The following is a 128,981-nucleotide window of genomic DNA, read 5'->3' as shown; positions in this document are numbered from 1 at the left end:
AACTCTGTTTTGACTTTTCTTACTCCTCCCACACCTCTCATAATTGCTCACAGAATCCCTGCTTTCCTTGAATCTCTTATGCCATTCAAAAATTGATGCTCGATTTCTGCAAGATGGTCCAAAAGCAGTCTGAAACATTCCATACGTTTCTCTTGCAATTTTTCTAAGTTTAAAACAGAATTTTATTGCATACCGTTCTTCTAAAATGTCTCAATGTCCAGATTGCATTTTTGAAATTTACCAGCTGTGAGAATCAATATGTATTTCAATTCCTACTGTAGCTGTTCATTTGAACCTGAAATCATAAAACTTGATCAGCCATCTCATAAGATGTATAGCAATAACATACTGAATTTTCAAAACTCTATGATAATTTTAAATTCCTGGGCAAAAAAAAGTCTGGAAACTTATTGAAGGCACCTCGTATATATTTTTTAGGTCCATATTTGAAGTGGCTTCATACAGTGTCTGGAAGCATGTGTAATGCTGATGATGAGACTGATGAGATGGTTTTATGTACCAGTTTTCGAGGAGTAATGTTTTCTGAGAGTAATGTACCACTTTCACAGTAAAATTTTCTTCTAAGAGTAATGTCACCCTCTCAGCAGGGTCACGAATTTGCCAACTGTAACCCCATGCAGATGGGTACTCACCACCGTCTAAAAACAGGTGCACCTGTTTTTCCAATTATTTTCAATCGTTAATTTGGTCTGAAAATGAAATTCCTTCCAATTACATGCTAGAAGAATTTGATGAGATTACTTTATGTGCTAAAGCTAGATTATATACTTGTCACTCATAAAAAGAATTGTTTGTCTTTTCATGTTTTAATATGAGTTTCTGATATCAAAATCACTATTGCATAATTCTCCAATTTTCGTTTGTTGTCTTTAGTCTTCATAATCCAAAAAGGAATGTTTTCTAAGAATATAAAATAATTATTCTACCTATAGGATTCTTTTTGACAATTTTATTCAACATTAAATAAACCATAGATGGTTGATATGCCATAAAACAAACCGAACAAATCGAAGTGACCATCTTTATCTCTTACTCAGTATAAAAATCTTTCCTCTTTTCTATAAAGATTGACCACTTTTTTTGCATTTTCTTTCTTTGAAGATTGTAATGCTGGGTATGGGGCAGCCAGCTACCAACATTTTCCTGCTTTTATTGAAACCAACCGAGAGCTCCTTTTAGTATCCTTGCTGTTCCCTTAAGTGCAATTGTCTGGATCTCTTTTGCATTTGGTTCACCAGGAATATTAGTTAGGTAGCACTTAAGATTCTTCTTTATATGTTGGCAATAGATACATCTTGCAAGAGTGGCTGTGTATGTAATTGTGAAACAAAGGTTGCACAATCTCTAAACCTAACCTCTCCTAAGTTGGTACTGCTTGATTCTGGTGATAAAAAGAAGTCCAGAATGACTGGAAACAATGCAGGGATAAACGGAAAGCATATAGAATATCCGGTATTTCCAAAATGTTCACCCATTTTAGTATTGACATGGTTTAATGTCGCTTAACTTTGGTGATCTAACAGGAACTGGTGTATCACCGTGATTATGCTGTATAGGTTAACCAAGTGTAAACACCATATCTCATGTTCTAGTGCATCTTGAGTCAATTGATCTGGATTTCTCTTTGAAGGAGGCAGTTTCTAGGGAATATGGAATTCAAAAGTAGTTTTCAGTCACATGAATATCCCAATCAAGTGAGATGATTTTCACAATATTAATTTTTGCAGCTTCTTTTTCAGGGACTGATATTTTGAAATAATCACATATTTCATACATACCAAGCTCAACATTGTTTCCCTTCGATGATCTGCATTTTTACTTCATTAGTCATAAAAAATTATTTATTTCTTTATTTATTGCAATTTAATTATTTATTTATTCATTTATTTATAGCAATTTATTTATTTATTGCAATTTAATTGTTTATTTATTCATTTATTTATTGCAATTTAATTAATTATTTATTTATTCATTTATTTATTGCAATTTAATTAATTATTTATTTATTCATTTATTTATTGCAATTTAATTAATTATTTATTTATTCATTTATTTATTGCAATTTATTTATTCATTTATTTATTGCAATTTATTTATTCATTTATTTATAGCAATTTATTTATTTATTTATTGCAATTTAATAATTTATTCATTTATTTATTGCAATTTATTTATTTATTGCAATTTAATAATTTATTTATTTATTTATTGCAATTTAATTATTTATTTATTCATTTATTTATTGCAATTTAATTAATTATTTATTTATTCATTTATTTATTGCAATTTAATTATTTATTTATTTATTTATTGCAATTAAATTATTTATTTATTTATTTATTGCAATTTAATTATTTATTTATTGCAATTTAATTATTTATTCATTTATTTATTTATTTATTGTAATTTATTTATTTATTCATTTATTTATTGCAATTTAATTAATTATTTATTTATTCATTTATTTATTGCAATTTAATTATTCATTTATTTATTGCAATTTATTTATTCATTTATTTATAGCAATTTATTTATTTATTTATTGCAATTTAATAATTTATTTATTCATTCATTTATTGCAATTTATTTATTTATTGTAATTTAATAATTTATTTATTTATTTATTGCAATTTAATTATTTATTTATTCATTTATTTATTGCAATTTAATTAATTATTTATTTATTCATTTATTTATTGCAATTTATTTATTTATTTATTTATTGCAATTTAATTATTTATTTATTTATTTATTGCAATTTAATTATTTATTCATTTATTTATTCATTTATTTATTGCAATTTATTTATTTATTTATTCATTTATTTATTGCAATTTTATTATTTATTTATTAATTGCAATTTATTTATTCATTTATTTATTGCAATTTAATTATTTATTTATTTATTGCAATTTATTTATTCATTTATTTATTGCAATTTAATTATGTATTTATTTATTGCAATTTATTTATTCATTTATTTATTGCAATTTAATTATTTATTTATTCATTTATTTATTGCGGACGATTATCCTCATCTTCTAGTTGTTGTTTCATAACATTTCGGCCAACTCTTCCTCTGGCCTTCATCAGGTGGTTAACCACAACAGGGCCCATGGCACAGTGGATAGAGATGTTGAATCTCTACAGTTCCAGGTGAGCATTGTCTGAAGATACCGGTTTCAATCTTACCTAAAGTCGGCCAGAGGGTTAGTTGGTCAAAATGTGGTGAGACAAACAACAACAACTATGGAAGGCAGTAATTGCTGAGGATACAGTTAGCAGTTTCAGCAGTTAACCACCTGAGAAAGGCCAGAGGAATAGTTGGCCGAAACGTCATAAAACAACAACTAAAAGATGAGGATAATAGTCTGCAATAAATAGATAAATAATACAACTGACTCATCTCAATAAGAATTCCAATTAAATAAATAATATAGATTCTTTATGTTTGAAAAGTTACTTGCAGTGATGAATAATGAAGCAAGGGTTGCACAATTTCCAACAATACTTCTAATTGGTATTGTGATGCTAAGGATAGGTGTCAATTTATGCAAAAATTTCCAGATGAAATGAACCCTGTTTGTGGGATGATAACAAAGTGATTAATGATGAAAAAAGAAAGAATTAAAAAATGTAATGAAGAACGTTTATATTTTCAAAGTCTTAGGAAAGTCAATGAAATGCAAAATAGTCATTATTCTTTGCACGTGAAAGGCATATATATATATATATATATATATATATATATATATATAATTATAATTATAAAACTCAAATGACCTTGTAACGGGTGTTGTAACCCAACATCCAGTTTACGACTTCTGGTTGCGCATGTGTACATAAAATTAAACCCATAACAGCGTAAACAAATAAACACAAATCACTACTTTTGCAGAATTTGACCTGTGCACTGAAATATTAACGTTATTATTTAGAAATTATTATTTAACATGGGAAGGGTGAGGATGTTTTGCAACTATTCTGTATTACAACTATACTGTTGCAATTTTCTTACAAATAAAATCAACTTTGACCCATTGACAAACATAAGAACAATTTACAATGGCGATTTTCTCACCACCTTCCTTTTTTTTTAAAATTTATTCTCCATTTCTTAATACACCTTTCTTAAAAACATCAATACATTTTCTTCTACACTACTAATATAAATACCCCCCCAAATATTTTTTAATTTGCATTACAAATAATCAATGCAACAATAAAATGTAATGTTTTACTGTGTACGTTTTCAACATCCCAATTTTTTTCCCCTGTTTAAATTATCCAAATAAACAATTCTTAATACTTTCTGCATTTTTTTTTTACATCGTTCATTTCTGTATTACGTTTAAGTTATTTTAACGCAATTTTCTTACAAATAAATCTACTTTAACCCGTTGACAACCATAAGAGCATTTTACAACGGCGATTTACCTGCCGCCTTCCTTTTTTTTAATTTATTCTCCATCTTTTAATACACCTTTCTTAAAAAACATTCATACATTTTCTTCTACACTACCAACATAAATAAATAACCCCGAAAATATGCTTTTTTTAATTTGCGTTACAAATAAATAATCAATCTGACAATAAAATGTATTGTTTTACTGTGTACGTTTTCAGTGTCCCAATTGATTTTTTTGCATTTAAATTATCCAAATAAACAATTGTTAATGCTTTCCGCTTTTTTTTTTACGTCATTCATTTCTGCATTGTCTTAATTAGTGTTATTGACCTTATTATTAACATATAAATTAAATATTTGAACCAATGGGTCATGAATGTTTCTTTAAAATAAATGAAAAAAAAAGTTACATTTTATTTTCATTTTCTATTTAAAAAGCCATTCTTAACATGGGGAAAGCGTTTTTAACTATTCTGTACTTTCAACTAACAATTTCATTTAAGAAAGATATATCAAAATTTGAATTTAAGTTTAAGTATTATGGTATCTGTTCAGTGCACATTTACCTATAAGTATGGCAAACCACTTATAATTCAATGGTTGTAATTTTTTTTTAAACTGAACAATTATAAACAGAACGACTCATAGAAATCTACCTATATTCTTTTTTCATTTTAATATACTTTTATAGAAATGTTTCTGTTATGTCACAAAAAACTATTTTCTTTACGTCACAAGTGTCACACTCATACATTAATTCCATAGCTAATATAACATACTGACCCAACAGGTCACGAGTAGTCTACTATATATATATATATATATATATATATATATATATATATATATATATATATATATATATATATATATAGATATATATATATATATCAATTAGGAAGGGAAGACTTTTATAATTCATGATTAAAAGTAAATTTGTATATATATATATATATATATATATATATATATATATATATATATATATATATATATATATATATATATATATATATATTCCTTTAATCTTCTCTCCAAAAAGGGGGAAAAAGGGGAACAGGAGAGGAAGGAAAGATAAATTGGAAGCCAGCTGACTGGTTTCGTCCTCGCTTCTCAAAGCTGTATCAAGGGAATTTTTAAAACAAAGAATGAAAAAGCGATTCAAATTGTGTTTTATTCAATTTAGGGGAGAAAAAAAAGGTAAATTATCCAATGATGGTAAAATCCAAACCGTCATTGGATAATTTACCTTTCACCAGACTATCCATTCACGTGAAATCACCTTTTTCTTCACCATATTCCCTCTGCTTCACTTTTTGTTATCAAGTAAGATCTTTGACTTACTTGCAGTTTCATCAAATACTTTTGTATGCAAAATCCGATCCCACATTTTGTTAATTCTTACCCTCTGATGAGAAGGAAAGTATTTCTTCAAAATTCCATGGATTAAGGACTATCCACTTATTAAGTGTTTCCTTTTCAGATTAAATATGTTTTTAACTCTTTTTCAAAGAGTTTTTTTAACATGTTTTATTAACTATTTGCTCTTATATATATATATATATATATATATATATATATATATATATATATATATATATATATATATGCATAAAAATGTTACCAAAAATGTGTAGAAGGTATCAGACATGATGAGCAGATTCCAATTTGGTCAAATAACAATAAAAAAAGAATCCTGGAATAAAATATCTCTGCTACTTATACAGTTTAATCAAGACATTAAAAAATGAAAATATTGTCAAAAAGTTTATTGTACGTATCCGTTATGGAATGAAGTTCTCAAAAAAAAAAAAAAATTTCACTTAATTTGATCCAGTAGATTTTTTTTTTATAGTGGAAAAACACGTTTTTATGACAGCGCGCTGAAGGTATTTGGATTTTTAGAACATGCCACGGGGAGATAATTCAGTTTAAAACGCCATGTAAATAAAAGCTGTTCTTCCTAAAAATCGAAACATGGCTACCTTCATAAATGTTTTTTAGTTGTAAAAAAAAAACTACTTGATCAAATGAAGTGAAATTTCTTTTTTGGAGAACTTCATTCCATAACGTATATGTACAATATAACTTTTTATTTTTTTTTATATTTTCATTTTTAAATGTCTTCATTACACTGAACAAGTACCATGTCTCTTAAAAATGGAATGAAAAAAGGGATATTTATCTGCATGGAATTATAAAGACACCAGCTTTACACCAGCCTGGTTGATATATTTTCATCTTCACTATTCAAAAACAATGTGAAAACTGATTTTTAAAAAATTACTCTAAATGTTTTTTTTGAGTGGGATCACATGACCAGAAACCCAAGAATTTGTATGACGGTGGGAATAAAAAGTGAAGAGAGAATGTCCAAGGATTTAAATTTTCTAGAGATTAATCACTTAGTCACAATGCTTTGAAACTTTGGATTTTTATCCTCCCAAAAGGCTCTAAGATAACAAACTTACTGACATTCATGAAAAATTTTATTTGCGACAAATATCTTTGTTTTAAATCCATAGGCAGTACTTTTAATCTTTTTCTTCTCAGATAGTATACAATGAAGCTTTTTCAACATTTTAAATTTTTAAGAGAATTCACTGATTCTGATTATATGACAATATATATTGGCCAGGCACCAATCTCAACAAAATCTGAAAGGTTGCTCTCTAGTATCAAAGCATCAGTCAGATCCATTCTACTCTATGGATCAACCTTTTTGATATTAAAGGTTGCTTGATCCAAGAAACCTAGTGGATCATGCACCAAGATGCCACGCATCATCTACAGCATATCGCAGCAAGATGATGTAACAAGCAAATGCTGTATATTTGCCTTCCACGCATATTTGCAGTTGTTCTTTGCCGACGTCTGGTGCTGCCTAGACATGTATTTTGACACGATGAATCTACTGGAAAAGAGCTTCTCTGATCCCCAGAAATCAGACGACAAGCTGGGAGGCCTCATTATACAATCAAGATCTTTCTGGAGGGCATTGACCGCAGTGAATGAGTAAGCATCATGGTGCACAAATATGTTTTTTTTTCTTTACAATGTCGTCACCATTTATAAAGTCCAAAGGCGGCTAGAGGATAAGGGTTAATGCGTGTCAGGTGATGATTGGTAATGGTGGATTTTATTATTTAGGAATACAGCTCAATAAGAACTTATTTACATTGGACTTGAAAATGACATATTCAGTTGAGAAGCAACCCTGTGATATTGGCTCCCATTCTAAGAAAGAAACATTGCTCACTGAATTTTTGTTTAGTTTTATGTACAGATAGAAAGAGAAAAGCCAGTCATCATCAATTGATGAATAGCCTAAGATGATAATTACAGTGTTTCCTAAAGTGGGCGGTGCTTTGATATCGGGGGGTGGGGGTGGGGGATTACAAAAAGGGGCGGTCGGAGGGGGGGTGAAGGCAACGAAAAAAATAGGAAGTTGAGGGAGTAACCAAAAAATAGGTAGTTAGAGTGACAGTATAGCAGCTATAGTACTTACACTGTCGTCCCAAACTGTTTGCGGTAACCATCACACAATTAATAAAAATTATGAATATCAAATTTGAAAAGATATGCAGCTCTTTTACCTGAGGATTAAGGGGTCAGCCTTGGTTGAAAGTAAAATATAGTTTTCAGTCAAAATAAAGCAAATAAAAAGATATGCTGCTCTTCTACCTAAGGATTAAGAGGTCAGCCTTAATCGGAAGTAAATGAGTTTTGGGTCAAGATAAGAAGAATAAAATGATAGTTACCTATATAAATAGTAGACCGCAATCTCAATTCTGTAAAGATAGTTTGTGGCTGTTGACTGCATGCTAAGTGCACCATATATATACAGGTTTATATATATTATATATTTATACACACACATATATAAAGAGAGAGAAAATAGGAAAACATTTTATGCTGAAGAATACACATATATGAAAATGTGTGTATGTAGGTTATATACATATATATACATATATGTGTGTGTGTGTGTGTGTGTGTGTTTTGTAAAAATGCAACGATACAATTGAGTCTGTATATATACATGCATGTTTATATCTATATACAATAATTACACAAAATTTATGTCCGCATCGTGTCGGTGAACTTCAAAGGAATAAAAACTCCTACTGCGGCTCTTTTAAATATTGGGTTCCCACACCTGTGTTACCCAGCAGGGGTCAGGTCGCACACACGGGCAGGAAAACATGCGCTAACCCTAAGTCCTTGTGGCAATACTTTTACTCCATCAAATGCTGGACCCTTAAAATGCAACCAGGCATTCTCTGACCCCTAGAAAATAGCACTCTGATGCTCAGAGAATACAACACACACAACCCCAAGTCTGGGGGGTGGGGGAGCAACACCTGTGGTACTGTTGGGTAGTCGTCTATATCAGCCTCTGTGATTGAATTTCTTCTGCAGGTGTACTGGTGTCAGCAGATAGGTGCTCCTCACAGTTGCAGCTGGAATATCAGTGTTCAGGGCAGAGCTGAAAATCAATTGGTCCTTCTTCACAAGCACAGGTATTAATAATGAACAACGCTAGGGATGATTTTCAGATAACAAGGTTAATTATTTGACAAAACAAAAAGAATTCAATATATACCTCGTACAAAGGAAAAGTTTAGATCATTGGGTCTGTCTCTAGTTTTAAGCAATTACGTTTCTGCTTACAGGTGCTTTACCTTTAAGAAGGTTAAACAAAATCTTAATTAGTTTCTTTTTCCAATAGCTTTCTTTCACTTGGCAATTTCGGTCTAGTTCTCAGGGCTTTTTCTTTCAAAGTTAACTGAGGACCTGTATCTCAGCTGGCTAGAGGAAAAAGACTCTGATTTGGCCAGAGCATGTTTTTTTATGAAATTGGTTCCCTCTCCTCCAATCTTTTTGAGATCATCTTCTTTCTCTCTCTATTCTCTCCCTCTCTTTCAACCTGTACCTTTCTACCTCCCCCCTTTTCTCTCCAAATATATACTAAGTCAATTTATTTATCTGTCCACCCACCTTCCCATATATTCTAAAGGTTCTTTGTGAAATGAATACTGATTCTTCACCGATTGGGGCCCATCACCATCCACAACTATCTGGGTGGCCAACTGGCCAGACGTGCAACAGCTGGGAGACTGAGGTCACCCCTCTCTTGATTTATAGTTTTTTTCTATACGCTTGACGACAAAAGTCTGGTCTTTCTGAATCTCAGTTATTGTACTTGTCTGACTTCATTAGTTATCTAAAATTCATTTTTACCAAACCCAACTAGAAAAACACTCTCTCTCCCCAGCTCCCTTGCCCCAAGGAAATCCTATTATCAGATTTATATTTTCCTTTCATTGAAACAGATATTATTTTTCTGATGGACAGATTTCCATGGACATCTGTTTTTCTTGACCAAGTGTTAGCAGATCGCCCCCCCCCCCGACCATACCTCATCCTCATCTATCTTAGCAGGGTCCCTGGCGTCGCCCGGGATCCCGTTACACCTGTTTTAATCTTATAAATTTCATCTTTTACTCATAGCCAACCGGAACTGACCTGGTTTCGATAAAAGCGATTGTCGACGTTTCTTTGTATTAGGTGACTCACGGTTAAAGACTTCATTCATTAATCCTGCAATTCTTACTCCTCATAGAACTTACTTTCAGTATATAGTTCTGTCATGTTTCTGTATAAATAGTGCTTGTCAAACTGATCAATCTCACAGTCAACAAACAGCTAGGCTACATGTTTCGTTTCCAAAGTTCATCTCAGATATGTGAAAATTTCACTTTAATTTCAATTCTGTAATATTCAGGATTTTTAAATATACTAAAGATGTGACAGAATAGGAGTCTATTAATGTAAGAACACTACCAAATGGTTGCAAAGGGTTACTGTGCAGTGTATATTAAACGAAGCATTCATAACCTCGGCAGGCAACAAACTTGAGATTTATTTTATTTTTCTTTCTCTAAAAAAGCTGAACCTAAAATATTAAGTTAGTTCTGATAGGCTTTTTGGCATATCTTTCCATTTTTAGCAAAATGTTTATACATGTTCATACTATTTCATGAACACACCATGTATGCACACTCATCCATTCACTCAAACTCCTCCACCCACATGCAAATATATACACACACACAGACATACCCTACCTACACACACATAAGCTTTAACTTTATATATCACATATGTACTCTATATATATATATCTTAAATGTTTTCTCCCAGAATAAAGGATGGCAATCCAACAGTAAGCAAAAAAGAAGTGTAGACAGTATAGTGTGGAATATCTGAAATATGGATTTGTATCGGCACCACAGAACCAACAGCAACCTATGTGTCTGCTGTGCAAGAAAGTGTTTTCAAACGAAGCCATAAAACCTTCGAGACTTTTGGAACATTTCACAAAAATACACTCTAATAAAAACAGACAAAAATATAGCATATTTTCAGTCACTTCAAGAAAAGTTCCAGAAACGAAAAACTGTTGGAAATATGTTTTCTAGTACTTCACAACACTCCACTGACGGATTGCGTGCTTCATACACCATATCTTTGTTGATTGCTAGATTTGGCAAGCCTCATATGATTGTGGAGAAACTTATTCTGCCTGGAGTAATCAAATTATAAAAGCCATACCTCTCAGTGATAACTCGGTTCAAAGAAGAGTAGATAAAATGGCTGAAAACATTGAAAAAGCATTGTGCAACATTCTTGACATAGTAGAATTTAGTTTTCAGTTAGATGAGTTCACTCTACCAGGAAATTAATCTTTGCATCTCGCATATGTTCATTTTATCAAAGATAAAAGTTAGTTCCAGAACTGCTATTTGCAAGATAACTTAAAACAGACACTACAGGAGAGCCAGCATTTCATGTTGTTGAGAATTTTTTCAAAGCGAAAAACATCATATTTTCTAACATTCTTACGTGTGCAACAGATAGAGCACCATCCATGATAGGTCGTCATCGTGGCTTCATCAGTTTCTTGAAAAAAGCTGTATCTGCTGTACTTACGGTGCACTGTGTAATCCATAGGCAACATCTAGCAACAAAAAACCTAAATGATCAACTTCACAAATCAATGAATATTGTTATCACAACAGTAAATAAGATAAGGCACATTCTCTCAATTCCAGACTGTTTCAACAGCTTTGCATTGATATAATAATGAAGAGTTTGAATGTTTATTGCTACACACAGAAGTTAAATGGCTGTCAAAGGGAAACTGCCTGAAACGTTTTGATTGTTTGATTCAATTGTAGAATTTTTCCAAGAGTCTAATATTGGGCTCTGTGATCTAAAAAAACATCAAGAATGACACTTATTTTTCAGATATATTTACAAAATTCAATGAAGTTAATAAGGAAATGATGTCAACTTTATCAAAATCAAATCTGCTATCTGCACCTTCCTGTCTTAGTGTAAATTATTTAAATGAAACAAGCCGTAATCAACTCTGTCGGTTTCCAAGCGTCTGTCAATTGGATAAAGAATGGAGCATATTAGATGATGACCATCAAGTGTATTGCGCTCACCTAGAAGAGTTGCAAAAAGGCATGTCTGAAAGATTTCAGGATCTTTTATTGGTAAAAATACCAGAATGGGTAATCAATCCATTCTTAGATGTCAGCAGTGAGGAAACAGGAAAGGCAGAGGAAGAATAACTTGCAATCCAAAACGACATTAAGCCAAGTCCGAAGTTTAAGAAATCGTATCAAGATTTTAGCTACAAAAAAAATCTCTGACTTCTATCAAGTATTATGAAACAAGGTGAAGATATATTTTATTGCTTTTCCGACATCATATTTGGTAGAACGGGGCTTCAGTGCAGTTGCCTTTCTTCTTTCCAAGCAAAGGAACCGACTTAGAATTACTGAACGTGGGGATCTATGTCTTCTTAGTGAGTTCCAACCAAATGCGGAGAAACTAATATCCCTATATCAAGTACACTAATCCCATTAGAAGCAATTGTGAAATTGTATATTTGGGTAATTAAATAAAATTATTCATTAAATTAAATATTATTTATGGAAAACATGTTGTATTTAATGTTGTTTTCAATCTAAAAAAATGCTTGCATGTTTGTATCGGAGGTAATTGTAGAGACGAAATAAAATGGTTTATTTGTTTTTGAAAAATATATTTTGTGTTTAATATTGTTGTTTTCAATTTTAAAATATATATATGCATATATATATGTGTGTATATATATATATATATATATATGCATATATATATATATATATATATATATGCATATATATATATATATATATGCATATATATATATATATGCATATATATATATATATGCATATATATATATATATATATATATATATATATATGCTCTTCTGTGTTTATTGAATGGAACTTTGTAAACCAAATAAAATTGTTTATTAAAAGAAATTGCTTTTTTTGAAAAATATATTTTGTGTTTAATATTGTTGCTTTCAATTTCAAAAAAGTTGCATGCGTAAATGAAAGTTAATTGGGAAGACAAAAAAAAAATGGTGATTTGATCATTTTTGGAAAGCAAATTTTGTTTAATATTTTTTTTTATTTGGAACAAAAAATGCTTGCATGTGATTATTAAGGCTAATTATGAAGATCAAATAAAATGTTTACAAGCCGACAAAGTCAAGCTCGTGTACTATATCATTGTTTTTTAAATATTGTTGGTTTCACTTCGACAAAAAAGCTCACCTGTATTTATGGCGTAGTGGGTGCTAGGAGTCTATTCTAGAAGCCAAGAGGACGTCAGCCTAAAAAAAAGTTTGGGAAACCCCGGTCTAAACGAAATACATGATCCGAAAGTGTTGTTATAAAATGTAAGCATGTGTTTGTCTACTTATTCTCAGATTCATTTGTTCAAATGTTGGATTTTGGAGATCTGAAAGAAGTAATGTTACCTCTGTGTGTATATGTATATATATATATAAAAGCAACAGCTTTACAACATATCGTACAAGTCCTGGTGGCAGATTATTTTGTGATAAAATTTCAAAGTGCAAATATCAATAAAATTAACGAAATTCATGGTTAGGGTTTTGTACTGCCATGTTATTCGTTGTACTGGTACTTTTTGAGTAGAACAACAAAACTTTCAGACCAAATTCTATATCAGCTTGTACTTACAAACTTGTAAATAATTTTCTGAAAAGTAAAATTGATGAAATTTATGATTGTAAATAGGAACACAAAAGACTACTCCTGATGAATGAAAAAACAAAAATAAGGAAAAATCTGTAATATTCACACCCCTGATGAAAGAAAATACTGTACAACAAAAATCATGTAAATTTACCAAGTAGTTTTATTTTTATAAAGATAATTATTTTTGAAGTGAATTTGAGGTTTTCCAAGACACTCTCCTGCCCAGGTTCTAATATCCAGATGTGGAGTTATCTCCCTTCTTCCTATTTTCAAGATGGTGGTGTGAGATTTAGCCATAAGTTTGAGTTTCTTATTTAGAAAAAAAGCTACTAGATCAATTTACGTGATGTATTTTTTTCTTTTACTGGTACATACATCATACAGAGTTTTCTTTATTTGTGTTTTTTCATGGGAAAGAATTTTGCACATAAATTTTTTTTGTAAGTCCAAATAAAAAAACAAGTTATTTGTTAATGTTTCATTTCTTGACAGGAATTTTACTTTTTATTTATCAAAATTTGAAAAGTTGATGATGACAATTTTTAAAGCTATGTCACAACTGACATGTTTACTATTGTCATCAAGTGCGAAAAAAAAATCCTCATTAACAATGCATCTCAAAGTTTAATTTTTGTCCCAACATTTTATATATATATATATATATATATATATATATATATTAATTACACTAGAGTCAAAAGTGAGTTTCCTTTAATGTTGGTTTGAAATTACATTGAGCAATTTAATTTCCCTTCAACAAGTAAACATTTTGAAAAGTAAATAAAAAGCCGAGAAAATGAATTGAAGTAAAAAAATAACAAAAAAATTAAAAAAAAGGAAATTTATGATAAAGTTACTCTTTTAAACGTTTCATATTTAAAAAAAAAAACAAAAAAAAAACTTATAAATATTAACAGTATTACATTTTTTTAAATCTGCAAAATAAACTTAAAAAATAAAATATTTTTTAGTTAAATAAGTGTAATGAACGTCAAGTTTAAAATTTTTCAACTAATTCAGAGAAATGGATGGGGACTTATACTGATTAGCCCATATGACCATCAATATTTGCTTGGTAAAATTCTGTAACGAGTTACAACAGCTGACAGGCGATCACAGAAAATGAAACTAGGGTTCATAAAAGAAAAAAACTCGTGATTTATATGGATTATTGCATTGTTTTTTTTTTTTTTTTTTGTACTTCATCGATTCTATTTATCTTTTGGGACATGTTTTACAATAGACAACAAAATAAAACAAAACAAAACCGATAAAAAAGTAAATATATAACAAATAAATGTTACCAAAGGCAAGATAAGTTACTTTTTTACGTATCTGGACATTTTTTGTTTAAACTTATTTTAAAGCGTTTATTCACTTTTAAACAAAAGTAGCGTTTCTTTCTTTACTTCTTTGAATGCTTTTTGTTATTCTTTTAACTCATCTTACCTTTGGTAGCATTTATTTGTTGTATATCATACTTTTTCTGTTTTTCGAAGTTAACAACTCGGCAACAGACCGGTGATAGAATACCACGTAACTCACCTTTCCCTAATTCTGAACGAGGCTATCATTTTCGGACCCCAATCTGTGCATTTTAATTTATTTTAATTTTAATGTATTTTATTATTAAAATTTTTTAATGCTGCAAAAGAAACCAACGTAGGGGAGCGCGGGAGCGGCTATTAAAAACGTCCCAGGAGTACCACGCTTTAAAATAAGCTAAAACACAAAAAAAATAAAAGAGTAACTTATCTCACTTTGGTAACATTTACTTATGTATTTTTGCCCCCCCCCCCCACCGTTTTGTTAGCTATTTTAACCCACGCGAACATTTGTTTTTAATTGATAAGTATAAAGTTTTTTTTTCTTTATTATTTTGATTTCGACGTGGTTTGTTTATGAAGTTCAAACAAACTTTATTTTTCGGGGGGGGGGGGGAAGAATATAACGTAGATATCAACAATATATATATAAATTAATGTTTTCTTTTCTGTGGTCGACTTACGGTTGTTATAAGTTGTTACAGGATTTTCCCAAGCTAAAATCAGAGACCATGGGGGCTGATCTATACAACCACTCGGTTTCTATCGGAAAATAAGTATAAGTGAACTTTAAAAACCTTTGTAAATAGTTTACATAGAAATACAGAATGATTTGGTATTATATATATATATATATATATATATATATATATATATATATATGGTGCAACCAGATCAAGTTGTCTGAAGATACTGGCTTCCTGACCAAAAATGCAACTGAGATCACCTGTAAATTTTAATATTACCCGGACATTTCCTTCTTGGAAAGAAGCAGATTTAACCCGTCTAGGGTGAATAATGCAGAGCCATTTCTTTCATTTGAATTTGTAAAATTATTTTAAATGTTATGCTGTTTAGTTGAAAATAAAGGAAATGTGGGTTCTTTTCATACAACAGGGCATGAAAAATCGTTTTGTAATAGACAGTTTAAAGGCGTCAAAACTACTTTAAATTTCCAAGGGTTACGATCTATAGCTGACTCATATTTATCGTTGCATTTCTAAACTAGAAAATAGTTTTGAACCCCTTTAAACTGTCGATTAAAAAAATTATTTTTAGATGAGAATTATGCTCGTAAACCAATAGGAAAACATGACTTTTCGCATGCGCGTTTGTCATATAAAAGAACATTTTTTTTTTTTTAAACATGAAACCAAAGTTTAACTTTAAAATGAAAACAGAAGGAAAACAAAGTCTTTCTCTCTAATTTAACCGATAGCTTGGTCTTCTTCATCGTCTGGTTCCTTTAGGGCTTCATTGGCGTATTTAATCGCTTCTTCTTTGATATCGTCAGGCACCAAAACATGCCTACCCTGGGTATGTTCACCCACCCAGCTGAGTTCCAGTTCAAATGACTTATCCTTCACCTCGTCGTGTACGATGTGGATTATTTTGGCGACCTCTTTGACTACTTCGGTGATGGGCATCTCTTTTGTCTTCAGCTTCTCGATCTCGGTCTTGGCCGTCTGTTGGGCTTTACCGATGGCGCAACCGTAATAACCCCAAGACACGCCGGACGGATCAATCATGTAGAGCTGGGGGAGGCCCTCCTCATACGAGCCGAGGATCATGCTCACCCCGAAGGGTCGCGTCGAACTGGACAGTGTGTAGATGTGGACATACATGGACACACGATTGGTTAAGTATTTCAGAGGGATCGACCCGCCGTAGTTATAACGATAGTTGGCCGCTTCTTCTCGGGCAGTGTCCACAACGTGTCGGGCATCGGCCAGCAGACCGGCCACCGCCGAACCTATATGCGTATCGATATTAAAAATCCGCTTGTTGGCCCCGGTTTCATAAAGTTTCGATCGGACAAGCTTTTCTACACCGAACACCACGCCGTCCTTACCTCGAATACCGATCGCCGTGCCGCTGTTCTCCACTGCCTTTTGAGCGTATTCCATTTGGAAAACTCGGCCATCCGGCGAAAATTGCGACGCAGAAAGATCATATCCAGTTCCTATGGAACTCATTGTAAATAAATATAGTCTCTTTGTGGAAAAAGAAAAGTTATTTTTTCACTTCTTTACCGGCTTATTCAGGAAGACGTACAATGTGTATATTTGCTTTGTCACGGACTAAGATGGCGGCTCTTTTGAGTTATCTGCCCTTAGTTCACCGGATAAACGCAATTGAAATGTGTAGTGGCGCTAGTGTTTTTTTTTTTATTTATTTTTTCATGCTGTTGTTACATGCAGTAAAGTATCATAGACAAACATTATACAAGTCTCGCTTGTATAATTTTTATTAGCTAAAATAAAAATTTTAGCTAATAAAAATCCAATAGAAATATAAACATTGCATATCAATATTACTTATTTTACCGTTTTTGTGATTATAAACTTTTTTTGTATCATTTTTTATATTCTTTGATATATTTTTACAATATTGAATAATTTGACTATTGAAATAGTTTGTACATTTAATTTAAATTTTAGATGATGAATGAAATCCTCAGCTAATCCCTCTCCACCCCTGTAAAAAAATGAGATTTGCTAAATTTTGCTTTTTCCACTGTGTCATGGCCGCCAAATCGGAAACATGTAAGTCTAACCGGTGTTAACTAAAAAAAATTCCCTATCCTATTTTTGCCTTATTTATTTATTTTAAATTAAAAAATTGTTTTTGCCAATTTATTCAATTATTAACAAATAAAACAAACAAAAAATGTTTAACTTTAATACAAGTGTATGACAGAAGCGCTTATTATTTAACTAGATGAGAGCGCCCGACATTGCCCGGGCGTACGCTTAAATATGATATTTTAGTTCGGAAGTGCTGAAACGAAGAGCCCACCACCACCACCACCAACTGAGGGCGAAAGTCTTGGACTTCCCGTTTGTTGGCTTTCATGCCTTGTGTGAGCTGTGACGTTGTTTGGCTGTGGAAAGTGGAAATAATTATATCATCTCGCATTCTGAAAATTCTAATCTATCTATCTATCTATCTATCTATCAATCTATCTATATATATATAAAAGTAAACGTGTCTGTGTATGTGTGTGTATGTGTGTGTGTCTGTGTATCTGTCTATCTGTGTGTGTACATTTCCCTACGCAATAACTCTGTCAATTTTAAGTCTAAAGACTCGAAATTTGATATACAGAGTACTGAGATGTGGGAAAATCGATGTGATTGGCTTTCGGCCTGAAATTTGGTGATTAAGGGGTCAAAGTTCAACGATTTGATCTTTGAGAACTCTACCAAACTCCTCCAACAATTTTGGGTCTAAACAATTGAGATTTTAGATATAGGTTCCTTGGACATGGATCTAACTTAATAACTTGATTTGAGCCCAAAACAATAAATGTTAAGGGGTCATAATAGGGGTCAAAATTAAAATTTTTTTTATCTCTGCAGTCTCTACGAAATTATTCAGACAATTTCTGGTCTAAACATTTGAAATTTTACATATGTATATATTTATATTCAGAGATAGGGCAAGTTTTTAATCGGTTTGGGTTGAAAATTTGAGCTACCAATATAAAAATGTATGTATATATGTTTGCATTTTGACAGAGGCGACGAATTTTCACAAGATCAGGGTCGTTTTGAAGCTCGACCCTTCAGACGACAAATACCGAAAAACTGGCTAAAAACATTAATTTCTTCACCCTCAACTGGGCACTTTTCTATAGGGGGGGGGGAGATCGCCTTTTTCGCCAATATTTTTGAAAGTCATCCCCTCTTTTCGATTGTCTAGCCTTAATTTAAACATAAGTCATTTCCGGTTTGGCGGTGGTCATAAAGGCATCAGTTTTTTTTCCCCCATTCTTTTCCTCCTTTGCGCTACGAGTTCGAGCCTGCCTTCCTTAAACCATTTTTTTTTTCTTTTGCTCAACATACACTTTCAAACACCCAGCCAACGCCGGGCTAAAATGCTAGTATATATGTAAAGTGAAAATGTGTGTGTGTGTGTGTGTGTGCGCGTGTGTGTTTTTGTGTGTGTATGTGTCTGTCTGTGTACATTTCCCTTCCAAATAACTCTGTTAATTTTTGGTCTACAGACTCGAAATTTGAAATACGAGGTATTGAGATTTGGGAAAATCTTTTTGATCAGGTTTCGGCCAGAAATTTTGCTGTTAAGGGATCAAAGTTCAACGATTTGATCTTTGAGAACTCTACCAAACTCCTTCGCCAATTTTGTGTCTAAACACTGGAAATTTTATATAGAGGTTACTTCGACATAGATCTAACTTTATAATTTGATTTTAGCCCAAAACAGTAAATTTTAAGGGGTCAAAATTGGGGTCAAAATTTAAAAAAATTTGATCTCTGCGGTCTCTAACAAATAAGTCATCCAACTTTTGGTCTAAACATTTGAAATTTTACATAAAAGTATTCAGACATAGGGCAAACTTTTTAATCATTTTGTTTCTGAAAATTTGGCCTCCAAGGGGTCAATGTTCAAAAGATTTTACCTTTGCGGTCTCTAGCAAACTATTAAGCCAATTTTGGGTCTAAACATTTGAAATTTTACATAAAGGGTATTCAGACATAGGGCAAGCTTTTTAATCATTTTGTTTCTGAAAATTTGGCATCCAAGGGGTCAATGTTCAAAAGATTTTACTTTGCAGTCTCTAGCAAACTATTAAGCCAATTTTATGTCTAAACATTTGAAATTTTACATAATGCATATTCAGACTTTCAGCAAGCTTTTTAATAAGTTTTTGGGCGAAAATTTGGCTGCCAAGAGGTCGAAGTTTACAGAGTTGACCTTTGCAGATTTTACCAACCTCCTCCGCCAATTTTGGGTCTAAACATTTGAAATTTTAGATGCAGGTTACTTGGACATGGGTCAAACATTTTAATTTAATTTGAGCCCAAAACAATAATTGTTAAGGAGTTAAAATTGGGGTCAAAGTTAAAAAAAGATTTGACGTCTGCGGTCTCTACCAACTTTTCACAATGGTAGTTAAGGAAGATTATTATATAGAAAGGCATTACGGTACATATTCACACTTTTTAATATATACATATGCACATATATATATATAATATATACGCATAAAGTTATGAATGGTACATAGGGCCTGAGCAAAGCCGGGCAAAACTGCTAGTATATATATATATATATATATATATATATATATATATATATATATATATATATAGTCTAAAAAAGCTTTGAAGAAAAAAATAAAAATAAAAAATGCAGTTTAGATTCCTTGAAGGAAAAATTAATAATTTTCACCTATCGCAGAATAAGCACGTACATACTCCGATTTCTAAAAAGTTTATAATGACCAAAGAGAATTCATTTATATATGGATGAAAAAAAAAAGCTTTAATTAAAATTGTTAAATAGAAATAGACTTAGCACTTGCATAAGCCGATTTCTCAAAAGTCTTCAATTTTAAAACAGAATTTAATTACATAAGGATGAAAAGAGAAAACCATAACTAAAATTTTTTAAATAGAAAACGGGGATCATCAGCTGCTTACCATGTAGCTGTATATATATATATATATATTTTTTATTTATATATATATATATATTTTTTACATAGGCATCACCACTTATCAAGGCCAAGAGGACACTCGAAGATAAGGGTTAAAGAGTGTACAGTAGAAATTGGACAATATAGTAATCGTTATTAATGGAAATTTGGTTAATTTGTTAACAAGTGGACGACTCATCAAAAACTTGTTTATGTTAGACTTGAAGACAACCATATTGTAGTCAGTTGGAAAGCAGGAAAACGGAAGACGATTCCACAGGCGTGCAGTTTTAAGAAAGAAGCTTTGTTCATGGAATCTATGTTTAGGTTTATGCACAGATAAAGAGTGGGGGGAATTATTAATAGTGTTTTCAGCTAGACGAGTGTTTTTTGTGAAAGTTTGGCGAGGGGGGACCATAGATTGAAGCTCAGTCGAACACTTTCCATGAAAATAACGATACAGCAGGGACAAACTCGCAACATCTCTTCCGTGAGATAGAGGTTGCAGGGAAGAGAAAAGGATATCTCCTACGAGACTATGAAGTCTATTTTGAACTCTATCAAGGCAAGACAAGTCCTTTCTAGCAGCTCCTGCCCAGATGTGTCAACAATACTCCATCCTTGAACGTACCTGGCTCTTATATAGATAGAGAATTGCATCAGCAGTGAGATATCTACTGGATCGATAGAAGTATCCCACCATTTTTCCAGCAGCCTTGGCAACTGTTTTGATGTACCTGTTCCATTTAAGATCAAGAGTAAAGGTCAAGCCCAGAAGCTTGTCAAAACGAAGTCTCCTCAAGACGAGAGCCATTCATTTCAACTGATGCCAGATGGGGATCAGAACGTTAATGATGTAAAGAGAGAAGTTTGGTTTTAGATGCATTAAAAGTAACCAACCATTCCTTTCCCCATTGTACCACATGCTCAAGATCAGAGGAGAGAGAATCATTAATGTAGATTTATATAGACAAATATTACATAGTCGCTACACTGAACATGCTAATGTTTTGGACAACTGGTTGGCAAGAAACAAAAGTCCTCAGCAGACAACGTAATTTCCAACCAATTGTCCAAAACATTAGCATGTCCAGTGTTGTCACTATGTAATATTTGTCTATAAAAATAAAAATATATTTTGCTCTTTTTTATTGAGCACTCTTAATAATTTTGTTTTCATTCACAAGCTTTCCCTCTTGAAAACCTTTAATTTGGCATATATATATATATATATATATATATATATATATATATATATATATATATATATATATATATATATATATATATATTGAAGTGGTTAGCTCCAAAAACGACTGTCAAATTTTATTGACTAGTTTTTTGCAGTAGTAATAATGAAAATTTATCTATAGTGTAAATTCGTGCAAATATTAATTTGTCTGTTTTTACTTATTACTTATTTATTTATTTTCCATTTTGCATATCAAATTGTTGTCTGACTTTGCAAATCATTTGGTGAAAAATATTACTTTGTTTTCACAAATACAAATATGGAACATAAATTATTTATGAATCTCAACTCTAACGAAAGTAATGCCTCACTCATATTTGTCTTCTCATCTTCAAACCGACTCACATATTTCATACACCGGAATTGTTTGAAAATTATTTCACCAGCAAACCAAAGATAGACTCACATGTACTCAAACTTGGTGCAGACTCACGTGAACTTTATCACTTTCAACGGTTCAAACTCACGTGCATGCAGCAAAATTCAAACCATCAAATCAAAAATGTTGCTGAAAATATACAGAAACAATTATGATGTACTCAACTTTTTCTTATCTTTAACAACACAAATAAACACACAAAGAATATGTTTCTCATTGCAACATCAAATATCGATAAATACTTTGAATATATTTTCAACTTCAGAGGGGTGTGTGTGAGAGGATTAACCTGTATCACAAGCCTCATAATTAGTGATGGAACGATTCTAATATTTTTCCTGATTCCAATACAATTACTGATTCCGATTCTTTTTAAATTTCTAAATATTCAGTTATAAAGTAGTTTTTTCTTTCAGATTACTTTAAAAACTCATGTAATCTAATTTATACAACTCACTATTTCTGTCTGTCTGTCTGTCTGTCTGTCTGTCTGTCTGTCTGTCACCATATTTTCAAACTCTATCTCCTCAGAAACTAAAAGTCACAAAGCGATGCTAGGGGCCTCAAATGATTGGATTTTTTATGGACCATTCTTTTAAATTCGATTAAAACAGTTTTTAAAGGGCCAAAAAGAGGTCAAAATTGAAAAAATCGTTATACATTTTGTACATTTATCTTAATTGATTTTTAATCAGTTCATATGCATGTCACAGTGGTAACGTCACCAGCTTTGGATGCTACAGTTTTGCTTTCAGTTTCGATTCTAACTGATGGCACCCAAATACTTTATTTTTACTTTTGAAATAACAACTCTATAATAATATATACGAAATCTGGATAAATTAAAATATCATATTTAAGCGTATTTTATGACCAGGCAAAGCCGGGCACCACCCCACTAGTATGTGAATATATTTTTGCAAATGTAAAAGTACACTTCTGGTGAGGGGATATACAGAGTTTAGATTTATGGGTATGTTAAAATTAATAAATTTTATGATTTTATCATTAATACCAACAATAGAAAATTAAGTTTTCAACAAAACGAACAATTGAAAGAATCGTTTTTGACATCGGAAAAATGCACCATTTTTTTCAATTTTGATACTGATTTCATTATCATAAAATGTTCCGATTTTTCCAGTTCCCAATTCTAATTCGAATTAATTGTCTGAACACTACTCACAATATTAACTGACCAGCAGCATGACTGAAACACACGAACCATGCCCAACAAAAACCATCTAAAAAAAGAAATTAGGTTTTTCTTTCAAAACTGACTTTCAGCAGCCTTTTCAGCAAAAAAGCAAGAATGGTGTGTTCTTTGCTACGTGCACCATTAATTTAAAATTCCTTTTATTTTTTGTGCTAAAATTAAACCATCTGCTGGGACCGATAAAAAGTAATTTAAGCTAAGATTTTCATAAAAAAAACAGTTGGAAAAAATCAACACATGATTAAAAGTTAGATAACATTTCACCTTCCTGACCCCTTTTGGAGCTCGACTTGGGAAACTACTATTCATTTTTATTTCACGCACGTACACATACATGCTATGCACCCTGATAGAAAGCAACACATATACAAATGCCTACACTGTCTCAAAGTGGTCAAGGAACGTTTACATGCTTTCCAGCTGACTACGATATGGCTGTCTTCAAGTCCAATGTAAACAAGTTCTAGATAAGCTGTTCTCCTTAAGTAATCCAATTTACCAAATTTACACTTCTAACGATAAGTATGATACTATCCTTTTGTACACTCTTTAACCCTTATACTCGAGTGGCCTCTGGGCCTTGATGTGGTGATTCCTTTGTAAAGAAAAATGAACACTTAATCCATTCTCAATCCGCTCACACACACACACACACACACACACACACACACACACACACACACACACACACTTATACTCTGACAAAAGGCCATACACACACACTTACATGCTTTAATGCAAAGAAACACACACTCATGCAAAGATTTACACCGTCGCGCACATATACACACTCATGTCTTTTGTCACACTTCAAACATTCTACAAACGCGGACATTTAACTTTTCAAACAATTTTTTTTTTTAGACAGACACAGTAACAATATCAGACTCCCTCGAGATGCTTTGTGCCTGGCCTAAATTACGGACTAGAACAATAAACCATGACACTATGTTCCTATGATTTCTCAAACAATAAAAATACTGCTGCTAGTATGCTACATATATCCATTATATCCTTTAGATACTTTACCTCCAAGACGACCGCTGTTGTCTGTTTTGCATGCCAAACTTTTTTTTTTCTAACCTCTACCCAAAACTCTATATCCTAACGTGTAATTATACTGTACTGTTATTTAAACCCTCTCTGCTGATCACTAATCAACTGCTCTATTTCTCAAGCTGCCATTAAATTTAATCCATTGCACGCAACTTAGTATTGGAATTATTAAGGAGTCACTAACAGGGTGTCTTGTGATTGGATTAAAAAACAACCAATCACAGACCTTCCTTATTTCGAATTCTCTTCTTCTTTTGCTAGTTGAAGCCTAGAAGACAACACATGTTTTTCAGTCTTCTCTGCCATTCATACCGGACACGTGGGAGAAGTTTCAATAGTAATCACAGCACTGAGGAATTCAAGGCTTCTCTTTTTTTTTTTTTTTTACCTCAACCTGGCCACACTCCACAGGAAACAAACAATGTTAAAAGGACGAACAATAGACAAGTTCCGCAAAGCGACTGCTTTTGCAAAGAAACATTCTTTCTTCCTTCTGTTTTCTTATTAATACAAGTTTTCTTATAATAACTTCACTTGCGTTTATTCCTTCTTGTCAACGTCACATTATTTTTGTTACCGTCTGTAGTTGGGAAAATCCCAATATTAGAGGGGTTTTTAGCTCTCAACCTTAAACCTTCTTCGTAATCGTTACACATTAACATCTAAAGATTTCTACTAAGGTATGCTTAATAGTATATTCTTCTCCAATAGCTAAGCTTTAAATAGATATTTACTAGCCGTAGTCTTATACATAGATTTAAAAGTAACCTATAATAAATAGCAACCCTCTATTTCTTTCCCTTTGATAGGAGATAGTATTACAATAATTAATACATAGAAACTGAACTGATACTTATTATTATACAAAATACAAACTTCCGGATTTAAATGAAAAGCGAAGCTATCTTCTTTCATTAGGAGTCTGAAGACAACAAACATACTTAACATTTAAAATTCAATATGCTCGCATCTACTAAAGACATAACATCTATCCATTTATGCTTAATTATACTTACAGAATATGTCATAACTTTTATATTTTCCAGTTATACTTGTACCAGACTGTACTCCAAATCAAATGTTGTTACTTGTATCTATATTGAGCGTACATCTTACCTTTCTGTCATCTAAAACACTCAAGAGTTTAAGTACCAAATTTTAATTCCTAATATCAAGACAATCATACTTTAACATATTATCTTACTCCTAAACTAACATATAACTATATCTAAACCGTACATTAACTACTCTCTCTCTCTCTCTCACTCAAATCCTGTTGCAAATTTAGTTGCTTCCACCGCATGAATTTCTACTTATTCCCTCTTCCATTAACAATGAAAATAGAAAGCATAATAATGTCCTTTTTAATCACTTCGAGGAGTTTAACTTTTTAGTAGATATATAACTTACTAAATAACAGATATATAACTTACTAAATAACAGATATATATAACCTACTAAATAACAGATATATAACCTACTAAATAACAGATATATAACCTACTAAATAACAGATATATAACCAACTAAATAACCGATTAACATTAACTACCCATGCTGGATCGCAGAAATACCTGGTTTAGGACCCAGGCGTGGAGCGAACCCTCTCAGTGCTGATGGACCTGTATATCTTCCTAGGTCATTCATCTAGAAGGAAAACTCTGAAGCTAAATATGTACATATATAAATATCCAGAGTCCTTTAAATAATGTTTTCTTACTGCGTCTTTATTTTCTAATATTTTTATAACAATTTAATTGTCAACATAGATTTTAGCATTTTCTTTAAGACATTGTAGTCATAAATAAAAACGTATTTTCTCTTGCTGAGAAATTTCCCTGCTAAGCAATTTTCGTTATGTACTACGTTATATACATATTTTAATTATGTGCTAATACATAGAAGTGTGTCACATGTTTATAAAATATAGAAGCTGGTCTTAATATCTCACTGATAAGACCGTTTCTATAACACATCTTAACTAATTATAGTTTTCAGACCAGCAGAGTCTAAGCTATTTTCAGATGGCTTGTCAAAGGTCGATCAGCAGTTATCTTCTGGTGAAGATTGTCAATGTTAGAACGTCCAGTAATTGGGGGGAGAGAGAGAAGGGATATCTTTCTTCCATGCTTCTCAGGTTCTGTCTGATGATCAATTGTCAATCCTAAAGAGGTTAAAGTAGTTCCTTAGAAGACAGATGAAATCAATGTGCCCTGCAAGCTGATTGGTCAGTGTATGACCAAATTGCTCAGCTGGGACATTGATTCGCAAGAGAAAATAAGTCTATTTTATTCATACACACTTTCCTTTCTCATCCTCTGAGAAGGGATTACGTGACGTGCCTATACTGGAGAATGCCGACGAGACTGGCCAAGGAAATTTTGAATCAGAGTGCTTTCCTTTTGGGCACTGTTTTTTTCAAATCTCGCTTTCCTAATATATAATCTTATCTTGTCACCGTGAGAGGGAGATAAATTGTGGAATAATCGGAATTATCTCCCTTGGACTGTTAACCCTCTTTCCTCTTAATTGAACTCTTTTGGAATGGGAGACAAAGAAATGTAATGTAATCGAGGCCCACGCGGGCTGGAAGAGGAGTCAATAAATCCTGTCGTATTTCATATTTCTCTTTTTGTTCTGTTCTTATATTAAACCCTTCAAAACATTACATGGAGTCAGAAGTAGGATCGAAAAAAAGAAAAAGAAGAATTTTATATATAAAAGGAAAAAAGAAAGACATCAAAACAGCAAACAAACCCGGACAACCGAAGTAAATTACCAAAAAAAAAAAAAAAAAAAAAAAGAGTTTCGTCAGAAAACTAGTAAGTTTGTTTTATTTTTACAAAAAAAAAAGAAAGAAATAAAGAAATAAAAAAAAAAGAAAGAAAGAAAATTATGGCTCAAAGAAATTTCAACGCCAATATACCGCCCCCGGCAAAAATGTCTCTGTCAGGAAATGTTGCAAACAATTGGAGGAAATTTAAACGAAATTTTTTGAATTATTCTGTGGCCAGTCGATTGTCAAACGAGGTTGATTCAGTATATCAGACTTCTGTTTTCCTTTCTATAATCGGTGAGGAATGTTTCGATATTTTTGAAGGGTTACATTTTAATTCGGAGGAGGATCGAAATAATCTTCAAAAAGTCTTGCAAAAATTTGAGGACTTCTTTGTTGGAGAAACGCATGAAGCGTACGAGTCATACAAATTTCACCTTCGAAAGCAGGAACCGGAAGAAAATATAGAAACCTATATAGCGGTTCTACGCCAGCTTGCAAAAAGTTGCAATTTTGGACAATTAACGAACAGATTAATTAGGGATCAAGTTGTTGTTGGGGTGAAGGATGATATGTTAAGGGAAAAATTTTTAGCCGATAAAACCTTAACTCTAGATAAATGCCTGCAAATGAAACACATGAAACCTCAAAGCAACAGTCACAAGCTATATCCTCGGCAGAACCAGATACACAAATAAACCGTGTATTTAGAAGAAATAATTTTCAGTATAATAATAAAATGACTAAAAGAAAGTGCATACGATGTGGATATTTTACTTCACACGGCAGAGATGACTGCCCAGCGATGCATGCAACATGCAATAAATGTAAAAAACTAGGACATTATGCATCGGAATGTAGAACAAAATCGGTAAGAAGAAAATGACTTCCTAGGGTCGATCTCATTGGGAAACATTAAAAACGGTGAAGAGGAAGGAAAAATTGACTGGCAAGCCAATATAAAGGTCACCACCGCGAAGAACAGCAGAATAGTCAACTTCAGATTGGACACAGGCGCTGATGTTACTGTAGTGCCGGACCGGTTCTTTAGGAAAAATTCTCCTATAATAAAGCAGACGGATAAAAGACTATATGGACCAGGTCAGAACAAGATAAAGGTGATTGGAAAAGTAGATGCTACACTTTGTTATAGAGAAAAAAATTCACTGCAAGAGTTGTACATCGTTAAGGACTTGATGGAACCATTGTTGGGTGGACCAGCAATTAAAGCTTTGAACTTGTTGAGCAAGATCAACTCTATAGAAGGCAGAGATCACCAGTACAAAAAAATTTTTTCAAAAGTATTTACGGGACTAGGAAAACTGAAGCATGTTTATAAAATACATTTGGATAAGAATGCTCAACCTTTTTCAATTACAACTCCCAGACGACTAGCCATTCCTATGAAACAAAAAGTCCAGGAGGAGCTTAAAAGATTAGAAAGTGAAGATATCATCCGCCCAATCGAAATGCCTACTGATTGGTGTGCTCCTATTGTAGCAGTTCCAAAGAAGGATGGTAAAATCAGACTTTGTGTTGACTTCACTAAACTTAATGAAAGTGTGAAGCGTGAACATTTCCCACTGCCTTCTTCGGACCAGTTATTAGCTCAACTTGATGGAGCCAAGATATTTAGTAAACTGGACTGCAACAGCGGATTCCATCAAATTATGTTGCATAAAGATTCTCAGAAGCTTACCACTTTTATTACGCCATTTGGAAGATATTGCTATAAGCGCCTACCATTTGGAATAAGTTCAGGCCCTGAAATTTTTCACCGCGAAATGACACACATTTTGTCAGGAATACCAGGAGTCATCTGTGACATAGATGATGTTCTTGTCAGTGGGAGAAGCCAACAGGAGCATGACCGTCGTTTAAAAATAGTGCTAGAGAGAATGGAGGCAGCAGGAATAACATTAAATGATAAATGTGTATTCTCTGTTAGCAAAATTAAATTTATCGGGCAACTCATTTCCGAAGAAGGTATCCAAATAGACCCAGAGAAGATTAACGCAATCATGAACATGACCAGACCACAAAACGTGTCTGAACTGCGACGACTGCTAGGTATGGCAAATCATGTTGGTAAATTTGCTAAAAATTTAGCAGAGACCACAAAACCACTCAGAGATCTCCTGAGGAAAGACAATGCATGGATTTGGGATGAGCCTCAGGAAACTGCATTTAAAACACTAAAGAAAAATCTGAGTTCTGCACCGGTACTGCTCCATTATAGTGCTGATAAGCCAACAAAAATTTCGGCTGATGCATCTTCCTATGGCTTGGGAGGAGTACTGCTCCAGAAACAAGGGAATGACTGGAGACCTGTATTTTATGCATCGAGAGCACTTACTGAAACGGAACAGAGATATGCTCAGGTTGAGAAAGAAGCCCTTGCAGTCACTTGGTGTTGCGAAAAATTTGCCGACTTTTTGATTGGGCTGCATAAGTTCATAATTGAAACGGATCACAAGCCATTATTGGCATTATTAAAAACAAAACGGCTTGATGAACTAACCCCAAGAATACAACGTTTCCGTATGCGCTTAATGAGATTCACTTATGAAATCATGCATACCGCTGGGAAAAATCTCATTACAGCAGACACTCTATCTAGAGCTCCAAACAGCCTACCAACCAAACATGAATTTGAGCAGGAGACAGAGACAGACATGTTCATCCGTTCAATTATACAAAACATCTCTGTTACCGACAGGAGATTGGAAGAAATAAGGGTGAAACAACACTCTGACAAAATCTGCAGTCAAGTCATGAACTATTATAAAATGGACCATTGGCCTGAAGCCGCTACACGAGACCCTCAGCTAAGACCCTACTGGTTTATAAGGCAGGACCTTACAGTCTGCCAAGGACTTTTACTGTATCAGAACCGACTAATCATCCCTGTGGATCTTCAAAAAGACATCTTGGATCGTCTTCATGAGGGACACCAAGGTATCGTGAAATGTAGAGCGTTGGCACGGAGTAATGTTTGGTGGCCAGGACTTTCAAAGCAAATAGGGGAGAAAATAGAAAAATGTAGTATTTGTGAAAAAGAAAGAAGATATCCGCCAGAACCCCTACAACCAACCAAGTTGCCAGACTACCCTTGGCAAAAAGTTGCAATGGATTTATTTGAATTTAATGGCCACAAATACCTCATAGTTATAGACTATTATTCAAGATGGATAGAAATATCACATCTTGAAAATACCAATGCAAGTTGTATCGTAAACCACTGCAAATCAATATTTGCTAAGTACGGTATACCTGAAATGATAATAAGTGACAATGGCCCTCAATTTATATCTAAAGATTTCCTGGAGTTTGCAAAAATCTATGGTTTTATTCACCTTACCAGCAGTCCACACCATCCTCAAGGCAATGGCGAAGCAGAACGTGCTGTTCAGACAGTCAAAAATCTTTTTAAAAAGTCAAAGGATCCTTACATTGCTTTACTTAATTACCGTACTACTCCACTACAGCATGGCCAAAGCCCTGCAGAATTGTTGATGAATAGGAAACTCAGGACTCGCATTCCAGCACTTCCTCATCAAAATGAAAATTATCAACAAAGTGTCGAAAAATTCAAAGAAGCAGACGCTCGGGTCAAAATGAAACAGAAGTTGTATTTTGATAAAAGTCATAGAACTAGAGAACAAACCCCTGTTTCCCAAGGACAGGCAGTTTGGGTGAAAACACCCAAAACGAGCCCAGCCAAAGTGGTAGATACTGTTACTCCAAGATCAGTCCTGGTTGAAACGGACTCAGGATTGTTTCGTAGAAACAGAAACCATCTTCGAAAAAGAAATGAGCACATCGATTTTCCTCAAATAGCTGCACCGACAGAATTATCTGTCTTACCAAATGCATCCAGAGACATTCCTGAGTGCAGCTACAATAATTTAATGGGACAAACTAACCAAACAGATGTGCAGTCAACTGTACATGAGGATATCCAATCCTTTAACTCAGAAAGTCCCAAAGTAAAATATACAAAGAGTGGTAGAAAAATTCAACCACCAGAGAAACTTTCACTATGAATTTGGGACCTGAAAGGGGGATGTGGAATAATCGGAATTATCTCCCTTGGACTGTTAACCCTCTTTCCTCTTAATTGAACTCTTTTGGAATGGGAGACAAAGAAATGTAATGTAATCGAGGCCCACGCGGGCTGGAAGAGGAGTCAATAAATCCTGTCGTATTTCATATTTCTCTTTTTGTTCTGTTCTTATATTAAACCCTTCAAAACATTACATAAATGAAACTAAAAAATCTTAAAAATATATTCAAGATAACGCCTACGTGTAATCTGGCACAAAAGAAAATGATTATTTTTACGTATGCAAATCGAGATGCAATTCCGTTAGTCCGTTAGGCATTTGAAGGAGGCTAATAATCCAAAAGTCTTTTATTTTTTCTGAGAATAAAAATCTTTTTTTTTTTAATTAAGTGGAGACAACTCCATTACCTTACAAACCCGATTTATCTCCCTTGATTGCTGTTCGCTCATTGGCTGAAACAAGTTTACACAAGTAAATATGAAACTTGAAAACGGGAAACATTTTTTTAAATCTTCCATGTCGCTTCCGCCGTTTGTTTTTGGTACATCACGACAACGGTAATGTCGACACCTGATCCTACATTTATTTATTCATTTTTTTAATTCATTTTTTCCCTGTCTTTATTGTTTAGTCCTGTTAAAACACACGTTATTCCCCCCCCCCCCTCATGTAAAACGTGGAAGTAAAGCTTACTTTTATAAACGTCCCTTTAATCATGTCAGCTCTCTCTCTGTCTCTCTCTGTCTCTCTCTCGCTCTCTCTCTCTCTCTAAATGACATTTAAAACTTTAAGGTTCGGCGAAACTAACCACTTATTTTAAGTGAATACATATTTTGGAAAACAACTTAAATATTCAAGAAAACAAAAAATTATATATTGACGTAAATTGCAAAAATCAAAATTAAGCTGTGAACGAATTAACGTAACAGTAACACTCGATACTACTTGTTTTTCAAACGAAATAAACACCTTAAAATAAGTTAAAACACTAAAAACTTATCCAGCTAGGTAGAAGAGTAAGTTACTTTGCCTTTGATAACACTTAACAATAATGACAAAGAAAATATAGAAAAGTAGTACTCGTTACAGGACGAAGACGTCATATTCCAATAATTACGTAAATGATTAAGTAACTTTTTCTTAAAAAAAAGAAGAAATTGAAATTTACGATTTTTAACGATGTTATTACTGACCTGTATTGAACACAAGGCTGATTTTTAACCTCGACTCTTCGATTCGAATTGTCGCATCGGATTTCATTATGTCAGACGAAAACACTACAACTCACTCAGTCGTAAAATTTGATTTTCTTGAATAAAATAAATACTTGATCAAAATATGTGATTTTTGGAATATGACGTATTCATTCTATAAAGAGTACGTACAATACATCATGCAAACTTTTCTGTGTTTTGTTTACTTTTAATTGCCACCTTAAGTGCCAATTTGAATAAGCACTGAAAAATGCCCGAATATCATTCTAACGTATTTTTTTTGTTTTGCTTTTTTACGAGTTCTTTGGTGTTAACTATTCTGTACTTTTACGACAACTCATTTCAGTTTTTCCTTATTTTTTTATTTCAATAAATATTCGATTAATAGTAAATAATAATAAAAAAAATTAACGTGCATTTATCCAAGTTACGTATAGGTGAGAAAAACAGTCGAGCTATATTGACAACAAAATAAAAATTTGTCAAAAAACAAATATATAACAAATAAATGGGCGCTTCTACAGAATTGGAACGAAATTTTGTAGTCGATAAATGAAGTTTTCAGATAAAAAAAAAAAAAACAATGGTTTCAACTGATTTTTTGGTATTATTATACAAACACCGTGACAGCGTTAGGGTTAGGGTTAATTCGCTGTCACGGTGTTTGTATAAATTTACCGATTTTTTTTTATCAATTCTAATAATTTACAATGGTAGCTTCCAAATTATTCAGTCAAAATTACCTGAATATTACTGAATTATTAAACAAAATTTTAATCGTATTAGCAGGCGAAAAATTGCCGCCATTTTGTTTAAATCAAAACGGAAAATTACCTCCCCTTTGAACTCTCATGTATCTTACGATCGTTTTCATCAAATTCTATTTTTTATTTTCTTTAATAAATAATTTTCTACCTTATTGATTTTCGTAATTTTTGGATATAATCATCTTAAAAATACGAGGAATACGTATATACCATTGTTTTCACGTGAAATTCAGTTTTACGGTTTTCAAAATTTCGTCCCCATAGTGTAAAAGCGCCAATGAATGTTACCAAAGGCAAGATAAGTTACTTTTCTACCTACCTAGATAAGTTTTATTTATGTTTTAACCTATCGTAGAGTGTTTGGTACTTCGACAGTTTATCTCCGAAAATGGAGACGCCGTTTTTTTATTTTATTTTTCGCGCACTTGTTGTTAAAATCTGAGGAAGAAATCAGTATTTTAAATTATGACCGAAGTTATATATATATATATATATATATATATATATATATATATATATATATATATATATATATATATATATAATTAAACTAGATAATGAGTTTTCGGTTTCATTTAAATTAATTTGTTGTTGACTCTTCAAAGTTGCTTTAATTCCAAAATTGTCTCATTAAAATTATTTCTTTGTTCGAAAAAAAAAAAACAAAAACAAAAAACAAACAAAAATCCAATGTTGCTTTCATTAGAAAATTGTTTTATTAAAATTATATTTTCTTACGCAAACTTTTCAATAAATGTTTTTACAATTATATTTTGATAAATTTTTACAGTAAATGTTTTGGTTTTCAAATGGCTTAGTTTAGACAATTATGAATATGTCATTTTCATTGTCTGTTTTTAATAATAATAATAATAATAATAATAATAATAATAATAATAATAATATGCTTCATGAAAAACTTTCCCTTAATTAAATCGAAACATTTCCAATTAAACAATTACGGATATATATGTTCTCTTTCACTTTATTTACTTTTTTTCATAGTTCTTTCCGGAAGTAATTAATATATAGCTTAATTTTTTTGTTATTTATTTCTAACTTCGATCATAGTTTAAAATACTGATTTCTGTCCTCGGATTTTAACAACAGGTGCGCGAAAATAAATGGCGTTTCCATTTTTCGGCGACAAACTGTAGAAGTACCAAGCCTTTATTTAGTTTTAAACATAATACGGTCATCTGAATAGTCGCGATAATCACTCAAAAATCGAAAATTAAACAAAATACTAGTAGAACATTATTTTCACACGATTTGTGACATTTATTGGGTGGGTTTCTCCCAGTATTTTGTTTAATTTTCGATTTTTTGCCGATTATTTGTTTTTTACTAAGAAAATAAAATTTGGTATTTTTGACACGTGTCGATATAGAACCAATTTGTCACATGATTCGTGTTTATATAGAACTAGGTCTGGCGGACTATACAGGAAACTGAAACGAAATAAATAATTTGTTATGGTTTCATTCTTATCAAGTGCGACGTTGTTAAATTATTATTATTTTTTTAATATTATCAATAATTTGTCACAGTTTCTTTTGTAATGTTTCCATTCCGTTTTTTTTTTTTTAAACTTAAAAACGGAATGAAAACTGTAAGAAATTCCATTCACATTCGCCATCTCTTTTAGTTTAGGCTGCCCACGCTGTTTAGTGTTCGGCTGTCATTGATTAATTTTGAATGAGTCAGGTGATTTGCCTGGCGCGCTTTTTTTTGTATCATGCTTTTATTTTTGAACCCAGGCAGGAACTCGGCAACAGATGGACTCAACCCTAGCAGCTCCCACAGGTGCAGGGAGCTACGTCAATTTCTTCATGTTGTATCACCAAACTATTGGTGAATGAAGCATTCCATCTCTGCAAACAGAGACAATTTTATATTGCTGAAATTATCCTAATTACAGGATGTCATTCATGAACATTTCTTCATGTTTTATTTATCAAATATTGGATCTTATCTCAATTCAACTAGAATGCAAAGACACTCGCATTATGCCTAATTATAGGCGCCAATATTCTCGCCGAGTCCTCCATGAAGATACATGGATCCTTCCGAGGAACAACGAACTAATATTCCAACAATAGGAATTCATACTACTGGCTCCATGCATATGGAGGCAAAACTGGCCACCGTTTTGCAAATGGACTTATCAGAACCAATAAACTTTCATTGCTGTTACTTTTGAATAAATTTTGAGTTTGAAAGGTATGACTTTTGTATTTGTGGATTCTTTTACCTCTGCAGGGAGGAAAATTTGGGATGTGAGAAATAATTTCTTACAAAACATTACAAAGGAAAAACATAAAAAAACAAATAATAAATCAATATTGAAGCAAGACATAAAAAGTATCAAAATGTTTTGCAGAAATCTATCGTTTGCTTTAATAAAGACTCCACTTTTAAATAAATGTAAAAAACAAAACAATGAAAACATTACAAAAATGTATAACGAATTATTGATAACATTAAACAACAACAACAAAAGCAATCTGTCGACATCTTTGTCCGCACTTAATAAAAATGAAACCGTAAAAAAAACAAAGAATTATTTCGTTTCAGTTTCCTGTAGTCTGTCAGTTCAAGTTTTACATAAACACAAGTCACGTGACAAATAGGTGGCCATAGGTAGTACATGCCTGAAACAATTTTTATTTTTGTTCCTATCCAGAGTACCCCTCTTTGGGGAGCTGGATTTTCCCCACATTAAAAAGCGACCTTATGTCTAATTCTGCCCTTGTGGGAGGCAAGTAAATAGGAACATTACCTAAAATATCATGAGGAAGCGAGAACGTTGTCTTCATCCACCATGTTTAATGAATAAAAGGAGACAACTCAATTTGAATTACCAAGATCAAACTTAGTCTTGTAATGGCCCCGATTTACTATTAAAATCACAAAACAATCGTAAAATCATTATATATATATATATATATATATATATATATATATGGTCTTGGAAATTTTTAACCTTTAAAACTATATAAAAAAAAAATTATTTAATTTTTATATTTTTATCATTCATTAGAAAATTATTTAGTCAGTAAGTCATTTAATCAGCTGCAATCAATGCATCAACTTGCTCTCTTGAATTCACTAAAGTCCTAATGTTAATTTAAGGGATCATCAGTTGTTTACCATGAAGCATTGTTTCAGGGATTTAAAAACAATATATATATATATATATATATATATATATATATATATATATATATATATATGAAGTGCCTTAAATAAATTTCCAGACTTTTTTTGTATAGACATTTAAAATTGTCCTAGACTCTGAAAAATTCAGTATGTTATTGCTATACATCTTATGAGATGACTGACCAAGTTTTATGATTTTAAGTTCAAATGAACAGCTATGAAAGGAATTGGAATACACTCTACTAAAGCCTGATTGCCACATCTTTTTATTTCAAAAATGCAATCTGGACATGAGGACACTATAGAAGAATGATATGCAATAAAATTCTGTTTTAAACTTGGAAAAAAATGCCACCGAAACGTATGGAATGCTTTTAGACCATCTTGCATGAATCGAGCATTAGTTTTTTGAGTGGCATCAGAGTTCAAGGAAAGTGAGGTCTGTGAGGAATGATAAGAGGTGTGGGAGGAGTAAGGAAGTCAGAACACCAGAGTTGATTGGCCAAATAAAGAATTTCATGGATAAGGATTGCCATGCAATAAGTGCACAGTTTGATGTCAGTGTGGGAACTGTACACACAATTATTTACTGAGAAACTGAAAATGCAAAAGATTTGCGTGACTGTACCAGTCCACAACTTTATCGTTGGCACACACTGTTTGACCAAAGTGGACATCAAGACAGTTCCTCGCTTTTTTCCTATAGTCCAGACCTTGCTCCCTGTGACTTTTGGTTATTCTCTAAGTTCAAGGAAAACCATAGAGGCTGTTGTTATGAGACAAATAAGCAGATGAAAGAGGTTGTGACGAGGGTCATTGACATGCTCACACAAGAGGATTTCTATGAGGGTCTTCCATAAGTTGTTGGAATGGTACAACAAGTGCATTGCAGCCGGAGGGGATTACTATCAATAAAAGTGCCCATATGAAAATGTCTCGAAACTTATTAAATGGCACCTCGCACACATTATATATATATATATTTGATCAATTTATATGATTTTCAGAATATGACATTCTAGTTCCTTGATGGGTATGTACATTATAAAAGTATTTTTGTATTTTTTATTAATTAGGTTGAACTCTAGACTTGCGCCGAATTTCATTCTTATGCGTTTTATATTATGTGTGTGTGTATGTTTTCTTTTTATGACTTCTCAAGTGTTAACTGTTCTGTACTTTTATCCGACTAATACTTTAATGTAAACATGGCTTTAATTTGAATTCATTTTCTCTAAGCTATTCCACCTGAACAAGGCCAGGTAAATACGGCTTAGTTGCATCTATTTTCCTTATCCTCATTTTTTTTATCAATACAGATGAAACATTTTATTTTGAAAGTAAAAACAAATCCATGTTAAAAGATACAAAACAAAAAACAGCTCATTAAAAAATATTTTTTATAAGACATGTGTCAAAAATGACACACGAAGAAACGTTTATTCCATACTAGCAGGCCACCTGGCATTGCCCGGTTGTAAAATATGCTTAAATATGATGTTTTAATTTATGCAGAATTCATATTTATTATTATTATTATGCAGCCATTTCTCTATTGATTATTATATTGTACCCAATATATATAGTAGTGTTTTCAAAAGTTAATAAAAACGTGATTTGGGTGCCATCAGCTGGAATGGAAATCAAAACATTTAGCACTTCAGCCTTAGTCGTTACTATTTGAGTTATCAACAAATGGATGAGAAAACATTAAAATTTAACCGACTTTAATGTATAAATGTATATTTGCACATACATGTTAGAGCACTTTAAGTCGACTTATTTCTGCTAAGTTCAATTATGTTTTTTCAATTTTGACCGCTTAGCAGCGACTAAAGATCAAATTGAATTTATCTATATCCCATACATATTAAGGTTCAAGATTGACAGAGTAGTTTGGTAGAGACCGTTCTGCACACGCAAAGAGACAAGGTCAATTTAATGTATGTGTGTGTGTGTATATATATATATATATATATATATATTGTTATATTCCTAAATATTAGGAAATAAAGACAAACGTGAGTTACACCGAGTGGTATGTGTAATGGGGTTTATTTATAATACAGAAACGTAAGGCTGCTCGCCTAAGGTAAATAGAAGTACATAGTAACAAGTATGGGGAAGAAAGTCTGATAATCAACACGTAAGACTATCCGTCTTACTGCGACTGCTTGTCTGCCGCTGTCTGCCGCTGTCTGCCAAACAGTCCAATATATATATACAGTTTGTAACCGGTGTATAGCCAGTTATGTTCCTTCACAACACCTCCCCCTGAAGCTGAAATCTTCCTGATTTTAGCTTAAATACCTCTTCCTTTTAGGGTCAGGGCTTAATCTCCTGGTAACTTTTCTCTTTCTTGCGCTTTTCCTTCTGGTCAGCGTTACCCGGGGTAAAGGTTTCTGTCCAGCCCGTATGGTCGGTTCAGGCGAAATATTCATTGTTTGCGGTACACACGCTGGTTTTGGTATATCAAAAATATCGCACAATGTTTCCATTGGTGTCTCTTCCACATTTGGAGACAGTCTGGGACGTATTTGATTTCTGTGTCTTTTGCAGACAAAACTTAATCCTTGGATGGTATAGACCATGCTCCCAATCCTTTTTTTGATAATACCTTCAACCCACTGATTTCGTCCATTTTGAAAATTTTTGAAATATACATTTTCACCTGGGGAGAAGCACTTGGTATTAAAGTTTTCTTTTTTGAAAACTTTCTTTTTCTCTGGTAGCAGCCTATCGAAGACAGATCTTATCTTCCTTGCAAACATTAGCTCAGCCGGGGAAGAATTGACATTATTATTAGGATTTGGTGTCACCCTGTAAATTGCTAAAAATGTTTGAATACATTGTTCGTCTGTGTCCGTAGTAAGATTTTTCTTAAGTGCCCTTTTAAACGTATCTACAAATTTTTCGGCCAACCCATTCGATCGTGGATGGTACACAGGTGTTGTCATATGTAGAATATTTAGTGAGTCACAGAATTCTTTGAATTCATGAGCAGTAAATGCTGTTCCATTATCGCTCACTAAGGTTTTTGGCACTCCAAAACGGCTAAAAATTTCATTAAGCGCACTCACAGTGTTTTTTGCTGTTGGATGTCTAAACTTAAATATTTCTGGCCATTTTGAAAAAGAATCTACAATAATCAAGTAAAAATAACCATTTATAGGTCCCGCATAATCAATATGCAGACGTGACCAGGGTAGGTCCGTCTTTGGCCATGGCGTCGTTTTTACTGGAGGATCTCGAGCTGCTAATTGACATCCTCTGCATGTCTTGACACATTTTTCAACTTCCTTGTCCATACCAGGCCAGTACACATATCCTCTCATAAGGGATTTCATTCTCGAAATGCCCGGATGACCTGTATGAAATTCCTTCAGAATTTTCCTCTGTAACGTTAGTGGAATTACGATCCTCTCACCATACATGAGCACATCTTCACAGATGGAAAAAGGCGTTGTTTGATCTACCTTTTTATTTTTTTTTATCCATCCCAATTGATTTTTCATTTTCTTAATGAAAATGTCATTTACTGCCTCTTTTTTTATTTTTTCGAAAGTTACCGGAAGTTCACGTATCATATTACACATTGAACTTGTACATTCACTTTCGTCTTTAAGCGCAGCAATTACCGTTTCTTCGAAACTTTCGCTTCTTTTAGGGATCAACCGTGATAATGCATCTGCGTGTCCTAACTTTTTTGAGGATACATGTTCCATCTTAAACTGATAGTTTAAGAGGGTTACAGCCCATCGCTGTAATCGATTCGCAGTATGTGTGGGAATGCCTTTCTTTGATCCAAATATGGTAAGTAGGGGTTTATGGTCGGTTTGCAAAATAAAAGATCGTCCATGGAGAAATCGATTGTACTTTGTAATTCCAAATATTATCGACAGCGCCTCTTTTTCAATTTGGCTGTAATTTTTCTCCGCTGCAACCAACGTTCTTGAAGCATGGGCGATAGCTTTTGTCCTACCATCCTCATACTTGTGAAGTAATACCGCGCCAACACCGTAATCACTGGCGTCCGTTGCTAGTATTAGTTCCTTTTCTGGATTGAAATGTGCCAATGCTAAGTCTGACAGTAGACATCTTTTGATATTTTGGAAAGCAGATTCACATTCCTTATTCCAGTTCCATTTAACACCCTTTTTCAGTAACTCGTTAAGAGGAGCTCTTAAATTATGTATGTTAGGGATTGCATAGTATTGAACTAATCCCAAAAACGATTTTAATTTTGTCACTGAATCTGGAGCAGGCATCTTTTCAATTGCTTCAGTCCTTTGTGGATCCGGTCTTCGACCCTCTTTGTCGATTATTTGACCTAGATATTTAATTTTTTTCATAAAAAAATCGCATTTTTCTGGGCTCAATTTAAAACCAAATTCCTGTATTCTTTTGAATACTTCTTTTACATGCTTCTTATGATCTTGCAAATTTTCACTTTTAATTAGGATATCGTCAAGGTAGGCCATTGAAAATTCCAACCCTGCCAGCATCGTGTCCATAATTTGCTGGAAAATAGCAGGAGCAACCTTTAATCCAAAAGGAAGCCTCTTTAGCTTAAAAATGCCCTTATGAGTATTTATGCCTAAGTATTTGGAGCATTCATCGCTGATCTTAATTTGCAAGTAAGCATCTGAGAGGTCTATCTTAGAAAAAATTTTTCCTCCGTTAAGCTTAGAGAACAGATCTTCTGCGGACGGAAGGGGATAATTATGGTCCAATAGACAGTCATTTAAACCCGTTGAAAAATCTCCACAGACCCTTATTCTGTTATTTTTTTTCTTTACATACACGGTTGGACTTGCCCAATCTGTGTGGTTAACTTTTTCAATGACTTCCAGTTGTTGAAGTCTATCCAACTCTTTTTCGATTGCGTCCATCGCTGAAAAAGGCACATTCCTTTTAGGTTTGAATACTGGAGTGGCATTTTTCTTTAATTCAAATTTTGCCTCTGTCTTAATACAGAGTCCTAGTCCTTCGGCAAAAACATTGGGAAATTCAGTTTTCAAATCCTTCAGGAAGTCTTCCCTTTGGTTTGCTTTTTCTGCAGTTAAAACGTTACAAAACGAATTTATGGGTTTCTCCCATAAATTAAACAGGACAATCCAATCTACCCCAAACAGGCATGTATTCTTTCCTGGTACGACGTACACTTTGGATTTATGAGTCTGGTTAGCGAATGTCACTTTGCATTTTAATTCTCCCTTGAACTCTAATCTTTTGCCGCACACACTTCTCGCCGTCTTTCTGGTTTTCGTTAATTCAGGTCGACCTATCCTTTTCCATATATCTTCATTTATAATACTAATATCTGCACCGCTATCCAGAAGCAATGTAACCAGATGTCCATTTATCCGAACATCAACATATTTCCGTCTTTCGCAGCTTTTTTCTTTATTCATGCGAAGCGTATTTACATTATCGGTCCCTTGTCTTTTCTTCTGGGCACAGTATGTTCCCTTGTGACCTCTGAGACCACATTCATAACATATTTTGTTCCTAAACCAGCAGGTCTTATTGTTGTGTCTTAAACTACCACAACATTTACACTTTAGCTTTGGGTCTTTGTATCCTTTAAGGATCCTGTGTTCTTGGAACCTGGACTTTCTTGTGGTCCCTTGCCTTTTTACTTGCTGCACCTTAAAAATATTTTTCTCTTCAATGCGAGTGTTGTCTTTCTTTATGTTAATCAGACGTTGACACTCTTCAGTGACTTTTTGCAATGTTATGTTAGGATCCGCCTCCATAATTGTTAGGATCCGTGAACGTATATCTTTGTCCCTTGGTGCTGTGAGACCTTGTACAAAGATTAAACATTTAAATTGGTCTGCGGAAATTTCATTCAATTTAAATGATTCGCATAAACAGTTCACAGTGCAAGCATATTCTAGATAGTCTTCAGCTTCTGCCTTCTGAATGTTCAAACATTTGTATCTAGAGTGAAATAGGCTATCCCTTTTATCAAATATTTTCGACAAGGTACTAATTGTTTCCTCGAACGAAACCTCCTCCGGTTTTTTTGGTAGAATTAGATTTGCATACTTGGTGTTTTCATCAGTACCCAGTTTTTGTAGTAGCAGGGTAACTTTTTCCTCATCGGTCCAGTCTAAACATCTTTTCGTAAAAATTGTTTCGTATCTTCTGTAGTATGCAGGGAAAGTAACACCAGTATCCGGGGAGTAACGAAATTCCGTTAGTGAATTTGAAATACCCTCGGCAGAAAAATTAGTCTTCTTCCCGGTCGACGTTAGAATTAGCTTTTCTAAATTCTTTTGCTGTGTCGACATTTGTCGTTGTAGTATGTTTGTTTGTTCTTGTTGTGCCTCTAAAGTTTTTTGTGTTCTTTCTTGTTGTTGTTGCAGCTGTTGCTGTAGCTGTTGTTGTTGAATTTGTTGTTGTTGTTGTTGTTGCGCTAAAAATTGTTGAGTCATTTTTGTCTGTTCCTGGATGCTAAGGGCTAGAGCCTTAGTTAACTCTGCTAATTGTTCCATGTTAGCTTCTAGTACAAAAATGTCTTTTCGAATTCTACACAATAATTCCAAAGAAAAATCGTAAATTTACGTATATCGTAAATTAGTAGCAATATGCAGACACAACACGTTTCAACAAAGTTCATCCATAGTAATTCAACAGGCTTTGTAAAATAATTCTTTTTTTTTTTTTTTTTTTTTTTTTTCAACAACGTAAGTTCATACACAAAATATTTCTTACTTCCCACGACAAATAGTTCCAATTATTTATATAAAGGCAATAACAAACAATTAATTTTCCAAAAAAAAAAAAATATATGGCTGCCGTTCCCACGTGGCATAAAATGGTACAATAGTCGTTGTATTTATATTTTTTCTTTCGAAACTCGTAATCCTTTAGTGTAGTTTCGAATTCAACTTGCGACCATTTTTTTTTTTTTTTTTTTTTTTTTTTTTTACTTGTCAAAATAAATATAAATTCCACTTTACCTTGAACATGTTTCTATAATTTCTTGTGAGTTCTTTACGAAGAAAAATCCGTACTTTTCGCTACTTTAGGTAGGAAAATTTTTTAAATTCATTGACGCACGTGGTCAAAAATCCTTGTGTAGTTTGTTTTTTTCGTAAAACAAAAAATCCTTGCATTGTACACAGTCCTTGGTACGGTAATTTATCTCTGTTAAGAGAAAGAACATCCTTTCGTCGCCATTGTTATATTCCTAAATACTTAGGAAATAAAGACAAACGTGAGTTACACCGAGTGGTATGTGTAATGGGGTTTATTTATAATACAGAAACGTAAGGCTGCTCGCCTAAGGTAAATAGAAGTACATAGTAACAAGTATGGGGAAGAAAGTCTGATAATCAACACGTAAGACTATCCGTCTTACTGCGACTGCTTGTCTGCCGCTGTCTGCCAAACAGTCCAATATATATATACAGTTTGTAACCGGTGTATAGCCAGTTATGTTCCTTCACAACATATATATATATATATATGACCTTGTCTCTCTGTTCTAGCACACACACACACACACATATACATGTGCATGTGCTAGAACTTTTTCATCCTAAATGATATGCAATTATGCACAATGTAGAAAATATGCAAAAATAAAACTGAGTGTAATAGTTAAATGGAACTAGTCATCCAATAAGGAACCATAAAAAAAGTGAATAAATAATTAAGAGTTTGTTTTTCAAATGAATTTTCAAATCAGTTAACCTTCATGAAGTCTCTCAAATATCTGAGTATATTAAGAAGTTCGTTTTAATAATTTTTAAATAGAAAATGTAGGTTTTTAATATCAATGTCAAAAAACTCTTCTTTGTATAAATATTGTTTAAATGTAAATTGATTTACCTAAGTTATATATAATTTAGGTAAATCAACTTACATTAAAACAGTTTTTCAAATGGAATTTATTCCACATTGTGATAATCATTTTTTTTTTTTCTTTTTAAGCTCCTTACATCAAGTAGCTTCAAGCCTTATTTGGAGTGATTTCTCTTAAAAAATATGTAACAAAATGTGATAGCCCATACATGGAAACACCTCAAACAAGATTATCTAATAATCCATAATCAATATTGAAGCGATAATCATTTTTGAAAGTGTCAGGCTGATATTTAATCATTCTGCTTTCAGTCTTTTGTCCGGACTTGATATGTTTTTTATTTGTTTGTTTAAGAATCACTAACAACAACAAAAGTTAATTATAAAAAAAGTTGAATAAATTTTCTATTTGGATTCTTTGGACTACTATTTTCATCTTGACTATCATTTTCATAACATTTTAATTGATGTAACCTCCGACCTTCTTCAGGTGCATCTTGTCGAACTTGGGAATTTGGACAGAATTTCAAACGAAACCCTTTATTTACTTGATGGGAGTAGCATGCTCTCGTTCTGTCAGCCATGACTGGATAGAGGTCCTAAGTAATTCACAATTGTATTTTTCAGTCACCCACACTGAGGATTGAACCGTCAGCCTTCAGGAGAATATCACATTTACAATTGATTTTATCATGGTTCAATTCTCAGTGCGGGCAACAGCAAAATACAATTGCTAATTACTTAGGACCTCTATCCAATCATGGCTGACGGAACAAGAACATGCTAACCATGTGAAGTAAATAAAGGGTTCCATTTGAAATTCCGTCCAAATTCACGAGTTTTACAAGATACATCTGAAGAAGGTCGGAGGTTACATCGACCGAAACATTATGAAAATGACACAAGATGAGAACAGTAGTCTGAAGAATCCAAATAATACGAATAACCAATCCTCATCTAAAAAATTCAGAAACGTAGATTCTTTATATTCAGAAACGTAGATTCTTTATATTCAGAAACGTAGATTCTTTATATTCAGAAACGTAGATTCTTTATATTCAGAAACGTAGATTCTTTATATTCAGAAACGTAGATTCTTTATATTCAGAAACGTAGATTCTTTATATTCAGAAACGTAGATTCTTTATATTCAGAAACGTAGATTCTTTATATTCAGAAACGTAGATTCTTTATATTCAGAAACGTAGATTCTTTATATTCAGAAACGTAGATTCTTTATATTCAGAAACGTAGATTCTTTATATTCAGAAACGTAGATTCTTTATATTCAGAAACGTAGATTCTTTATATTCAGAAACGTAGATTCTTTATATTCAGAAACGTAGATTCTTTATATTCAGAAACGTAGATTCTTTATATTCAGAAACGTAGATTCTTTATATTCAGAAACGTAGATTCTTTATATTCAGAAACGTAGATTCTTTATATTCAGAAACGTAGATTCTTTATGTTCCGACCATAACTACTATTCTCATCTGTACTTTTATTTTCACAACGTTTTGCTCAATGTAACCTCTGACCTTCTTCAGATGCATCTTTCCAAACCCGTGAATCTATACAGAATTTTGAACTGAATAATTTATTTAATCCACGAGTAGATTATTCTTGTCCCATCAGCTATGACTGGGTTGAAGTTGTCATCATCATAATGTTTTTATGTGCTAAAATGCATTGGATGACTTTGAGAAATTAACTTTCAAAGTAACCTATCTCTGACCATGTCTTTATTTATCCCTCTTTCCCGCAGATCCATATTTATCACTTCTTCCCATTTTTTCCCCCGTGAATTGAAACTGTTACCTTAACAGTTGTACACCTACTAAGCCAAGAACTTTCATCCATTCTTTCAAAATATCATTGGAGTTTACACTTCTGCACACATCTCCCTATGCTGTCGTGAGTTAATCCTCCTCTGAGGTCATCAGATCTAAGCCTATATTGAAAACCCACATTACACATCATATCATTCTCATGTTATTTTTCTCAATCTGTGCTGGCCAGGTTTCCCCTGCCATATATCATCACACTGTGCGCATGTTCCTAATGGACTCTTAATTAATATATACAATGAATTGTTGTCAGTAGGAATTGTTTTAGCATTAAATAACCCCAAAATGTTTTAGATACTGTAATACACGAATAGATTTATAATAACGTGACATCTTTGAACTCTTTGAAAAGTTCAAGGAAGTTTGATGTCAACAAAACTTTAAAGTTATGAAAAACTTTTAATTTCTAATAGAATTAGAATATCATTTACTAGCAGGGTGACTCAATGTTGCCCGGAATTCAATGATGATTAATAAACGTTTCACACTCCCATATTTTTATTGTTATCGAAATCAGTGAAATCACCCATTTTTCAATCAAATCGATTGATTGTCTGCTCTAGTTGGGGACCCATCGTGGTGCACTGGAAGAATCGTCTCATGCCTATTGCAGTGATTTAGTTCAAAATATATTGTAGTTTACATACTGCAGAAAATCAACTGTTGATTTTATAAAATTATTTTTTATACATGGCTTGAATTAAAGTTTAAAATGCTAAAGTCAAGTATCATACTTCAATTGTGTTCTAAACAGAAATAATTCATTTCGAACATGCCCCTGTCATATCAAAGAACCTTCTGGGTATTTTAAATGCCTGGCCTTACTGCTTCTGTTGTAATAAAACTTCTCAAATGCAGTTGTGATGTTAGGCTGTGTAAGGTGTTAACTTAGATCAAAATCGCTTGTTCCCTTATTGATTGGATTATTTTGATTATCAATTATTGATGCTTATCAAAGATATTTCAATACAAAACCTATCTAAGAACACTGCCAGGCACATATTGTACCTTTGTGTGAAATTTCGTAATAATCAGCCCAGATTAAAACCTGACATCTTACCGCTTGGCCACGATGGGACAGGAACTGTAAAATGTTTTAATTTAATGATTAAAAAGTTAAGTGGCAGTTGCAAAAAATTGGTGAAAATCCTTCATGAAAATTTGTATGCCTTTGTTTTTTGTGAATTTGTAACACACATTTGTAAGGGGGTGATCAAGAGATTTTAGTCTTACTAGAAGTTTAATCAGTCGAAAGGGAACAAACTCATATACACGCAAAGTTCTTTTTATATAATAGTAGAGATTATTAGTATAGAATTTAACACAATGTGGGAAACATTAATTCTAAATCATGTGTGTGTGTGTGTGTATATATATATATATATATATATATATATATATATATATACGTTTTATTTTTTATTACCGTATCTTTCTGTTGACTTACATTATTGTTTCAGCTACCCGACCGTTTATTTTTGGCCGTCTGTAGCTTCCTCAGACTTTTACAGGGTTCTATAAAAGTCTGAGGAAGCTACAGACGGCCAAAAAAACGGCTGGGTAGCTGAAACAATAATGTAACTCAACAGAAAGATACGGTAATAAAAAATAAAATGCATATTTGCTCTACAACAGTATTGAGCACTTCAGTTTTTATTTCTACTAAATATATATATATATATATATATATATAGTAATAATATATAATAATAAATAAATAATAATAAATATAAAAAACATATAGCAATAATATGTAGTAATCTATATCTATATATATAAAAGCGAAAATGTATGTATGTATGCATGTATGTACGCTTTTCCTTGATGTCCACAAAAGGCTTCTTTCAGAGAAGCGCTCGCTCGCTTCGCAACTTCTTAAAACTTTTTATATCATCTATAAATTGTAATATCTCACACTTAACCACGGAGCTCGCCTGTCTATTTAATTTTATTGACTTTCAAACGTTAATTATTCAACATTTCCTGCATCAGCACGCGTTACATTCGGTTTTCGGTATAAACAAAAAGTGAAACTCGACTCTAATCACTGGCCAAAAGCCAGTGGTCTCTAGAGAGCTAAGTAACGTTTGGTCAATGTCGACTTCGTCATATCAGACAGTAGCTTTCATTTCGAGACGAGACACTCCCCCTAATAAACAGGGAGCTGGTTTTCCCCGAACTTAGTTAAAAACAAACAAACCGATTTATTTATTTATTTAAAAACTGTCCCACAGAAAATCCTAACTGCTGAATAGCTATCGCCGTCACGTCAATCAAAAACGCGCACCTGTTTTTTTTTCACACTTTACTATTTTCCAAATGCGCGTCGTCAAGGCTTCGTTTTTTTTTCACGGGCACCTGCTTTTTTTTACTATGTGCGTCAAGGTTTCCGTTTTTTTTTTCACACACACCTACAAACACCCGGGGAATGCCGGGTGCCCCTCGCTAGTCTATATATAAAAGGCAAAATGTGTGTTGGTGTGTGCACATTTTTTGTATGTCTAGCAAAGGCTTTGGTGGGGGGGTGCTCAGGGCAGTCACTGTTTCTTAGAACCTTTTATATGCTACCTAGATTATAATATCTCCAATTTATGAAATGAGGTCGTGTGTATCTTTTATTTGGTCGACTTTTACATGCTAGTTTCACAATATTTTTTACTCTTCGCGTGTTTGTTTGGCTTTTATATAAGCGAAACTGAATCTGTAGCAAAGGCAGCTCCCTGGCACTTGTGCCGGGGATGTCCAGAAAGCAATGAGGTTTGATCAATGCAGCCAAAACCCGTCATATCAGACAATTGCAATTCAGTTGGACACTTCCCTTTTTATGGGGAGCTGGTTTTCCCCAACATCTTGGAGGAAACAAACAAATACACAGAAACTGGCTTGCAGCCAAAGTTAAGTTTCCCCTATGGCGTGATGTTTGGCCTCATTAAATTTATGCACCTGTCATTTAACTTTTTAATTGTTAAATTAAAACACGTTATAGTTTCTGTCCCCTCGTGGCTGAGCGGTAAGATGTCAGGTTTTTTCACACGTTCTTTTCCACCTTCACCTCAAGGCTTCTGGTTCGAGCCTACCTGCCTACCAAAATGTTTTTTTGTTTCTTTCACACCTCCAAAAACATGGGCAACACCGGGCACTCACGCTAGTAAATAATAAATCTAAAATATATATAGCAATAATATGTAGTTATAAATAATGGTATATAGTGATACGTGGTAAGATTGTACACCTAAAAACAAAAATAGGTTTAAAGCTCCTTAAATAAATAATAGAATTGTCTGTAAGGACCCATGGCATAGTGGATAAAATACTTGGTAAAATTCAGTGGTAAGTTACACTCTTCTGGAGGTTGAAGGCTCAATCCACAGTGCAGGCGACATTCAAAAATGCAATTGTAAATTACTTAGGACTTCTACCCAGTCATGGCTGACGAAACGAAAGCACTCTAAAAGATTCCCTTTGAAATTCCATGCAGATTCTTAAGTTTAACAGACATTCTTTGATTAAACAGAAAGATTCCCTGACTTCAACCAGATACACCTGAAGAAGGTCAGAGTTTACATGGACCGAAATGGTGTGAAAATAACATTCAAGATAAGAGCAGTAGTTTGAAGAATCCAAATGATACAAAGTATATATATATATATATATATATATATATATATATATATATATATATATTAGTGATGGGATAATTCCAATATTTTTCTTGATTCCGATACAATTACCAATTCTGTACTAAATTCCCAATTTCGATACAATTACCGATTCCGATTCTTTATAAATCTCTTAATATTTTACTATAGAAGTTGTTATTTTGTACCGATTACTCTAAAAACACATCATAAATGTGCATGTACTGTCTCAACCGTAAAAACACACTTGTGAGGGGGGGGGAGTGATCAAGAGATTTTAGTTTTACTGGAAGTTTAAATCAATAAATTTTTATTATTTTATTATTACTACAAGCAGTGAAAGATGTTTCTAAAACCAAAGTCAAATAAACAGATAATTTAAGGAATCAGTTTTGACATCGGAAAATAGGCTCAAATTTTTCTGATACCGATTCCGATACCCCAAAAAGCTCTGATTTTTCGGATTCTTGATTCCAATTCAGATTAATCGTCCCAGCACTAATATATATATATATAATTAAGTTAATATTTTTGGTAAATCTGTATAGATCATATATTATTTTTGATAAATTTATATTATGCCATCCATAACACGTCACTCAATAAGTCCCAGGCCTAACTAACAAAACAATAACTTTTAGACAAAATTTTACTTCATTCATTAAATTGTCACTTTCTAAGGTGATGCACTGATTCCAATATTTCTGTAACAATTCTTTGCCTTTTTTCTAGAATGATATGTCTTTGGTCTCAAAAGACACCTCAGTTTCTGATGTGGCTTCTTTATTGGAGCCAAATCTATTTCCCTGGAGCGACTTTTGATGTCAGCAAGCAACCAGTAGTCTCTGGGGGCTAGACATGTGATTAGGGTGGGTGCAGAAGCAATTCAATGTACAATTTATGTAGTTTAGCCATTATTTCGATCGACTTGTGACACAGTACATTGTCTTGGTGAAAGACCATTTTTTTCTTCATTTGTTGCACCGTTTTGATGATTTCTTCCTTTAAACTCACTAATCTCTATCCTTACATATTTTTATGTGCAGGATTCACTCCTAAACTAATTAAACAATTATGAATTTTGAAATATTGCTGCTAGTCATAAGGGATCCACATGTATGTATTAAGCTTAATTTAGTTTTATGTAAAAAAGGGGTAAAAAAATTGGATGAAAATCCTTCATGAAAATTTGTATGCTTTTGTTTTTTGTGAATTTTTAACATCAATTAATAAACAGTTTCCAAATTTTAGTTGCAGTATTTTAAATGGGTCTTAGGACACATTTCCATTTGAAAATTCAGATTTGCATTGAATTTTCTCCATAGTCATTAGACACAATTAAGTAAGATTGCCGAATTTCAGTTCCTTCTTAAGACCACTTAAGCTTAAGCTTTAAATTTGAGACATTTTCTAGAATTCAAATCATGTAATGGATCTTGATAAAATTTAGAACAAGGGTTGTAGATTAATTTATTTATTGCGGACTATTATCCTCATCTTTCTTAGTTATTGTTTCACAACGTTTCGGCCAACTATTCCTCTGGCCTTCGTCAGGTGGTAGCCGCGATGGGATAGGAACTCCGAATCTCCTAACTGCATTCTCAGGAATTACTGCCATCCATAGTTGTTGTCGTCTCACCACATTTTGGCCAAGTAAGCCTCTGGCCAGCTTTGGGTAGGATTGAAACCGCTATCTTCAGACAATTCTCACCTGGAACCGTAGAAATTCAATGTTTCTATCCACTTCGGGGCCTGTGGTGCAGTGGATAGAGATGTTGGATAAGTCATTTCAGACTATTTTTCAGTCATTTTAGTTTATCGTTAAGAATTTCATGTCAATCCTACATTCACGCATTCATTCATTACACGAGAGCATGCGACTAATGGCTATCGGCCTTGTTGATATGGTTTTTATAGTTTTTTTGTGTAATATACTTAACGTTTTTGTTTTCCTGGTCACATTTTTGTAGTGCAGTCGTTTTTATTTTTTTTATTTTATTTTGTTTTACTTGATTGATTGAAGATCATGTTTTTTGTTTTTTTTAATTGAATCAATGACCTTGGTTGAAGAACCCTTCATGCTGTGCTTGTGTGACTTGCTAACAGTTCACAATGTTCAGATTATTTACATTGCTGTTTGTTTATGTTTGTAGGGGGTCTCCCCACTCCCTGTTGTTTTCGTGTGATGGATGAATATGTGATAGTCTGTTCTTCCAAATGTTGTTTCAAGGCACTTGAGAATTTTAGTTCTATTAAACCCCGGGTGTGATCATCTCAGGGATTATCTAAATCTTCCATCCCCTGGGTGATTGCTTATTGTAACCATTTAGAAATTCTTTTACTCAACTACCAGTCGTAAAACCAGTTTCATAAGGAGGAGAAGACGGGTAAAAGTTATTAGTTGCACGTCTTAATTTTGAACGGACACTTCTTCTCTCGAGCTATAAAAAATTCCATCACAGAATTGTATTTGCTTTCTACATGATAAAATTAGTGAATTGCATTAAGGTAGGTAATCAACATTATTTTTGGCATAACACACATTTTATATGCTGGCATGTGGTGGATGACTTTTAAAAATTGACTTCTAAACTAATCTATCTCTGCCATGGTTTTTTAGGGATTATTATTTGGTGCTTTTTAAGGCACTCCCTAATAAAATAATTTAACACAATTTTTCGAACAAACAACAAACCACTTCTTAAACTTAACAAGGAAAAGGTTTATTTAAAAAGGCATTAAACTCGAAGGAGGAAAAGAAGGAAGGAAGGTTCGGGACTTCATTGCTTACTAGGTAGTTACAGCCGGTGGCTGTCGTCTGATACCTAGTAGGAGCAGAGAAGCGAAAGGTCTAGTCCCTTTGAAAGCTGGTGGAGTAAGAGAGAGTTTTTTCTTCTCAGGACCGGAAGCTGTCAGGTCCTTGGGGGTTAAAAATATTCATGCACTACTCCTCTGATTGGCCAGTGTATGGCCACCATCACTCAATCAGGGAGGAATATGTGCAAGAAGAAAGAGGTCTATTTATGTCTGCTACAGTTTTTATTTATCTTTCTTTCTCTCAAGTTCATATTTGCTACTTCCTCCTATCTTTATCTTGGCTCTCCTCTGCTGATTGTCCCTGCTACTTCAACTGTCCTACATCTACTATCCAAGAACTTTCATTCATTCTTTCAAAATAGTCATATCATCAAAGTCAGATTTGATCTTTCTCTATGTTCATCAGATCTAAACCTTTAAGACTCACATTAAACATGCATCATATCATGCTCATATTTCTCTCCATGGAACACACATCCTCAACCCTCACTGGCCATATAGTTATTTTTACTCTGATTTTGTCCCTAAATGAACTAAACTAAATACAAGAAAGATCTAAACAATTGTTCTGAGGGTCAGTTAGAATCTGACCAAAGATCAATTGGAGTCTTTGAAATAGCTTGTAAATGCCTGGCATCCAGTAGGATGCTCCATCCCCAGCAAAAGTAAAAAGATAAGAAAATTTAAAATAAAAAAGAGATAACAGATGGGACTTGTTCCCTTCATAACAATTACGCTATAGTAAAACTCATAATATAAAAAATATATCATCTCACACATTGAAATAGTTGACCTTTGACTCTAACTAAAAACCATGACTCTCCATGTTATAAAGAATACTCTTTATATTATCCCTCTTTATAAATCTCAATGTTTGTGTTTATTTAATGTTTGTGTGTTTCCTATTGAAAAAAAAAAAAAATCATTAGTGAATATACATAAAATCTAAAAGTGTTATATGTAAAATTTACTCAGTAAGATAATGACAATGTTCCTAACTCTATGAATTACTCTCAAATAAAACTTAATTATTAAAATGCTCTTTATATTGTATCTAGTAAGACAAATTCAATTCTACTTACTTATAGCTATTAAGGCATAGATTTGTGATAATTTGTCAATCATAATCTACAGATAATCAGTGATGCTGGTAGTAATGTTTAGCATTATACACTTGTAATTTTATTGTTCCATTGTTATGTGAAATAGTTTAGTTGATATTAACAGTAATTAATAAAATTGTTTAATACAAAATGTGATAATAAATAGTCTTTATTTGATTTATGCAGGAAAAAGCATAAAATATAACAGTATAAATATGAATTATCTCCCCCTCTCAAAGGGGATCACTTGACTGTACATTTAAAGTAATTATCAATTCTAAGCACTGCACTTAATGTTCCAGCGAGAGGTAACAATGAAGTTCTATTTGTTTGCAATAAGCTGGATGTATAACCAAGATGTATGTATTTTTAATGTGGGTTGCTTTTAATTGAAACAAACTTAAAAACTGTCTCAGTCTAGAAGAACAAACCAGATGAAGTGCTGGATTAGAACAGATACTATACTCTGCTCCCAATAAAAATGGTGGGTAGGTAGTTGTAATTAAAAGAGAAAAAGAAATTGGCAGCAGTCCCATGACATTCATGTTATTAACTCGACACCTTAACTTCGATGTGTTCTCGTCATTGCCAAACACTTGACACATTCTCCTCCACAATTTGTCCTTCTTGGTACCCCTCTTATGAGCAAATTATATAATAAAACCACAGTAGTCAACCCTTCTTATAAATATTTTGAAATGGTGTGTATGGGGGAAGGGGTAATAAAAAAAAATAAAATCAGGAAGCAAAAGAGTATCTGATGGTTTTTCTGTGTGCATTACACAATGTATCATTTTTTTATCAAAAAAATTGATTTGCATTCTTTTGATGCATGAATTTAGTTTTTAGTTTTAATTTGTCTTTTTATATTTTTATGTGTCTGATGCAGGATAGCCCTTCTGGGCTCTGTAGAACTACAGTTAACCAAATTTTTGATTCTGTGAAACATCTCTAGCCAACGTTATGCAATACACAGTTGAAATTATGTTTTATTGAAACATCACAAATTGTTGCTCATTGGATAGTGATGTCTCTGTTTATTTCTTCTCTTACAATACATAGCTGAAGTCTGGTTTTAGTTACATGTCATAAGGTGTTGCTTATTGGATAGTGATGTCTCTGTTTCTTTCTCTCTTTTGTAATACACAGCTGAAGTCTGGTTTTAGTTACATGTCATAAGTTGTTGCTTATTGGATAGTGATGTCTCTGTTTCTTTCTTCTCTTACAATACATAGCTGAAGTCTGGTTTTAGTTATATGTCATAAATTGTTGCTTATTGGATAGTGATGTCTCTGTTTCTTTCTTCTCTTACAATACACAGCTGAAGTCTGGTTTTAGTTACATGTCATAAGTTGTTGCTTATTGGATAGTGATGTCTCTGTTTCTTTCTATCTTTTGTAATACACAGCTGAGGTCTGGTTTTAGTTACATGTTGTAAGTTGTTGCTCATTGGATAGTGATGTCTCTGTTTCTTTCTTTTCTTGTAATACACAGCTGAAGTCTACATTTGTTGACAAGTCATTAGTTGTTGCTCAGTGGATAGTAAGGTCCCTCTGTTTTTTTTTTCTCAAATCTGTCTTGTTACAGTTGTATCTTTCTTCAGCAGACGTAAAAGTTATTAAAAATGATGGCACACAATCGTTTGGTCTTAAAAATGCTTCTGGGATTTTCTTTTCTTTTCCCATGCATGGCATACATATATGATATCATTAATAGGAAAATGGGAGCAGCTGTCTCAAAGCATAACCACTTTCTTCCACAGTTCAAATTAAAGAAAGATCTCATCACTTACATATGTCTCACTTGTGACTTTCTGTTTGGTAACGCAATATTCTAACAAGTAGCTTAATTCAAAAATTTTAACTTCTAATAGAATTTTCCAATATTCAAACCTTATATGGAAAAAACAGTTTTTAACCTTATTTTTAAACATCCACGTTTTCCTATAAAAGTCAGATTTTTTCAACGGACCTTTCATGTCTGTAATAAAAACCTCATTTGTATGACTTATTTTTAGTTATATCTTTATAATTTTGATTTTATTTGAATATTCTAACCAAACATGTCTTTTACTTAACATTTCTGAATTTTTGAGATGAGGATTGGTTATTTGTATTCATCGGACTACTGTTCTCATCTTGAGTGTGATTTTCACAACGTTTCGGTCGATGTAACCTCAGACCTTCTTCAGGTGTATTACAGAAACATTCCAGAGTTCGACAAGATACACCTGAAGAAGGTCAGAGGTTACATCAACCGAAACATTGTGAAATTCACACTCAAGATGAGAACAGTAGTCCGATGAATACGGATGTCTTTTATTTTCTTTTTTTTTTTTTTTTTTATTTGTTTCTCAGTGTTTTGTTGTTGTGATGGAAGCCTGTAAACCTGTCCCTCAATTAATGGTACTTTATGAATCGTCAGGAACGCAGATACAGTTTTCAGATGGATCCAGTCTCAGATTGGCTCCCTGCGGCACCTCCTTTTCACATTTGGCATCGGCACATCCTGGAGATCATCCTCTACAAGGTGCAGTTGTTTACAACACCTTTTCTACCTTCATCCATTTCTTATTTAAGCAGATAAACAAAAAGGATCGGTTCTTATTAAAAAACAAAACTAAACAAAAATCTGTATGATGTATGTCATGATGAAAAGAAAGTATCATGCACCAAAAATCATGTAAAATGATCAAATAGTTTTATTTTTAAATATAAAAATAAATTTTTTTGGTTAAATGAACAATGACAATATCATGACACCATCTTGAAAACAAGCTAAAAACCCAAATAATTCAAACTTGCAAGATTTTCGAAAGTCATTTTTAACATGGAGAGAGGGACATTAGAAAAACTCAAATTTGCTTAAAAATGATTTTTTTTATAAAAATAAAACTACTTGATCAATTCATGTGATTTTCGGAATACGATATTTTCTTTTCGTTACAGGCGGCACATACATCATACAGATTTTCTTTATTTTTGTTTTTGATATAGGGAGAATTCTGGACAAGGATGAGATTTTTTTAATAATTCTGTTACTTGTGAATTAATGTTATAATGATTGCAATGTAATTATTGTATAGGGTTTACCAATTTGTTAACTGATGGTCTATGATGTCTAATGATATGTGTTATGAATTTAATACCAACTCAAAAATAAGTAGAGATCAAGGTATAATCGTTAACAGATTTATTCAACAACTTACAAATTAAATGGTAAGGTAGAAGCCGCTGGATGCATGATGATTAAATTTTTGTTCTGGTAGAGCCAGAGTATGAATGTGTCATCCATATGTCGAAGCTGCATTGTTGGCTTTAGTGATGCTAATCCTAACGCCATTTCCTCAAAGTATTTCATATATACATTCACCAGTATTGGGAACAGTCGTGATCCAATCACCAGATCTTTAAACTGATAAATCAGACTTTGCTTCTAACGCGCCAAATTTTCATTCATAATTTTTGTACCATGTTATTGACAATATAATAACATAATTACCAACAATTTGTTTTAAAATTTAGATTACAGATTTTTCGTTTTTGTTTTTTTTTTTTAATATAGCAGGAATTTTGGACAAAAACTGAATAATTTTCTTTTTTCTTCTTTATAATATTTCAGAGAAAACTTGCATTCTCCAGCGGACGCAATACGTGACGAGTGCTTACAAAAATAAAGTCAGTCAGGCTGTGGGTTTTCGCAATCTATTTGCAGAACGTCCGTTTTTGTGCAAGAATCTATTTGAAGGAGAAGGTGAAGAAATTGTAAGTAACTTTTTTGGAGTCTGCTTTCAATTTATTTACTTGAAATATCATAAGGAACAATACTTACCTTTCATATATATATAACACGTCACTAAATAAGTCTTGGGTCTAACTAAGAAAACAACTTTTGAACAAAATTTTATTTGATTCATCAACATAGTTTCATGATATACTGTTTCAAATATGAAGTATTATGTCTTTTTTTGTAGAATAATTTAACTTTGGTCTCAAAATACTCATCAGTTTCAGATAACTTCTTCATTGGAGCCATATCTCTTTCCCTGTAGCATTCTTTTTAGGCCTCTCAGTAGTTGCGGGAGATCAGATTTGGATAATAGGATAGGTGTGTAAGCAATTCAAAGTGTAATTAGTGTAGTTTTGCCATTGTCATGATTAACTTGATATGGTGCAATGTCTTGGTGAAAGAGATTCTCCCTTTTTCAAGGTAATGGATGAACAAAATACCTTGCATATCCAAATATATGGAGGCCAAAACCTTGCCTGCTGATGTTTGCATCTTTGGTCATTTTAGACGGCATTTATCTGTACAGTTCACTCGCCACCATCATATACTTCAGCCATATACTACCCAGCTACATACTCTATTAATATATCACGTATAGAAAGTAATATAAATGAAGGTACAAGGTATAATAAAAGTATGTTTGTTTTTCTTTATTGTAATGGTCACAAATCTCGATCAGACAGCAAGTAACCAGTTGACAATAACAACAGATAACAAGTAGCTTAGGACAATAATAACGACAACAACAAAAAAAACAAAACTGCCAGTATCCTATCCTATCCTGTCCATCTATCTATCTATATATGTCTGTCTGTCTGAGTTTGTACCTTATAGACTCTGTAATGGCTGGGCAGATTTTTATGAGAGTGCTTGATGTGTCTTATGTAGGTTTTGTATCAGAAAGCATCCGAAAGGAAGAAGTCCGAATTTGATGAAAGCTAACACTTTTATACAACCTAATATCACAAGTGCATTTGAGGAGTTTTATCACTGTACAAGCAAAAAGTCATAGTCTCTAAAATCAAGTGTAGATTCTTTTATAAGACGGGGGCACATTCAAAATGAATGTTTCTTTTTAGAGCGCAATTAAACCATGATACTTGACTTTTGTACGTTTAACTTTAATTCAGGTGATTATGTAAAAGTAATTTCATAATATTAACAATTGGTTCTTTTATAAGACAGGGGCGCATTCAAAATGAATGTTTCTGTTTAGAGCAAAATTGGATCATTATACTTGACTTTTGCATTTTAAACTTTAATTCAAGCCATTATTTACAGATAATTTTATAAAATTAACAGTAGATTCATTACAGGGCAACATAGGACTATAATGTATTGTGGATTAAGTTACTGTGGGGAGATGTGTGAAGCTTCTTCCCAGTACAATTTAACTGATTTCGATGACAATAAAAGAATGGAAGGGTGGAAAATTTGTTGATCTTCATTCGATCCTGGACAACGTCGGGTCTCCCTGCTAGTATGTCTATAAAGCCATTATTTGCATATGCATGAGGTATTGTCACCATATCTGCATTGGAATATCAACTTCTCATCTTTCCATATTAGGCAGCATCCAAAAGAGTATTCAATCTAATGATTCCAATCAAGTTCCAGCCCGTTATATTATCGTATGTCACATCCCTGTGTTTGTTTTACAAGTACTTCAATGGAATGTGCTCCGATGACTCTATGGTATTTGTGTACCCTCAACACAAATACTCCTAACTCTCATTACCAAGTGAAAATCTTATTGTTTATTGAGACAGTAACGATTACAGTTCTGAATAGTGTGAATACGCACATTGTCTTCGTTAATTGAGTGAATGGATAATTTGCATAATCAAAATATCTTGTAAGAATAATATATATATATATATATATATCTTGTGGAATATGGAAATGACAATTTTCAAAAAAAAGAAAAATGGTGGTCTCATTAGAGCAATAGACCAGCTTCAATAATTGCTAAAAAAAATTGAAAATTAAACAAAATATTGGTAGAAACACTTCCAATAAATGTAACTAATTATGTGAAAATGTAATGTTTTACCAGTATTTTGTTTAATTTTCAATTTTTGAGCGATTATCAAAGCTCTAATGAAACCACCATTTTAAAAAATTTTTAACTTGATAGATTTTATACTACTATTATTTTTAAGTAAAAGAAAAACCCTTCAAAATAAGTTAAAACATACAAAAAAAATCTTGTGAAGGTAGGTAGAAGAGTAACGTAGCCTGTGTTTGATAATTTAGTTGTTGTGTATATATTTTTTTAACCCTTTGTTTTTTTTTGCTTTGTTGGCTATTGTAAAAACTACCCAGAGTTGGAATACAAAGCCTCTGGCTCTGACTCCTCTATGAGTATACCTCCAACTCGTCTTTATATAATTAAACCTTTAGGTACTTGTATAGTTTAATCAAGACATTAAAAAATGAAAATATCGAAAAAAGGTTATATTGTACGTATTCGTTATGGAACGAATTTCTCTGAAAAAAAATTTAACTTAATTTCATCAAGTAGTTTTTATTTTACAGCGAAAAAACAATTTGTTATGATACTGAGCAAAAGGTTCGATTTTTAGGAAGAAAAGCTAGTATTAAAGATGGGGAGGGGATGTCGGCGCTTTAACTGGAGTTATCTCCCCGTGACATGTTCAACAAATTTCATAATGGCTGACTTCAGCGCGCTCTCATAAAAACGTGTTTTTCTGCTGTAAAATTAAAACTACTTGATCAAATTAAATGAAATTTTTTTTTTGAGATCTTCAGTCCAAAGTGGATACGTACAATATAACCTTTTTTCGATATTTTCATTTTTGAATGTCTTGATTAAACTGTACAAATACCAACCTTTATACCTCATAAAATCTATGTATATATGCTTTTAACCTCAATATCTATCGGTAATATTATAACTGGTTTATATTATTTGGGCTACTGTTCTCGTTTTGGTTGTTATTTTCACAATATTTTTAGATGATGTAAACCACAAACCTTTTTCATGTGCGTCTGTTTGAACTTGGGAATCTATAGAGAATTTCAAAGTGAACCCTTTGCTTAATCTATGAGAGTAAATTTCTCTATGATCAAGGAGAAGTGTTTATTTTTATGCTAGTTTTCGTTTTTATCACCTGTAGTAAGGATTGAACCTTCAATCTCCAGAAAACTGCCACTGATTGTTTTCTCATATGAATTTTAGCAGCTTTAAAGCTAATCTTGTCTAGGTGTGTAGTATTACTACCTATTACTATATAGGCTTCTAAGACTGAAATGTTTTGAAAAAAAGGAACAAAGTGTAGTATCTGTTCCGATGCGATTTTTAGTCTACTTTGACCTTGGTCAATGATGAAGTTCTTTTAGACTGATACAATTTGTATTTTTGTTCCAATCCAGAGTGTCTCTTGGGGAGCTGGATTTTCCCTCTAACTTGTCTCTAACTTTGCCCTTGTGGGAAGGCAAGTAAATATGGACAATCAAGATGAGAATAGTTGTCTGAATAGTAGAAATCATCAGTTCTCATCTAAAAAAAAATTCTGAAACGCATGATTGATGCATGTCAAAGGATAAAAAAACAAACTAGAGCCATTTCTCTATCTCTACTATTATATAAAAGTCACTTCGTGTGTGAGTTCCTTCCTCTTATGTTCCGAAATGGCTGAGCCTATCTTTTGCAAATTTCATATAAAGGTAGTTTATATGTCTGGCAGTGTTCTTAGATATGTTTTGTACAAAAATGCATCCGCTAAAATCAAAAAATCCAATCTAAAAAATAGCTTTCCTCTCTTATAGATAAAAAAACAATTTTTACAGGAGAATATTTTATGTTACACTGGCCAAGGGAGATAATAAAATTTTAGCAAATCATTTAAAAAAAAAAAAACAGATTTACTATAACCTGATGATATAGCTTAGTGATAGAGCATTCAACTACAGATTGAATGAGAACCTGTTCAAGCCCAGGTGTACCTCACCATTTTATTTTAATTTTTTCTTATTAATGAGTTTAATTTATGATAAAAGAAGAGGCACCATTTTAAAATTGCCGCAAATCATTTTGTTTGCATATTTTAAAACTAAACATTAATCAAAAGTGACTTTTCCAAGGCATTCATTTATCAAGCCCAAATACCATTTTACGTTAATGATACATTTTTTGCATTATATAATACATCAATAATTCCCCCCACTCTTTATCTGTGCCTAAACCTAAACGTAGATTCCATGAACAAAGCTTCTTTCTTAGAACTGCATGCCTGTGGAATTGTCTTCCGTTTTCCTGCTTTCCGGCTGACTACAATATGGTTGTCTTCAAGTCTAACGTAAACAAGTTCTTGATGAGCCGTTCCATATAAGTTAACAAATTTACCGAATTGATTACTATATTGTCCAATTTCTACTGTACACACTTTAACCCTTATCCTCGAGTGGTCTCTTGGTCTTGATAATGTGGTGATGCCTGTATATAACAAAAAAAAAAAAAAATCCTTTTTTTTTTTTTTTTTTTTTACAACGGGGTTGTTTATTTATACCCGTATTCTTGATTTGACTACTAAAAAAAATTAACGCAAATTCATTACAGGAAACAGCAACTCGCAGCTTATTAATCAATCAATTTAAACAAATACGGACAGAATTTGATGAACAACATTATCATTATTATGGCAAATTATTCCTCGTAATATGTAATAATCAATAGAGGATTGATTCTATAATAATACATACGCAATCTGGATAAATTAAAATATCATGTTTAAGCATATTGTACGACCGGGTAACGCCAGGCTGCCAGCTAGTAAAATATAATTTGAGCTGGTGTTTGCATAGTTTTACCAACTCTAACTACAATGATCTCTTAATTGTTTCTGATTCCACGACCCTCATTCAAGTCCAATTGGATCTATCGTGTTCATTTATGTACTCATACTATTGGTAATACTGGCATGATCCTGCATTTACTCTGCAGCAATGGATTAAATGACAACTTGTTTTCAATTAATTGTGTTAAGTAGTGAAAGCAGATGCTTAAATGAACTGGTTTGAATGACACCTAAAAGGTCAGAGGTAATCTAAAAGCGGAACTCTAGAAAACCGTGTGACTTCTGGAAAAAAGGGGTTTCACTCTTTTTTCTGGCTGACAACTGAAGTGGGGTAAAAAGCACTGTTCCCGGAGCCTAGTGAGTGTTACTGTGGTTATGTACAATGTAGATAAGTGTAAGGTTCTTGTCCAGAATTCTCCTTATATTAAAAAACAAAAATATAGAAAAATATTTATAAGAAAGATAAAAAAGAAAAGGAAAATCATGTAAATTCATGAAGTAGTTTTTCTTTAAGAAAAAAAAAAAATTATTGGTAACCAAAGAATGAATGTTTTGCCCACTATTTTGAAAACAGTCTAAAAAAAAAACAAAAAAAAAAAAAACAAAGGGAAATAACTCAACAATATTTCAAACTTGTGAGATTTATGTTCTTATGCCTACATATTCCCATTAATCACTTAAAAATTATTTTCTGTATATAAATAAAACTAATTGATCAATTTACATAACTTTTGGAAAACAATATTTTCATTTCATTACAGGTACAATCATGCTGATTTTTCTTTATTTTTGTTTTTAATATGGAGGAATTCTGGACAAGAACCAAGTGTAGTTAGACAGGTGATTTATCTGTCTATCTGTTTGCCTCATTCTCTTTCCCTCTCATGTATAAGAAGTCAATCAGTTTTCTGTTCCTATTCTTTTTAATAAACCTTTGTAAACCAAATAACAAAGTGTCAGCTTGGTTTTTATCAATGCTTACAATGATGATGATAGTCATGAGAAGATCAACACATATGTTTATCACGAACCTGAGTTCACAATGAAACGTGGATGTATATGTACACAATGTTAAGGTGTAATACCATGATCAGCCAAACGCATATATGCATAATAAATATGGAGCTTTACGTATCCTAAGCAACCAAATTCCTCATGAATGTCATTTGCTAACAAGGCTTTACAAGGCAATGATTCGTCCCCACTTTTCTTTTTTTACACAGTGGTCACCACTTATCAAGGCCCGGAAGCCACTCAGGGATAAGGGTTATTGCAAGTACATTACGTTAGTGTGGAGATTTGATGAAGTGTTTACTTAAGGGGGCGGTTCATTAGGAATTTGTTAACGTTGGACTTGAAGACATCCAAGTTGTAGTCAGGTGGGAAGCAGGCAGACAGAACAGAGTTCCACAGGCGTGCAGTTCTAAGAAAGAAGCTTTGTTCATGGAATCCGCGTTTTGATTTAGGCACAGATAAAGAGTGGGGGGAAATTTTTCACAGTGGATTCAGCTAGACGGGTGTTTTTCGTGAAAGATTGGCGAGGGGGGACCAGAGATTGGAGTTCAGACGAGCACCTGCCATGGAAATAATGATAAAACAAGGATAGGCTCGCAATGTCTCTTCTGTGGGAGAGAGGTTGCAGGGTAGAGAAAAGGGCATCCCCCACTAAGCCACGAAGTCTATTTTGTACTCTGTCAAGACAGGATAGGCTGTTTTTAGCAGCTCCTGCCCATATATGGCAACAGTATTCCATCCTTGGAGTACTTGGAATACGAGTCCCTAATGTTTACCGGAGTTGGCAATGTGTTCTCCGGTTTTCTTGAGTTTACAGCATCATACCATCAGATATATATATTGCATATTCCTTGCTGTGACCCTGTTCCCTTTTGAGTATATGATCTGCTTGGATTAGATCTGCTGTCTACTGAACAGTTGCTTCTATTGCCTACATATTATTTCATGTTTCTTGCTCTACCGCAATGCTTAAACACCACCCTGTGCTATGGCTGAACAGACCAAACCTGCGGCGATATAAATTCACATTAGACCCTCTGCATAATCACACTGGTATTTGCTCAGAGATGTACTGGTGATCTCATTTCGCATTGTGTTCTGCAACCTCAAAATTGTGTGAATGAAAGTGTATCACTGTCACATTTTCTGAGTTCTGTATTGTCTAATGTATGTTCTATTGTGATGTTCTTAAGTTTTATGCATTCCCTAATTAGCTTAATAGCCTATGTCTATTACTTACAGTTTTATGACATGGCTTAATAGAAGAACAAAATAATGGTTTGACTCTAAAGTAAACTGCGGCCTTATATATAACAATAGATCTAATGGTTTGTTTTATCCTGTGACATAAAACATATTTGATGTTACCAGATGTATATTTTGCTATCTCCAAAGGTGGGTCATCTTCTAAGGTTAATGCTAGTAAAATGAAGAGAAAAAAAAGCAGAGTCTTGCATTGAAAAGAACATATTTGCCAAAAATCCTAGCTTTTAAAATAAATATATTTCAAATATAAATTTTAATAGCACAGTTTTTTCCAATAACTCGATAATGTAACACTAGAGCTATAGTAAAAATATTTCATTATTATATATAACCACAGCAAATGTAAAGGAACAAAATTCTTGCAAATTCACCAAAAGAAATTTTTTTATTTTTGCATCATACAATTGTTTCAGTCTACCCCTAAGATATCTGTAACATTTAAAATGTATGAGGCATTTGATTTCTTGATGAAGTCATCCTCAGTATTCAAAAAAATTGAAGGTCTTCAGACTGGGAAAAAATTGTTACATTTTACATTAATGATACATTTTTTTTGCATTATATGATATATATCCCCCCCCCCTTTTTTTTTTTTACAACAGGGTTGTTTATTTATACCCGTACTCTTAATTTGACTACTGAAAAAAAAAACGAACACAAATTTATTACAGAAAACAGCAACTCGCAGCTTATTAATCAATCAACTAGTAGTTAATGAAAACGGATATTCATAGTTGTTTTGTTACGTTTCGATTAATAACAACAGGACAAGGATATCATCGTTCAGACCAACGTGGTCGACTGACCAAGTCTGGTTTATTCACGTTTATGTCCGAGAGTTTACATTATAAAACATTGAACAAAGGGGGGCAACTCCCACCGATCCAAGGGACATAACAATAGTTAAGCTTAATAAAGAACTAACAGGAAGACCTGACATTGCTCAAGATATAATGAGGAATACTTATGGTTTGTTTTTTTCATGTGCACAAAATAATGTTGGATATCGACCGGGCAACACCGAAAGGTGTGCTGGTCGACAAAATGTTTTGTCAGCTAAAATATGTTTCAGAATAATAAATATATTTAGAATATTTATTTACATTTAATAGTTCTCAGGAATGTTTTTAAGAATTTTTTTTTTTATTCAATTTTCACCCCAAACAAGGCACAGTGCCACTTTGAAGCAGGGGGCTACTATCAGGGACTTAATTAGCGGGGTCATTATGAAGGGAGATGAGTAGAAAGATGTTTGTTAACATTACACTTGAACTTCTGCATATCATTGCAGTTGGGAAAGCAGAATCCCGGAAGGGAGTTCCAAAGACCCGCAGTTCTGGGGAAGAAACTATTTGAGTAAAAGGCTTTCTTGCACCTAGGGATCTCTACTGTAAAGGGATGAGACTTAGTAGCTTGTCGGGTTTGTCGGGGGTAGTTACGTCGGGGAGGTACAAGTGTTTGCAGTTCGTCAGAGCATTCACCATTAAAGTATTTGTAGAACAGGCAGAGGGATGCAACATCTCGTCGATGGGACAGAGGCTGAAGCCTAGATGACAGTTCAGGACCTATTAGGTTGGCGACTCTCTTTTGAACCCTGTTCAGGAGCGAGAGACAAGCAGCAGATGCACCAGCCCAGATGTGACAACAGTACTCCATACATGGGCGAATGGTTGCCTTATAGAGGTATAGAATACTGTCAGGCGTAAGTAGTTTTCTAGCACGGTAGAGGGAGCCAACCTTCCTTGCAGCAGCCTTGGCAATGCTCTCAATGTATCTATTCCAGTTCATATTCCCTGTAAACGTTAGGCCGAGGAGTTTAAAAGAAGTACTTTCAGGCAATGTGTTCTTGGCCATTGCTATTGGTGGTAGAGAAGGTTTCTTGTAGTTATTGAAGGAAACAAGCTTAGTCTTAGCAGCATTGAATGTGACCAACCATTTTTGTCCCCATTCCACTACGGATTGGAGGTCATCTTCTAGTGTTTCTGCCATTTCCTTGGATATGTGTTCATTTGTTTTCCCCTCATATCTGTTATAGAGAGTGGTGTCATCGGCAAATATGTTAACTTGATGTTAATTTGAAAGATGGAATTTAAGCTAACGATAATATAAACAAAGATACGGGAAAAAACCCGGCAAGGATCTTTAGGTGACATGTAGTGATGATGTAATGGAAAAGATAGATTTGAGACGTGATGGTTTTGTTACAAGGGAGATCAATTTGATACGCAACACGTTAGTGAACAGATGGTGTTTTTGAACTTTGACGTCTGTGGAAGTCAAAATGGAGGCAACTTAACAAGATGTCGTCGTATACAAAGCGTGCCAACTCTGAAAAGGGACCCAGCAGGAATAAATGAAATGTCTATATATAATTCCGGCCTTGGTGTTTTAACCTCTCGGAGGAAAGTACTTTTGATTTTAGGATACATGAAAGGAAGATTTGAGGCATGTGTTTTTTTGAGCCTTCAACCCTCAGAAGAGTGTCGCTAATAACTAGGACTATGACAACAGCATATTCTTTTCATTGTTTTGACTCTTGAGTGTATATCCGTTAATATCTTATATGCTTTTATATAGAGTGATGTAGTTCTCAGTTGATTTAACTGTGTCGGGTATATACTTGAGAGTCAAAACAATGATAAGAATATTCTGTTATCAGAGCCCTACTAATAACTAAATTTTACTTAATACTTTATCCGTTATGCCATGGGTCTTTGCATTCAAAATTCGATGCAGATTCCTGAATTTGACTGAAAGATTTCTTAGTTTGACAAGATACACCTAAAAAAGGTTGGAGGTTACATCATTTGAAATATACAAATAACACTCAAGATGAGAACAGTAGTCTGAAAGATACAAATTATCAATCATCATCTAAAAACTTCAGAAACATAAAAATAGTAGTCTAAATAGTTCCATTAATATGAGATATTATTTTTTTTGTTTTTCAGAAACTTTATTCTGTGATTAAAAGTATAACCTGGGCGAAGACACTGGAGGCGGCGCATCCTAAATTGGAATACTTTGAAGATGGTAGCATTCGATTTACTTCAGAAGAGGAATATGCTAGTTTACAACTGTCTCCCCATCATAGGGACTTTAGTGTTTGCTATTTGTCTATGGTGAAACCGCTTTCTAATACAGATTGTGGCCGGGTGAGAAAAAATAGGAACCATGTCGCTTGTCCCAAACCACGACCAGACAGTCCAACCTCGAGTGAATTATCTGACACTACAGCAACATCACTGGCAACTACTTTATCACAGTATCGGACATCTACTCCGATCGAACTTTCTTCCCAAGACACAAATGTAGAAAATCTTAACAGCAGCAGGTATCGTCCACATAAGCCGAAAGGTGTACGGAATTACCTATCAATTGTTGATACAAACGCTGGTTCGTTTTTAGAGTTGATAGGTTCTGCAGATGAAGGGCGAGATGCTGCCACTTCAACAACAACAGAAGATGCGGGTGCAAGTGATGAGAAGAATGAAGTTTCAAAAGAGGGACAACTAACACAGGATGAATGTGTGCCACCCACAAAGAAACCCGATTTTGAGGAGAAGTGTAGGGTTAGGTATACCTGGATCACTCAGCATATTTCTGCTAATGACTGCCCTCAGGTTTGGTATCATCCGTTTCAACTTGCTTTGCAGGCTTCAAAAGAACACTGCCGTAAAAAGAACTCTTCAGGTGAGTTGAAATCTACACTAATATGAGACATGTGTCCATTAACTACTTTTAGGCTTTAAATGTAGGAACATGAAATTTGGTAAAAATGATACTCTTGCTATGCTAATTGCTATAAGGTTAACCGTCACTTAACCTGTTTCCCTTAAAAATGCCACACACTCATGGAATTGTTACTAAACTTCACTCCTTTAGGTGCAACTTTACTATAGTGTGTCCTCCAACCCAATCGTGTATTTTCAAAGAAAGACATTTCAGGGAAAAACATTATGTACTTATGTGTCATGTTGAAATTAGTATAAATTCCAAAATTTATGAAACATCATCAAGTAGAAGACGTGCTAGAGCTAATTTTCGAAAAAAAAAACAAACAAAAGCGTGTAGTATTATCAAGAATAAGCAAGATGGCCGACTTGAAAGCAGTTATCTCCCCCTGATTTCAAGCATCTAAAAGGTTAATTTACAGTGAAAAATTGCAACTTTAAAAATTCTGTTTTTACTTATAATTATTTTTCTACTGGACCATCTTTGTAATTTTTGAAATTTATATTAATTTCTATATGACATATAGATACATAATTGTTTTTCTCTGAAATGCATTTTTTTCTGAAGACACATTTTTGTAAAGTTGCACATGAATGCACTCTGCCACATTTCCAAGAGATGTTTAGGAATAAAGAATGGCACTTCCAGCAGGATGGAGCACTTCCTCACTATCATCATGACGTAAGAGCATATCTTGATAGTCACCTGCGAAACAGATAATTAGGATGAAGAGGAAGTATCAAGTACTGTCCACGCTCACCGGATTTGATCCCTCCCCCCTGGATTTTTTTAGGGTAGGGGCACCAAAAAAACGAGTTACAATGAATTTGAAAGCAATCATTGAAAGATGTGTCAACATATCGATTGAACTGATTAGGAATGTGTTCAATTCAATCAGTGAGCATTGTCAGCTGTTCATGGACAACAATGGCCAATAATTTGATTACTTTTGAATATTAGTTGGTTTCTATATTTGTTCACAGTATTTTGATGTATGAAACTTTTCTTTCTTATAATAAATGTTGGTTTTATGGTCATTTAAAGAGTGTATACATTTTATTGGGACACTCTGTATTTGGTACAAATAAACACCAGTCTATGCCTGGCTTGTTCACCAAGTTTCAGTTATGAGTGTCCAACTGTCTTTCTTTTATTGCCATTTAATTATATGTGATGTGTAGAACCATTCTGTCTGTCATGATAATTGCTGACCCCAACACTTATGTGTGTCATAGGTTTTTCTTCATATTTTATTCTTGTTTTTTTTTTTTTTTTTTTTTTTTTTTTTTGACTATCATCTTTGTGAATACCGAGAGTGCAAGCACTGGTTTAAAAAGTATAGAAAATGATAAAACTCAAGAGAAAATACAACTCTGATACATCATGTATGAATCAGTTGTGCTGTGTGTGTGATAAAGAACCCTGCCTCACCAAACCTTTTCTGTTGATACATCATGTCTGTTAAAGTATCTTTGTTGGTCACTTAATCTCCTTATCTGTTGAAGCTCTGCTCAAACTGCAAACTATCATCAACTTTTATAAACTGAAAAACTGTTATAAACAAATTCAAAACTTCTAAATGTATTGATGCCAGGATAATTTCTATTTCCTGTTAATTTTAGTGTTATGTGACCAGTAATTCAAGAGTTTATCAGTTAACTATTTACATACAGACACACACATGCATACATCTACTGTCTTATTTATGTATAGGATAAAAAAATTACTCACTAAATAACAATAAATAATAAAGATAATTAATAAAATGACTTTTTCAAAACCAATATGCAAATATCAGTGTAGAGGCCAGAAAGGAGTTATCTCCCTTTCACTCAGATTTTGCATAAGTGGAGTTATCCCCCTTATAAAAGGACAGGCGAATCGCCATTAGTTGTTTACATTCGTTCACGGCGACACGCTGTCGGATTGGAAACCAGCTTGCTTAACGCAAACCTTACAACCAGGAGGTTTCATCAGATGTTCTATCAAGTGTTTTTGTAAGAGTTTTACAACGTTAATAGTGTTGTTTTACATTTGAAACTATTACTTTTTCAAGACTAAAAACACATTCTTTTTTTTGTTCTTCTCATTTTCAAAGTTGTTGTCGCACCATGTTTTGGTGAACTCATCCTCTGGCCTTCTTCAGATGATTAACTGCGATGATATAGGAATACTGAGTCTTGTAGCTTATACCTAGTAGTTACTGTCTCACCAGGTTTTGACTAACTAGTTCTCTAGCCTGCTTGTGTAGGATTGCAACTGCTATCTTCAGACAATGCTCATCTGGAACCATAGAGACTCAATGTTTTTGTGATGATAGTAATCCCTTTCAATTTTTTTTTCAATTTTGACTCCTTAGCAGCTACTTTTACCAGCTTTTGCACACACACACACACACACACACACACACACACACACACACCTATCTATAAATATAAAAGCGAAAATGTATGTGTGTATGCTTTTTCTGTATGTCTTCAAAAGGCTTTCTTTCCGGCGGATTCTCGAGGCCATCGCTCATTTTAAAAATTTTTTATATCATGTCTAAATAACGGTGGTCGCCTCTCTATTTAATTTGCCTGATTTTGAAACGTTAATTATTCGACATTTTCGGATCTGCACGTGTTGCATTCGTTTTTCGGTATAAAAAAAATGTGAAACTCGATTCGAAATACTGGCCCACGGCTAGTGGTCTCTAGAAAGCTATGTAACGTTTGGTCAATGTCGGCATCGTCATATCAGACGGTTGCTTTCATTTTGAGACAAGACACTCCCCCTAATAAACAGGGAGCTGTTTTTTTCCAAAGTTAGTTAAAAACAAACAAACCGGTTTATTGACCTCATTAAAAACTGTCCCGCAGAAAATGTTAACTGCTGAATAGCTATCGCGTACCATCGCCGCATGTGCATTAAGCTTTTTCGTATAAAAAAACAGACTCGCGTTAAATAAAACACTGTCTCCGCACTCAAAGTTCACGTTAATAACTCGTCAAAAACGGGCACCTGTTTTTTTTTTGTTTTTTTTTCACACTTTACTATTTTCCAACTGCGCGTCAAGGCTTTGTTTTTTTTTTTTTTTAACAACCAACGATTTTTCTTTTTATTTACCCAAAACCACACACACCTCCAAACACCCGGGCAACGCCGGGTACACCTTGCTAGCATAAAAGGCAAATGCGCGCACATTTTTTGTATGTCTCGAAAAGGCTATTTTCGCTGATGCTCCCAGGGGGGGGTTACTATTGCTTAGAACTGTTTATATATAATAGATAATAATATCTACGATTTGGGAATGCGGGTCGCGTCTAGATTTATTTACAGCGACTTTTACAAAATTATTGCTATTTTTGCTTCTCACGTGTTGATTCGGCTTTTTCGTATAAAAAGCGAAACCAATTCAAACACGACGTTGTTCTCGGCTTTTGTGCCGAAACGTCCAGAAAGCAATCAGCTTTTGATCAATGTGGAGTTTCTCCTTATATCAAACAATTGCTATTCAATTTGGACAATGGGGAGCTGCCCCCCCCCCACAATCATCATCTTGGGGGAGCAAAAACTAAAAATACTGCCACGTCATTGTAACGATACCATGATGACCTCATTTAGCGTCTTCCTGTCAATCAAACCTCTTTCGCTCGCTTCATAAGCCTTAACTTAATATGCTAATCAATTACTCTCACTCGTGGTCGAGACGGTTAAGTAGTTGGCTTTTGTTTCCACCTCTGCGTCAAGGCTTCCAGGTTTAATTCCACCTCCCGGCCAAAACTATTTTTTTTTCTTTTACACCTTTAAACACTCGGGCAACGTTTTTTTATTACTTCGCTTATTCTTTAGTTTACCCCCCCCCCCATACACTTGGTGTTGTTATCTTAAGATTGCAGGTTCGATTCGACAGGTTTATTTATCCCATTTTTTTTCCGTTTTGGTTTTTCCGATTTTTTAACATTGTCTTTTTTATAATATTTAAACAGGGTTATTACTTACCCCCCCCCTCCCTCATACACACACCTACAAACACCTAGGTAACGCCAGTCCCCCCCCCCCCCGCTAGTATATATATAAATAAAACAACAATACACAGAAAATGCAGTCATTTGACCTATCTCGTGCTGCTCTGCGACTTTGTGTCTCGGAGAAATGCACTTTGAAAAAAATGGAAACAGACCCACACACAGACATAGTGAATTTTATATACATACAGATTAAAATATTATATTAATAATAATACAGTGTGGTCGCTAGAAAAGCGGGAAATTTGAAGGTTAGCTTAGATCATGAATAAAATGCATGATTGCTATTTTTGATTGGTTCTTTTGTTGGTTTTCTAGATTAAGACGCTGCAGTGAAGTGCACGGACGACATTTTGAGTATCTATGAGTATGATATAACATTTGTCTTTGAAAAACTTTGTAAAAATAAATCGTTGTTCGACAGATTTCCTGCTTTTCTAGCAACCAACCTGTATTATATAGATTAGGTTGGTGCCAAAGGTTTTTGCTGATTTAAAATTTCATCTTGACAATGAAAAACTATTATTGAAATTTTTATTCATAAGAATAACAACCTTTGCTCTCTCTAATTTGATTACATCTACCAATGAGCTTATAAATACCTCACTTGTAAAATTCTTCAGGTTTTGACATGAAATATGAATCTAACTTGTGTTCAATCTTTCATGATGTTGACCTACCAGCATTTAAATGGTTTTATAATTCTTGAAATAAGTTATGATTTGAGGGAACGTGGTCAAGGGAATATGCAGGACAGGACATGATTTCCTATCCCAATTCTCCTAGAAAAAACTTTGATCAGTAGTGTTGTGTGAGGAGAAACATTATCATGATGGAAAAATCATTCCCTTTTCGTTGTCTAAAGAAGGTCGTTTTCGAGTCAACATTGGTGAGAATATTGCAGAAAAATATGAATGATACTTTAATAATCTGAAAGAAAAAGTTATAAAATAATCTTGGCGATATGTTTAGCATTTAAAAATGGTACACTCGTACAAGTTGTGGCTTCAAACAGAGACCAAATCTCCATTATATATGTAATTGGATTCACATGTTCATTAAATCTTTTAAAAGACGTGATTTTCTTTTTTTTTTTATTTCTTAGAAATTACAAAGACTTGCTCGTCAAACAATGTTGAAAATCCTCAAAAGGTTGATAAGTCACAGTTTGTTATATCACCACTGCCGGAACCAGTACCATTGAAGTGTCCTGGTCAACATCTCCACAAATGGCTCAACTCTGAGTCCAAACACCAACAACTGTGGCCAGTACTTGTCGGCAGTCATGTCCAATTAGAGACAGATCTTCGCCAAGGAAGACTGAAAGTACTTGTTATATCTGGCGTTGTGTATAGGTAAGTTGTTGACTGCTTGGTGCGTGTTTTCTTTATATTTCTATACTTGTTTATCAGTGTTATATATTAGTGATCCTGTTTCAGTAGGGATTAAGTTAGCTTGTGTAAATCTTGACAAGGGTTACAATGAGTGCATGATAACTGAGGTCTATGAAACAGAACCGTTCCCAGGCTTGAATGAAAGATGGGTGATATAAAATTGAGGCAGGAGGGTTAAATGCCATAGATAAAACAGAGAGATGATGAAGACTGACGTCATGTTTTCAAGTGGAGAGAAAACTGAGATTTTCAGATTAGTCTCTCCATTGGAAGCTATGTGAATGCAACATCATCAATAATGTAAAAACTTGTAATCTAAAGCAAATGTTACTTTGCTATCTGTCTGTCTGTCTGCATCACATATTATAGAAAGTTAGTAAAGTTAAGAACTAAATAATTAGCTAAGATAACATTAGTCTCTCTCTCACTCCTAGGTCTACTTTCTCCAAATAAAACCTTGAAGAAAACTCAGCGAACATCTCTCTCCCATGCATGAAAAGTTCTATTCATCTTAGTTAAACAGACAAAAACCGAAAATTTAAGCTGAATTGAATGTAACTGTTTAAACAAGCTATACCTCATTTGATTCACCTTTTATTCCTCTATAATTTTAGCTGTTCATATTTGACTTTTAATTGAAGTATCCTAGTGTTCACGTCAATTTAAAAAAATAACTTCAAATCGAGAAAGCAAAAAGAAGCTCTGCAGCAACAAATGAGCTTAAAACCAGCTTAAAATATCACCCTTTTAGCATCTCTAATTGTAATTGTTGTGTTATTCCTAGGTTATACAACCTAACATTTAGTTCATATACCTCGAGTCTCTCAGTGATCATCAGGAGCGCATTAATCTCCACTTTTCTGGTTTATCCAATTGAGAAATCGGCCACAGATTGAAATGTGATGAGAAAACGATATGAATGACTGTGAAAAAGCACTAAAACACAGGCAGTGTTCGTGGTGCTCCTAAATCTGGTCGTTCTAGAGTTACTTCTTACAGGGAAGACAAAGCTATCAAGATCCACAGCTTCAGAAAGAGATTTGAAATGGCTCCCCAAATCCAACAACAATGTAATATTGTTAAAACATGCTCTCTTTCTACAGTTAAAAACAGATTGAAGGAATTTAATTTGCCAGGCTGTGTTCCAAGACGCAAGCCAATGATTTCTGTAAAGAACAGAAAGCGTCATCTGGACTTCATCAGATGCAATGAAGATCATCATTCTTCATATTATTCGAAAGTGATTTCTAGTTACGAAAGCAAGTTCAATAGGCTAGGCAGTGATGGTAGGCAGTAGGTCTGTCGAAAGAAGGATGAAGAATTAAATCCTAAGTGCACAGTTTCAATGCTGCAAGGTGGTGGAGGTTCAGTTTTGATGTGGGGCATTATTAGTACCAATGGTCCGGGGCCTATAGGTCTCTTGCAAAGTCAAATTAATTCAACCAACTACAATAATATGTTGACTGAGCATTTTCTACCCTACTTTTGCTGGAATTTGGATGATAATCTCATCTTCATACAGGATAATGCTCCCATTCATACAGTTGATGACGTCAAGAGATTCCTTGAGGAGCATGATATTCCATGTTTCGATTGACCTGCACAGTCTCGAGATTTCAATCCTATCAAAAACGTATGGCATTACATCAAGCAACTGCTACACAATGATAAAATTTCAAATTTGGGAGAACTTTGGACAAAAATTAAAGAGAAGTAGAATGCCCTTGCCAGTATTGTTGGAGACTAATTCAAGAGAATGGTCCAAAATTTGCAGGCTGTCAAATTGCAGAAGAGTTATGCTACTAAATATTAATGTTCATTGTGTTCCTCTTGTATTTGTGTTGCATTAATGTTCTAAAGTTACATTTAAGTAACAATTTTCCATTGTGCGGAATTTCTTTTTGCCTTCTCGATTTGAAGTTATTTTTTTAAATTGACGTGAACACTAGGATACTTCAATTAAAAGCCAAATATGAACAGGTAAAATTATAGAAGAATAAAAGGTGAATCAAATGAGGTATAGCTTGTTTAAACAGTTACATTAAATTTAGCTTAAATTTTCGGTTTTTGAAAAGATGACAAGTGCGGACTTTCTTTTTGGCAGCACTGTATGTGTAGTCTTTAACAGAAAACTGTTTACTTATTTTCTCTTTATGTATATATATATATATGTATATATATATGTGTGTGTGTGTGTGTGCATGTATATTTTTTAGTTACCGTTTCTCCCCAACCGGTTCGTGATATGACCTTAAACTATATCCAGTGGTGAGGCCCCAGCTTGCGGGCTTTGGGGAGTGTGGAGCCACCCTTTAATTGCCATTGCTCCCAGGTCCACTCTGACTTGGAGTGGTAGTATCTGGTAGGGTCCCAACCATGGGTTAAATAGAAACCGGCTTGAAAACAACAAATATATTCTATTAAAAAATTATTTTTCTAAATAACTGGATTTGGCATTAAATGACCTGAAAAGGGTTGATATGCCATAAAACAAAAACAACCAACCTCTCCTTTTTGTGTTATTCCCCACCGCTGAATATTAAAGCACTGCCCCCAGGTGGGCGGGGGTAGGGTGCTTTACCGCCCACTTTGGGAAACATTGCACTAGATGAAACAATCACTCACAAAACACTGCAGAGAAATAATGACAAGAAGAGAACAAGAAAGACCAGCATATATATAAACACCACGTGCACCTACTGTGACATTTCAATAAACAATTTATAGAACGTTTGATGATGTGGACGGACAAATGTTAACGATGGGAACGAAGAAGACATGAGAGCACGTGGAGACGCAGTCCCTCATGCATGCATGTTGCTCGTGCATATGTGCTGCATCTGTAGCCGTTGCTATTATTCAATTAAATCTTTGTCTTTGTACATATGTCTGTCTACATCCTTTTCCATAGTCATTTCCTTTGTGTGCGGCTGTCACTTTGTGTCACCGATCATCCTGTGGCTTGACTTCTGTTTCTTGCTACGAACAAACCTCTTTCATGAGAACACAAGAAGCGGCAGTTTAAATGCTTTTATTGTGGAGAAAGCATGTTCTTCAGAGGAGGAGGACAAAAAATTATACATACAAAAAAAAAAGATTAATCTAAAATTATGTTTCCTTATAATACATAACTACACTTATTTATTTCTTCTTAAGTGTTCATCGACAGACAGCTCATCCAGGGTTCACCCAGATTCTACATCATTGGCATACATCTCTATTGTTTGCCTCCCAGACATCAACTACAGTAGAACCTCGGGATACAGTGGCTCTAGAATACGTTTTTTTCAGGTTACGATGTGGAATACAATGTTTTTTCGGCCCCCTGGTTACAGTATTTGCCCTGCCTTACGGTGTTATTTATAATGTTATTTGATTATATACATGTGTATTATATACTGTACTGTATTTTGTTACTAATTTTTAATATGTACTGTATAAAATTTTGCTTAGGCCCCTTCATACGGCGATTTTATCTTATGATCCCAACTCCGGAACAGATTAATGCTGTATTCCTGGGTTCTACTGTACTTAAAACCCAAAACCCCATTTTAAATTTGAATCATGTGAACATGTGATTTATGTCATCCACGCATGTGCTAGCTTGTTTTGTGAAGATTATTAATCTTTGACTTTTATTTCCTGTTTTCGCGTGCCTGAGTATATTTCACTAGCCACCATGTTGCACTGAAAATGTACTTAAATGACATGTTCTCAAGATTTCCACTAGTTGAGTTAATTTCTACCTACTGGTGTAGGGCCATAATATATAACACATATGTATAAAAACATTTAGTTGGTTTTATGATTGCTCATTAACAAAAACACTAAATCAATTTAGATGTGACTCTTGTTTGTTTTCAAATTATAAAATTATGAAAGTAATCAACAAACTTAGAAAAATTTCTATCAGCAATTCATCTCTATTAGCTATTAATGTGCAATGATGCAAGAGAAATGTATGGTTCTTATACAGTATAGGCCACAGGTGAAAATCGCATTCCAAGTAAAAATTTGTGGCAGGTAAGTATAAGAAAAACTACCACTACTACTAATATGGTAATAACACCAAATTGTAACATCCCTTTTTTCTTTATTTTCCTCTCTGTCCTTCTTTTTTCTTTTCGACCAATCAAATTAAAGACAGAAATAAAAACGTAAATGAAAAGAAATTAAGGAAAGGCAATTAAGAATTGAAGCTGACAAATTCACGTCGTCTTCGTAAAGCATTACAAAATGTCCCCGAATCCGATCACAAATTCCTCAATATACTTATGTGGCCAGACAAAAATATCAGGTTGTTGCATAAGTTCCTGCCATTTTATAAAAAATTTTTATTCTAAAACATGTTTTGATATTTGGCAAAGTGCTATATATCATTAGAAAGCACATATTCTGTTCTACAAGATAATGGTCATCGTTTTTTGCTCATATAAGTTTTTTTCTCGTTTTTCAGAACTATCAAATGGATTGTCAAGTAGATAAAAAATCACATTTTCGACATCTTCTTCTTTTCACCTTAAAAAAAAAAAATTGAATGAAGTAACCAAGGGTATTTGTGCCGTATATGGAGAAAATGCTATAGAGAACTCTATATACTGAAAGAACTGTTTGAGATTGGTTTACCAGATTCAAACACAGTAGTTTTTACCTCAATGACGCTCATCGTTCTGGAAGACCAATCAAGATAGACGAAGACCAACTCGGGTTCTTTTGAAGGAAGATGGCCATAAGACATGTAGAGAATTGGATGAAAAGATAAAGTGTGATTTTGCAACAATTTCACGCCACCTTCAGTCGATGGAATTTACACTAAAACTTGGAGCTTGGGTCCCACATGGACTTACTTTTGCTGTTAAAATTCTTTGATTTTCTTTAAAAAATAGGAACTTATGCAACAACCTAATAAAAATCCTCATCAGAAATTATGAAAAATAATCGAGTAAAATTTAAATTAAAAATAAAAATCAGTTTTATTGAATTTTGCCAATCCATCATTCATTATTACTTGTTAAATGACAAACTGGGTTATCTCCTCTTGCTTTACGGATGTTTCCACTTTTATCAATGCAAGATTAGCAAAATACGATAAAAATGATTTTTATTTTTAATTAAAATTCTGCTTGATAATTTTTCCTAAATTTTGATATTTTTTTGCCTGACACATAAATATATCAAATTTACATTGGTCAGTTTACATGTGCATTTGATATTGAGTCTGGTGTATCAAAAGTGGCAACTGGCAGGAATAAAACATACTTGACACAAGTATTATTACAACAAAACAATAATAATATTTATCATATTTTTATACATCAGTGTTTGTTGTTATTCTTTCAAGCAGAACAGATTACAATACATAAAATAAAGTGCAAACACCACATCCTTAAAATCGCAATGGTTTGGATAACTAAAAAAATGATGAACATACATTCTGTTCAATACATGCAAGCTTTGAGAAATTAAAAAACTTTCCATATTAATAATATTGCTTATCGTCGGGCTTGTATAAACATTATACACGCATGCATGTTCTGTAGTAATCTAGGCTATCATTAATGGTCATGCTGTTACGCTTAAGCATTGATAGAAAACTTTGTTTATGCTGGTTTGTTTTAAAAAGTTTCATTTAATCAGAACAAAGACAGAAAACTGAAATGCATGTGTACAAGAAAAAGAGAGAATTGAATGGAGGTCGGTAACATATAAAAGATAGGCCGACTTTTAGTTATCTGTATGCCACCATCCCAACCACTATGTCATGGCTGGCCGGAACAATGAGTCTTTTGTCTGATGGAGTCAGTTATCAGCAGATTAAGAGAAAGAATTGCTCTTCCTGGAGGAAGTCATGTAATTTCTTGACTTTTGCTCTTAGCCCCCCCCCTCTTCTCTAAGACCAGATGAAGTGGCATGCAATGCACACAACCAACATATTTATTTACTTAACTGTCGTGAAAGAAGGCAATTTTAACAAAAAAAAAAATAGTTGTAATATTCACGGATCGAAATCTTATAAACTCTCCAGCAAAAAAAGGTTAAGTGAAATTTATGAAATTAATGTTTGACTTTCAAGATATCATCAAAGTTTGGTTTCGAATTGCTCCATCCAATCAAGACAATTGATTTCAAATGTTCATCAATCGCATTCGATATGTTGCTTCAATACACTTCATATCTCTAGAGAGTTATTGGTGCTACTAGATTAGGCTGTCTGAAGATACTAGCTTCCTGACCTAAAGGTCCTGGATATGACCTAAAACTATATCCGATGGTGAGGCCCCACTTTGCGGGCCTTATGGAGTGTGGAGCACCCTTTAATTTCCTTTGTTCCCATGTCCACTCTGACCCAGAGTGGTAGTACCTGTTAGGGTCCCAACTATGGGTTAAATAGAATCCGATTTAAAAAACAAATATACTCCATTAAAAATCGTTCCTCAAAATAATTAGATTTGGCATTAAATAACCTGAAAAAGGTTGATATACAATAAAACAAAAACAACCAACCAATCCTGACCTAAAATGCATCAAACATTGATAGTATTGTTTTTTTTCCTATTCCTTTGCAAAACTCAGTCATGTTCTGCAAATCCAAAAACAATTTCCCTCTAAAACCAAATCAAACTCCATGAATAAATATATGAGAATATAAAGCATTTGAAGCATAAGAACTTTTACAAAAATGATGGGATTTTGCATTAAATAACACAAAAAAAGTTGATATGCCATAAAATAAAACAACTAAACAACCATTTAGAGAGTTAAACTTATATTGACAATCGGATGTAATTAGGAGGAGGAGAGGGGCATGTTTGTGTGTGTTACCATGGAAACTATAGTGATGTTAGAGAGAGTAGAGAAAGGGCTTATCATTGTATGAAATAAACATTACAATAAACAAAAACAGTTAAAATAATAAGAAAGTTCTTGCATGCCTGATATATGGTTAAGCTCTCTTGTACTAACATGCATTATCTTGCATAGTGATATATCGTTTGGTTGGCTAACACAAACATGCGGTTGCTTTTATAGGTTTTAAGAACACGTATGCGGCTTCCAGTGAGATTGTTGTTTCTGATTGGCTAAAATCCAGATTGTGTATTTTAATCCAATCAGTACCAAGCTACAGACAAACTGACTGAGACTTTATATCGTTTATGCCAAAAATATTTCCTTTTTTTTTTTTTTTTTTTTTTTTTTTTAAATAAATTTTGTAATTTGTTTTTAAATTCAGTTTTTCTTGTATTTCTTTTTATTATTCACAGTTTTTCTTGTATTTCTTTTTATTATTCACAGGTTTATTTATTTATCTCATTTAATCATTCTGGAGATTTACCCAGGTGATGGCAGTGTGATTATCTCTCAAGGTTTCTCAGGACATTACTTTTTGCATGTTACCTTTGTTGATGGACAGGTAAATATTTTATTTTGAAATTCCACCAATTTAAATCAACATAAATATTTAATTTTGAAATTCCACCAATTTAAATCAACACAAATATTTTATTTTGAAATTCCACCAATTTAAATCAACATAAATATTTTATTTTGAAATTATACCAATTTAAATCAACATAAATATTTTATTTTGAAATTATACCAATTTAAATCAACATAAATATTTAATTTTGAAATTCCACCAATTTAAATCAACACAAATATTTTATTTTGAAATTCCACCAATTTAAATCAACATAAATATTTTATTTTGAAATTATACCAATTTAAATCAACATAAATATTTTATTTTGAAATTATACCAATTTAAATCAACATAAATATTTTATTTTGAAATTATACCAATTTAAATCAACATAAATATTTTATTTTGAAATTATACCAATTTAAATCAACATAAATATTTTATTTTGAAATTATACCAATTTAAATCAACATAAATATTTTATTTTGAAATTCCACCAATTTAAATCAACATAAATATTTTATTTTGAATTTCCACCAATTTAAATCAACATAAATATTTTATTTTTAAATTATACCAATTTAAATCAACATAAATATTTTATTTTTAAATTATACCAATTTAAATCAACATAAATATTTTATTTTGAAATTATACCAATTTAAATCAACATAAATATTTTATTTTGAAATTCCACCAATTTAAATCAACATAAATATTTAATTTTGAAATTCCACCAATTTAAATCAACATAAATATTTTATTTTTAAATTATACCAATTTAAATCAACATAAATATTTTATTTTGAAATTATACCAATTTAAATCAACACAAATGTTTTATTTTGAAATTATACCAATTTAAATCAACACAAACGATGTTTTTTTTAAATTATACCAATTTAAATCAACACAAACGATGTTTTTTTTAAATTATACCAATTTAAGTCAACACAAATTATATTTTATTGTGAGATTATACCAGATTAAATCAACATAAATGATATTTTATTTTGAAATTATACCAATTTAAATCGACACAAATATTCTGCTGTGTTCATTTTACTTCAGCGCAAATTCTTCGAAATAAAGGGCCATTCCATTCCTAAGACTAATGCTTGATTTCTATATGAGATAAATTGAGTTCTCCTTTAGTTTTTAAATGTTGAGTTAGTAAAAAAGTGAAAAACTCTTATTTTCCGTGTTTTAATCAACTAACTATGTTATAATATATCTTTTTGATCTCTTGGTTTTACCGGATTTTAGGACTGGAATTCATCTGATCTAGTAAGGTTTCTAACCAAGTGCTGTTACTTAAAATAACATCACTAGAAAAAGGTGCATCATTCTTCGTATTAGTCAGTGTATAATTGTATCTTATTTATTCATCAAATACTATGTAATTTTTAATATTTGGACGGGGTTTACTAGTAGTTTAAAAAGGTTATAGTCAGCTAATATACTTCTTAAACTTCTAGTGTAGCGCTACCGGAAGTAGTGATAAGGTCATATATCCCCAACAAACCTGCTAAGCAATAAGATCTCACACCTTCACTGTTGATGTCCCTAATAGTTTCTTCCCTCGAACAGCTAGACTTTGGAATTCCTTTCCTGCTACCTACTTCCCTGGCTGTACTGATATGCAGAAGTTTAAATGTAACATAAATGAATATCTTGTTAATCTTTCCTTCCTAGACATGGCCTCAAATAGTAGCCCCTTATGTCCAAGTGGCGATATACGTTGTAAGGGGTGAACATGAGGAAAACAAAAAAAAAAATGGTTGTCCAAAAAAAGTTTGGAAACTTATTGAAGGCACCTTGTATGTTAGCTTAATTTTTTAGCTTAAATTTCTAATGGATATTTCCATTTTTTTTGCTGAATAGTCTAACTTTTTAAATGGAAAATTCCGTTTTTAACCTTAACTCACAACCAAATATTGTTACAAAACAAACTGAATTGAATATTTATGTCTACCTTTGTAAAAACATTCAGTAATGTTTTTATTACAAATAAAAAATTTTCTTGGAATTATTTATGTAACAAATAACAAACGTATTTGTTTCAATGCTGTGCTTCATCTTTTCTATCCCCAGTTAGTGAAGGAGAAGTCCTTCTAGACTGAGATAACTTTTAACATTTTGTTTGAATCCAGAGTGCCCCTTTTTGGGAAGCTGGATTTTCCCCACATTAAAAACCAACATTGTATCTAACTCTGCCTTTTTAAGCAGGCAAGTAAGTAGGAACAAATGGTTTTGTTTTCATGTCCAGCTAAAACTTGAAAAATACACAACAAGTACCTTCAAATTTAGTATGTTTTTTAATCGGTTTAACCCTAGATGTATAATATCTAATATTAAAAAAATGAAAAATTTATTATCTGGAGATTAAGTAGACATTTATATGTAATGTTACCAAGAAGTAAACACAATTTTTAATGTTATCATGTAGAAGTAAGTAACTATGATTTTTTTCACAGAGTCATTTCCCTTATGCCGACTTGAATTATATGTGTATATGTCCAGAGAGAGGAATGAGTAGAATGAAGAAAAAAAAGGGAATAGATAGGAGAAGAGGGAAAATAAGGGAGGCGGGAAAGAGAGAGGGATAGAAGTGTGATACTGTACAGTGGCCCTGGGGTGAATTTGAGCCACTAAGTGCTAAGAGGGGAAATAGACAAAGGAAGAGGAAATAGCTTAGAATAAACAAAGAAATCGGAAATATCCGACAATAGACAAAGGGATAGGAAATGGCTTAGAAAAAGAAAGAAAGAGGAAATATCCTATAATTAACAATAGATAGGAAGTAGCAAACAATAACAATAGGAATCTATTGATAAAACAGGGAAGGGCAGCTTCCGGTAGCCAGGGTGGGGTGGGCGACCTGTGATACCAACGTAGAGGGGACAGCCAGTTGACATCTAGATGCCTGTCACAGCGGATAGAAGTTGGACAGTGATAGTTGAGATCTAAATGCGCTAGGCGACGGATGAGAGTCGATAACGACTACAGTTGAATAGTTATAGAGTTGACTGTGAAATAGAGTCATTGGCAATTTTAGAGTTGACTGTGAAACAGAGATAGACGAATGTAACATCAATAAGATGGGGAGAAGACACACACACACACACACACTCACAAGTCCAACAGTCAATTTATATGTGAACATTGGCGTTTGTGTTTTTCCTTTCTTTGTTCCACGATTTATTATATTTCGACTTTTGTGAAACCGCGTGTGTTCCCATCGACAGTCGCCAATGTGAAAAGGACGATTCGGCCATAAGAGGAATAGAGGAATAGGCGAACGAAAAATCCACGGTACACAACGTTGGGAGTCGGCGATCTGATGTCGAGGAGCAACACACGTTGGGGTTACAGAAGTTATGTTACACTTTTGCCCTGGTTACACTTGCTAGTGAAATATATAACTAATGAAAGATTCATGTCTTTCAAATTGAAATGCAAGATTTTTTTTTTTTTTTTTTTTTTCAGATTGTTGAACGAGTTCATTCTGTGAAAACCCCTCCTCCACTTTCCTCCAAATACTCATATTCTATTGCACGGCTTATAGATTATGGCTGCAGGTAAATAAGTGACTTATCGTCTTTCTTTAATGAATCTTTGACAGATGAACTGCTTCATATCTGCATAAAATCATATCAATTTAAAACTGTAAATGTTTTGATCTTTGTTGTCACCTCTCATTCTCCTCTACTATATTAACAAAGTAGATTTGTTTTTTCACCATCCCAGTCAGTGATCATAAGACTATAAACACAGGAGTCACACATAATTCCAATACCTAATAATTGTTTGCAGAAAATGATTAATTTCTGTTAAATTTTGTAATTTCTTACATTAAATCCAACCAAACTTATTCTTCCAAACAAGTCATACTTAGAGGAGGTAGGAGTATATTTAACTCGGTCATGAAAATTTACTAATACTCACCTATCATTCAGCAGGAAATTTACTTTATTGGATCCATTTCACAAAAAAACTGTCATCGTTTTATTAACCTATTTCATTAAATTAGATTTCTCCTATTATGACTTCCCTATACAAATAATCACTGTTTCCTTTTACTTTGAATCTTAGTTGCCAGGCAATTTAATTTGCTGTTCAGAATTAATGATTTACTTTTGGCAAACATTTACAAAACCCATTACATAAAAATCAACATGATTCATTATGTATCACTAGTGACTTCCTCCCTTTCCGTAATATCCTGCCACATAATAATTGTTTTATTTATTAAATTTTATTAATGATTTTGTGAATGGCATTTTTTTTACCACATAAATCAGAGTGCAGAAGGCTGATCAAAGCATAAAATAAAAAAGTTCAACCATTTATTAGTTTATTTCTTTATTTTTTGTAATATTTCAGACTTCTGACCACAGCTTCACAGATAAATTTTAGCCAACCACAGCCCGTCTGTTGGAAGGTAAGTTATTTTTCTTTTTATTTATCATGTACACTATTTGTTAAATGGAATTATGCCTGGCTAGTTTGTCTTCTTTCATGTGATAGTTTTGCAGCAGAAATGCACTTGTGATGTTAGGCTGTATAAGGGTGTTAACTTTGGTAAAAATCGGACTGGTCCTTCTTTAATCAGATTTTTTCGACTATTGGTTTTTGATACTTATCAGATGCATTCCAATACAAAATCTATCCTAAAATATTCCGTGATACATAAAGTAAATTTGTGTGAAATTAACAAGAAATAATCGACCCAGCTGTTTCAGAGTTCATAGGGAACAAACTCTTACACATACAGACACACATGTAGACAAAACGATTTTTATACATAAGCAGAGATACCACTAAAACCCATACTGTCTGTAGTGTGTCTGGTGAGTACATGAGAATGGGATTTCGTCTTAATTCTCAAACATGTTGGTGCAAAATTTTCAGCAAAATTCCTGTTCTATGAAGTTTGTGAATCTGAATTGTTTTTACCAAGGGAGATAACTCTGGTCTTGGTTTTATTTTTGAAAAGCTGTTCATTATTTTTTAAAGTTTAAATTTGTTTTTCTCATGAATGATTTTTGTTTGTGTTGTATTTCAGTATGAAGTAAGCCGTTTCCTAGAACCTTTACCATTGATTCTCTTAGAAGAATCTGTGGTGCCAAACTTGGGACGTTTTCAAGCTTATAGCAATGGCTGGATCCATGTTGTTTTTGAAGACCGCACAACGCTTGATATGAACTGGGACTTGACTGACCACTTGAGGTGGTGGATGAAACGTCAGGCTTATGAAATTGACACGGTAATTACATCACAATCTTTGCTTTTAATAACAACGATGGATATTCATAAGATTGTTTGTCACTGAAAGTGTGACAGACTGACAAACAGATGGATCCTCTTATTTTAGATGCTTGAACACATATGGAATAAGATATATCTATTCAATCTGTGCATTTATCAATGAAAATGATATTTCAAACTTAAACGGATTATTATGACTGTGCACCCCTCCTTTCCAAGTCTTTATCTAGTGTCAGCAAGGCTTTATACCCTTCTTTCCTAACTGTACTAACATGCAGAAATATAAGTATAAAGTGAATATATACCTTGTTGCTCAACTCCCTCCTTAGAGTGTCCCTGTAGGCATGATCACTAATTCACAGTAGCCCCTTGATATGGCAGGGCATTGAGTATAGCTGCCACATATATGGCTGATCTATAGATCCCTGATTGATTCAAAGTTTCACTACATTCTCCAAATGTGGAATTAGCCATCTGTACTCACCCTGCGGCAATTGGGAAGATATGTGGTGGCATGAGATCAGTTATGTTTTTTTTGTTTGATAGTTTAATTTTGAATTTTTCAATTTCTTTCTGATCTTTTTTTACCATTCTCAAACTGATGCTGAGGAGGTCCGAAATCTCCTTATTTGTTTGTCAGGCACAGATTTCAAGGATAACTCCATCTCTTTTTCAACAAGTATGGAGATTCAAAATTGTTCACAACCAATTATTCTTAAAAAAAAAAAAAATGGATGAAAATAATAGTCACTGCTTACAACATGAATACAAAACTGACAAAAGTAAAAAATAATGAGAAAATTAAGTTTTTCTTCAATGTGCCGTTGAATCATATGGTTGTATGATAGTTTCACATATTTTATGCAGTCCTTTGCATTATTGTTGCTACTTGAGCTTTCAAACTGCATTAGTAGGGGATTAGAGTGCAGAAAAGGCAGTGCTGCATCATATTATCTCCACTTCACTTTCGCAGATGGTTGGGTCGGTTTTATAGTCCCATCTAACCATAACAACTGTTGATCACCCTATTCTTGTTTTCAAATGGTTGAGTGTTTTAAACTAGAGTCAGGGTGATTTTGACTTGCGACAATGGGCTTCGGAAGAAGGGGTTCTCATGTCAGTAGGAGGGGCTCTTCTCTAGTTCTCTGATCCACAGTTGTAGTTTGGTCTCTTCCTGAGATATTGTCAGGGACTTGACATGGCTAAGGAAGCTTCTCTTTGCAATAAAAGTTAAAAAATACAAACAAATATCTGCAATCTGTATATATTTAATATTAAAATCAAAATGAAATAACTTGTGATAAAAATAGCTAAAATTAAAATGGAAAAGAAAATAGCATACTTGTTTAGAATTTTCCCATATTATAAACACAAAAACAAAAATATCATACTCTACAAATCATGTAACTTGATCAAGTAGTTTTATTTTTGAATAAGAAAATGAAATTTTATAAGTAACTGAAGAGCGACTGTCTAACAATGCCATTTTGGAAATAATTTCAGAAAATAAAAGATGTAACTCAACAACAATTCAAATTTGTGAGATTTTTGTTGTAATGCCTACAAATTTCCATTAATCACTTAAAAATGATTTTCTTTATAAAAATAAAACTACTTGATCAATTTATATGATTTTTGGAATATGATATTTTCATTTTGTCATGGATACATACATTATACATAATTTTCTTCATTTTTGTATTTTAAAATAGAGGGAATTCTGGACAAGAACCAAAAATAGCTTTCTCAAGATATAATGTTTTGATTATGATTCTATGTTTAAAATATCTTTTTTTTTCTTATATTTTCTAAAAGGCAGAAGAAAGAATTAAGTTAACAATGGCAAAATGTGAATCGAACATCTGTCGATTACTTCTGCCTTCTGGTCATGATCGTCTGGTCGACATCAAACATCCAAATATATACAGTCAGTAAGTATTAGCTATATACTATACTAGTTTGAAAATTGATTTCAGTGGAGTTGTAAAATTGTGTTCTGTCCCACCTACAATCTTTTGAGTCAGCTTCAATAATTTTGATAATACACACGTCCGTTTGCATAACACGTCCGTTTGCATAACACGTCCGTTTGCATAACACGTCCGTTCGCATAACACGTCCGTTTGCATAACACGTCCGTTCGCATAACACGCCATCTTTCAACTTCCGGTTGTTCCTTTTACTCCTTTTATGCATGATCTAATTTGTTTGTGTTACTCACATGTGATTGTCAAACACAAAAGTCATGTTGCCATTTTAGCTTTCTTTCTTTTTTTTTTTTTTTTTTTTTATTTTTTCCTTAAGCAAATGAACACGACACCCACACTAGTCAGGTAAGCTACGATTTTCTCTACACTCTCCTCTGATCTCATAATCACGAACAGGGCAGAGAGGTAGTATCTGTCTTTGTTACTTCTTCGAAGAGGAATGATGCGGGCCTCACTGTCATGCGTACTCTCGTCTGTGGGTTGGTTTTCAATAAACACCTCATCAGTTGAAAGGTTACTAGCATCAGAATCACTGTCAAGCGGATCTGAATTCATGTAGATTAGCTGCTCATTATCCTCAGAATTACTTTTGTCACTTTATAAGTGCATCTGTATTAGTGGTTGAAGGATTTTAATGTGCTGAGCACCCCATCAACTTTCAAAGACTAGACTGATCACTTCAGTAACGCGACCCGTGTTATATTTTGTTGTGCACTTGCCACACAGATTTTGAACCCAAATGACATCCCCTCTTTCATACTTCCCTCCAGCCACCTCTGGTTTGGGTAGTGGATTAGTTTCAACACCTTTGATTCGAATATGATATCTATGTAGTACATCAGTTGGTACATTGGAAGGTGAAACACCATCCTTTACGGTGATGTTGTGCCAATAGACAGCCTCTGATATTGAACAATTATTTCTAGCTGTGATGGTCTTGACGGTCCTATGACTTTATTCTACAATTCCGTTTCAACTTGGAGAGTAGGCACATCGAAACTGGAGATGTACATCCCAATTTTTTGCAAATTCTCCAAACTCTTTACTGGCCAAAGCAGTTGTCAGTATTTCCATTGGCAGGCCGCCTTGCCCAAGGAAAATATTCTCTAACTACATTTTTTATTAGTAATTTTATCAACTTTGTTACATTAGAAAAATTTTGTTGCAGCTTTCTTTGTTTAATGTTTTAATTTAATAAAAAATGTCATTGGTTTGAGTGTCCTAAATTATAAGATGAAAAAATGTATGCATCTCTTAGTAAAATAGAGTTGTCTCCCTCAGAACAATGACAAATTGTAAAACGCCGGCAAATATTCAATGGATGTTTGCTCATCGACAGACAAATAGTTCTCATTTTAAAATAATTTCTTTTTGGTTGTATTTATACGATAAATACTTATTGTTGATCTAAGCAAAATCTGGTGCTTAAGTAGAATAAGGACTATACTATTGTCAAAATTTTCAAGCAGTTTACATAAAATGCCGGAAGGTGTTGAACAAAAGTTTTGTGATTTTTTTTTTTCACACAAACTCCAAGTTTTTCAATGAAAAAATATCATTTCTGTTATAACAAAGATAATTCAATGAAAAAATGAAACAATATTCTTTTTGTTGCTATAAAGAAAATACAATCATTGGACAATTTTTATGAAAATTAAAATTTAAATAAAAGAAAAAAAAACATTTAAGGTAAGTTTCATGAATAAATATTTATTTTTTGAATAACAAAAATATTAAAAAAAAACTCCAGAACATTTTGACCATTTCATACGATTTTTTTTTTTTTTTTTCCAAATCAAGATAAATATTTATTTTTTATATGATAAACCTATGATAGCAAATAAATGTTTTCGTAAATGACGTTAGTTGCTGCAATTTTATTGACTTAGTGTTTCAGTACTTTTCAGCATTTTATGTAAACTGCCTGGAAAATTCTGATAAAATAGTTTATTCTGCATCAGAATCCAAAATCATTTTCATCCAATTTGTTCCTTCTAATTGTTTCAAAATTTAAGTTTTATCACTTGAAAAAGAGACCACTTTATATCAATCTTCTTCACAGTGATGCGATTCCAACAAATATTTCTTCAATAACTTGTAGGTACGTTCAACCTTCTGTTGAATGGGCACAATGGGTGAATTGTTTGCCTGCAGAAAGACTCAAATTTCAAAAAGCTGTGAGCGAAGAAGAAAAAGAGATGAAGTAAGTATTTAATTTATTTATTGGTTATTTTTCTGATTTATTTCTGAAGACGAAAATGGTAGCAACAGTTATCATACTTGAATGCAAATCTAAAAAGCAGGTATTAACATTCCACGTCAGAGTGGAATGCGAAAATATTGATAATGGGAAGGTGAAACCCTCACCTCACAAAGCTCTCATATTGGGACCACATATCTGGATATATTTATGTTGCATCCAGTGCCAGTTTTACAAAATCTGCATTTTGGAATTTTTTTATACAAGCATAGATAAAATTAGTAGCAACAAAATCATGTAACATCCATTTACATCTGCACCATGTTGAAAAACAAAAAAAAAAGAATTATCTGATGATCCTTTGAAATTTGAAAGCATTTAAACTATTGAATAGAAGACTTAAAAATTCTTAGCAATTGCTCATATATTAAAAATTGAGTATTTATTCAGATTCTGACTCAAATCCTAGTAGCATTGCATCAGTATCTTCCGGTACTGATACAAAAACAGCCCTGAAGACTGCCAAAAATGATAAATTAAAAACCTGACATTGTAATCAAACAAGACAAAATAATAAAATTTGGTAAAAATTTTTAAAAATGTAAAACAAGAAAAATAATTACCATAAGTTTAATAGTATGAAACAAAAATGTTTTTTTTTTTTTTTTTTAAAAGTATATAAAAGTTATTTTGTTTTTTCCAAAATAATTTTAAGTAAATATATTTTTTTCCATTAACAAATAAGATTTTTACAATGATAATATGGAAATAACTGAAAAAAAAAAAACAATTTCACTTCAAGAAATTTCTTTTACAATGAAAGTTGCAAATAAACCCTAACCCTTAACCTAACCCTAACCACTTCATGAGAATTAATGCGTTCACACATCATGCTTTAATTTGTTTTTGATTTCAACAAAATAACTTTTTTGGTTTAAATACACTTTGTAAATTCATTGAAATTTGTTGTCTGCTGACAGCTGACTGGCTAAACCATGTAAGAAGATGATGACTTGATGTTGTCAGAACTTGCATCAGAATTTGAATGCGTACCAAAAATTGAAGGTCTTTGAAGTTATTTACTAATTTTATAGAGATTCAAACATTAACAAAATTAGTTATAGTTTTATAACAATTTGGTTCAATTCCTAATGAACCGCCCCCTTAATTAAACACTTCATCAAATCTCCACACTAACGTAATGTACTTGCAATAACCCTTATCCCTGAGTGGCTTCCGGGCCTTGATAAGTGGTGATCACTGTGTAAAAAAAAAAAAAAAAAAAAAAAAAATTAATAATTTAATTATTAAGTGATACTGTAATGAAATTTAACCATCAAATATAATAATTGAAAATGTGGGTAAAAACAAAATACAGTGCATAATCAAAAAGAAAAATTCAACAAAATGAAAGTAAAAAACAATCCCTGGCAACACCAGGTAAATACAGCTAATAAAAATAAAAATAAACTACAGCAAGGTAAGTGCATGCTGCTTTTACAAAATCATTTAACTTTTTATTAAGGCTTTTTTAAAACTGATATTAATTTTATGAAGGTATCTTTTGGTCATTAGATTATTTAAATGAAGTTGTTTGAAATTAAAGCTTGATTCAAATAGTGATATCTGAATATTTTGAGTAGGAGTTGATCACAATTTTTTAAATCATTATTTTAAATTTGAGAAAACTAAGTAATGCTGTATGATTTTTTTATTAAATGAAAATTCTTTTTTAATATTATATTTTTCCTGCTGAGACTTTTGGTGGCATCAGCAATTATCAAAGAAGACTTTGTTATTATGTTGATATTTTTTTCCATGTCAACCTTGCAATCACATCAGATTAACTTTGATACAGCCATCAGTGAGATGGAGCATACAATTTTTCTACTCTGTCCTCACCCTGGGCATCAATAAAATGAGAGGGAAAAATATTTTTTAAAAAATGACAAAATAATAATGTCTTCTTTGCTAAGAGTAAAGAGAAAAAAAAATTAAAAATTTATTTTTCATTTAATACAAAATTATACAGCATTAGATGGTTTTCTAAAAGTTTAAAATTTGACCTCATGAAATAATGCTTTCAAAAGTTGTGACTAACTCATATTAAATTATATTTTTCCATCTTCTCACACATATGAACAATCAACATGTTTGACAATTTTCTTCTGTAGATAAAGGACAATCTGTTTTTGCATCCAATTTCTGTATTATTTCACACTTTTACATAATGAACGTTTGCCAGAATACAATAAGTTCTCGAATTACAACATCTGTAACTTATCTGTTATGGAAGTCTCTGTTCAATCTAGAAAGACAATGGATACACCCTTTAAGGGTAGCCATGCATGAAATTTTGAGGCAAAATTGCATAATCCTCAATCACACCTCTCCTGAATTGGCACTGCTTGAGTCCAGTGGCAAGGAGAAGTCCAAGACAACTGGAAACAATGCCAAGATAAATGGAGAACAAATACAGCATCTGGAATTCCCAAATGATCACCCATTTTAGTACTGACCAGGTTCAACGTTGCTTAACTTCAGTGATTTAATGGGAACCGGTTTGTCAATTTGATTATGCCATATATACTTGTTATATTGCATTTACACAATCTGTAAAGTATAAAGCAAAATAGAGAGAACACATATACATTGCATATGTCTTTATCATATCGCAGTATTAAACAAAGTAAGTAATTGTAAATAATTTGTGGTTATGTAACATTTAGAGAGAAAGAGCATATGAATTGTAATCGAATTTATATAGGATAAAAAAAAAGAGAACTCTACCATCTCATCTGCTAAACTAAATTGTTTTCTAATCTATGTATGGCTTACCTTCCTTTAAAGATGAGTTGTCTCCCTTTAACTCATTCAGTTGCTCTCTTAGCTTCTATATTGGATCAGAGTTCATTTTTTTTATAAAAGTGTCAACATTTTAATAACAAATTCCATTACCATTTTATTTATAAATGCACTCTACATGATCAATTAATATTATCTGGAATCTTAATTTATTGTTCTAAGGGAGGTATTTTACTAAGTAGTTGAAAAAAATCTTTTTTTTTTTTCTGACAATTTTTTGTAAAATAGATTTGCCTTTCTTAGGTTTAGACTCCAAATAACTTCAATTAATTTGGCGTGATTAAAATATTGTCAGAAAATGCAACCAATTTCCATATTTAGATATTAGCTGGCTTTGCTATGTAAAATACTTGCAACAAGCTTTTAAATAATAAACATTTCATTCGTAGATTTGTTGAAAACATGAATAAGAAAATGTCACATTTGTTCATGCAAATAAATATTCACATTTTGATCGTTTTCATACAAATTAATTTATCTTTAAAAAATGACCATGAATAAAGGAAATGAAATAAAAGAAAAACCAATTTGTCTCAGCGTGGGGAGGGGCGATTATTTTTTACCTAAATCATGTTGAAAATCACGCCCGCCCCACTAAAATGAAAGGGGGGGGGAGAACAGTTGAACACAAATACTAAACTTTTGTCCAGGAAATAAAATAACATGCAGTTCTTGTCAAGAATTTCCTCTATGTGAACCCCCCCCCCAAAAAAAAAACAAAGAAAAATCTGTATGATGTACGTACCTGTGATGAAACGAAAATATCATATTTTAAAAGTCCTGTAAATTGATCAACTAGTTTTATCTATATATATAAAAACGAAAATGTATGTGTGTATGTGTGTTCGCTTTTTCTGTATGTCTTCAAAAGGCTTTTTCGGCGGATTCTCGAGGCCGTCGCTCATTTTTAAAACTTTTTATATTACATCTAAATGGTAATATCTATGACTTAACAACGGTGGTCGCCTCTCTATTTAATTTGCCCGATTTTGAAACGTTAATTATTTGACATTTTCGGATCTGCACGTGTTGCATTCGTTTTTCGGTATAAAAAAAAAAAAGCGAAACTCGATTCGAAATACTGGCCCACAGCCAGTGGTCTCTAGAAAGCTATGTAACGTTTGGTCAATGTCGGCTTCGTCATATCAGACGGTTGCTTTCATTTCGAGACAAGACACTCCCCCTAATAAACAGGGAGCTGTTTTTTTCCAAAGTTAGTTAAAAATAATCAAACCGGCTTATTGACCTCATTAAAAACTGTCCCGCAGAAAATGTTAACTGCTGAATAGCTATCGCTTACCATCTCTGCATGTGCATTAAGCTTTTTCGTATAAAAAAACAGACTCGCGTTAAATAAAACACTGTCCTGCACTCAAAGTTCACGTAAATAACTCATCAAAAACGGGCACTTGTTTTTTTTCACACTTTACCATTTTCCAACTGCGTGCCAAGGCTTTGTTTTTTTTTTTTTTAACAAACAACGATTTTTCTTTTTATTTACCTAAAACCACACACACCTCCAAACACCCGGGCAACGCTGGGTACCCCTCGCTAGTTTTTTTATAAAGAAAACCATTTTTAAGCGATTAATGACGGTGTACTACTAAATGAAACAAATCTTATATTTTGTATTTATATGACCGCGGCTATGTATGTCTCGTGTATATAAGGTATATGCGTTTCTATAATCGATGTTCATGTATCATATAGTGGTCAGTATTATGAGGACAGTTACTTTTCTTTGTATATGGGGGTGTCTATACGTGTTGATTTGTTACGTTTATATTTAATAGTCTTTCTATGTGTATGTGAGTGTTTTCACATATTCCCGACAATAACGAACGGGATAATAACAGACAGTCAAAAATGCTGAGTTATCATTTCCAGATCTTTATTTCCAAATGTTCCACGTCTTGGAATCTGCAGCTTCTCCCTTACATTTTCTGTAGTTGGTCTATAAATAATTCCATCCGACCACAGAGGCAACTCCTGCCTGCTCTAACCCAGTGGCGAGCTAACTTATAACTCATTTCCTCTACTTTCCGTCACAGACTCTGCTAATTCCAATTTCTCCTGACTTACGTGTCTCTTACGTCAGCCAGAATGGACAATCTTGTTCGTCACATGTGTCACATCGTTGTTTACTCAACCAAATTCCAAACTAGCTTTATTTTTGCTTTTCCTCTATTCATAACATTTTTCCTTGAGCCAAAATTACCCAGTTAAATATTTAACATAAGTATTAGTTAAATATTTAACATAAGTATTAGTTAAATATCTAACATAAATATTTTAACTAACATTCTTTTCTTTTAAAACATTTTTCTGGATATTTTTTAACCTAAATAATTTAACAATTAATCATAAATAATTATTCTGACCATTGACACTGCCCACTACAACATAATACAAATACTATGCTGTGATCATAGCCAAAGGGCCACCACATAATAATGAGAATTTATAGCCATTACAACATAAATCTAGTAATTATAAAGTTTTTTTTTCTTTTTATACATGATTCACCACTTATCAAGGCCCAAAAGCCACTTAAGAATAAGAGTTAATGAATGTACAGTAGTCACTGAGACAACAGCATATTAATAGTTAGTGGTGGAAATGGGGTAGAAATGGATTATTTAGGGGGAGGATCAACAAGGACTTGTTTACATTAGACTTGAAGATGACCATATTGTAGTCAGTTGGAAAGCAGGCCAGCAGAACAAAGTTCAACAAAGTTCAACAGGTGAGCAGTTCTTGGAAAGAAACTTTGTTCATGGAATTTGCATTTAGATTTAGGCACAGTTAGAGAGTGGGGGAAACTGTTGATAACCGTTGTAGCTAAACAAGTGTTTTTCATGAAAGTTTGGCAACGTTTGACCATAAATTGAAGCCCAGAGGATTGTTGCGTTATTCTCCTTTTGTTTCTTGAGATTGTTTTTAAAATGGCAGTTGAGACGGTCACTTTTGGAATACTCATAAAATTTGATTTTCTTATTTAAAAATAAACGGTTTAATTAATTTATGTGATTTTTGGAATATGATATTATTCTGGGATAGTTAACACACTTATATCTATGATAGTATTGATTCGTCTGGCACTATGCAAACCAAACATTTCTGCCATTGAGCAGAGAGCACACGCATAGTTTAACCTCTTGCAGTGAACACCAGGACTCTTTCACCTTAATATTGTAACCCCTAAACAGGACCACAAGAGATATTTTCGTTTGTCATGGGTACGTACATCATACAGAATTTTTTAATCTTTTATTTTTAATATTGGGGAAATTCTAGTCAAGAACCCAATATGCTTAAGCAGAATTATTATATTACAATCCAAACAATCATTGAATTAAAAAACAATAAATAATAATTAATGAAATGTACTTTTTTAAAACTAATATGCAAATTAGGTAATCTTATGATTGATATCACATACATTAGCAATATATAAAAAAGATGACGTGCCTATTGTGTAAAGTTGAATGAACTTGAAATGTAATGTGGCTGTTATGCTTGAATCATGTTCATTATAGTTCAAACCTCTCTCGAACCCCCACACCATCTGATACTGTCGTAAAGGAACAAACAAAGGAAATAAATCATTGGCTTTTTTTCTGTTTTAATACAAGTCATTTATTGCTATTACTTTCCAAACAATGCCTGCTTCTTATTTTTTCTAACTGTTCATTTTGTCTGTCATGAGATTAACAAAACCCTACAATCTCGACACCAGCTTAAAAGTCACTCGCTGCCATCATGAGGCCATCTTGCACGGTGTACATTTTTCCTCTCTCCCAACCTCACACTGGCATTAGCCAGCCATTTCTCGACTTCAACTTTACACATCCATCTTTTCCACTGCGGACTTTGCTTCTCTCTGACCACGTGCTGTCCTTTTCTTTCTTTTTCTTGTGACGCAAGAGCGCACACACTTGCTAATTTGCATAGTGCTTGAACGGCTGCTGCTGCTAATACTTTTGCATGCCATCTATTCTTCGGCTGTTCCTGATATTTTCACACATATACATGCTCAGTTACAGAAATTGGCATTTTTATTTTAATGTAAGAAATCGGCCCAACTTTTGCAGTTATCCATTTAGATTTCTAACAAATGAAAAAAAATGTGTAAAAAAAAGCAAAAAAAAAAAAAAAAGCAAACATTCATTAAATATATTGTTTCATGTACATATCAGTATCATATGAAAAAGCCTACTGAACCAGCAGCAGATCATTAAAATCGTTTATATAATGTAATATGTATTATATATTTTATACATTTTATATAATACTAGCAGAGGTACCCGGCGTTGCCCAGGTGTGGAGCGGTGGTATACTAAGGAACCCCAAGGGTGGAGAGTAGTGTAAAAGAAAGAAAAAAAATTTGTAGTAGAGGGGGGGGGAATCAAAGGGTGGAGAGAGGTGTTAAAAAAAATTTGTGGTAGTAGGCAGGCAGGCAGGCAACCTGTAACGCGAAGGAGGAAAAAAAGGTGAAAAAAATCTAACATCTTAGCTGATGCATCCATCGCGAAACCGGAAGTTGCGAGCGTTCGAATTAAGGGTAGTCAATCCAACAGAGACGATGACTGGCGAAGATGTCAATGAAAAAACCGACTCCTCCTCGTAGAAAACTGCCTAGTTGAAGGTGAAGGAATTAATCTTTTTGGCCAATTTTTTTATATTTGTCGTCCAAGAGATTGAGCTTTAAAACAATACTGATTTCATCACATTCTGTTTTTGTGAGACATACAAATGCACACACACACACACACACATTTTACTTTTTATATATTAGACTAGCGGAGATACCCAGTGTTACCTGGGTGTGTGAAGGTGTAGTAAGAAACCCGGGATGGGGGGGGGGTATAAAAAAGTAGTAGTAGCAAGTAGGGAGGAGGAATCAAAACAGCAGTAGGCAGTTTGGGTGGAGAGGGATGTTAAAAAAAAAAAAGTGGTGGTAGGCAAGCAGACTTGAACCGGTAACACGAAGGAGGAAACGATTAAGCATAGTCAATGTAACTTGGTCGTTTTGTACAAGGTTGTTTTTTTTGCTGACATTTTAGTAAGTCATTGTCGTAACGACCGAGTTGAGGGTAAAGAAGTGAATGTTTTTCGCCAAGTTTTTGATATGTCTCGTCCAAGACATCGGGCTTCAAAACGATACTGATCTTGTGAAGATCTGTCGCGTGTGTTGAAAGTTTTGTGAGACCTATAAACACACACATTTTGCCTTTTCTATATTGGACTAGTGGGGATGTCCAGCGTTGCCCGGATGTTTGGAGGTATAAAAAACAAAATAGTTTTGGTAGGCAGGTAGGCTCGAACCTGAAGCCTTGAGGCGAAGTCGAAAAGAAAGTGTGACACGTTACTGCGACGCTAAGAGGGCAGAGAAGTGAGAATGGTTGAAATAAAATACTTAAAAATGAACATCTGCTTTTCTAGGTCAAACATCACGCCATAGAGAAATGAACAGCCAGTTAAGCTTTACGCTTTCTACGTATTTTTTTTTTTTTTTTGAAAACTAGCTCCCCACAAAAAGGGGAGTGTCGAAATGAATAGCAATTGTCTGATATGACGGGTTCCCGCATTGATTAAAGCTCATTACTTCTGGATGTGCCGGCACAAAAGGTCGGGAACACAGTTTGCTTTCGATTTTTAGTTTCGCTTTTATACTAAAAAGCCAAACAAACACACAGAGATCAAGAAATAGCGCGAAAATAGTATGTAAAAGTCGCTCGAATAAAAGATAGAGAAGACCTCCTTTCGTAAATTGGAGATATTATAATCTAGGGAGTATATAAAAAGTTCTAAGAAAACGCCCCCCCCCCCATCCCGAGCGCCCCCTCCCTCGAAAAAAGCCTTTGCCGGACATACAAAAAAAAGCACACACATGGACACATACACGTTTTCGCTTTTATGTAATAGATAATATATTTTCAACAAATAAAAAACTTTTCATTAAACCGTTTCCATAAGTAATCATATTTTGTTCATTCCATTCATTGTTTTCAGTCCTCTCATATAATTTTTCATCATTTAACTGACAATCTATCTGTCTCATTAACCCTTATCCTTGGGTGGCTTTTAACCTTGAAAAGTAATGACTCATTAAAAAACAGCTACATTTAAGCTCTGTAAATGTCTACTTTAGTTTAGTGTTAACTCCTTGATGAAGCTTGGTTACTCCGACCCAGTAATTACTCTTACTGCTTTCTAATTCAGCTCTAGGATTTTAAGCACTTATACATATAGGAGCACAGGTGAAAATCAGTTTTAAATAAATTGATAGGCTAATCTTTGATATACTTACGTATCAGGCAAAAAATAAGTATCTACACCAAAAATTACAAAAATTTATCAAGTAAAATTTTAATTAAAAAAAAAAAAAAATTAGTTTTATTGTATTTTGCCTATTCGCCATTGATGGGAGTGAAAAATCTTGTAAAGCAGAGGGAGATAAATCAGTTTGTCATTTACCCAAGTCATAACGAATGGTGGATCAGCAAAATACAAAAACTGATTTTTACCTTTACTCCATACAATTACTATTTATCATAATTTATGGTAAGAATATTTATTTTTGCTTGATATGAAGAATTTTTACTTGGAATGTGAATTTTGTCCGAGACCTATACTGTATAAGCCTCTGATTTTTTTGAACAGACTTTGGAGGTTTTGTATCAAACTGAAAGCTAGTATCCTATCTCTCTACAAAGACACCATCATTATTTCAGGTTTAATAACTCCATTTTCGAGGTATGTATCTGTGTAGTCATGGGGGATTACTTATTTCCGACTGCATGTTAATCCGAGTATTCATTTAAGGATCTATTTCCCAAACCTTAAGTAAATAAATCACCATTTCATTATCAGCAGGTCCTACATGTTTGTGCATATTGAGAAATAGCGGTATGCAATTCCGAAACTAAGTGATTTGAGAAAAGAAGCTGTTAGCTTAGACAGCCTTCTGACATTTGGGGATCTCAAGAATGAAGGAGCGTGATCTTGCTGTTTGCCGGGCTGGTCAGGGGTTGAAGCAACACTAGTGCAGCAAGTTCGTTTGAACACATTTCATTGAAGTACTTGTAAAACAAACATAAAAATACAATATGACAGCAATGTGACAGGAGTTGGAGCTTAAATAATGTGAAACCTATTAGATTGTAGACTCTTTTTTTCGTGTTCAAGAGGGTTGGTGTGCCAGTTAAAATGTGACAACTCTATGTATGAGCAAATAGTAGCTCATATAGAATATTGGCAGGTGTTAAAAGTTTTCTTGCCCAGTAGAGGGAACCCACCTGTTTTGCAGCAGACTTGGCAGTATTGTCTATGTCTTTATTTCAATTCATATTACCTGTGAATGTTAGGCTGAAAGGTTTGGATGTTGGACTTTCGGACTTACATAAAGAGCGACATAACTGTTCTCTGCTCTTCAGATCTGATTGTATGGGTAAGACGTGTGAGATGTTGTTCGCTCTGAGACAATTGCACCATCCTAAATTCCAAAATTGAAAGACGAATGAAAATATGAACTCTCACAGCTCGACATGATTAAATTCTGTGTCGCAGTAAATTTTAATAAGCTGAAACATGAAATGATTAACAGTCAAACTTGTGCTGTTGAACAATTGACTAACAATATATTTTTTCTTTCTTTTATTCACCCCAAGCAAGGTATGTGGCGACCGCCTGTGAATTTAATATTCCCTTGACACTTCCTTCTTTGGAGGAAGCCGGTTCAACCCACTTAGAATGAATGCTGTACAACAACAACAAGACACATTGTTACTGAGATGTGAGGGGCTATTTTGCATGTAGAAAAATCCTAAGTAGGGAGTTGAGCAGTGAGATACCTTTTAAATATCTGCATGTTAGCCTATAGAAACATTCTAAGTAGGGAGTTGAGCAGCGAGATGCCTTTTAAATATCTACATGCATGTTCTCAGTGAGAGAAACCGGAAACAGGGGGGAATTCCTAAGGAATGAAGGAAGAAACTATAGTGGAAAACTTTTTAGCATCTGGGGACCTCAGCAGGGAAAGGGTGCGATGTTGCTGCTTGTCAGATTGGTCACGAAGGCACCAGTGCTGTGAGTTCATCGGAGCACAGTCCGTTGAAGTACTTGTCAACAAGCATGGGATGCTACATTGTGGCAGTGTGACAGGGGTTGGAGCTTTGTTGACAATGTGGGTCTTATTGGATTGGGAGACTGTTTTTTGGACCCTGTCTAACAGAGAGACTTGTGATACTCCAACTCAGATGTGGCAACAATACTCCATTCATGGGCAAGTGGTGGCTTTGTATATAGGATACTGGAAATTTGTTTTTGTTATGATTGCCCTAAGCTGATTGTTGTCCGATGCTATTGTCAACTGGTTACTTGCTGTCTGGTCAAGATTTGTGACCATTAAAATAAAGAAATATAAATATATATACTTTTATTATTCCTTATATCTTCATTTGTATTGCTTTTAATATGATTTATGGGTGGAGTATGTGGATGTGGAGTATATGAATGGAGTATGTTCATGAGCACAGCATTACCACTGCCAACCAAGGAAAGAGTGTATTTGGTATTTGCATGCAATGCGATGATGCATGAGATTGAAACCTAACCAAGGTCCTGAATATGACCTTAAACTATATCTGATGGTGAGGCCCCAGCTTGCGGGCTTTGGGGAGTGTGGAGCCTCCCTTTAATTGCCATTGCTCCCAGGTCTACTCTGACCCGGAGTGGTAGTACCTGTTAGGGTCCCAACTATGGGTTAAATAGAAACCGACTTGAAAAAAACAAAACAAATATATTCTATTAAAAAATTTTTCTTCAAAATCGCTGGATTCGGCATTAAATAACCTGAAAAGGGTTGATATGCCATAAAACAAAAACAACCAACTGAAACCTGAGGGTTGAGGACATGTGTTGCATAGATGTGTATTGTGGGTGTAAAAATCAGTATTAATTTTGATGACCTTGGAGGAAAATTAAATTTGGGCAGTATAGGGAAATGTTTACAGAAGACTTCAGTGGTATGGCTATTTTGAAAGAATGGATGAGAGTAGTTGGTTTAATAGATGTAGAACAGTTGAGGTAGCAGGTTTAGTCCATAGAAAACGGCCATGGGAAACATGGGAGAACGTGATAAAAATGGACCTGAGGGAAAGAGGGATAAATAAAGACCTGGCCAGAGATATGTTTCTTTGGAAATTAATTTTTTTAAGCTGTTCAATGTATGCCAGCATGTAAAAACAGATGTTAAACTGAATATGATGATGATGATCATGATGATGATCATCATCTGTGGTGAATAATTTTAATGTGTAAGCTGCTATCTCTAATGCATACATTTTCTCCCTTTGTTTTGTGTGGCCAGAATTTTGATGATTTAATTTTGTTTTAATTAAAAATGTTTTTGTTTTTTTATTTAAAAATATTTTCATTTTGTTTTAAAGATTGGTTCATCGAGAATTGCGGAAGATCAACTGCTTTGATTGTATCCTTTTTTTATTATTTATTATCTTTGTTTTTTTTTTATCTTGATCGAAGGTAAATTGAAAAAAAGTATATATGAAATGTAGTTTGACTCATTCTGATTATTTTTTTTTTTTACACAGGAATCATGACTTATCAAGGCCCAGAGGTCACTCGAGGATAAGGGTTAATGGGTATACATTAGTTAATGTGATTATAGCGTAGTAAACATAAGTAGTGGGAATTTTGTAAATTGGATTACTTAGGGGGACGGTTCGTTCATCAAGAACTTGTTTACGTTGGACTTGAAGACAATCAGATTGTAGTCAGCTGGAAAGCAGGCAATCGGAAGAGCGTTCCACAGGCGTGCAGTTCTAAGAAAGAAGCTTTGTTCATGGAATCTGCATTTAGGTTTAGGCACAGATAAAGATTGTGGGAAATTATTGATAGTGGTTTTGGCTAGACGAGTGTTTTTCGTGAAAGTTTGGTGAGGGGGACCATAGATTGGAGCTCAGTTGAGCACTTACCATAAAAATAACGATAAAGCAGAGACAGGCTCACAACATCTCTTTTGTGGGAAAGAGATTGCAGGGAAGAGAAAAGGGCATCCGCCACTAAGCTACAAAATCTATTTTGAACTCTGTCAAGACAGGATAAGCTGCTTCTAGCAGCTCCTGCCCAGATGTGGCAACAGTACTCCATCGTAGGCCGTAAATGGATTTTTATATATGTAGAAAATTGCATCAGGAGTGAGATATCTACTGGAGCGGTAGAAGGATCCCACCATTTTTCCAGCGACCTTGGTAATGGATTTGATATGCGTGTTCAATTTCAGGTCAGGAGTAAGGGTCAAGCCCAGAAGCTTGTCAAAACATGAAACCTCCCCAAGACGAGAGCCATTCATTTCAACCAATGCCAGATTGGCATCAAAGCATGGATGGTGTAGAAATAGAAGCTTGGTTTTAGATGCATTAAAATTAACCAGCCACCTCTTTCCCCATTGTACCACATGTTCAAGATAAGAGGAGAGAGAATCAAAAAGAACTAGGTCGTTGACGGTCTTTGATGTGCTACCATAGATTGTAGTGTCGTCAACATAAATGTCTACAAATGATGTAAGGATGTGATTTGGAAGATCATTTCTGTAGATCAGAAAGGATTTTAGTAGAGTTTAAAAGTGCGTGACTTAATGGATACCATTTCTTGCTATGAAGTTGGCTAATGCTGAGTTCAAAATAAATGTAATCTATTGTAATCATTTATACACTGCAAAGATGCCCCTCTCCTCTCCACTGTCCGGTTATTGAAAAAAAATAATAACTTGTTTCTTAATCTGCAATAGCTATGAGAAAAATTGTTATGCATTCAGATTTTGTTAGGTTGTTTGAATCCGACAAAAGTGTTAAGATATTTGCACTTTGAAAACATTTTCTATTTGAATCAAAGTATAGAAATTAGAAAGCCAAATAACGTGTTTTTTTTATTTGTTTGTCTAATACTATAATTCAAATACAATTTAAAATAATTTTTTTTATTTATTTTAAAGAATTAACAAGTTTTATGACGTTTTTTTTTTTTTATAAATCATCTTTTCCGACAGAGACATAAAATTCCTTGTGATATAGTACAATCTGTTGAAGTGTAAATTACAATTGGTTTAAATGTCCTGTGCCACAAGTGAGGGCACAAAATTAGTTAATGACATTAAATATTGAAACTTTGAACACATCGTTTCGTATTTGAATTGTCTTATAGAAATTAGGAAGCCAAATGACAATTTTTTTGCTTTTTTCTCTAAAATGAATTATTTGCTTGTCTTAAAGAATGAAGAGGGATTTTCTATCTACTATTCGAGAGATGATTTACAAAAAGAAAAAATGTCAGAACCTGATAAAGACTTTTTAAAATCAAAAGCTTGTTTATTTTTTTTTAAGATGAATAAATAATTTATTTGAGAGAGAAAAAATAAACACATTATTCTTTGGATTTCTAGTTTCTATACTATAATAGAAAAAAGTGAGCTTGCTAAGACAATTAAATATGAAACAAATAGACAACATCCCAAATTGAGTTTCTTTTTGCTTGCTGTATCTCCCTCTCTCTATACAGTTACAGGTTAAATAATATTACTACTTGTGGTGATATTCCCTGTTGTTTATAATCATCTATTCCAATCTTTTTATTATTTTGTTTTTATATTACCGTTATTAATGAACAGAAAGAGAGAGAGAGAGAGAGAGAGAGAGATAGAAATGAGAGTGATAAGTATATAAAATAAGAGTGGAAAGTGGTGAAAACATACTCAAAGAAGTTGAGTAAGTGATAGGTTATTTTGTGTTTTACTTGCAAATTGCAGCTAATTAGAACAATTAAAATGAAGGTATTTTTCAAACATAACTCAATCCCATAACTGAGGAATATTTTAGAAAGTATTTTATGCAATTGTCTGTTATAAATGTCTGTTTGTATGTTCAGCTGAAACTTGTAAAATACACAGCAAACGCCCACAAAGTTGTTAATTTTTTACTTAGTGTAAATTCGGATGTATAATACCTAAAAAAAAAAAAAGAAAAGATTCATTATTTGAGGGTGAAATGGCTACCAATTAATGTTATTAAAACACGCATCTTTTAATATTACGTTTCTGAATTTTTTAGATGAGCATTGGTTATTTGTATTATGTGGAATCTTTGAACTACTGTTCTCATCTTGAGTGTCATTTTCACGTTTTGGTTGATGTAAACTTTGCCCTTCTTCAGGTGTATCTTGTCAAACTCAGGAATGTTTCTGTCAAACTTGGGGATTCAGATGGAATTTCGAGTGGAACCATTTATTTACTTCACGGAGGTAGCATGCTCTTGTTTTGTCAACCATGATTGGATAGAGGTCCTAAGTAATTTGCAATTGTATTTTTCGGTTGCCCACACTGAGAATTGAACCTTCAACCTTCAGAATATCACTTTTACAATTGATTTTTCCAAGCACTCTAATCATTGTACCACAGGTCTGTGCGAACGGTTATAATACGAATTTTGGGAGCCTTAAGGCTCCCAAAATTCATACTAGTATTCTTCTGAAGGGTGAAGGTTCAATTCTCAGTGTGTGTAACCGAAAAATACAATTGCGAATTACTTAAGACCTCTATCCAGTCATGGCTGATGGAACGAGAGCATGCTTCCCTCGTGAAGTAAATAAAACATTACATTCAAAATTCCGTCCAAATTCCAGAGTTCGACAGAAACATTCCTGAGATCGACAATAGACACCTGAAGAAGGTCGGAGGTTACATCGACTGAAACATTGTGAAAATGACACTCAAGATAAGAACAGTAATCTGAAGAATCCAAATAATGTGAACAAATTTTAATGTTATTGTGGAAAGGGATGTAATTTTTTCTAAGAGTTATTTCTCTTACACACAAATTATGTCTGTGTTTGTATCCAGAGAGAGCAATGGGCTGAATGAAGAAGAAAGACGGAGTGGGGAGAGAGATAGAAGTTTTCTTACATTTTTGTGCCAGACAGCCCTGCTAATTAGAATATCTATGAAGAAGCAAACATTGATTAACACGTCTTTAGTATAATAAGAAATTGTACTGTGGCATTAAACAACTTAATTTGCTATCAAACATGCAAGTAAAATCTATTCGGGAAAAAAAAAAAAAATTGGGGTCCTTAACAAGGATCAAGTTAGACACAAAGCATTTTTTAATGTGGGAGATACACCAAAAAGGAGCACTCTAGATTTGGACAAAAATAAAAATTGATATCTTCTTTAACTGAGGACAGAACAGATGCCACATCTTGATCGTAGCCTGAAGACCAGTGAAAGGAGTTCTTGCTGTGAATGTCTTATAAAGAGGACCCATAGATTGAAGATTAGTTAAGCACGTTTCATAGAAATAATGATGGTGTAGAACAACAAATCCTCCCTGAGAGAAAAAAGGGGCTGCAGAGAAGTAAAGTTTTCATCCCCACTAGATTACAAATTTGGTTTTGAACTCGGTCAAATCAAGGAAAAGCACTCCGATATGGCACTGTAGTTACACTTGACCAACCTGATAATCAGCTAAGTCTCATCCATTCACTGTGGAGGTCTCCAAATGCCAGAGGGCTTTTGGTACTTCTGCAGTTTACAGATTATGATGAAATAATGTTATTTAGAAACCCATTCTTAACATGGGGAGGAGTGAGATGTTAACTTTTCTGTACTTTCATCAAACAATTTAATAAACAAAAAATACTGTAAAAAAAGAAATTGAATTGAACTTGAAAATCCTATCCAACAAATAGCACGATCCGTAAACTGCAGAAGTGTTTTCTACTTTATAATAGTTCTTTTCTCAAATCACTAGCACCTGAAATTCTCTTCCTGCTCCCTGTTTCTGACTGCATCTACCTGCAGAAATTTTAATCTGATATCAACAAACATTTTGCGGTACAATTCCTTACTTTAAATCTGGCCGTTATGTTTCCGTGGCAATGTGCTTTGTTTGGGATAAGTTTTTTATTCATAGTTTATGAATCAGTTAGTTTTGAACTTAGGGGGGAAAAAAAAAAGGAGTATTCTGGATGGCACCTCCTCCGATGTGGTAGCAATACTCCATCTATCCATTATATATAGGGAGGATTGCGTCAGAAGCCTGATACCTTTTTTCTTACTTTAATTTGTTCTAAACAATACACATTGCCATGAGATGTAAAGAAGTACTGCAAGTTAGAGCCCATATTTATAGGAACACCCAAAGTGGGGAGTTGTGTAACAAGATGTTTGTTCACATTACATTTAAAGTTCTGTATGTTGGTATAGTAAGCGATCAGGGGAAATTCCAAAAGCTAGCAGTTTGAAGAAAGAGGTTATTAGCGGAAAAAGCCTCCCAGCATCTGTGGACCGCTACAGTGAAGGGGCGAGATTTTGTTGATTCTTGGGTTGTTTTTTTTTTTCGTGAGGCCACTCAAGAATAAGATGGTGAGACAATATCAGTCATGGTGAAACGTGGGTAGGGCTAGATTATCTAAATGGATGACTCAATAGGAATTTATTCGCATTAGACCTGAAGATAACCATGATATGGAAAGAAACTCTGCTCATGGAATTTTCATTTAGTTCTGGGCAAAGATAGGAAGTGATGAAAGTTGTTACTGGTTGTTACAGTTAGGTTGGGGGGTATATTATGTTGATGAGGGGGGGGGGTGTTGGTGCAATCATTTCATTGGTGCAATCAGTTTGTTGGAACACATTCTTTTGAATGCTTCAGCACAGGGATACAACATTGCGGTGATAAGACAGGGGCTGGAATTTAGTAAATAATGTGGGATCTATTATGTTAGAGGTTCTTTTTTCTCAACTCTTTCTAAGTTAGAGAGGCGAGTGGTTAGTACGCCAATCCAGATGTAACAACAATATTTTATGCATGAGCGAATAGTGACTTTCTGGAGTATTAGAATGATCCAAGCATTTTTCCTATCTTAGCAGCAGATTGACCATCATATGGCACAAAATGACTTATAAGGTTGACTAAACTTTTTAACCCGTTAAAAACTAGCAAATGTTATACCCCCTTGATATGGAACGAGTTCTTTATGCCAAATCGATGGCTGAATGTGGTTAAATGTGTGCTGATTAATCTCTATTAATTCCTAACAGATACCATAATACTTAGTTTGCTGCATCTTATCATAAAAAAGTTCATACAAAATTTCAGGCAGATCAGGCCAGTAGTTTCCAAGAAAAAGTGTAATGGACAAGCAAACAGACAGAGAAATATAAAATAGATGTTGGCGCTTCTACACTATTGGGACGAGATTTCGGAAATCGTAATACTGAATTTCACCTGAAAACAATGGTATCTACGTATTCCTAGTATTTTTAAGATAATTATATCCAAAGATTACAAAAATTGATAAGGTAGAAAATTATTTTTTCCAGAAAATAAAAAATAAAATTTGATGAAAGCGATCGTAAGACACAGAAGAGTTCAAAAGGGAGGTAATTTTCTGTTTCGATTAAACAAGATGGCAGCAATTTTTCACCAGCTACCTTGATTAAAGTTGTTTTTTTTTAATAATTCAGCAATATTCAGGTAATTCCGACTGTTGGAAGCTACCATTATTAGAATTGACAAAAAAATCAGTTGGAACCATTGTTTTTTTTATTTGAAAACTCCATTTATCGACTACAAAATCTCGTCCCAATAGTGTAGAAGCACCTGGATGTTCTTTAAAACAAACTCAATTCTCATCCTTTAGAAAAAACAATTGTTTTTTTAGACTCTTTCTAAGATGAAAAGACTAGTGGTTAGTGTACCGGTGTAGATTTAGCAACAATACTCCATGCACATTCGAATAGTGGCTTTCTAGAGTGATAGAATGATCCAAGTTTTTTTCCAGCAACCTTAGCAACAAATTGTATCTTTTTTGTTATTTTTTGTATCAGTTTGTTCTTCCCTGCAACCTCTCTCCCACAGAAGAGACGTTGTGAGCCTGTCTTTGTTTTATCGTTACTTCCATGGCAAGTCCTTGTCTGAGCTCCAATCTCTGGTCCCCCCTCGCCAATCTTTCACGATAAACACTCGTCTAGCTGAAACCACTGTCAATAATTTTCTCCACTCTTTATCTGTGCCTAAATCAAAACGTAGATTCCATGAACAAAGCTTATTTCTTAGAAGTGCATGCCTATGGAACACTCTTCCGTTTGCCTGTTTCCCACCTGACTACAACATGGATGTCTTCAAGTCCAACATAAACAAATTCTTGATGAACCGCCCCCTTAAGTAAGACACTTTATCAAATCTCCAATACTAACGATTACTACGATACTATCCCATTGATTACTGTACATGCAATAACCCTTATCCCCGAGTGGCTTCTGGGCCTTGATAAGTGGTGACCTCCATGTAAAAAAAAAACAAAAAAAAACTGGAAGTGGAGCATCCTACTGGGTGCCAAACATTCACCCGCTAATTCAAATATTCTAACTGAGAGATTTTTTTATGATTCTGACTATCCCTTTAAGTGCAATTGTTTGAATCTCTTTCGCACTTGGTTCACTGGGTATATTTTCCAGATAGTTTTTGAAATTCTTTTTCATGAGTCAAGTTGCTCCTATAATAATTGAAATGATGGAGATCTTAAGATTCCAGTTTCTTTTCATGTCGAACAAGACTTTGGTATTTTGTTATCTTTTCCATTTCTGCTCTGTTTAACCAAGCATCATTGGGGGCACTGACTTCTACTAAGGTTGCTTCTTTCTCCTTCTTGTCCCATATTACTATGCCAGATTAATGACTTATAAAGTTGATGTGCTATAAAACAAACTGAATTTCAATCCTTTTGGGAAAAAATGTTTTTCTTTTTGTTCTCTAGAATGTTTCGGAAAACCTCAGGGATTTTTAAATCTTGTTGAAATACCTTTGATTATTAATCAATAGGGCTATGACAATAGAATATTTTTATCATTGTTTTGACTCTCGAGTATATATCCGACACAGTTAATCAACTGAGAACCACATCACTCTATATAAAAGCATATAAGATATCAACGGATATATACTCGAGAGTTAAAACAATGAAAAGAATATGCTGTTGTCCTAGCCCTAATCATGAGACAACAGTTAACAGAAGTTTTAGGAGTAGACTATTTGTCAGCTAATCTTGTAACCCATTCCTTTCCTATTTGGTTCTTGAAGGTCTTACTTTTGACCAGCATCTTTGGAGTCCATGGGATTGAACGTTGGTAGTGGGACCCCACTGTCTGATAACTGGAAGATAATTAGTTAAGTAGGTAATGTAGGTAGAGGACAATCTCATATAGTTTTTTTTGGTCAGCAATTTCCTGTGTGATAATTAGCGCTATGACAACAGAATATTCTTTTCATTGTTTTGACTGTCGAGTATAAACTGACACAGACAACCGAGAACCACATCACTCTATATAAAAGCATGGAAGATATCCACTGATGCACACTCGAGAGTCCAAACAATGTAAACAAACAATTGTAAAAGAATATGCTGCTGTCCTAGCCTTATTAATGAACAAACAGAGGGAGTGATGGAAGCGAGAGTTATAGATATGTAAAATAAGATCAAGTGAGGTTTGCAGTTGCTTGTTAAACATGTTATGGCATATGTGGAGTGTTCACCCCTGCATCTTATCGTCTTTAATGTGTTTTATAAATCTTTATAGGTCAGCAATTTTGAATCGAGCACAACAAAGGCTTGCAGTGTTTTTTTTTTTTTCCATCTTCTGTGGATTCTTGCAGAACAAAAAAAAAGAATGAAGACTAAACGGATCAGATTTAAAGGTTTTCATGTGAAGATAACCTAGATTTTTAAGGGTTGACCATGGTTTACGGGCATTGTAAGATTATGCTAATTTTATGCCTTTCTATTTTCTCTTTAAAAGAAAAGGAAGGGAAACGTATGGTTGATTTTTATCGTTGTTTCAGAGATTTCGTTTTGAAAGACTTGCATTCCAGGTTTTTGTGTTTTTTATATATTTATTTATTTATTTTTTGATATGTAAGTTTAATTTTGTTATTTTATTTCTTTTTTTTTCATATGAGAGTTTTATTTTTTATTTTTTTATCATTGAGACTATTCAGAATAATTTTCCATTTGTACAAATGACTTGAATATTCATGTCAGGAAAAACTACCCTGGGGAAAAAAAAAAAAGGATTATTTGTTAAGGAATTTTGTATTATTATTATAATGGCTGCCATCTTTTTTTTGGTAACTTGTCTACATGGATACTTTTTTGTTATGTTTTTTTTTTTTTTTTAAATTTGGACTTTTTAGAATTTATTGATTTTCTGTTTTTCAAGGATTGATTGCCAGAATTCACAGATTCTGTCAATTTCTCTTGAAATATGTCAGATTTGTGGAAGACGACATGGTTAGAGTCAATGAAATAGTAATATTAGCAAAATATAAATTCAAAAATGTAAAAAGAAAAATATGTCAGTTTATTAAAGACTGTATAATTCTAATGTAATGATGGATCAAAATTGTGATAAATATTGTCATTGTTAAATATAATTATTTGTATGCTTTAAGTACTTGTGTGTGTGTGTGTGTGTGTGTATATATATATATATATATATATATATATATATATATATATAGACACATACACTAACAGTTCAGCCCAACTTTGCTTGGGCCTTATGTACTGTTCATAACTTTATGTGCATATGTATATATATATATATATATATATATATATATATATATTAAAAAGTTTGACTTGTGTTCAGGTAACCTACCTCTAAAATTTCAAGTGTTTAGACCCAAAATTAGTGGAAGAGTTTGGTAGAGTCTGCAAAGGTTAACTCTTTCAACTTTTATCTCTTGGCAGCCAAATTTTAAAAAAGCTTGCCCTATGTCTGGATGCACTTTATGTAAAAGTTCAAATGTTTATATCAAAAATTGGCTGAGTAATTTGGTAGAGACAGCAGAGGTTAATTTTTTAAAAAACTTTGACCCCAATTTTGACCCCTTAACATTTATTGTTTTGGGCTCAAATCAAATTAAAAAGTTTGATCCATGTCCAAGGAACCTAGATATACAATTTCAAGTATTTAGACTCAAAATTGCCAGAGGAGTTTGGTAGAGTTTTCAAACGTCAAATCATTGAACTTTGACCACTTGACAGCCAAATTTCTGGCGGAAAACCAATTAATAAGATTTTCCCAAATCTCAATACCCCTTATGTCAAATCTCGAGTCTGTAGACTGAAAATTGACAGAGTAATTGGTAGGGAAATGTACACATGCACACAGACAGACACGCAGACAATTTCACTTATATATATATATATACACACACAAGAGTTATTTTTTAAACTCAAACAGTTGAGGAGCTACAAAGATAGGAAATGTACCATTAAAACGAGCAACCTTTTGTGGTCTAGAATTTATTTTTCTACGTAGTCACCACCATTCTCAAATGCAGTTTTGCTAGAAATTCAATGATGCATCTCTGCTTCAGATGCACATTCATGACGGGTTGCTTTCTTAGAGTCTCACACCATCAATATTTGCAATAGAAAAATGTTACTGATCATGAATGCATAATTTCAGTCATCGTAACAATGAAATTTGCTATCCCTTCTGATCCATTCAGACAGAATAAAAAATAAGAGCCATTATTTTTTGTACGCTCCTCATGTGTGTGTGTATATATATATATGTATATAAAGGGTGAGAGATTATTAATTGTGAAATTATCAATCAAGTTTTCATAGGAGGAAACATCAAAATCAAATTTATATGTACGATCGTTTCGGAAACAATATCCTTTTATTCATTCGATATTTACAAATAAAACCATCGAGAAATAAGTAAAACATTTCTGGATATCGTCTTCTCGTCAGCATAAATGGAGGGGAACGGGGGGGGGGGAGAAGACACCAAATTTTAACCAGCTTATTGAAGTAAATATAGTTTGTGAATCTAGAATAAAAAATTATTTTTTTAAAGTGGAATCTTGTTTTGTTTATATGATTAATGTTAAATATATGTCTATCTGATACAATTAAACTATTGTGTAATGATTTTTAATTGGTTAAATGGTAAAAGAAGGAAAAATTGTAGGAAAAATAGTAATTATATTTTTGATTTTATACTTGGATAGGAATTTTTTTATAAGGGAGAAATTAACTATTTAAAGAAAAGCTGTTTTTTTATTTTAGAATTTTTCGATCTGGTATAAGATTTAAACAAAAATAAGGAATTATATTTACAAAAAAAATTATAAAATAGTTTATAAAATAAGTAACTTTTGTAAGAGACTGTTTCCATATTGCTTTTTTTAAAACTGTAAGGAGGCCTCTTGGTGTGCAAATCTTCTTTGATAAAGATATTTTTTTAAATCTAAAAGAGATCGTTGGTATTTGTAACCATTTTTTAAAATATCTAATTGCTGTGTAAGTAAATAGGAAGTAATTGCTTTTAAATAAATGCTTATGTCGGTTTATTTTAATTCTAAGATAAATCATTTTAAATTATGATGAAAAAGAGACATTTGTTACTGAATTGTTTAAAAATCTTGTGGTTTCTAGTTAAATTTATGACTATTGTCGATTGCTATAAGTTTTAGCGATTTTTTTTTTTTTTTTGCAATTTATTTTTAATGCTTATTTTATTAGGGTGGTTCAAAATGGTTAAATTTTGACCATTTTGAATATATAGTTGGTTTCATATGTTGGACTCTTGGTCAATATCTGTTTATCTGCCTAAAAAAATGGTGGCTTGCAAGATAGCTTGCATGCTGCGATTTTTTGATATTTCAATCCTCAACCTTATTTTTATTTTTGTTATATTTTTACTTATTTAGGATTTCTATCCACAGATTTTACCAATATGTGTTATAGGCAATTTAAAAAATATTTTTTCTATTTTTCTTTGATCTGTGAATCTAGGTAGTGTAACCTTCAATCGCCTTCCCTTCATTTCCGGTGTTGGAGAAATGAAAAAGTTAAAATTTACAAAAATTTGTTTAAAAAAAAAAAACATAAACAAAAATGTAAAAAATATATTAAAAATAAATAAAAAATTATAAAATTAAACATTTTTTTTAAATTTAAAAATAAAATGACTCTTTCTCTTGCCTAAAAAGGTGAAAAAATTTGTGAATTAATCTTGGATGATATATATGTGAGCTGCAGATCATGAAACACGTGTGCAGCATTAAGATAAATGCTTTTCTATAAAAATAATTAAATACATTTAACTATCAGTATTGCAAAGAAAATAAAACTATATATATCAGTATTTATGAGTGAAATACGTATCTCCCAGTGGTAGCAGGATTTGTGGCTCATGGTAGAGTGTCAGACAAAGTCACTGGAGTTCCGGGTACGAATCTTGCTAGGTCTAACTACACTAATGTGTTGTAGATGGCATAATATATATATATATATATATATATATATATATATATATATATATATATATATACACACACATACATACCTACATTGATACATATAATATATATATACATATACGTCTACATATATATATATATATATATATATACACATACATATATATCTACATATATATACATATATATATATACACACATATATATATATATATATATATACACACACCAAGTTAAAGGTATTCAAGAGGGAGAACTCGTGAATTAAAACGAAGTTATTAAGAGTGCTCAATAAAAACAGCAAAATATTTTTATTTGTAGAGACAAATATTACATAGTCGCTACACTGAACATGCTAATGTTTCAGACTAGTGGTCTGTAATAGATAGGGCTATGGCAACAGAATATTCTTATCATTGTTTTGACTTTTGAGTACATATCCGACACAGTTAATCAACCGAGAACCACAACACTCTATGTAAAAGCATATAAGATATCAATGGATACATGCTCAAGAGTCAAAATAATGAAAAGAATATGCTATTGTCATAGCCCTAGTGATAACCAAAAGTCTTTGTCAGGCAACATAATAAAGTCCGTATTCCACTGAAAGCGTCTGGTTCTCAAAACCAGACACTTTTAGTGGTATACAGACTTTATTACGCCACGAACAAAGACTTTTGGTTATTACAAACCAATTGCCAGAAACATTAGCATGTTCAGTGTAGCGACTATGTAATATTTGATATTTGTCTATATAAGTAAATATATCATATATATATATATATATATATATATATATATATATATATATAAGCTATGTTCGAAACCGGTCTGCTAACTTTTTATTTTTTAATTCATCATGATTAATAAAGTTGGTCTGTACACAGCTATTATTAAATTTTGTACCCCTGAAAAGATATATAAACGATAAGTAGGTGGTGGCCTCTTTGCCTCAATATAACCTACATTACCCACCCTTGCTTTTAGTAACCTGTTTGGTACAATGATAAGAGTGCTTGCTAATGGTCTGAGAGACCAGGGTTCAATCCTTGATCAAATCATGCCAAAACCTAAAAATTGCATTTGATGCTCCTTGCTAAAGATTCTGCACCATAAAGTAAAAATCAAGAGCAAGTAGAGTAATCCTGAGAATGGAGTGGCACTCTCCCTTATAACACAGTGTAGTAACTAATGAAAAAGGGAGCATTTAGGTTATCCTCGACTATAGTTAACCACTTTACATATTTTACTACTCTTAGCAGCTGTGTTCCAAAATTCATAATGATTGATTAGTTAGTTTAAGAGTGAATCCTGTACATAGAAAAATATAAACCTAGACACTTTCCTAACTTATGTATATAATTTAAAATTTAATGGCTGAAAAAACTAGACAAGTGCAAATTTATTTTAATAAACATTTATTTATTAAAATTGAATTCCAATTTTTTTTTTTTTTAAATTTTTGAATAGTAAAATATTCTTTGTCAAAAAGAAATACAAACAGTTTTTTTTCTTCTTTCGTGTCATGCTGGAGATAAAGCCTGGCATGTCCTCAGAGGTTGGAAATTGAGACTGAATGAGGTTTAAATGTTTGATAACAGTGTGAAGTGTTGGTCGTATGCATAGGTTCAGCCTGACACAAAAAAAATTTAATTTAATTTTGATAAATAGGTATATTTATTGAAATAAATTTTCACTTGTCTAGTCTTTTCACCATTAAATTTTAAATTCTTAATATCAAATGTTTCTTAAACAATGGATTTCCCATGAACTTTGTGTGTCTGTCTGTCTGTGAGTTTGTTCTCTATGGACTTCAAAACGGCTGGGCTGATTTTTATGAAATTTTACACGGAGGTACTTTATGTGCTTGGCAATGTTCTTGCATAGGTTTTATATTGGAATGTCTTTGATAAGTATCGATAATCAAAATAATCTGATGAAAGAAGGAACAGGCGATTTTGAATAACGTTAACACCTTACACAACCTAACATTACAAGCTGAAAGACCTGACATATAAATTCAACAGTAGGTTCTTTGATATGACAGGGGTACATTCAAAATAAATTTTCTGTTAAAGCACAATTGCACCATGATGATATTTTCACTTTAAACTGCGATGGGGCCCCAAATATAGCAGACAATTGATTTGATTGAAAAATAAACGATTTCATCAATTTCGATGACAATAGAAATATACGAGTGTGAAATGTTCGTTGATCATCATTCAATCCTGGGCAACGTCTGGTCATCCTGCTAGTGTGTGTGTATATATATATATATATATATATATATATATATATATATATATTAAATACTTACAGACAATAATGTCTTATGCTTATGCTGTCTATATATAATGTTAAGACAAGTAGATAAAGTCAGATAGTTTTCAACAGCAGAGGTCAGAACAATGCATTACGTTAAAGTTAACAGTTTATTATAACTCTTTTAAAGAGACCTACTTCTAGTTGAAGGGAGCTTATAGTTATATTTTTTTATATAAATGAATATTATTACCTGCAGACACTAGTGTCCATTCTCATGCAACCTTATATATATATATATATATATATATATATATATATATATATACGTTTTATTTTTTATTACCGTATCTTTCTGTTAAGTTACATTATTGTTTCAGCTACTTGGCTGTTTTTTTGGTCGTCTGTAGCCTCCTCAGACTTTTACAGAAAAGTTTCTGTAAAAGCGTGAGGAAGCTACAGACGGCCAAAAAACGGCTGAGTAACTGAAACAATTCTTTAAAAGTCTGAGGAAGCTACAGACGGCCAAAAAACGGCCGAGTAGCTGAAACAATAATGTAACTTAACAGAAAGATACGGTAATAAAAATAAAACGCATATTTGCTCTACAACAGTATTGAGCACTTTCTTCAGTTTTTATTAATTACCATCTCCACTATATATATATATATATATATATATATATATATATATGAAACAGGGAGCGAAATAAGAATATATGTATGAAACTAAACAGTATTTGATATTTTTAGTACCATGTTCATGACCAAGGGGGTTTATTATTCCCAGGGAGCCCACCGAAGGCATGTGAAACCCTATTTAAAAGATAGTTCTTTACAGAATAAGTCTGAGTAAAATACTTATAGATTTTTCTTTTTATTTCTTTAGTCATGTGTTTTTTTCTCCCCCTCCCCGCCGATGTTTTTGTTGTTTCCGGTTGTATTGAATATATGTTGTTTTTTTTTCTCAGAGAAATTGTGAGTTGAACTGTTACTCTTGTTGTCTTCTCTTTCTTTGTGTTTAGAACAATCAGCCTCGTTTTCATTTTTCCCATCCATCGATTTGATGTGAACCTTTCCGACTGATCTTTGTGTCTGCCGTGTTTCTTTGGATATTCATGACTTCGTCCATTCTTACTCCACTATTCACACAGATCAATTCAACAAATGAACATTACTTGCATCTTTGAAACATTAGGCTTTAGTTTTATTCTAACATAAAATTATCTTGTCGGATTTTCTAAGTCAGACCTAAATAGCATGAATATGAAATAATATAAATATGAAAATAAAATGGAACAATGCAAATGAACAAATGAAAATACACACTCTGACACATCGTGTGTAGATCAGTTATACCCTGTGTGTGCGTGTGCGTATATGATAATAATAGTGTCCACATTTTAGTTGTTTGTTGAAGTCATCATTGTTGGTGGGTTGATCAGTTCATCTGCTAAAACTCTCCTGGTTTGCTCTGAACCACAACCTACGATCAACTATTCTAAACACAAAACTGTTCTAAATTAATGCCAACTTCGAACTTTATTGACTTAAAATCAGAAATCTTATGTTCAATCTTTTGGCGAAGTTACAACCACACCTGATTTTATTATTTTTTTTATTGAATTTTCACCCCAAACAAGGCACAATGCCAGTTTGATGTAGAGGGCTATTATCTCGGACATAATTTGCAGGGATACTATATAGAGTTGAGCAGTAAGATGTCTGTTCACATTACACTTGAACTTCTGCATGTCAGTACAGTCAGGGAAGCAGAGATCCGGAAAGAAAATCCAAAGCCTAACTATCTGAGGGAAGAAACTATTAAAATAGGCTTTCTGGCATCTAGGGATCTCTACTGTGTAGGGGTGCGATTTAGCTGCTTGTCAGATGGGTCGAGGGTATTTATGTTGAGGGATACAAGGGTTGTAGTTCATCAGAGCACCTACCATTAAAATACTTGTAAAACAGGCAAAGGGATGCAACATTTTGTCGATGGGACAGCGGTTGAAGCCTAATTGACAGTGCATAACCTATTAGGTTGCAGACTCTTTTGAAGCCTGTCTAAGTGTGAGAGACTAGTAGCAGATGCACCAGCACAAATGTAACAGCAATATCCCATACATGGGCGAATGGTGGCCTTTAGAGGTACAGAATAATCTCAGGCGTAAATAAATTTCTAGCACAGAAGAGAAACGCACCTTCTTCACAGCAGCCTTGGCAATGCCCTCAATGTATCTGTTACAATTCATATTCCCTGTGAACATTAAGCGGAGGAATTTGACCAAAGTACTTTCAGGTAATATATCATTAGCCATGATTATTGGAAACTGGCTACTTCCTCAGTTGCCTCATCTGTCAAGAGTGGCTGATTATTCGAAAACTGGTCACTGATCGTGAGGTGTCCTCCTATCACAAGAGTTTAAAAAAAAAAACGTGCAGTCCCCCCCCCCCCCCCCATCATCTTTTTACTTATCTCACTTCCTATACTTTTACTGAATCATTTCCTCACACTATTTTGGATGGTGGGGGTCTTTATTCAGGGTGTAGGGGGTGGGGAGAACATCCATAGTAACATATAGCATCCTGTAACCTATCCAGCACACTCTGCATCTTCTCCCCAGTTGACTGGCATAAACCAGGTCTGACACGTTCACCTCCGGTCCAACTGATAACCCTGTAGAATGTGATCAAGGCTGTAGTCAATAGTGTATTTGGGAGGAGTGCACATTCTTGTTGAACATGTCTTCACTTCAAACGGCTCCGATGCATCACTATATCGACTTGTAGTCGCACTGGATGAGATGAAGCTTTACAGGAACACCATCTACCTGCATAATGGAACAGTCCAAGACAGCTGTTAAATCAACAAAGAACAGAAGTTGGTGAACCCTGCATTAGATCAGGCATGTATGGATATCGCAAGCTTTGTGAAACCCTTTGAAAAGAAGAACTGCAAGTGCTTTCAGCACCATATCAATGGGGTGAATATCTCTTTAATTTGAACAAAGTTTCTGATCCCATTTTTTGTTGTAGGATAGGATAATTCCTTCATGTCAGTTATCAGGAATGGCCTCAGTTGTCCATGCTATACTAAAACGCAATGTACTTGTGCAGTAAATGCCAGGAATACCATCCTCTCCTGGAGCCTTATATTTTATTTTTTTATATTTTTTACATGGGAGCCACCATTTATCAAGGCCTGAAGGCTACTTGAGGATAAGAGTTAATGAATTTAAGTTGGTAGTGTAGTAATTGTTAGTGGTGTAAGTTGGGTAGAATTTGATTATTTAAATCGCTCCTGACAAGGCATCAAGCCACCTGATGTAAAGAGCTAAAAAGAAAAAAATATTTCCAAATCAAAAAAACTAGTCAATGATGAATTTTTGATGCATAGATTTTGAACCCGAAAAACAGCAATTCTTCACTCTTTGTCAGAAACGTTACACAAAGAGGACAACAGGAACTTATTTACATTGGACTTGAAGGCTACAATATTGTAGTTGGCCAGGAAGCAGACCAGCAGAACAGTGTCTGACATGCAGGCAATTCTAGGAAAGAAGCTTTGTACATGGTATCTGCATTTAGATTTAGGCACAGATAGAGTGTGGGGGTATTGTTGATAGTGGCTGTAGCTGGTTGAGTGTTTTTTTGTGAAAGTCCAGCAAGAGGAACCCATAGATTGGAACTCAGACCATGAAAATAACACTTTTAAACAGCCGACATAGGACCTATTGTACTTCCTCTGCCATTGCTTAGTCCAGTTTAGACGATTGCCAAGATGACACCCTTTTTTTGATAATCTAAAAATAAAAATTTTAATGGGGATAACTCATTTTAAATTGAAGAATATAATAGTTGTATACCTTACAACTAAAATTTTAACTGCTAAAAAATGGTCAAACAAATAAAAAGTAAAAACTAAAATAATATCTTTTAATCATAGGCAGCAGCAGGTAACTATAACTAATCGATATAAATAAAACAGTAGATGTAGAGATGTGTGTGTGTGAAAATATTTAACTGATAAACTACTAGTCACATAACACTGAAATTAACAGGAAATAGTAATCATACACCAAGGATGGTTTTATAATGAGTAAAATCTTTGTTTGGATGGATGAATAATGTGTGCAGAGATATGTTGCATTAATGTCGAAGAATGTGAAGACCAAAGGATGAAATAAGGGAAGTGAGAGTTAAAAGGCTGTCAGAAGAAAACCCGACAGGTCCACTGTATATTTTTATTATTACATGTCTATCTTTGTCCTTCCCAGCCATGTTTTTCTTTTTTTATGATATTTTGTTTCTTTTTTTCCTCGCTGTGACACCTCACACACGGCTTGGTCATTTGCATACATGCATCTGCACTCTGTTACAGAGGCCTGTACATACCGGAAAGCCTTCTACTGTAATAGCTTCTTCCTTCAAACTACTAGACTTTGGAATTTCCTTTCTGCTTATCTGACTTTACTGACATGCAGAAATTTAAATGTAATGTGTATAAATATCGCGTTCATTTCCTTACATAGTACCCATAACATCATGGTCAAGGTGAGTCACTGGAAATGGATATTTTTAGAACGCTTCTTGCTCTCCTTGAGTAAGGGATAGGCAGTGAGGAAGATGGTCTTTAAAATATTTGCAGAGTTTTTTTTTTCCTTAAAAATATCCGTTTCCCGTGACTCACTCTGTAGTAGCCCCTTACATGTAAGTGACAATATATCCTGGGGTGAACAAAAAAAAATAATTTCACTGCATCCCAGGCAACACCGGATATGCATGGCTAGTCTATTGTATATTATGGTTGTTTTGTTTCAGTTTTAAATAACCCGAAAATGTTTTATATGCCATAAAACAGGTTAATTAATGCAAAAATGTTTTATATGCCATAAAACAGGTTAATTAATGCAAAAAATGTTTTATATGCCATAAAACAGGTTAATGCAAAAATGTTTTATATGCCATAAAACAGATTAATTAATGCAAAAATGTTTTATATGCCATAAAACAGGTTAATGCAAAAATGTTTTACATGCCATAAAACAGGTTAATGCAAAAATGTTTTATATGCCATAAAACAGGTTAATGCAAAAATGTTTTATATGCCATAAAACAGGTTAATGCAAAAATGTTTTATATGCCATAAAACAGGTTAATTAATGCAAAAATGTTTTATATGCTATAAAATAGGTTAATGCAAAAATGTTTTATATGCCATAAAACAGGTTAATTAATGCAAAAATGTTTTATATGCCATAAAACAGGTTAATGCAAAAATGTTTTATATGCCATAAAACAGGTTAATTAATGCAAAAATGCTTTATATGCCATAAAACAGGTTAATTAATGCAAAAACGTTTTTTTATGTTTATCATATTATTGTTTGAAGTTTTTTCATGTGTGCAGATTTTCATCCATTTATTTTCCTTTAACCCCCTTTTCGTAGATCTTGTTAGTCACACGCTCGAAAAACAACCATCTGCTACTAAGGTTCCTAGCAACAGTCACGTCTCGGAAGACTCGGCTATCTTCAGTGACAGAAGTGTGAGCAAGTCTAGCGACATCTCGTCGTCGGCTGTCCGACGGGTATTCCAGCCCCCAGACCAAGAAGAACTGGCTTCCAAAATCGAGCATTTGCAGTCCACCCAAGAAATTGACCAGAACAGTGTGAAGGCGGCACTGCTACTCACATCTAGAGCAATTTATGATATTGACTACATTCTTGAAGAAAAATAACAAGTGGTACTCTTTTCTGATATGCATTTTACGGCTTTTGCTTGCCATATTTTCCGAGATGATTGGCAGACCAACCTATAAGAAAAGTTAAAAATTTGCTTTGCATGCAAATGTGTCATAAGAGACGAAAATATAAAAAATAAAATATCTGATGTTTCAGATTTCTTTTTTAAATTGAAATCGCTCCTGACAAGGCATCAAGCCACCTGCTGTAAAGAGCTAAAAAGAAAACAATATTTCAAAATCAAAAAAACTAGTCAATGATAAATTTTTGATGCATAGATTCTGAACCCAAAAAACAGCAATTCTTCTCTCTTTATCAGAAACGTTGCACAAAGAATGTGAGGACTAAAGGACTAAAGTATAAGGGGAGCGAGAGTTAGGAGGTTGTCAAAAGTAAACCTGAGGTCCACTGTATATTTGTATTATTGAACTACTATTCTCATGTTGGTGTTTATTTTCATAATGTTTCAACCTATGTAACCTCTGACCTCTATGAAACTCAGAAATCTACATAGACTTTTGAACTTTATTTAATCCACTGTTGTAGATTTTTACCATCTCTCAGCCATGATCAGGTAAAAATGTTCATTAATTATGTTAGTCTTAGTTATTATTGCTTGTAGTAAGGATTGAACCTTCAACCTTAAGAAGTTTGTCACTTCAAACTGATTGTTAAACAATACTTTTATTTGTTGCATCATGTATCTATGCTGTAGCTGATGGAATAAAAACAATCTACCCCTGTGGATTAAATAAAGATTCTGTAAAAACATTAGGCTTGAGTTTTATTCTATATATAGAATTATCTTGTTGAGTCTTCAAAGTCAGATCCATATAGCATTTAAGTTGGGAATCAAACTTTGCTTCTGACTAGCCAATTTTCATTTGTTATTGTTATACCATGTTATTGAGAATATTATATGGCAAAGTTAATGAGGTTGTTCAAACACGGGTCCTGCTAATTTTCATATAAAAGTCTGACATTTCATAATAATTGAACCTTTTACAAAATGTAATTCTCACAGCTAGTTAGGTACTGACGTCAACAAGGAAAATAAGTTTCGATGGACAATAAGCAATATTCCAAAGCTCTATATAAAGATTCCCAAGTTTGAAAAGATGCGCCTGGAAAAGTTGAAGATTTCATCTGCTGAAATATCGGAGTTCAGGCCTTAACTAAGCGTTCGACTGAGCCCCCCCCCCACACACATTCCTGTAAAGTGTCATTCCTATTGTTTCCCTGACTCACAGAGTAACTTTCTCCCCCCACTCTCCCCCAAAATACCTACAAGCGCATTGTTCGATACTTAGTCCATTGTTCGGTCACACTGTCACTCGTCACACCCTGAATTTAAACTTCATCCCAGACTCCTTTGTCAGACTCACCATCCATTGTTTGAAAAAAAAATGCTCTTTCATTTGTCACCCACCGTTTGTCATTTCCTTCCCCCTTCCCAGCACTCAAAAACCTCAATGGAACATAATGTCACACATGAAGAGAGTAACATCTTAAGAATTTACTTTCTTGATCTTGAGGTATGTTAATTATTCAGCTACATGTGAAATGTGTGCTGATGAATTTGCTGCTCTCGTGCACGCTTGACATGGATACAACTGACAATCATCTAAAGCCCATCATTTCAGTGTAGAGATCTTTAGATGCTGTGTGGCTATCTACTCTTATATCTTCTTTCATGCACTGCTAGCCTTTGGAATTCTCTATTTGTGGTAAAAGAAGAACTCCTTGTACTCCTTTGATAACACCCATAGCTGAGTTTCATTCACAGCTAACCCCCTTCCTTGCCACTGACTTATGTTGTTATCCAGCCGAGAAGCTACAGTGTTTTTATTTTTTGCTCATGTCGGCTGTGATACTTGTCAGTTTTCTGAGTCATCTTGGCTGGATTGTATTTCCGGCTCACGTGTATGGGAGAGTTGGATAACCCACTTCCACCTTTTCTGTTGTTCTTTTTAACGTGGATGACACTACAGACAACTCCCTTTCCAAAGACAAAGCTGTCCTCTTTTTTAAAAGTGATCCAGAAGATTGGTCTTTGCGTCAAGGAAATGATTCTTCATCCTTCAAACATGGGGTTTCCTTTAGATTGGTTTTGTTTGTTTACTTGCTTCCTCACGAGGGCAGAGTTAGACACAAGGTCGGTTCTTAATGTGGGGGGAACCAGCTCCCCAAAAAGGGACACTAGTTAGTAACAACAATAAAATATTTATCAGTCATGAAGGATTTCTCCTCCATTAACCAAGACCAAAAAATGAAGGTGCGGCCTTAGAACAGATGTATTTATTTGCTTCCCCACTGAGCAAATTAGGCACAAAGCCGTTTTTTAATGTGGAAAGAGAGGGAGGGGAGAGGGAAAAGGGGACCAGCTCCTGATGGGTGGGAAATGGGAGCTGGATAGTGACAATTGGTATGAAGGGTTGCCCCTACATTGACCAAGGTCTGATATGTGGGGTTACCCCCACATATGGTCTTTGCTTGCATTATCTGCCGGAACAGATACTACGCTTTCATCTTGGCCAAAAGGCGAAGAAAGAAAAAAGGCAACCTTTCCTTTAGAATTATCTGTTCTTGATGTTTTTGACAATTGGATTCTTTATTTAATTGTATACTATACCCGAGGAAGAGAGAGAGAGAGAGAGAGAGAGAGAGAGAGAGAGAGAGAGAGAGTTTGTAACAAAAATATTGAGTAATATTACAAAACATAAACACCAGACCCAGACTTATTGTTAATTTGTAACCCAAAGACTGAAGTTAAAGAGAAGCTTTCTCAATCATTTCTCAATCATGCCAAATCTTTAACAAAAGAGACCAAATTATTTATGCATGTGCACCTGCAACCAAGTTTGGCAAAGGGAAATCACACTGAGTGATCTTAAAGTATTCTTTTGTAATGTTACATTGCACTAATAAACCATTTTTAACATTTTTATCTAACTTTTCAATCTGAGCAGATGACCCATTGTCTTCTCGTTGACACAGTGCAAGTAATTGGCACTTTTTAAAAATTATTTCTTTTTACTTCAAATCACCTGAAACAAGGCCATTTCCAGTAAAATGTAAGAGGTTACCGTGATTTAGGGGTCATACCTACAAGGATATTCTACATGAGGAGTTGTGCAATGAAATGTCTGTCCACTTAAATTTCTACGTGTTGGTACAGCCTGAGAAATGATGAGCAGGGAGAGAATTCCAAAGGCGAGAAGTTTGAGGAAAAAGGATAAAACAGAAAGCTTTGTGGTGTCCGGAAGATTTTTATGGAGAACGAGTTTGATTTTGCCGTTACATTTGGTTCGGCCAAAACTAGTTACATTAAGGAGTCATCTGTGCCGCAAGTTCATCATTTCATCTTGTGAAACAGGTGCAGAGATGCAACATTCCAGTGATTGGACAAGGGCTGGTAATGAGTAGGGCTGTGACAACAGCATATTCTTTTCATTGTTTTGACTCTTGACTATCCATTAATATCTTGTATGTTTTTATATAGACTGATGTGATTCTTGGTTGATTGACTGTGTCTTTCTGACGTAAGATGTATAGTAAAAACATACTGAATTTTCAAGAGTCTACAACAATTTGAAATGTCTGTACAAAAAAGTCTAGAAACTTATTGACGGCACCTCGTATATTCACCCCAAACAAAGCACATTGCCACTAAAACATAAAGGTCTACTGAGAATTAAGGATCAGATTTATAGGGGCACCCTAAGTGAGGAGTTGTACAGTAAGATGTTTACATTGCATTTTAATTTCTGAATGTTGGTACTATAGGGAGAGAATTCCAAAGGCAAGCAAATCGAAGAAAGAAACTATTAGAGTCGGAAGCTTTCTAGTATGTGGATACTTCTGCAGTGAAGGGGTGGGATTGTTGAGTTGAGTTGGGAGTATTTGCATTGGGGGGGGGGACACAGGTGCAACAAGTTCGTTAACTCCTCATGGAATTTTACACTTTTTTGCTTAATTTAACCTTATGGGAAAATACTGTTTTAAACATTATTTTTATACATCCACACTGAAACTTGCTACAAAACTTTCCTTTGGTTCTGTAGTCAGCAATGAAAAGAAATCCGACAATTGCTTGATTGTATCATTGTTTCATTCTGTTGCAGCATTGCAAAGTTATGCATTAAGTAATGTTCTCATCATCCTATCCACAGAGGGATAGATAAATGAAGACAGATCTTCGAGAAACGATGTTCAAACCCAATCAGCTTGACTGCCAGAGAAAGCCATTTCACAGTTGTTAAATGAAACAGATTTTCACCTAGGAAAAGCATATTGAGAGGGGAAGTAACTCTTTGCTCAGGGATTATCTCCCTAGTTTCAAAGAGAGTTGGAGAAGAGTTATGTCCTTTGCATATTCCAGAGAGTAGACATTTTCTTTTCCAAACCTAACAAGCACACTTGTAGGGGTGATTTATAGAGTTTAGTTTTACTGGTAGTTTAAAATCAATAAGTATTTCTTTTTTTTTTATTGCTACCAGCAGTGGAAGATTTTGTTTTAAACAAAATCAAATAAAAAAAGATAAAGGAATCGTTTTTGGCATCGGAAAGTAGACACACATTATTCCAAATCCGATACTGATTCTGATATTCCAGATACTTCCGATTTTACTGATTTCGATTCTGATTAATCGTCTCAATACTAATTTGTATGGAAGCATTTTATTCAATTCTTTCTTTATATTTGTTTCATATTTCACATTAACCATTATGACACATCAACTGGTGACAAGGAATAGATAAACAAAGAAAAAAAGAACCACTTGTTACTAGACAAAAAAAACTACATCTTGCTAATGGGGAGGTGACGGTGATTAAGTGGTTAATACTAAGTTCAAATCCACTTCATTCCACAGAAACGCTTTCACTTAGATCCCTAAGTTTGCAACCTTCATGTGGTCTCTTCTATAAGTATCCAATGTTTTTCTAGAAAGAATTCTAACTAGAACGATATCAGGGAAACAAATGCCAACAATAAAATCATCTGATTTGTTCAAAATGAATAATGCTGATGATGATGACGACAACAGTAACCGCAGCAACAGCATCCAGATTCCTCTATCACTTTGGTCCAATAGCTAAATCTACAATGCACAAGATCGTCAATCTTTCATTGTCCCGCAAGCATGGCGAGTAACAGATGTCACACCAGTCCCTAAAATGAGACAAGAATCTAGAAAGCTACAGGTGAATCTCACTAACCTCAATGGCAGGAAAGATGGAGTGACTTGCCACAAACCACCTATGATTCATTGCTGAAACTAGCAATATCCTTACACAAAACAAAGTGGGCTTCCATTCTAATAGCAGCACTGAAGACCAGCTGCTCCATCTATCACAGTTTATTAGTAATGGTTTCTAGAGCAAATTGATGAACAAGACTGTGCTAGCCCTGATTGATTACTCTTGAGTCTATGGCATGATACACTCTTCCTGAAGATGCAAATGATAGATACAGGTTTGATTCTTCAACCTTCTCACCTGGGTAACCTATGAAGGTGGAAAGAGCAAGACTGTCACGCTAAAACAAGGAGTTCCATAGGGATCGGATCTCTCTCCACTTCTATTCCTATTTTATATCAATAACCTGTCTACCTCCATTCAAACCTCACAGGTTAGTCTGTCTGTGGATGATGTTGCTGTCTAGGTCCAAGATGCAGATCTACAGCAAGCAGAATGTCAGCTACAGCAGGGGCTCAATAAAATCAAAGAATGAAGCAAGAAGTGTAAAATGGAACCTTCAGTCCAAAAGTCAGTGTTCCTTCTTCAGTACAAATATCCATGAGGTGCAATAGCCATGAGTCATCACATTGAATGATCATCTCCTACGATATATTGCCACTTATAAGTTCCTTGGAGTAACATATGACCATCAGCTCACCTCACATGCAACTACTATTGGTGGGAAAATGTGGTAGCAAGTAGGGGCATTGACATATCTGGTGGTCACTGATTGAGGCTATGACAAAATAACGTTATGGTTCATGTGTATTGCCAATGTGTATTATGCAGCAGTAGCATAACTATGCTAGGCCTCAGAGTCTAGGATGGAAAAACTAGAAATTTGTCAACATCTTGCAGGCTGAGTGATAACGAAGTAAAAAAAATGATGACCCTGGATGAATCGATTTTGGTTGAGGTTAACCTTCCCAC

At 33.5% G+C, this 128,981-nt stretch overlaps 2 protein-coding genes across 4 annotated transcripts; one reads left to right on the top strand and one right to left on the bottom strand.

The window, feature by feature from the left end:
• Nucleotides 1–14,743: 14,743 nt before the first annotated feature.
• Nucleotides 14,744–17,644, bottom strand: LOC145287815 (proteasome subunit alpha type-3-like). The gene has a single exon (XM_080135676.1). The coding sequence runs from the start codon at nt 17,085–17,087 to the stop codon at nt 16,320–16,322; it is 768 nt and encodes a 255-aa protein (XP_079991802.1). The 5' UTR covers nt 17,088–17,644; the 3' UTR covers nt 14,744–16,319.
• Nucleotides 17,645–31,749: 14,105 nt separating this feature from the next.
• LOC145287817 (uncharacterized protein C5orf34 homolog) lies at nt 31,750–125,755 on the top strand. 3 transcript variants are annotated; one of them, XM_080135677.1, is made up of 13 exons: nt 31,750–31,857; nt 56,027–56,198; nt 57,291–57,433; nt 67,510–68,251; nt 73,409–73,658; nt 80,991–81,108; nt 84,607–84,698; nt 85,504–85,561; nt 86,186–86,386; nt 88,204–88,319; nt 90,478–90,579; nt 102,894–102,934; nt 122,517–125,755. In XM_080135677.1, exons 2-13 carry the CDS (start codon nt 56,042–56,044, stop codon nt 122,804–122,806), a joined length of 2,310 nt encoding a protein of 769 aa, XP_079991803.1. In that variant the 5' UTR covers nt 31,750–31,857; nt 56,027–56,041; the 3' UTR covers nt 122,807–125,755. The 3 variants fall into 3 exon arrangements, with proteins under 3 accessions (XP_079991803.1, XP_079991804.1, XP_079991805.1); XM_080135678.1 differs by lacking the exon at nt 90,478–90,579 and having other exon boundaries at nt 31,751–31,857; nt 122,517–122,955; XM_080135679.1 differs by lacking the exons at nt 102,894–102,934; nt 122,517–125,755 and adding an exon at nt 88,693–88,721 and having other exon boundaries at nt 31,751–31,857; nt 90,478–90,566.
• The last annotated feature ends 3,226 nt before the right edge of the window (nt 125,756–128,981 follow it).

The sequence above is a fragment of the Euprymna scolopes genome, chromosome 11 (genome assembly GCF_053919585.1).
Source record: "Euprymna scolopes isolate OS-2025 chromosome 11, ASM5391958v1, whole genome shotgun sequence".
Taxonomy (NCBI): Eukaryota; Metazoa; Mollusca; class Cephalopoda; order Sepiida; family Sepiolidae; genus Euprymna; species Euprymna scolopes.
This window is presented reverse-complemented; position numbering and strand designations above follow the sequence as displayed.

What these genes read in the sequence shown, in the direction of transcription:
- LOC145287815 (XM_080135676.1), bottom strand. Translation starts at nt 17,087, where the DNA reads ATGAGTTCCATAGGAACTGGATATGATCTTTCTGCGTCGCAATTTTCG.
- LOC145287817 (XM_080135677.1), top strand. Translation starts at nt 56,042, where the DNA reads ATGGAAGCCTGTAAACCTGTCCCTCAATTAATGGTACTTTATGAATCG. An exon ending in AGGCTTATGAAATTGACACG is followed by an intron (nt 86,387 to 88,203) that starts GTAATTACATCA and finishes ATTTTCTAAAAG; the next exon opens with GCAGAAGAAAGAATTAAGTT. An exon ending in CATCCAAATATATACAGTCA is followed by an intron (nt 88,320 to 90,477) that starts GTAAGTATTAGC and finishes AATAACTTGTAG; the next exon opens with GTACGTTCAACCTTCTGTTG.